A 141560-nucleotide genomic window follows, 5' to 3' on the forward strand; every position below is an offset into this window, starting at 1 on the left:
GATTTACAGCATTTTTGACGTTGTGCCGTTTTTGATCGTTCTCCATCTTTCAATACATTGTAAGAAATATGAGACCCAGGTCGGTGCGCAGGGCTCCCAACTGTCCAGAGGCCAAAAACAACGCATCGCCATTGCCCGGGCCATCGTCAGGAACCCCAAGATCCTGCTACTTGATGAAGCGACCTCTGCCCTGGACACAGAGAGCGAACAGGTAACGCATTCCCAAACACCACCAAAGAACAGTAACATAAAGCGAGGTTTGCTACAACCATCTGCTCTCTCTCTCTCTCTCTCTACAGATTGTCCAGTCTGCTCTGGATGAGGCGAGAAAAGGACGAACCTGCATCACCATCGCTCACCGGCTGTCTACGATCCAGAATGCCGACATTATAGCAGTGATGTCCAATGGATCCGTAATAGAGCAGGACACTCATGGTAATCTCATGGCCAAGAGGGGGGCCTACTATGAACTGGTTAAAACGGGGGCTCCTATCAGCTAGACGCCTGCCGACAGATGGGCTGTGATGAGCTTATGACGAAATGCCCAATAACATCATATTTTACATTTTTACCTCACCTTGTAAATAGCATTCAAATAAAACTTTCCGTCTCGACAACCAATGCATACACTTCCTTTGCAGTCTATGTAAATATTCTTAATTCATTACATTGTGTTTTGCATCGTCCATCGAAATTGCCTGTTGCAAAGATTTGAAAAAACTATTTTAACATGCAAAACTTACGTCAAAGCCAACAGACTCCGGTGATTAACAGCAAACACATTTCATTCAATTTCAAATTTTGACCTTCCACTGTTCCAACAACAATCAGCAATTTGTTCAAACTTGCCAGTTTGGTCTTGGTTTTGTGTTTCTTGCCCAGCGGGGATTACATCATCTTCATTACATCATTAACGTCATCATTTCTTCAAGCAACTTCTGACATTATTCAGCCATAAATAATGTTGTAGAGCAGAGTCTCTGGTACATCAGGCAGAGTAGTTAAACATTGATGCAAATACGTAAATGTGAAGGATACTAGAAGTACTTTATTTTGCCTTGGTACTGAGGACAAAATGTCACATGAACAATTAGCAGTCCACCCAGTGGACCAGTAGCAGTATGTTAAAGATGTGTGAGTGTACGTTTTATTAACTGCCCTGTTTTGGGATTTGATACTCCTTTGATGTGCAACCCTTTTTTAGGCATCTAATCTTTTTTTAGTATTTCTTGGACTGTTTCACTATTCTACCTTTCTGCCCAGTGAATTCATTAAAAAATAATGTACCAAAAGCAGGTAGGTGCTACGTCTCTTTATTTTAGAGAATTTAACACATTGACTATTTAAATACAGTCAAATATTATAGTTCAATCTCTACTAATAATAAAACACATGACTACTAATGATATTTATGATGAATGTTTCTACAAACCAAGAGATAAGAAACATTTCTAATTTGCGATAAATATGCTAAATGAAAAAGCCTTTGCTCTGTTGATGTGTTGGTATCCCTTCAGTCCGTTTAACACAGTGGTTCTCAACTTGTCTGGCTCCGGGACCCACCTTTACCCCTTAACAACAAGCCGTGACCCAATTCGATCGGTCAACGGGGGGGGGGGGGGGGGGGGGGGCGCTATTGCGTTCACTAGCGGTGTCGACGGGGGGGGGGGGGGGGGGGGGGGGCTTCCGCGTTCTAATTGCCGCGCTGACGGAAAACATGGACGGACGAGCCGGAAAAAAAACTGCATTACAAAAAGTCCCTTCAAAATTTTTTTTTTTATTTTCCCATGCAAAGGCCCGCGACCCACCAGTTGAGAAACACTGCCCTAGGCGATACTAAGATTTGCGCCCTCCCACCTACGGCCACTTTGAACCACTTCCATTCCATGTTATCATTCTGCTATACATTATAGGTACACTATGTTGTTTGTATTATATTGTACATTTATATTTGATAAATGTACTACAAGCAAATATAATGGTCTCAGATTATTTTAATTTTTAGTAACTTTGGCCAGACAGGGTTGGCCAGTCAGCAGGATCAATCGGTTCTTCCCTGATGGACTCATGGACATCAGAACTTGTTGTGGGGGAGAAAGGGTCTGCAGGCTGTAGTGCAGAATCAGGGCGAGTTGTGTCTGTTGCTCCTTCACCTGAAGGCAAATACATACAATTGATGTTCATCTATTAATACAGATTATGGCAATAGGCAATACAATGACTGATTTTTTCTCTTGGTCATATGTTGAGATTTATTACTGATCTTGTGAGTCATACGACAGGCAGTAAATGCATCTAGAAAAAAAATTCTTCTGTTAACAGGATCAGTAGTGTTTTAGATTAAACAATTATTCAAAAATTTGAATTAGGTGTAAATAAATTATTGTTTTGTAAGTGTAAAGTCAAATAAAGATTATTAAATAGATTACCTGCTGCATGCTCTGTTTCACTGCTGTGCTAGGTGTGGTCCTACATGTCTCTTCACCTGCAGCTGTATTTAAGCACAGAGAATAACCACATCAGTGAAGTTCTTTAAAATGATGAAACGATCAAGAATGGGGTTGAAAGTCGTTTACAATGAATGGAAGGGTGAGGTCATATTTTGAGTGAATTCAACTATTACAGATGATTATAGCTTTATTAATACTACCACCAATAACTATAATAAATAAAAACTTAAAAGGTTCAGAGAGAGGTGAACCTGGGGATTAGCCGAGCTTTGTTCAGGAGGTGAGTGTCTCTGCATTACCATAAATACAATCCAGACAACATATTGTGTGGAATGGATATATATACCAGATTGTACATTAAGAGAATACCATTTGTTAGTAATGATATTAATACATTTTATTGAAATAGCGCTTTACACGGTACTCAAAGACATTTTAAAGTAAAACCAGTACATATATAGCACAGATAAACAATAAAACCAACAAACAAACCAGGCATAATAAATGCAATTAAAAACAATAAAAAACAGTTACTATCGGGTAAAAAAATCTAATCTGAAGAGAATGCCTCGACATTAATGATTTGAGGCCTTTGTCATTTGGACAAGTAACGTTATGTTACATCAGCGTTTCACTTGTCTATGAACAAAAGTCCGGGTACAGCTTAATCATTTTCATTTATTTAGGCACGTTTCCCTTTGACAACGCAAATGAGTTGTAATATTGTGCAAATAATATAGGTAACAATTAAGGTGTTAGTAAAAATGTTTAACATTTAGACAATTTCTGATATTTAAGTACCTAACGTTAAATTAAACCGTTTTACATTATGCGAATAATGGCTTGCTAGGAACGAAGCTGCTGACGCTAGCTAACGTCACTTATGAAAAACGCTAGCTAACGTTAGCTAACGTCACACACAAATGTATTCCGTTTCAAATCGATAAAATAAAATCGGCATAATGGAGGTAAAGAGTGTCCCGGACAAGTCTCAATGTGGAACCGTGAAGAGGTGTATTTTGATTAGTGATTATAATGTGTCATCACTATGCTAGCTGGAAGGCTCCTTAAGTCTTAAAGCACGTTGCCTAACAAGGGCAACACTAGCTGTGTAAACGACCACAGTGTTAATCTAAAGCATCCAATGTGTGCCATGAAATGACTTGTCTGAGGTGGAAATACGTAACGTTACCTCTTTACAGGGCTTTCTTCTCCTCCTGCTGCTTTTCTTCGTTCCTTTGCACCAGAGTTTGCACTGATGTTACGTTAGCTTGATCCGAGTGTGACCATTGCCTTGCAACGCACGCAACCATAAGCTCGTGGCGCCCCCACCAAACACATATAACATACTGCACATATGGCGGGGGCGCCATGTTTATTTGTTTTAATCATGGTTTTATTTCACCTGGGTTTTATTTCGTTAATCAAAGTTGTTGGAAGAAAGATGCGTCATGCTAGAGGGCGCTACCCACGAACTTGGCGCCCTAGGCGGTCGCCTTGGTCGCCTATAGGAAGAGCCGTCCCTGCATGTACATATATTGAACATTTTCCCACTTCTTCCTTAATGCAATTTATTTAATGATATTTATGGTCTGCTGCAGTGTTAATAACTATTTAAGCTGTGTTCACAACATAGCATGATAAACAACTAAAATGTTGGCCAGAACGAAAAGAACGTGGATAATACCGGAATAAATAAAAATCGATATATATTTAATAAAAACGAGAGCACGTACAAATACGCACGCACGCGCGCCCTAAATTGCCATGGCAACCGAACGATGACCCGACCGAGGGTATTTAAGGTCAGCGGACTTTCTGAACGTTCCTTTTGCACTTTGACTTGAACACGAACTTTAAACCTCTTGTGAAAGCAAACTGCTGAGAACGAAATCTTTGAGTTTTTGACTGCTGGACGGAATCTACTGGATACGAATATTGTTGGAGAAGTGAACGACTACATAACATCTTTTGTGGAGCACAGACGAGGCTGAAACAGGCCCTCAGGAGCGGCGGAGCATCGAGGACGACCACCTGCCGAAGGAAGTTGGCTGTGATTGGAACCTTCGGTGTTCAAGTAAGACAACGTTTTGATCCTCTTACATCCTTAGAAGGCTCCCCAGGTTATACATGACTAAGACACATTGAGTTTAAAGGTGAAAGAAATAAGATTTGATGGACAAAGACACTCAGTCGAGGATTTCTCCGTGTAAAACGATTATTGGAGGGGCGGGATGTGTTACATCTCGCGGGACATCTCCGGGGTGTTTCAACAATTAGTGTAGATGTTTTAAAACACTGTTATTTTGGTTTGAGGGTAACAAATCGTCGAAGATTAACATTGGAATTTGTGAAAAAAGATGGCGCTGAGAACGCCATGGAACGCTGAAATAAATGTTTTTATTTGGAAACCACCGGGTCCATAGCGACGGTTGAGGTGTGACGTCACAACGTGAAGGTGTAGTCACGGTGGTTGAAACTTACTTATGAATGTATTATTACATGCTCGATACACTATTTCTCTTGATATTTAACATCGAAATGCACTCTGCTCGTGGTTGATGCATTTCATAAGAGTGACAAGAGCGATTTGTTAAGTAACCGTATAGGACTGCATGTGCGCGTGCTGCACCTCCCCCTCGCGCTGCGATGTACAACTCATAGAATAAAGAGGTGATAAATTAAAAAAGGACTGGTATCAGGAAAACGCCCGATACCAGTTCTATATTTTACACTATATTTCACACTAGTCTGAATGTTAGATGTACTCTGTGTAGACTGTAATAAAGCTTCCTGACTGATTCTTAATGTACACACATGTAAATACATGCACATATTCATATTTAGAATAAACAACTGATAGACTCTATCTTCTTTCATATTTACACCGCCAAATCTTTCATTTTCTCATGAATTATGAAAAGAAAATGGTGTTGCAATATCAGACCAGGTCAGGGGTCAATTTAATAATATGACTGTCTGTTTGATTCGGTTTGATACCAGCAGCATGTGTAAGCCCTCCTTCAGTTTTCAACACTGAACCAAATGCAAACAGTTTTATTATCCTGCGTTTTCTTTTGTTAGTGTATTATTTATTGCATGACATCTACTTTGAATCCACTTTTAATGCAATATGTGATGTGAGAAATGACCACGATGTGCATCGGTGATCTCAGGGTTGTGTTGTTGTTTATTTACCCTCAGATGGCCCGACGGTGCAGCTACACCAGCGTCCAGATCCCGGACCCTAACCGGCCCGGGATCCTGCGGACCATCCTCAGGATCAGAGGACCGGCCTCCCTGATCGGCACCTCACCTGGGCCGTCTCCTCCCTCCTCTGGTACCTTCTCCTTTCCCTCTTCTTCAAGCTCCTCCTCTAATTCTTCTGGCTCCTCTTCTAGTTCTTCTAGCTCCTCCTCTAATTCTTCTGGCTCCTCTTCTAGTTCTTCTAGCTCCTCCTCTAATTCTTCTGGCTCCTCTTCTAGTTCTTCTAGCTCCTCCTCTAATTCTTCTGGCTCCTCTTCTAGTTCTTCTAGCTCCTCCTCTAATTCTTCTGGCTCCTCTTCTAGTTCTTCTAGCTCCTCCTCTAATTCTTCTGGCTCCTCTTCTAGTTCTTCTAGCTCCTCCTCTAATTCTTCTGGCTCCTCTTCTAGTTCTTCTAGCTCCTCCTCTAGTTCTTCTTCTCGCTCCTCCTCTAGTTCTTCTTCTCGCTCCTCCTCTAAATCTTTCCGTAGCATCCCCTCAATTTCCACCCATGGACAAGGTAAGTCTTTAAAGGTAAGTCCCCATGAACCATTATCTAAAAGGAGCTGTGCTAGAGTGGAGTGTGTATACCAGTTAAACAGCCGGTGGTTTAAAAGAGCCACTGGTACTCCAGACATTAAACTTTTGCCTAAGCCTCCTCAGAGACCCGGGGAACCATCGCAGGTAAGTCCCCCTAAGCCTCCTCAGGGACCCGGGGAAGCATCACAGGTAAGTCCCCCTAAGCCTCCTCAGGGACCCGGGGAAGCATCGCAGGTAAGTCCTGGTGAGTATCGGCCGTTATGGGACCAGCCTGAGCCAGATTGGGTGGTAGATATGAGGGTTTATCTAGAGTGGAGAGACCAGTTTGACAGCTGGTGGTGCAATAGACACACTGATGCTCCAGGTAATCTTAGGAACCATAATCCAAATAAGAATGTTTATTCGTTTGAAAAGAATTTATCTGAGTTTGAAATTACTTACATGGAGTAAAATGATTTACATGTTTACATTCATTTTTAAGTTTCATAATCCTGTATTTTTTGTATTAAGTTGTATTTATTCGTATTTTTTTATTTGATAGTATTTCAGTAATAATACACTTTCAATCCTGGAAGACAGCTCCAGAAACCTGCTCAACCTCCAGCTTGGTCCAGATCCAGGCCTGACACCTCCATCCTTCAGTCTTAAAGAAGTCTGCAGTCTTCCTGAACCGCCATCTCTGGTCCGTGCCGTTGACCTGAAACTCACCTCCACTTGGCTTAACATCTACAATCTTCCGGTAAGCTGCAGGTGCCTCCTCCATCTGTATTTTGCTTGCAGACGGCTTCAGTCCTAAAGTCCACTTCTAGGTTCTGGCAGTGAACTGCAGGAGCCTTCTCTGCCTGCATTTCACTGGCAGACACCTATAGGCCAAACCTCTACACATAGTCTCTGGCAGTAGACTGCAGGTGCCCCCTCCACCTCGAGTGTGTGGTGGGCAGCTGCAGTTTAGACCTCTACATACAGCCTCTTTTAGCAACTAAAATCCTCCATCCGTCAGCCCTCCAAAGCCACCTCCATCCCTGGCCTGCACCTATCATCCTGGAAGTCAGCTTCTGAAACCTTCTCAACTCTTCTTCTTGTTCCAGCTCCTGGCCAGAGCCTTCACCCGACACTTCCATCCTTCAGTCTTCAAGCAGTCTGCAGTCTTCCTGAACAGCCATCCCTGGTCCGTGCCGTTGACCTGAAAGCCACCGCCAAGAGATCGTCCCTTCTACGACCGTCGGTCAACCTGCTGGACCTCGCCTCACCACACTTCGGGCCCCCTGACACGCCCGTATCTCTCGTGGGTCAAGGATTCTGTGAAGGGCCCACTCCTGGAACCAGAAAGTCGTGGACTACTGGTGTTTTTCCGTTTTGTGGTTTTTGTTATCTGACTCAACAAAATAAACCTTTTTGTTTTACCCCAACTGATCTGGTATGCGTCTGGGTCCTGTCTGAGGTAACCGTGACAGTTATGTTCCAGGAAGCTGTGGTGAAGGAGCTCAAATGAGGTTTTTATTAAGTAGAGCCTTAATGTCTGCACTGGTGCCTTTGGACCAGATAATGTGTCCACCCAGTCACACAGGTTGTTGATGGTCAAGAAGCTACAGCTGTGTATTACTGTTCTACCTCTTCCTCGAAAGGCCTATACAGATTAACTCTGGATTTGTTGTTATACAGTCATTGAATGTTTAGTTTGTTATATCTATAAGATGCTAAATACATGTTAATGATTATACATATAAGTATATTCAAAATTGGAATTTATTCTTTCTACTGACGGATGTATAGCTAGAATTATCTTGGATTGGGAATCATTTCTTATTTTCTTAGATTCTTTCAATAAAACTGTTGGTAAACAAAACCACATCTCCCTTCTATGGATAAAATCTGTGTGCCTTAAAAATACTCAAAACAGTAACTCGAGTCTCTATTTCCAAGATGGAATTGGGTCAATGTTTATTAAGTTCTTGTACACCTTTATATGGTATATGTGGATGACAAATATTTCATTCATCAAAGATACAAAGAGTAGTAGCTGCTTACTGTTTCTTTTTAGTCCAGTGAAAGCAACACCCTGCATGATCACTCAAAAGAGGACCAGCAGTGGAACAAACTGAGATCATTTAAGTAGTAATATTACAGTGAAGAAATACTACATGTAGAAAAAGTGCCTACAAAATTGAGTAAAAGTCATTTGAATTATGACTTGAATAACTATTAAATACAGTGGAGTAAGAAGTACAACATATTCCTTTGGATTGTAGTAGAGGTATAAAGTAGCAGGAACTATAAGTAACACTGTCTTGAAAGGACATATTGTGAAAAGAGCGGAGTCTACTTTCACACAAAAAAAGAGAGTAGCCCGGGTGTGATTCATGGGGTTGTCAATAGACAATAGATAGTCTTTGGAGGGACTATGGCCAAGGGACACAGAAATTGTGAAGCAACAAAATGCAGAAAACTCCTCATTTTCGTTTCAAATGCTGTTTCACTTTATTCAGAACGTCTTGCTTCCTGTCTCTATAAATGGAGGAAAACTGTAAAACACCAAGACGGGAATCAGTGGACACTGGATGACCAGACAGGGAGGACAGTGTCCAACATGACTCAAAGCTTCAGGAAAACCTGCATTTCTATTATGTGACACAGCGTTTTGTAACTGGGTGAAGAATGATATGTGGTTAACGCCTGGGTAGGACAGGAGACAGTGAGTCTCAGGTCGATATGAAGCTGCATTAGGGGAGGACTTGGACCTGATGGAACGCAGACATGACATGGTATGGATATGCTTCAATGTGGGCCCAGGTGGTAGGTGGGGGGGTGCAAATTTTAGTATCGCCTAGGGCAGCCAATGGGCTAGAGCCGACCCTGGGTGCAGTTAGCGGGGCCCGTCAGACCCCTGCAGCACCGGGCGGTCAGCCTCATCGCACGCTGCAGTGAGCAGCCTGTTCAGTAGAGTGCGCAAGAGTGTCTCAATAGTTAAGTCCTAAACGGCCCCTCATAATATCGTGAACATTTTTTAAAATACTTTTGAAACTATCAAAATGCCAGAAGAAGACATGACCCCAGGAAATAAAATCTGCATGGAAATATTCTTACTTGACCAGTATTGAAGAAATTATTTATATAATGTAATGGTGTAAAATCCACCTTCTTTGGTGTAAACCAACCACCTTTTAAAACCTGCAGAGAAGCATCGGTGAAGGAAGTTGAAAGCGGAGGTGATCATCACTAAAAAAAAAATGCATATATGCTAATTTGGCCCTGTTTACAAAGTGATGGGAAATTGCTATTATTGCTAAAATGGGAATGTGGTGGGCATAACTTCCTGGAACACACCCATATGTTTGCTGGTCAAACACAATCGTGAAAAAATAAATATCTGATTAAAATATATAATTACACAAAATTCTCTCAAATTGACCATGCCATTTGGTGCCTAGCATCAGAGAACTGCTGCTTCATGAAGTTAGGACATACTGATTTGCCTTGAGTTTAAAATTAGGATCTCGGACAAAGAGGAGAGTGTAGTTTTTAAAACAGGATCACTAGATGGCGCAAATGTACTATTGTTTATGCCAACGGCTATTAAAAATACCAAAGAAGAAGAAACAGTGTATTTCCGGTGTTCGTGCCCCGCCTCCTATGTGTCGACCGCGGATATTTGAAAAATAGCTAACGTAGCATTACAGTGGTGAGACTTAACTTTTAAAAGGTCAAGGGCCATTAAATCACGTAAGTAGCGCTACTTTATCCATATCTACATTTACAAAAACTGTTATTGCATCCTACAAAATGTTTGAATGAAATGGCTTAATTTCCTTCATGGCTAACCAAAAGTAACAGGGCGAGCTAAAGCTAACGTTAGCTAACGTTAACCGCTATGGTTTCCCGGCGCTTTGACTTAACCTGCTAACATGATTAGTTGGGTTGAACGGATTTGGGTAAGCTATCGTCACTTAACGTTACGTAATGTTAAACGATTATTATTTCTGAGTAATGGCCTCTGGTGAGCTGGCAGTAGCCCCGCTTGAATGCGATCTAGCCCTCCAGTAAGTTAACGGGGCTCCTCGTTAGCGGTACGCGTTTTATAGTTCGTTATTTGTAAGGCCGACAGCAGCAGAATGAAGGAGGCTTTGGGGAAGTTTAACAAACCAAACCCAACCTCAGGCTTTAATTTAATTTCCCAAGCTGTCAACGTGTGACTGTCAGTCAAGTAGACAGGTTACTTCTTTAACGTTGTTTTTTATTGCTGCAGTGTTATTCTTTTACCTTCTTTTTTTAAACTTTCTGGTCGGTCAAATCAATCATAAAGCTATGCAAATATGTAACGTTAAGTTATGCATGACAGAGAGTGGGAGTACTTTGCCTTTTTGTTCCAATGTTTAACTTAAATGATTTCCTGCTACCTTACCCGTAACATAGTATTATTGTGTGCTGCACATCATGTAAATGTCTTGGCTTCAACCTCAACGTAATATCAAATATAATTTCAGAAAGTGCGTTGCACTTGCGGCATTCAATTTGATTCATTTTACATACCCATAATTAACATTATGCTATCTGTTGTTTTTATTGCAGATTTAAAAAATGGCGTCCATTACCGATCCAAGTTTCAGTGACAGGTTCACCAGTGCTATGGAGGAGATCCACAAAGAACAGCTTAAAACATATGGGGAGATAATTGACATGACCGTGGAGTTGTGCCAAGCCCACACACAGTCTGTGAAGTCTGCGCTTGGTATGTTTGAGACATTGCTTATTGGGATTAATTTGGTTGTTGCCATGTTCTCTCGGGTCTATATTTTATATTATTATAATTTAAATATAGGCAGTAATGTTTGTACTTCATACGTTATACAATATGTCTTCAAGAAGTTTTTTTCCTTTTACACAGATACATGTTTAAAGAAATGTAAGGATGATGTGATGCTGTTTGATACAATACAAACATTCAAAACGGGTGAGTTGATGAATTGCATCTGTGCATGTTTGCCATGAGCATTAAATCTGAGAAATAATTCCTCATTACCCGATGCATCCCATACTGACAAGATGTAATGCATTTTCCGAGGCTTCATTGTTTGTTAAAGTGTATTTTTACTCATGCAATGTTTGTCCACCAGACTTGTTACAGAAAAATGTGTCATTGAAAGAGAAAAAGCATGCTATTTCTGAAATGACGACTGAGATTCAGCAGAAGGAGATGCAGAAAGACGCCATCATTCAGAAGATGGAGAAACTTGGAGAAGACCAAGTTAGAAGAAAAGAGTGTAAGTTGATGTTTCAAAATGAAGTTAATGGTATAAATAGGAGAAACTAGTTTGTGACTAACAAGTTTGAGTAAACAAGCTTTTTTTATTTTTTCTTGGCAGTAATAGAGTCTCAAAACAAAGCAAACAAAAACAGACTGAAGAATCTCCAGAAAGCCAGAGTGGTCTTTCAAGAGCATTTAGGGATGGAGATACGAACAATCCAAGGCAAAACACAGTTGTCTAAAGGTATGCCAAACATGCATAACGTATTCAGTATCTTTACGGAGCGTGCTGTTTCTTTCCTAAATATGTAAATAAATGAATGATGTGTCTTTTGTACTTGTCAAGGTGAAAAGCTGCAGTTTGTTTTCCGGAATATCAACCCCTCGGATCAGGACAGTGCCTATGTTGTCACAATGGGGATTAAAGACGATGGATCTTACCAGAGTAAGTCACAGACACGCACGCACTATATTTAAGAGAACCTTGCGTTCATTGATTCCCGTGAACACAACCACTGTATTTTATTTAGATGCATTCCCATAAACGCTGCCTTAAATGAAGCGTGTTTGTGGCCCATAAGAGATGCTGTATGTTCTTCTGTTTGAATAATTGCTTCAAACTACGTTACCCAGATGTCTTGGGAAATTATTTAGAAAATATAGAAAAATACTAAATATTTATGCTTTTATTATTAAGTAATAATGGCAGTGCCACTGAAAAAAGTATGGAAAAATATTCCTCCACCCTTTTTGTATGGACAATAATGACAACATGGAATATTATCAGCCATATCCTGAAAGAACGATTGTTGATGTCTTTTACAAAGAAGTTTTGAATTTCCACAGTTGTATCCAGTGACCCCGCTCTCGAGTGTTTGCCTGTCTTGGAAAGCCGGCTTCAGGAGACCAATAACTTGGCAGCGTTCCTTGCAAACGTCCGGAAGGAGTTTATCTCGCAGATTCGCTCCTAAAATTGAAATACCGGGAGGATAAAATGCCGGGCAAGGACTTTCTTGCAGGGATAGGGGGAGGATAACGGAAAATGTTTGAAAGAATGAATAAATTAATACATAATCAATTCATTCAGTCAACATTTTTCTCATGTCCTTACTCTGTTTAAAGTCGGTCTGGATAAGTGTACAGTTTTATTTTCTTGGCTTTGTATTTGAATTTGTAAATATATTAATCTGTTTAAATACATATTAACCCCTCACTATTGTTTGGTGTATATCTACACAATTTGGCATAACTATATATAATGCATTATTTCTGTATTAAATAATGCACACTGTATGAATCCTAAGTGCATTCCAAAATGTTTTTTTGAATTATGTTTTTATTAAAATTGTTCAGATCAGTCAGAAGTCGTATTTGTCTGTTTCCATGACATGTCTGGCACTTAAACATAATCGTTTTGCCTTGGGGTGGCTTCCGTAACTCTGGTAGGTCAGTGACGTCAGTCAGGCGTCCGATGATTCGACGGCGCTCAGCGCGGGCAGCTCCTCGACATAAGTGGAAGGAAAATGGCCTTTGTTCTTGTGAAGTTCTCCAAACCACCAACCGTTCTCCTCCTTTCTGTAAATGTCTACGAGATCTCCTGTGAAAGACATCCAGTGGTTTTCATGCGCTCAACCACAAGCCTCTACTGCTTCGGGTCATCTGCGCCGCGAGTGGCCACTTACCTTCTTTCAAAGCGAGCTCGTCACCCCGCTGCGGCGTGAAGTCGTACAGCGCTCTGCACGTCCCCATGCTGCACAGCTCCAGCGACACTTCAGCTGTTGATATTTTTCCATTCATGTTGAAATTTCAAACGTGCTGATTTGAAAATGAAGAGAGAGAAAAAAAAAACCGCATTACCTTGTTCTTTGCCGTCACCGGTGTGAGGCAGGTGTCCTTCGACGTCACTCCCGCGCTCTGCTCCCGCCGCCGTCTCGCGCGTCGAAGCTGCCGAGGGGCCTCGGTCGTCCGCACTTGGTGAAGCCTCCGCGGACTCGAGCCGCGTCCCGAACTCAGCGGGCCCTTTGTAGATGATGGACGCCCTCAGCGACTGCCGGGATCTAAACGCGCTCCTCCTGAGCTTGACCGGACGAGTCAGTTGAACGACGCTGTGCTCACAGTCCTGAGGCGGAGGCAGTTTGTGTTACAACGACTCCTGGCCACAGGTTCTTCTGCATACAAGAGGTTTTAAATACGGAGGTTTCTGTTCATGTCACATAATATAATTAAGTGAGCAGGTGATTGAGTTTAGTTTATTTTGTATAGTTACTTATTGTTTGCTGTGGTCTCTATATATTGTTTGCTGTGATTTTCTTAGTTGTTGCTGTGGTTTTGCGTTATTGAATATAGCTGTCAATTTGTATTTCTTTCCCTCTCACGATTAATTGACACACCTGCACCTAATTAGCTCGGATTGGCCAGCTGGAAGATCCCTCCCAATAAAAGGAGGTGAGATCTCTTTCCAGGGAAAACGGATAGGCGTGCTGCACGAGAAGCAGCGGCTCGGACGGCTGGACGTGTGTCCCCCGGAGTCACTGGCTGGATCCCCTGTGCCCTGCTGGAGCCGTTTCCTGGAATCCCCAAGGGCAAACGTCCGCAACTCCCTAATGGAAGGTGCCCGGTCCGGCAGCTGACGGCGGAACAATATTGGGGAGACGCGTAGTGAAGGAGCAGAGTGGCGCCCCGGAAACCCTGGTCCCCGGACTCCTTCATGTAGAACGGACTCATTGAAATCACGTGAGAGTGATCCATTCGGTGCCTGGGACTGAGGAAAACCCGGATCAAATCACACTCTGGACTGAACCTTAACAGGTTCTTTTACGCTGGATCGAATCATCCCTCGGGTTTTATCGTCTCCTGGCTTTTTACTTGATGTGTTTTAAAATTCTTAAACTTATCTTAAATAGAAATAAATTATTGTTTTGATACGTATATAATCTGTCTGGTCGTTTTCTCGCTGTGTTGGTGTGGCCCGGGAATCGAGTTCTATTTAAAAGTAGCCCGCTTCTTTACGGACAAAGAAGAGAAAAGGGGGGGTTACATTCATATTGCAAAGCCCAGTTAAGGTGAATTTGTGATGACGCGCAATATATTGATGTACATCAAGCTGTGGCAGCACAAAAGCAAACTTGCTAAATTCCAAAGAATTCCATGTATTATGCCATAATGCAGGTTTTTGTGATTTTAGTTATCTTGAGGGAGACGTCGGGTGAATTGGGACAGGCAGTTCCTACACATGAACACATGGTGGTGCATTACCATAAAAGTGCATTTAAGTCCCTGTTAATGAGCACAGGTGTGGATGGAAAAAGAAATGGGCATTGGCTATGCGCAGCACAGATTAAAGATGACTTAAAGACTCAGCGCAATGAATTTATTTGTGGCAGAACACCTGTTCGCCCTATAGTGGCTTAACACATCCATGGAAATGTATTAGGGCCTTTTAAAACCACTTTTAGGTGGTCCAGAGGTCATTTGACAAAAAGAATCAAGGTCTTTTACCTATAACTAAAAGTATCAAGAGTGGGGCTCTTGTTAATGTATTCACTTAGTCTTGCATAATCACATGAAGTGTGAAAGGCTGTGTCACAATTAGCAAAGATCTTTCACATGCCCTCCAGAGCCGTTATGGCCTGCTCTGTGAAGAGAACCTCAACTCATAAGTAGATACGATTCTCTAATTCTTAAGTGACAGAAACAAAATTTTTCTCATTTTCCTGTGATTATGATGATAGGAAAACGTCCATATTCTATTCCATTGCTGCCAATATATCCTCTTAAATTTGATCCGCAGTTAAACCTGAGCTGCCCTCAATGCAGGATGTACCTGTTGAAAATGATGAATGTAATCTTACCTTATCCTTCCATTTCACAATGCTTTCACTAAAACGGTGATGGGCCTTGGGTTTCCCCTCTAACTCAGCCAGCGATACAGAGAGTTTGCAGCGAGTGGCTTCAAGGAGATCCAGTTTTAGGGTGGTCTACAAGTGACAAGATATCATTAGCATATACCTCAGACAACCTGATATAGGATCAATTTAAATAAAATATGCATCAGCACACGCCTCCTTACATCGCACGCTGTACACCTCTTACCTCGTCAATCTGCAGTTCCGTCTCCTCGAGGTTCTTTTGGTTGGAAAAACATGGATTCGCAGAATATGTTCTCATCAGTTTTTCGATTCCTGTGACAATGATGTCGAATGTAACAGAATGAATGAGCACACATTTCTTACCACCTCCATCAAATCATATTGTGCTGTTTTAATACACTATTCTATGGACGCTATACTCGCCTTCTCTGTCTTTCTTTGTTTTGGTAATAGTGTCCTCCAGGCGCTGAACTTTGACTCTTATGGCCTCTTTTCTTCGGTCTTTGACCATCAGGGACTTGCTGTCTTCCTCCTGTTGCATCCGGAACACAGATCCTGCATCAGTAACTGCGATGGTCATCCGTTCGGCTATTATCACATTTTTAAATGAGACCCAAGAACAAATTCACAACTACATAATAGAATTTATAACTCAATAAAATACTAGCTCTTTCATAAAATTATTAAGGCATCTTTATCTCTGTGGCGTCACAGACTGGGACCCAAATAGTTTCTCAGAGCTAAACATTTCAGACTTACAAAATAATCTGCCATTAAAAACTCAGCCTTGTGGTCTTCATCTGTGATGCAGTTTTCCTTCACCAGGGTTTGTATGTCTGCCTCCATGTCCACCCTCTGGACTTTCTGTTCTATCTGTCGTTGGCCCTGGAGGCGGCGGATAAAAGTTACATCCATGATTTTGTGACCGATGAGCAGGATGTCGGTCAGGGTGCCTTACATGTTTGATGATCTGCCCAAAGCTGGACATGTGGAGGTTGTATCTGCTCAACATGCCGCAGAGGACCTCTATTCGCTGTTTCTCCAGCTCATGGAGGATCTGAAAAAGCAGGAGTAGCACCGTGAGGCTTTGTGCGCAGCAAACCCTTCTATCTAGACTCCTGGATGATTAGCATCTAAATCTATGCTAAAGTTTCAGTAAAAAGAAAACCCCATGAAATTAGCTGCAGAAATCCCTGGATGGAAAAAAGGCACTTTGGTGGCAAACTGACCTGCTGCTTAAAGAGCATTTCCTGCAACCACGAGCTCACCGGGTCAGCTCTCATCAAAAAAAAAAACGAGGTGTCATTGAGCGAGACACTGAACTCACAAAAAGGGCCGTCTGGGTAAGGAGAACAGCTAAATGCCTGCAGTGTGAGAATCGAGTCTTTTTTTCTTTTTCTCCCCGCACCTGGTAGCAGTTTTTCAGCGTGTTTTCCCACTTGAGTCTCATCTGATGACCCTCCATGTTGACATTGAAGTACTCTTCATCCACGCGCGCCTGCATCTCCGCTGACTTAGTCAGCCTGTTCAGCATCTGTAGTCAAGAGGAGGACAAAATATTTAACACATTTCCTAGCAGACCTTAATAGATAAGAGATAACAAGTGTGTAGCTATTTACTGAACCTTTTGCTTTTCCTTTTCTGTGCACATCTGCCTGTTGTTCTCAACGAGGTTGAACAAAGCCTCGTGTTCTTTTGTTAATCCAAACAGTTTCTTTTTCATCTGTTTCAGACGACAACACAAAGAATCGACATTAACGTATATAAAACCATACATTCTCAATTCCATTACGTTCAGGATTGGCCAGTGCAACAGAATCACACAAGTTAAAGTTGAGGTACTGTATCTACGGTATATTTTGCATTACATAATGGTTGACTGCCACACAAACCTTAAGAATGAAGCATTGACGTATCAGCATGAGGATAATACGCTTTCAGCTGATTTATACGTTTGTTCCTCACCTTGAGTTGTTCACTCCAATTGGTCGTAACCATTTTTCCAGTCCTTTCAATGGCGTTGTCGAGCTATTGAAGGAGAGGAAAGGACAGAGATACTGTACTGGACTGGAAGCTTGGATAGACAAATATACTGATAAAAAGATAAAGAAATGTCTCCTTACAGGCCTCTTCCTCTTATTGTGCTCGTCTAACACTTGTCTCATTTCCAGGATCGCTTCTTGCTGAAAGGCATTTCCCAATGATCTGAAATGAGAACAAAAAACACCACATTGACCTCCAAGTCTCTGTTCTGTTGTGTGGACAGTCACAGCTATGAGGGGAAATTCTGGAAGGACGACTACCTGTGGGCATCTGCTCTCGAGTACATCTCATCCGACACATGACACCAGGCCCTGTAAGTGGAACTGAGTGGGGAGCCAGCGTGAAAAGGTTAGAGCTGTTGGCTCAGCAGCCTGTGTTTTGGACACAGCAGGTAACCGGGCCGGGGCGCTTATTATTTCCCGTTATGCTATTATTTCTGTACACTTGGCAGGAAGAGCTCATGTTCAAACACAAAAACAATCAAGTCAATTCAAAAGCCGGCACTGCATCGCTCTTACTTATTTGACATTCCTTTGGAGGCCCTGATAAGTTTCCCAGCGAGCTTTTGCAGTCCTTTGGCATAAGTAAGTTCCATCTCAGCCCTAAAACAGGAAGTCAAACTCAGTCAAACAGTAACTCCTCCGTTCGTTAAAAGTTAGTCCGCGCTGAACCTACCTTTGCTGAAAAACCGCCATAAGCTCTTTGCAGAAGTACTCGCCGGTTTTGGAAAGTTGTTTCACATTTTGATAGAGCCGGTTGTACTGAAAGACAAGAGGATAAGGCTCGATGAAGCCGTTGCGGCCTAAATGCACCGAGCGCAAACTCCTACTCATACTCATGGCAAATCAAATGCACATTTGAGGATTATATTTTAGCCGAGGGCCTTTTAGAAGTATTGTGGAACAAGAAGTGGCTTTTTCAAAGAAATACTCACAGAGCAGGTGCTGATAGGATCCTTCATCTTAAGACTGTGGCTGTTTGTTGACTTTGCACCTGGAACTTTGACCACCCTCCCCCCAAAGTCACGCATGCGGAAATCACCTGAGCCTTTTTGTCAGTGCCAAATAAAAAAGGAAAACTCCAGTGCGAGGGGGAAAAAAAAAAAAGGTACAAATATTAACTTAAGACAGGTTAGCAGGTCAGTCTGCTGCAGATACAAATATGATATACAGCAAATTCATGCTCTCATTTGCCACATGGTAATTAATAAAAAAAATTGCTTTAATATTTAATGTTGACAGGAATAGGCCTTGCTTTTTGGTCCCAAGTGTCTGTACATGTAGGTAAAAGGCTTCCTAGTTCCCCATTAAACCAGCATTAACAATATTTGTTTGGCAACTTGAAAGCAGCAAAAACAAAGTGTAAACAATAAAGTGACATCCAACATCCTTAATGTTGAGGTGCAGAACTTGTTAGAAAACATTAACTAATTCCCACAACCAGAGGCTAATGGAGCCAAACTGCATTCATTTACAGTCAAGTTTCTGAAGACAAAATTAGAATAACGACAAACTGAACAAAAATAAATAAAGATGTGGCCAGAAAAAAAAAGAAGAACTAAAAGCTAAAATACTTTAGCTCTTAAAAAGCTTCAAAGGGGAATAGCAGAGTCTAGGTTAATTCTCATTTGCTTCATCACTATCAGCAAACTGTTAAGTCATGTAATTCACTAATGTATACAAATAATGATTAAAGTAAGTACCGAGGTGGTAAGGATCATACTATTCAAACCTCAAGTTTTTTTTTCTATGGAAAAATCCATTTCTTTTACAAAATTAGAATTCAAAACCATGAATTTTTTCTTTGCTGTTGATGCATCTTTTATTGAACACCCACCCACACACACATTTGTAATTGTCAGTTTTTTTAATATTGAATAACTCAAACAACTCATGTCTGCCTCCATAGAAGACCAATGGCCTTTAATAAAATGCTTACTGGAAATGTATCAGAATACTTAACAAAATGATGTAATATAGCATCTAGCCATATTTGGTGCACATACATAACACTGTTATTGACATCTCGTATACAGTTTAAGTGGAGAATGGGTTTTAAAATGAGAGTAAACATCACACATTTTGGCATATCTTTGGGGGTGTAGCATTAAAAATAAACTCAGGTCTTCAGTATTATGCAAATACTTGTCATGATGGGCGGTGTGAAAAAAAATAAAAGGTGTTTCAGATAAAAAGAGAATTCCCTCTTTAACACCAGCATCAATGCAACAAAAAAAAGATGTCTAACAATCTCCTAACATATTCATAAAAGAATAAATAACATACAAGGACGTAAACATAGGAACATAACTCACCCCCAGTATGCCAGACTACTGTATGTTAAAGTAGCATGCGTACACCATCAAGTGGAATGCTTTCGGTTGTGGGCTGAACAGAGTGGGTTGTACCAATAGGAGTGCTGATATTTAACTAAGTGCAGTTTGATGTAAGTATATAGAGGAAGTGAATCAATTGTGCACGGAAATTAGGAAAGAATCAAATTATAACAAAACTGCGTTCACATTAATCTGTCAACAATTCCAGTACCAGACAGGCAATGTGCATGTCTCTACCACACACACACACTCGCGCACGCACACGCACACACAGTCAGTGTTCGTCGGGATACGGGGCCCCCGTCAGGTAGCCGTTGGTCCCGTGACTTTTGTTGGTCCCGTTGGTGGTGCTGCTGCTGCTGCTGTGGTGCTTGTGATTGGTCGGGGGACTGTCGTCCTCGTCAGAGCCGGATTCAATGTCGCTGCGGTCATCCTTTGACACCTGCATTGAGAGGGATGGTTGGAGATGACATTTTTCTCATTAGAACTCTCCTCTGGGTCATTATCCTTGGCAGCCATGCGTGGCGGTGACACAAGTGGGCTTTTGTGTGACCAACCGGGAGCTGCTCTGCCAATCAATATCAGAAAGCAGGTTGAAAAAGCCCTACAGTTGTTTTGCAGAGAACTCTGAACATGACACTATTTGGGCTGCAGCTAATAACTATTTCCATTATAGATTAAACTTTTTGTTGTTGTTTTACGATTGATTTGTTAAAAATATGTCTGAAAATAATGGAAAATGCATTTCGCTGTTTCACTGAAGCTGACCTGGTTTTGTCCGATTACAAGTCCAAAACCTATAGATATTCAATTTACAATCATATAAAACAGTACAGCCTAAAAACCTCCTATTTGACAACCTTGTGAATTTTTGGTGGATTGCTGATGAATTAATTACCAAAATAGCTCATTTTTACCATTTATATTTGCATTGACATGGTATAATAAAAGAATAATTAATTAAAATAATTAGTATTTACTTAAAGCTGAAATGTATTATGCCAGAGGAAACATTGTAGCATTGCTTTTCTCTGAATCATTGTGGGGCAAAACATGCAGTGGTTGAGATGGATCAGTCTGTGCTGAAGTAGAAGATTGATCAAAATACTAATGTTGCCATCAAAGGAGTTTCCCTGCATAGGTTAGGGTTAAATATGGATTGATTAGATAAAGGTTGATTGATAACCAGGATCACCATGATGAACACAACTAATGAAATGGCTAAAACAATTAGGCTGAAATAGTCCTCTTTAAGGCTACTTACATGCAACGGATTCCATTTTCCCACCTTGAAGGAGGGAGGTGACATAGAGAACAGAAAAGGAAAGGTCAAAAGTGGGTATTGACGACACTCCACAGTGTGTGTGTATGTATATATATATATATATATATATATATATATATATATATATATATATATATATATATATATATATATATATATATATATATATTTATTATGCTTAGAGTGGTGACTCACCTTCCCTTTGGAGATGGCTCGGCACGCCGTCTTCACTATGAGGTAGGACCAGAAGGAGTGAAGAAGCTGCAGCAGGATCAGAAGAAGGTTGAAGACCCACCAGGACGGGTAGGGCCCCACGATTTCCCAACTCTCGAAGAAGGTGGTATTTAATATCCTTCCATGAAAGAGGGAGCAGTAGATGAGTAACGTCTCATGTTTTATTAGAAAAAACAAAAAACAACACAATGGGTAAAAGGACTCTCTCATTTGTGGCGGGGTTCTTTTATGTCCCGAGTAACCGACCAAGCCAGTAAAAAGACAAAAGAGGCGGACTGTGCTCCACCTCTTCTTCTTTCACAGGACGTTTTCCCTTTAATGATGTACTGTATTTCTGGCACAAACAAATGTGTGTTAAGATAAACCTTAATGCAATTAAAATGCCATACAATTAAAATAAATGACAGGAGGAAAAGCAAACTGCTTCACATATAGCAGAGAACATTCCTGCAAATGGCTGTCTGTGAATCATCTTCCAGATCCTGAAGCCATGGCAACAGCTTTACTGTAATGACAACTTTACTACTGATGTGGTGGGATTTGACTGAAATGTGACGCAACATCATTATATTACAGTGAAAGCAAGACCGAGAGTTGTGAAAGCGGTCAAACAAAAGCTGCACAGACCGGCATTCACAAATGCTTTCTTCATGATAGAAGACAACAAATCTACATTTAGATCTCGGGAATAGATTTTCTTTGCTGACCAAATATCGACGAGCACCCAACTGCAGCGGCTCGACTCAGACTACATCCCGCCTCCCTTCGGCTTGCGAGAGGTGTGATAATCGTGCTGCTGCTCGGTGAGAGACGGCCGCACGCGCTGGCAACGACTAAAATGTATTTGCAGTAACTTCAGGAAAATTCTTCAGGAAGGGTCCGTCTTCTTGTTTAAAACTGTGTTGATCAGGAGCAATAAAGAAACTCCTCAAAATGAAGATTGTTATGGGTAAAAAAATTTTTTTAAAGCCTTTTGAATTTTTTTACAGATCAAACGCTGTGTTTGCAATGACAAAGCAAGAACCACGACATACTCCTTTTCATTTGTTGATTTGTTTAGCTTTGAAAGGTTAAAGCTGCTGTATCCAGGGTAACTATTACTTAGCAACGGTATTCCCAGAAATGTGTCTGAACTACAAATCGTTGTGATGAAAGTGACGAAAATAGATTTGAAATGTTCATGGCATTTGCTCGCTTTTTCCGTCGTGATCTGTTGAAATGTGCAGAGCATCTGAGGCCTCTGCTGCTTTGAGGTTTTTAAGTCCTTGGCTGTCTACTTTTTTATAAATGCAAACACTGCTCCAGGTCAGTCAGCCTTTAGAGGGATGCCAATTATGGTTTACAAGAGAGAGAATAGCACTTACCAGACAGGATAAACTCCCAGCCTGGAACTTACGAAGAGAATTGCAAACATCGCAAACAGGAGGTTGCACAATTTTTGACATTTGGCATAGTTGGCCATCTTGGCAGCCTTGATGGGAAAAGAGATGCAATCATTAGTCTGCAGCTACTTGAAATATCTGTTGATGAATTTATAAATACACATCTCTCTCTCTCTCTATATATATATATATATATGATTGGTATCGTAGGAACACTGCATGTTGAACATACTATCTGAAACTTTTTGTACTACAAGCAAAAGACTGCCTTCCCTTTTCATTATTTCCTTCTGCAGCCTCCGATATTCTCACCCATCCTCACCTCTATGAGCACGTCGGCTGCGTCGTGGAGACACATGACCAGAGTTCCCACTCGTGCCATGTTGTTCACATAGGAAAAGGTGATGAGAGAGATCGTTGCAACATGGTGCAGGAACATGATCAGGAAGTCCTGGGGACACAGTTGCCGAGGAAAAGTCACACATTTTAGGCAAAATACTGCCTCACGGCTGTATACTTTGCAGCAATGCATAACATTGTGTAATAAGTCTTGTATTAAATAAAATACTAAATATTTGGAACCCAATGGTGGCTAATTTCAAAACTGCCATTATTAATTAAATTGAAATAATCAGTGCTCAAGTTGGCTGCAGATGAGATGAATGCGTTTGTCATTCTGCAAAGCGATTGCAAAGATTTAAAAACGTAAAGTCATGACAAGTCAATCATCACATACTCAAGCAAACGTAGCAAGTACACCTTCAGAGTGGGAGCATTAATGCAACTGTGTAGTTGAAATACATCTACTGAATTATAGTAGTTTGGGTTTAAATTGTGTCACGATGCATTACATCTCGTTTTCAAAATATGCTTAAAAGCAGTAGTTAGGGAGATTTAAACTTCTTTGCTTAATATACTCTATTTGATGCATTGAAAAACTTACATAGGTCAAAGAAAACTAAGAATTACTTCATCAATCCTCAAATGCAATTATTCACCGGTCCCAGGCTCATGCAGTTGGAGGGATGAAGCTGGGAAAGGGAGCTAAATATTTTAATGGAACTGTTGAGTAGTTTAATCTATGAGAATACCTTGTATTAAAAGGGTTAGGCTCATCATATGTTTCGTATCTGAAGTAAATAATAAAAGTTATTATTAATTTATTGTATTTGATTGAAAAGTCAATTTTCCCCTCTGAACTGTAGGGGGGAATAGAAGTGTCAAGTGGCATGAAACACTCAAGGGAAGTACTGCCCTTGGCAGCAAATGTAACATTCCACCATGTCTAAAAAAGAGGATGTCTCAGTGAAATTCAAAACCAGGAAGGAGGAAAGATCATCTCCGGTCAACATGGTCTAAAACAATTACTTTACTGTAACAAATTATTGTTTAAAATACTTGAGAGTCTGGATTGGTCTTTGAGGGCTCATTGGGTTTGGGACAGAAATGCATGAACATCGGGGGTGACGGAAAGTGCAGTCAAGTGGCACAGGGACACATTTCTCAGGCCAATCCGAGGCAATGACTCAGCTCAAAGCGACCGGTACCAAGGGAGACGGCGTGACAATGAAGATGAGGAGGAAGAGCAACAATGTAAGATACAGAATGAAAGCAAGGCAAGAGTGTGCAGGGAGAACATACTGGAATTGGCAGGGGATGCAGAGGACCTCCTCAGTGCAGTACTGTGCATGAAAAAACTGAAAGGAGAAACAAAAACAGACAACATGCCCACAGTCAACAACGAGATGACAGAGTGAAGGCGTACACAGCATGGAATCATGGGAGCTGCTGGGAGTGCAGTGTTTTTGAGGGGAAGCCTGAGCTGGAAGTGAGATTATGGCTGGAAAGCATGCAAACGACACCTAATGAACCAAATGAGCGCCCATGTTCATGACCAAAAGACGAAGATGAAAGTGGGTTGAAGAATGCATGTACACAACATAAACATTTGTTGGACCTTCTAAACTGTATTTATACTACAAAGTGTACTTAGTATTTATCTCTGGTTTGAAAGTATGAACTCAAAGTGAATGTCCCCTGCAGCAGCTTGGTGGAAGTACATTTGAATGGTCACTACATGGAAGACAGCAGTGCTATCGATGTCTCCAGTAAAAGATGGGGGAAGCTTGACAGACTATAGTTTGTATTTAAGTTTGACTGAATATAATTGCAATTCTTAATCCTTTCTATCCTTGTTTGTATTTCACACACCAGTGAGAAAAGACCGAGGCAGAAAGCAATTGATCACAAGCAAATAGACTAAACATCGCAGAGTAATGCCAGTAAAAGAATAACTGCATTGTGACCCAGATACAATGTATTTTCTGTGACAGAACTTACAATTCATAGAACAGAAAGTTCAGTTTTCTACACAAAAAAGTGATAATTGTTTCCATAGAGAGAATTTATTAAAAAAAGATTCAATGGCCAATGTTATACGATACGTTGTGTGTGTCTTTTAGTCACGCTTACCTTCCTCCTGATGTCTGTGAATTGAGAAAAGAGTAATGACAGGTAGAAAGACAGCTCCAGTATATAGTAATAATGGATGTCCACAGTCAGCGGCTGCACAAACACAAAAAGCAAAATGGTTCAAGTAAGGATTTCAGAAGTGAGGTTGTTCTGGTTATTAAGGTCAGCTTGTTGCATTGCGATTCCTTTACCTGGTATGGGTAGTTGTACCAGCAGTCTTTAGTTTTCCAAAGCCATGTAGTCTGCAGACATGGACATTATTAAGTACAAAATGTATACTTTTTTTTTTTCAAACAGAGAAAGGATATATAAAAGAAACGACTACCATACTTTACTTTCAACACGCAGCGTCTCTAAAAGGCACTGAAGATGCATCCTTAATGTTTGTAAAACATTGTCAGCTGTACAGACTATAGTCAACATAACGGTCATTATCTGGCTAGCAGGCAATTCAAGTAACGTTAAACATTGAAATTGAAAAAAGACCTTCATTTCTGTGTGAAATGAATTAAATATTTTATGGCAACATTGCTAATATGTCCTTTTTCAACTACTCCCCCCTTTTCTTTATAATCTCCATAATTAATGAGCAGTGTTTGTGCTTAGCTTTATTACAAATAGTCATCTTCTCTACATGCTGTCCTTAGAGGGTGGAGGGGGAGCTGGAGGCGACGCCAGCGAGCATCAGTCACCATTCATACACCTACGGGAGGCACCAATTAACCCTCCTGCATGTCTTTGGCGTGTGGGAGGAAGCCGGAGTACCCGAAAAGAACCCACACAGCTTCTTTGTAAAGGCTGTCGGCCATCGTGCTGCCCTTTTAATACAAAAAGCCTTTTTTTAAATTAGTCCCTTGCCTCAGAACATCAATTTTAACTTGGCGGCCTTGTGACCAGGAACTAACTATGTCAAGCACCACAACATTTTCATGCTTGCCGCGTAGGAAATGAGTCCCAACCTCAGTGACTCGCACTCACTTTTAACAGTGGCTGGAGCAAGCTGCTGCTCATTTTGTGGCCAAGGGAAGAAAAAAAAAAAAACGTACCTTTTTAAGGAAACGCACTCCATAGGTAAATATGTATAGATAGAACGTAAATCTCCACCTGAAAGACACAAAGAAAGAAATGATTATAAAGCTCAAAATGCTCAATATTACACAACTAACCAGTAGTGGTTTTTTTTTTTTTTTTTAATGGCAATAGGCTCAATGGGAAAGAATCCTGCCATGAAGTGGTCTCACTAGACCTCAGCTGAGCAGTAGCTTTACGATTATCTTTATTACGCGGTCTTCTTTCTACGGTGTAAATATGAACAACACCAGGGGAGGTGTTCACGAAAACGACTTGTTCCATGTGCCACATGGCGTTTTTTTCAAGCGCTGTGAGCCTCTCTTACTCCCCTGCATTCGCAGTCAGGGGGTGAGTCACTTGAAATGGGACATCACGGACTTCAGTCGTGACACCCAGAGGCCCAGCCCATCTTGACGCGGTCTTTGTTTTTATAAAAGAAACCTGCACATGATTTACAGTTGCTATAACAACACATCGGTAGGGAAAGTGAGGTGTGAACTGAAAAGGCGAAGAACAAACGGCCTCAAACGACAGCTCGCTGATCGAAGCATTGCTGAGCAGGAAGAGGTGCACACAAACCCAAACTTAAAGCTGGGGAAAAAGGATGCTTTCTTAGTGTGGAAGTTAAATCAGAAAAAACTATACATGTGCTGTATAAATCTGTAAGTGATTAGATTAAAACAAGTCCTCCCCCACCCATTCATCTTCTGAATTCAGTGGAGTGACTTGACTTCATGAAGTAAAACACGGAGAAGAAGCACAAAAATCGGGCGCGACTTCTGTCACATGGAAGGAAACATCAGCCGATGACTCCTCTCACGGCTGCGAGGGAAGCTGTGTGACCTCGTGTCGCACAAGGTTTTGCATACTTCAGGGGTTCTGTCGTGCCGTTGTTTTATCTGACCTCATATTAAGCAAATTCTTGACGTCCACAGCCTCCAGACACAACATGGCATGAACACTCCAAGCGAAAACGGCACGATCCGGCTTCTGAGCGCAGGCACATCCGTCAGAGGGTTTGTTTGATGTTCAGTGCAGCGGAATCAAAATCAAGCATTTCCACGCGAGGCCCATCAAAGCCTGATTTTTGTACTTGATCATCAGAATGGTAAGAAACACATGAATTGGAAAAGTCTACCTGGCGCTCACACACACAAACACACACACACACTCACTCAAGACTGTTGCATGGCAACTGGTTCAACAAGCCTGGGATCTTGCTCAAGTCCGGTTAAATCGCTGCTATATTTGTACAATCAAAATGCTCTCTACTGCCTCCAGAAAAAAGATTTAATTTTCTCCAAGGCCAGGCTTCAATGTCTTTTTCTGGCATTGTTAATTAAGTTTCTTTTTCAAATACAGTGCGGATATATATTGGTTGTAGGCACATCTAAATATTCTGCATTTAGTCTGATCAGAAAATATATAAAATGAGCCCGGGTTTATTTTGTGAGAACTAAAATAATAAAAAGTAGGTCACGCTGACTCCTTTGATTCCATATCACCTTCAGGAGGGTGGGTCCAAGCACCAGCCGGATGCAACGGTTTGTATTTGGATGGTTCAACAAAGCAATTAGTCATGACGCACAAGCTTTGATCAAAATTCTAGTAAAAGCGGTTCCCTCTTTGCTGTTAAATGAGCAGTAACACCTCCTTTACTCCTCGTGCAGTAATAGATGTCCCTTCCACCTTGTGTGTATTTGCCTAATTTTGTTTGATTACAAGGAGTGATAATAAATTGCGCAAATTAAAAAGTGTGTAGGCGGTTATTTTAATGCGGTACGAGCAGTCTGCATCTAATTTGAGGGAAAAACATGGGTGTGGCTTTTCCTCTCACAAGAGCACACGTTAATGGCCAAAACTAATTACTTGTCGTCTTGGTGTCCACTGAGCAGCTTCTGGGAAAGGTGTGTTGGCTCAAAGTAATGAAAATCCTAAACCAACTTACTGATGATGGGAAGAGCAGCGATGGGGTTATTAATATCTCAGCTGACACCAACGGCATGTTTCGGTTTTTGCGAATGAATGGCTTTCATTTTGTGGTGTGGGTGACGATGATAACAAGAGGAACGGCAACTCAGGAGATTGCAGTCATTTTGTGTTCTACATTTGAACAACAAAAAAAGGAATATAGCTTAACATTTTGGGAAAGTTCGAGGTGAAGATCGACCCTTCTCTCGTCCGTGCATCAGATACAAAGCTACAGCCAGCATTCAGAATTCAAAACGAGAGAGTGGCTCTGTGCTGGCTTATTTCTTGGGCAGGTGTAGTGACTTTTTGAAATCTTAGCCTATTGTGTGTGCCTGAGCTTTTAGCGACGACAGCACTGCAGGAAGAGAGACGGTCCAGGTAACAGCGAGATATGCTTTGTAAATGATGGCGATGTCGTTGAATGTGATCTCTTAGCTCGGCCGGAGTCAGGCTCACAGTTTACCCCCGTTTTTGGTCACGGTGCTAATGATGGTGTATTTGGTGTAGACGTGAAGTTTGCTATTAATAGTCTCAACCCACTCTTAGCAAACAGGGAATATCCGTAAAAGTATTTCTTACACACACTCACTCTCACTCACTCGGGAATTATTATCATCATTTCATTCGATCAAACATCTAATATTAACTAAAAAGAAATGCTTTCTTTTTCTTCTGATCATTTCTTGGTTCTCAGTGAAAGGATGAAGAGGAGATAAGACATCAAAGCATGCGCTTTCCTCAGCTTACATTAACCGAGGAGAACTGACCCAACAAGGGATTTTCTGGTAAAACTACACAAAAAAAACTGATGGATATTCTATCCATTATTTCTTAAATTGTGCAAAACACCTGTTTTTTTTTTAAATAAAGATTTCAGTTACTTAAAAAAAAAAAAGAAACCAGTCACTGTAGGTTATATCAAAAGAATAAATAAAAATGAATTCATGACCTTATTGGAGTGTTTATTTGCTGCATATCCCAGAAAAGCGAGGCAGTAACAATAGCTGGTCTTTGGTCATTATTTCCAGACCAAATGTGTCTGCTACGTACTCTTACACTTACATAATGAAAAGAAGAGACAACAGATCTGCCGTCGTCACGACTGAGGGTCAAAGGATGCTTTCAGTCGGCTACGGCCGAGCACGAGGCCCTAATTACAGCGCAATCGCTGCTGGGAGGACTGAAGCCGGCCCGCTCGGAGCGTGAGCCACTGAGACAGAAGAACTTTCTCAAAGACCCAATGCGGCCTCCTCGGGCCAATCATGCCGCGTGTGGATTACAACTTTCACACACACGCCCACACACACACATCGCACAGGAAGACAAACGGAGCGTTGCTTTCACAGAGGCCTCTGTGAGGTTGTGATCGCGGCCCAGTGGTTGTATCCGCTAGCGGTGTTCTCCTGTGTGAAGTGCAGCCCTCAGGCGGAGGAGAGGATGTCCCGGACTGACAGATTGGCTGTTCTGGTGCCGGACGTGGCTCTGCTCGGACAGCCCTACGTTGCTTTATGGCCTTTAACGTCACGCTGCCAAGTAATTACAATCTGCCTCATGGGAAATGCTCTTCTGCCGGTGAGCCAGTCCTCCGTTACAGCCGGTTGGCACCTTTCACTATTGTTCCACAGCAGCACCGGCACTAAAGCTACGATAACACATGGACGATATCTAACTGAAGTACCATCATAAGGGTTGTTACCGGACCACATAGGAATTCATGCTTACGTTTGTCCGTAGAGCTGAAGTGATTAGTAGATTGATTAGGTACTCAATCCAAAGACGAGAAATCACTTTAATTACCAAATTTTGTTTCAGTCCTTTTTCAAGCAAAAATGGCAAACCAATTTCATGGCTTCCTGCTTTTCTCTTATTTTGTTACCTTGGAAAAAATATTATGGATACGAACCAACAAATATGGAGACGTCACTCGCGAATTACAATGATCATTTTTTTAAACACCACCTTTTTGTAGATGGATCAATTGATACTGATGATGAAAGGGTCACCTTCACATTAGTATCATCATCAAGTAAAACATGCCGTTTTTGTAAATATGTGCTCGCAGGCAGCTGTGGCGTGTGCAGCTGTGAATTCCTGTACCATATGGAAATTAACTTGCAGAAACATGAAGCTGAACGTCATGCCTGCTCCCGTCTCCAGTCACATTATGGATAAGTGAAAAATGATTGCATCCTGTTTATATACACTACCTTCCCCGTAGCCAAGTTAGGGTACACGTGCATGCGGTTGAAACGGCTTCGCCTTACATGCTTTCACAGAATCGGGCGAGAGTGCTGGGCTTCTCCTGGTTCCGACGTTGTCTGAACCAGCGCTGGATGGTCCGCACGTCCCAGTCGAGCTGCTTGGACAGGCCCTCCAGTCTCTTCTCATCTGGGTGCTGGACAAGACAAGGTTGAAAGCCCCGTTTCCTCCGATGTAGTTTTCAACTGGGCACGTATGTCATGTGACGAAAATGGTCAAAAGTAAAATGACAATGATGAGGTAGAACACATGCGGCACCTTGGTTATAGCAGTGAAAACCTTCTCCAGGATGGCGTGGGGTTGTGCTTTTTGCGGCCCGTTGGTTTGGATCTTCAGCCCCATGGCACATGGTCTTGCTATAAATCTGCAACACATAGATATCATCTTTGAGGTTAATTTAAGGACAGTTGTTCATATTTAATGGCAGGGACACTAGACGTGCCATTAGGAAGCTCATGCATGTTCAGGTGTTTGCAGGTGCTTTGTAAGAAGCGTCTGTAACTGCTTGTGCCCCATTCTCCTTTTACTCTACTGGGAAATGACAAAGCGGTGTTTCACAGATCGTCTTCGGGACAACGATGGTTGAAACAGGGACATTTCCGTGTAGAATTAAGGAAGACTAGGAAACAACACAGCGGCGTGTCTGCATATTCCAGATTTGAGCCGGCAAAACACATGACATTTTTTTTTACCTGAACTTAATAACCACGTTAATTAACACGACACAATCAATGTAATTAACCCATTTAAAATAATATATTAGGGCTGTGTGTGTATTCATCGCTGGTTTCAGATTATATTCAATGTATTTCAACACACCAGTTTTGCAGGGGTCAACATGTGCACTCCTTGTAGTGACTGACATGGCTCTGTGGCTCACTGCATGCTGATGATTGTACAGAGATAAGCACCACATCACAACCCGGGGCAGTTAAAACAAAGAGCCCCGTGTCCAGCACGACTCTCGGTTTGAGTTGAGAGGCCACTAGCAGGATTTGGGCAATGCCTATCAACTTGGTTGCACACTGTGTGCGCGCGCGCGCGCGTGTGTGTGCGTGCGTGCGTGCTCGGACAGACGCATCAAACGCAGACAGCGCGTGATGCTGCGGGCCTGCAGAAAGTACGAGGATCAGCCGTGGTGATTTGTTGGGCTAACCGAGGGGGAGATGCCATTGTTTGGATAACAGGCTGACGGAGGTGGATCTAGAGCGAGGTGTGCTGCATCGAGCATTTCATCGACACAACAAACCCGATCAAAGCAGCCTCTCCCCCCCCCCCCCCCCCCCCGCGCGCTATACCCCGCTTCCCCGTGGTTATTATCGCACGGGCTTCGAAACTCACCTTTCGAAAACCAGCCGGATCATGAAGATGCAGAAGGCTAGAGGACACGCCAGATACAGATCCTCCGCTTGCGGGAAGGTCGCTTCGTCGGTGTTCTTTAAGTCAGCCCAGGTTACGTTATGCGGGAGCCAGAACCTCTCGTTCCAAAACCACGCCAAAATACCGGCCATGGCTCGCGGCGAAAGCAGAATAACCGCGACCCGGAGGCGCGGAGCGTCGGGGAAAAGAGAGAGAGATAGAGAGAGAGATAGACGGGCCGCGGTGTGCCGAAGGTCCCCCTCGCAGAGTCGGGAGGATGTGGAGAGATATCCGTTCGAGATCGACCGTCCGTCCGCTTTCACCTCACTCCCCCTTCAGCTGCTCCAATGTAGGGAAGTAGACTCAATCAGCTCCCGAGCGACTGATTGGTGCGTTCAAATGTCATGCAGCACGGTCGGTGGACGTAACGCCGGTACATTTATTATTACGTCGCACCTTTTTGTGTCACTCGCGTCGCTTTTTATGACTGTGGACGAGTGCAGTATTTGTTTTAGCTTTGTTTTTTTAATTTTGTGTATTCCGGTAGTTTTTTAGACATCTTGCTTATTAAACGTAAGAAAAAAAACACAATGAGCCCACACGAGATGACTCTATAGTTATTATTAGCAAACTCAGACCAAACGTTGGTGTTTTTTTAGTAAAAGTAAAATTCAAACCCAATTTATACGGCAACACCAGTTTGTAAATTACGCCTCCTACTGACAGTTTGATAGCCTGAAGTTGACCTTCGGGAAGAAGCATTCTGACCTGGTATTCGGATGTTTAATGTGAAATAAAAACAAAGCTTTTTTTCCTAACATGTACTATAGCTTCGGGCATTTACATTTAATATATATTTATATTGAGACTATAGTTTGTTGGACTCTTGGACAAGATATTAGGTGTAAGTGAATATCCAACTATTTGCATTGATTAAAGCCTTCTAATACACGCAAGTTAATCAGAATTACGTGTGAAACATAATTAACAATCAACACTATATCATACATATAAGTACATTTTTATTGAACATACATTCATATCATTTTATGTCTATTTCCCACTCCAGCAATACATTTCTACGTCTGCTCAAACGTGCATCCTTTGTCCCAGTCGTCGTCACCCACCACTGGACAATACAACGCGTTAGTGGCGCCATCTGCCGGCCGGCGTGCACGTCGTCCTCTGTTGAAGTCTCTACATGTGACACCAAATCGTCACGCATCCGTATTACTGACTCACACGAAGCCACTGACGAGTACGTGTTTTACCAGACAATACAAACCCACACCGGTTTGACACAAAAGCTGCCCGGAAACACGCAATTAGTTCAAAATTAGGATGCCGTTGACTCTTCTGACATACATGTCTACTCCAATCAATGTTCCCTCAGTGTGTGCGTAGCGCGCGCCGTGCCATCGTGAAGTCAACTGGCGTGTCACCCGCGCACTGCGCGCGCATGTGTGGACGGTCCGTTATTTTTTTTTTCCGGGTTGCGTCTCCTCGCGCGCGGCACAGTCGTTCTGCTGCAGCCGCCAGATGACATTTGTAGCGAGAAGGTGAGGTCAAATTTGACTCCCTCCCTCTCTCTCTCTCTCTCCCCCCCTCTCTCTCTCACCCCCTCTCTCCCCCCCCTCTCTCTCCCTCTCTCTCCGGGTCTGTCCGTCTGTGTGTGTGTGGGAGAGAGAGAGTGAGAGAGAGAGAGAGAGAGAGAGAGAGAGCGAGGCTTCCTCTAACTAGCGCAGAATCATCATCATCATGGCGGATCAAGGCGAAGCTCCAGCTCCCGTCCTCCCCCCGCAACCGGCACTGACAACCGGCTGGCCCATCACCAGGGAGTCGTACGAGCTGCAGGAAGTCATAGGTTAGTACCCGGAGATGCGACGCACGCCGCGGAGGATCACGGAGAAGGCTTATCAGCCCCGGGATGAAGATGAGGGGCCTACCGGCTTTTTTGCTTCTTCTTCTTCTTCTTCTTCTTCTTCTTCTTCTTCTTCTTCTTCTTCTTCTTTTTCTCATATTTACATGCTTTGCAATGCGGATGTTAACAGACACGAGCGGTCTCTGTGTGTGCGGGTGCGCGCGCGCGCGCGTGGGTGCGTTCCCCACGATGAAGTCAAACGTGTTGAAATGCAGCTCGCTGCGAGTGGGTCGTGAATGTCACTTTCCCGAAGTGCGATCGTTTCTAGTAACGTGACAGATGCCGTGTAATTCTCCACGATGGGTCATTTCAACGTGGCGGCACTTAACTAAGCAGCCTATCCCATCCACGCGAGACAAGTGGGCGATGTTTCAAGTCTAACATGTCTGATAATGCTATGTTTATTGACATAACAGTGAGTGTTATATTAGTGGAAAAAGTATTTCAACGACAATTACGCATTTCATTTAAACCTAAGTAAAAAGTGAAAGACTGACCCGTAGCAGGGCTGTAACTAACTCTTTTTAATTAGTACTATTTTTGTAATTCTTCCATGTAATTTAATATTCAAAAAGAGGGAAAAAATGACCATCATATTTGCTCTGAGCCAAAGAGCCAAAATGTTCCTTTGATGTCTGATCAACGGCTTAAAAGTTATTATATTTAATGTACGAAGGAAAGGCTGCATTAAACAAATGTAATGATATTTTTCTCACTGATTGACCTGATTGTTGGTTTTTCATCTTTCTGGCACAATTATTTGGTTCTGTGGATGCGCCTGTAAATCCTGAAATAGTTACACATAGTATTTTCTTTTGTATTTCCTTCCCGTACCTAAACTTTTTCAAAAGGTCACCAAAAGTGTGAACTTTGCGGTCTTATTCCGGTCTTATCACGCATCGTTTATTTTTAGAAATATTCATTTCCAAAAGGACCATTGAGAAAAGGAAGTCGCCTGAATATTTCTGGCACATGCCTGCAGGTTGCAGATGAGCTGAAAAGTCACGTCATTACTGATAAGAAGTAACGCCACAGCTGTGTGCTGCGAACTGTGATGAGTTGGTGGGACCCCCCCCCCCCCACCCCTCCCTCTCTGTTCTCTCAATCAACTAGTTAGCGGTCCGATCTCACGTGTTCTCTCCTTATCTACCACTACCAGTTTGAAAGCAATACGCTGCGTGTCTGGTGTGAAGACCTTCCCCACTCCGGCGTGGCCTGATTTGCAGTGAAACAAGTGAACAACCCACTGCATTGCAGAAGCACTGAGCTCAAAGTCAGCTTATGTCATCGTCAAGCCAGCACACTTGAAAGATGAATACTGTAACGTAAACACGAAGCCGGTGGAACAGAGGGGCCGGACGAACACCAGAATCTGATGCTTTAGTTTGAGAGATAACACCCTTCCAGCTGTGTGCTGTGAGTGCCTCTCTGCTCCTAACCGTGTACTCTGTACTCTCTCCTTTTCCTCTGTACTTTTGTGCCTGTGATTCCAGGCAGCGGGGCCACAGCTGTGGTGCAGGCCGCCCTCTGTACCCCCAGACAGGAGCGCGTCGCCATAAAGAGAATAAACCTGGAAAAATGCCAGACCAGCATGGATGAGCTGTTGGTGAGTACAATAAATACAGGCTGCTTTTCAAAGTGGGTGTTTTTTTTTTATTTCCACCTAATGTTGTACTGCTACTTTTCCTCTGTAAGTTTGCAAAATTGATCTTCATTAACACCACTCAGGCATTGTGAGACTGAATAATTTGCTGCAAGGTTGTATGCTATGTTGTGATGTGTCCTATTGCTATGGCCTCTTTTTGTTGTGATTAAAAGTTCACTCAAATCTGTCCATTCTCACATCGTTTGACGTGTCATGCTGTTGTTTTTCTCTCCCAACAGAAAGAAATCCAGGCAATGAGCCAGTGCTACCATCCCAATGTTGTCACCTACTACACCTCCTTTGTAGTGAAGGATGAACTTTGGTTAGTCATGAAGCTTCTGAGTGGAGGTAAGCTTCTGCTACTTAGTCTTTAGCCCAGGCTTGATACAGCTTGAAAGCTTAGTGAATGAGATGATAATGCATGGTACAATACTTTATACTAGTCTCAAATGGTACAGTCATACACTGTATGGTAATTGTTTTTTGAACTACGTTGATTACTATCAAATACTTATAATTCAGTAATAAATAAAAAGAGCTTTCTAAAATTTTAACGAATAGTTCCTGTGATACATTCTCAAAAGTCATCAGATCTTAATTAGTATTCATTTTGCACATTATTTAGACTGGCTTTATTAAAGTCATAAGGAAGTACATTCTTGGTTTCCATGTTATTATAAATAGCTTACGGCGCTCGCTTGTGAAGGAAGTACAACACTGATGTTACCAACTTGAATCCACTGCACTTTTACTTTTCACTGTCAAACGATGACAAACAATTAATAGAAGCTGAATATTTTGTCTAACATTGCACCCGATTTGTGTTTGTCATTCATATGTGAAAAATAAACTGAAGTTTTCTGTTGTTCTGTGGTGTCTTTTCAGGCTCCATGCTGGATATAATTAAGCACACAAACAAAGTAGAGGACAGAAATCGACATCTGGATGAACCTATTATTGCTACTATATTAAAAGAAGTCCTTGAGGGCCTGGACTACCTGCACAGAAATGGACAGATTCACCGGTAACCGTTCTAATATTTTAACTTCTGGATTATTCATTTTTGCGTGATTTCTTTTGCAAGAATTAAGAAACTTATTTAAAGAGAACTTCCCGGTCACAATCCCAGTGAAAGTGAATGTTCTCACTCTCTATTTATTGGCAAGCAGTGCAGTGGTTGGGTCCTCTGAACTTCCTGTGATTCAAGGTCACTGACGGGCAGGCTTGTACTGCCCTGAAGCCCCATGGGCAGAGATCCAGATGGTAGTGGGCTGCGGTGGGCTGTGCTGGGACTCGCTTATACCAGCGGAAGAATCAATGCTGCTGCCCCACACGGCTTTGTTGTTGGACTGAGTTTGTGTTTTGTCGAACCTCAGGGATGTGAAGGCTGGGAACATACTACTGGGAGAAGACGGATCCGTTCAGATTGCAGGTGCGCTGAACATGATACGGCTGTTGTCCTCTGTTATTGTTTTCTATGGGTTAACAAAACTAAAAGCACCATTTTTTTCTTCAAATTACACACATTGTCTCTTTTGTGTTTGATACAAAAACCTCGTCTGTGGCCCGTGTTCATTTCGACACGCCGTCCGATCCGGGTAGGATGGTCACGCTGGTTCATCTGTGTTCTCAGATTTTGGAGTAAGCGCATTCCTTGCCACAGGGGGAGACATGACAAGAAACAAAGTGCGAAAGACGTTTGTCGGCACGCCATGTTGGATGGCGCCGGAGGTGATGGAGCAGGTGAGTCTATCTCTCTGCGTGCTAAAAGGCAGCTCCTGCCGACATCATATCTCGTTTGAAATGTGTTTGCCTGAGCTTGCTTCTCTCACGCACTGAGCAAACAAACCATGGAAACGATAACAAACATAAAGCACCAGAGGCTCAAGTGTATTATTGTGATTCTCTGCCCACAGGTCCGAGGCTATGATTTCAAAGCAGATATATGGAGCTTTGGAATTACCGCCATCGAGTTAGCAACAGGCTCGGCACCGTACCACCGCTACCCTCCCATGAAGGTGAGAGTTCTGGATGTTACTATGAGATCACAGCTACTTTTGCACCAGCACTTTCACAGGAAAGATGAAAGCAGTTGCCGTGAATGAATGGCTTAGCAAACATTCACGTAACCCAACTATTTTCATCAACATTGGCATGGAAAAAAAACATGGAGAGGAATGACGCATTCAGACTTTTCGCCTCAAGTTGAGAAACTAAACAACTTATCAAGAGGAAACCTTTGAGCTAAAGACATTTGTCTTCCCACTAAATATCTTCTACGGTTTCCTAGTTTATTTTCCTCATCTACATTCTTTGTGTTACTGCTGAAATGTTTTAAACATTATTTTTTTGTCTTTTAGGTTTTAATGCTCACCCTGCAGAATGATCCGCCCACTCTAGAGACCGGCATAGAGGACAAGGAAATGCTAAAAAGATACGGAAAATCGTTTAGAAAGCTAATAACTATGTGCCTTCAGAAGGATCCGGCCAAAAGGTTAGCACAATTTACATATACATATATATATATATAAAACAAAATATTTCAGCAAAGAGAGCGGATGCAGTTTGTGATCAATAAAAACAGCCGATTAACATTCAGAGAGAGCTGTGTGATGTATCTTCAGCAGTGTACTTTTTTTCTGTCTTTAGGCCGACAGCCGCAGAGCTTTTGAAGTGTAAATTCTTCCAAAAGGCTAAGGTATTTGTTTTATCCATTTTAAAAGGTTTTATTATTTTGTTAATTCCCTTAGGGCCTCATACCAACTCTGACAATGACTCAACCCTTTATTTTGATGATTTCTTGATGAGTTTCTTATGGTAATAACGTACATTGATCCATCAACATGCAGTATAATAAGTCAACAAGCCCACAGTATTTGTCATGATATACCAATGCAGAAATAGTAATGGGAAAAGAAAAGCTAAAATCTTTCCTCAATCATCTTTTTGCTGTTTAACTACAAATTACATAACAACTTTTTAATGTGTCATGACTCATCATCAGGTTTTGATTCATCTAATCTGCCAATTTACACATTTTAATCACCGTATTTGGATTCATTTTTGTATTTTTCTCTTACAGAACAAAGAATTTTTGGTTGAAAAGCTTTTGAGTTGCGCACCAAAGATTTCCCAGAGAGCGAAGAAGGTATGTTTACAAAAACGGCCCTTTAAAAGACTTCAGCTATTGACTAAACATGAACAAATTATGTCACAGTGTTGCGATTGACTGTAGTCCACCAGAGTGTCGCACTTACAGTCAACATTGGCTACGCAGGCTGACTCTCTTTAGTACCTTAAACTCTTCATGTGGCATACTAAAAGACAAATAGGATTACACGAATTGATCACATTGGGAAACACAAAGGAGCACTTTATTGTCCGGCCTGCTTGCTCAGTGTCGCACCGGTCACAGTGTAATGGGAGGATGTGCAGTTTTCAGGCACAGCTGATATTGGCTTCGCATAACACTGCGCCTGGATGCCCAGGACAGGAATGGGATCAGAGGGCCAATGCCTGAAGGCAGAGTGGCCACGTGGAAGGGCTGGAAATTCACTGACTCCTGGGGAGTAAATGGAGGGCATAGTGGATAGCAGGGCTCCTACTGCGTGTGACGTGAATGCTACGCACAGAGGAGACACGGTGTCAATAAAGAGGGAGGCAACTGTTGTGGGAGTGGCACAACGTTGATGAACCACACTTATTGCTAACTTAGTTTTGTCAACACATTGTATTACACAGCCACCACAATTGTGTTTGTATTTCTGAAACAAATGATGCGGGAATTGGATTTAAAACGGTGCAAATGTACTTTTTTCGAGTATAACTTAAATGCTGTTGTTCCATTTTATCTTTATATTTATGTGGGAAAAATCGACGGCGCGCTCAGTAAATATAGCCGGTTGATTTCTGATTCACACGACAGCCTCGGTGGATGAAATGCAGGAGCCACAGAGCCAGTGTCCTTGTTGCTTTCTGCTGATTTGACCTTCAAAGTCATCTCCATTATTCATTCAGCAAACATTACACGAAGCTCGCACAACACGCCGCAGAAACATGGTTGTCTTCAGATGCAGCGACCCCTTTATATGAAGAACACTGCCGCCTCACAAACGTGCTTCATCCATCTGAATTGGCCCTTTTACTTGATGGCATGGTTCTGTTCTTATAGGTTTTGTCTTGTGTTGTTTTGTGGGATTGGAATGAGGTTTATTACTTTATTATTATTAAGTACTATATCCCGACTTATAAGACTTGTGCAGCGCTTTCGTCCTTCTGTCCTTGGCCCCGTCCTCTGTCTGGCTTGTTGTGTTACTATAATGCAGATCGGGTCTGATTCCAGTGATTTATTGAGGTTGGGCAGAAGGGTTTGACTCTCATAACGGTTTGGGTGGGTGCAGGCATAAACCCATCACTGGTGCACTTACCAGTTACTATCTGCAACGTTTGCTCCGGAAAACACGAAAATCAACATTTGAATGGACCGAACTGCTTAGTGGAAAAGCTGCTTTAGAGCCAGACTGCCCCGTACAAAGCTGTACTTTTTGAATTGACCCTTTTTGTCCTTGAGCATACTTGAGTAAATGAAAAGGAGACGACAGATCCTCCCGTCAGCTGTCACCAACTAAGTCATTGGAAATGAATACTTGTTTGAAAAGGAGGGAGAAACTTATGGTTTCTTGAATATAAGAAGGACGTGAGGAATGAAGGAAATATTATGCTCAAGTTGCCTCCTATTTGAAATTGAAGGTAAAAAAACATCATGTTCAGTCGTTTATTATGAATCTAAGAACCGCAGGTGCATGTGGATTTAGTAACCAGCAGAGGGCACACGACACCCACCCTATAGTTTTATGGTTTATTGATTAGGCATTTGGGATTACAACCAATGTTAGCTTAATTAAATTATGTTTTACTCAATAAAAGTTTGGAGCTTATAGATGGATTGATATTGAGTCCAAAGATCAAGGGTAAAAACCATTATGGAAGACTGAAAAGTTGCCTTTTTGAAAGGGCCTTTTACCTAAAGGTTCATCAGTTATCATCGGTTATTGATATCAGCATTTATGAACACTTTCACGTCATGGGCAATGTTTCAATTCATACTCAAATATAATCTCATACATCTACAGGGGGTTTATTTTGTCATGTAATTTATTATGTTACAACATTAGTCTTTTTTTTCAATACTATTTAAGATTTTGTGAAATTCTGATATATTACATTACATCTCATTTAGCTGACACTTTTATCCAAAGCGACTTACAATAAGTGCATTTCAACCATAAGGATATAAACTCAAAAGAACAAGAAACAAGAATGTGTACTTGTATTAAATAAGCCAATTTACAACTTGCTATAGTTTAAAAGATGAAGTTATGTTTCTATGACAAGATGTAATGTAGTAATAGTAATAATGAGAAATAGACTATATTTATTGGTGCTAATATGTTGCAGTCAGATTTATTAAATGGGCCCATTGAGTTAAATGTGGCTTTGTAAACCTACTTCTAATATTACAAACATTTTTATGGGTGATACTTTAGGTACATCAGCTGATCACAGGGATTCCATTGTTGTATTTCTATGTATGTAGGTGTTCAATCTAAAACTATGTATGCCATCATTGATCGTGCTGTGTGTGTGTGTGTGTGTGCCACGGTCCAGGTGAGGAGAGTCCCGGGCTCCAGTGGCCACCTGCACAAGACAGAGGATGGAGACTGGGAGTGGAGCGACGACGAGCTGGACGAGAGCAGCGAGGAGGGCAAGGCGGCGGTGAACCAGGGCAGGGTACGTGGGACCCCCCCGACTGTAGCCGTGTATATTATTTCATATTCACTCACAGTTCTCACGCTCCTCTTCAAATGCAAAAGTTGTATCAAGTATCAAGCGCATCATTCCTCATCCAAATACGTTTCATTTGTTTCAGCTTCTTTTGTCATTATAACAAAACCACAATATGCACATTGATATTATGAAGGTGTTTAACCTGCGGATCAAGGCCCCCCCCCCCTTCCCCTCTGTCTTTGACCCCGTACATTCCTTCCCTCCCCGATGCGTAAGTTCTTTTTTGGAGAGCAGATGGCTTATCTCTGAGAGCCTGTCATAAGGTCGCTGTAATGAGCTGGAAGATGGCTGCAAGGATCGGAGACAGGAGACAGTAGGCAGCCAGGTTCAAAGGGCCCTTTGATAAAGATACCCGGCTTCAATGTATGATGCAACAAATCATAGGAGGCCAGGAGTTGTGACTTAAGAATATTTAAGTTGGCGACGATAGTCATTTACAGGGACAGGTTTCTAGTTTCCTTTCATCAATCACAGACTTTTTTTTAACGTTGTGCTTTTCTTTTTTAAAATAGTTTTGGACTGAAAGATGCAGTGAAGCGTAGATTTACAACATTTTTGTCCTTTGAGGAATTGAAAAAGCAAATGAATCATTATGAATTCTCTGTGATAGAATGCAGTAAATGTGTGTTTGATTTTCCCCTCCAGTCACGAAGAGTCACAGATGAGGCCAAAGATGTAAGTTAGCTCTCTAATACAATTTTAAAACACAATTAGAAATATAATAATACCTTTTTTGTATTTAAGGGAAACATTCAATTAGTCAAATAATGCTTATCTTTGTGTTATGTTGGCAGAAGGCAGTTTAATTGAAACATCAGTTTTAGAGTCTACTAAAGTCAGCAAATGTCTTCTCTTTGATGTTTTGAGACTACTCACATGTGTAAAAAACAATGTGAATGTTCACAATAATGCCTCTTGTTATGTCCCTTCTTAGAATGAGGAGAACACCAACAATGTCCCTATTGAAGGGTTGTCTATTCAGCATCCCCAGGTGAGGGATTCAGCAGCAGCACGATTTCTGTCATGATTTAATGATCTCGATGCCACAGCGATTGTGTGTGTGTGTGTGTGTGTGTGTGTGCGTGTGTGTGACTGTGTGCTTGTGTGACTGTGCACACGGCGTGCAGGGAGCCGGATATGTGTGCGCGTGTGCTTGTGTGAACGCCGGTCTCCTGGAGGGATGCTCTCAGCAGTAGCCTCTCTGAGTAAATCACTATCTGCCTGACTGTTCCAACTGAGTGCGCGGCTGTATCTCAGCCGAAGACTCACTGCCGTTGGATCCCATTTTCTGAGGCCATTGTCTTTTTTTGAAAAAAGAAGCCAAAGCAGTTTGACGTTGCTCCCGGCAGGACTGAACTCTGAGCGTGACTCGGCAGTCATTTCTTACCCCTCAAGTCCATTATTTGCTGCACAAAGAGACAATTCATTAAATGGTAATGAAAACGGTGATAGATTATCACACAATGCAACTTGATTTATTGTAAAGATGCTGTAATACTGATACTGGCTCACTGGATTGAGTTTGGGTGACAGCAGGCTCATCTGGTGTTGGACAGCATTATCTCACAGTAGTAAAGATTGTAACAATTTGGGACATTTATATCAGTGTAATTATTTCTAACATTTTGTTTAAAGTCAAGCCTGGAGTATGTCTCATCATGAAAGAATGGTACTTGGCCAATATGTAAAATCCAAAAGGTCCCTTATGTGTTGCTCCTTTTCTTTTCCCCTACAACTTCTCCTGCAGTTGTAACATTTCTTCTGTAAATATCCACCACATGCGCTGCGTGTGCCGTAACTTCACATTCTTTTTTCATCTTTCAGAACCTATGGCTATACATTCTGTGTGCAAAGCTTCTCTATCTTTTCCATTTACGATGTTTTGGTTTTTCTGATCTCTTACGCTCATTTAGCGTGCCACGTAAACTTCCTGATCTGTTCTCATGCAGGTCGAACCCTTTGGAAATACGCCCTACATTGACGGCGCTGTGAACATGGTGCTACGACTAAGGTGAGATCATCGCTTTGTCCTAGACGTGTAGGCCATTGATAGAGCCAATGATCTCTGCTTGCTAGGGGGGGGGGGGGGGGGGGGGGCTCTGGCATAGTCACGGATCCTTTCGTCTCCCTTTGCCTCATCGGTTGTGTCGTAGTGAGAAACGGGATACACTCCATTGGTTCACAATCTGCTCTCCTCCTTCTAGAGCACCATTCGCTTCTTGCTTTTGTATCCCAGACGATGCCGTTCACCAACACATGGTGTAGTGGAGGCTCGGGATGATCAATTTACAGACACTGTGTTGATAAACACAAGAAAAAATTTAGCTCACTTTGAGTTGAACATATGTAATCGGGAATGCAGGGCGAGTGTAGACATTACAAATACAATGACTGTGCATTACATCATTACATACAATATATATATATATATATATTTATGCATATATACATATATAAATTGTCTCTCTTCCAGTGCGTTATTCCGTATACAAAACAGAGAAACTGAAAGGAGAGTTTAAGGAACACAGCACACAGGCAACAGAGCTTTGTCTGCAGTTCCCCGATGAGCTGGTCGCGGATCACTCTCACGGTCCAACAGACGTCTGAAGCACGCTCTGCTGGCGTACCACAGGGGGCAACGCACTGTTTGGTGGCATTGGAAGAGTCATTATTCTAACCCAGTTATTCAATGTGTTGGTTTTAAATGGTTTGGTCTTCTTAAGCTCCTCGGTTTCACAGTTTATCCATCGAATTTTATTATTTCTGCTCAATGCAGGGACTTTAAGAGCTCAAAGACAAGATGCAAATTAGATGTGGCTATATCAATTATATATAATAATTAATATAAAACAAAAACTCTAATTCCAGCTTACTAATGAAAAAACATAAATGCTTGTTATCCTGTTAACTTCTGAGTGAGCTTAAAAAGGTGTCAAAGCAGAGTTGGGTGTAAAATGAATTAAATTCCCCAGAGAAATGCATTCACTATATTTAACATAATCCCAGCGTGAGGCTGTCAGATCCTCTTTCTGGTCTGTCAGGAACATTCAGTATTAGAATTGCAAACATGTGACAAAATGTAAAGCCTTTGAGCTTGAACATTTTCTTTTCTTCAACAGATGAGGTTTTCAAATGTTAATATATATGCAGGTGGATTACAGGCCTTTCATTACGCATTGATAGTATGCCATAGGGGATGAGTTAACAATGGGATCCTTAATATTCCTCTTGACGAGAATGAAAAGACACTTGAAAGAACGTTGCATTATATTTGACGTAGGAAGCCTCTCATTGTGCTTTATTTACATAGAAAGAGTCATTTTTAAGAGCATTCTGCTTCAAGTTTAATGTCGATTTGACCTTCCCCAGAGATTCGGCAATCTCTCCACACTGTCAAAATCAAAAAGTTGCAGCAGCTGGTACAGACTGCTATGAAGGTGATGGGGAGGATTGAAAAGTCAGTCCATCTATGAGCAGTCTGTACTTAGGCAGGCGCAGAGAGTTCTGTTGGACCCGTCGAACAGATTACGAACTCTTGCCTTCTGGTAGAAGGTACAGAATACCTAAAACTAGATTTAACCGGTTTTAAACACTCCTTTGTACCAGTTTCCATCAAAATTTTAAATCTAAATCTAAATTAGAAGTTGTATGATGATTTGTATGAGATAGGCCTGAGGTATGTGCAATAACCCTGTGTGCTGTATTTTATTATTTTTATCTTTAGCTATTTATATTTGTGTATATGTAGTTTTGTGTATTTTTCCATAACAAATTTCCCCCAGGGGACAATACAAGTATATTCTATTCTATGTGAACAGGTTCTGAGCTATTTGTTTCTGATTGAGGATACACGTTCTTAAAGAGAAGATCCTCCTTTCTTTATTGTTCTGAGTTTTTGGGGGCTTTGAAGTAGTGAATCAGCACAGACTGTAATTAGATGAGAGAACCATTTTTTGTTGATGTTTTTGTTCGAATTATCATTAAATACTGACAGCAAAAAAAATGAATCTAACAACTGTGGCTTTCACAGAAATGTAGTAAGCCGGTCTAATAATTTAATTTAGCCCGATCAAATGATTGGATCAGCTGCGGCTTTCTTTTGTCTACAATGGCACAGAGGTCTCATGAGATGATTGTTGTCAGCTACATTTTTTCAGGACACGTTCTGAAAAGCTTGAATAACATTCTTGCTCTTGGTGCATTGTTGTTGGAACTTAAATCTCCAAAAGCAGGCAGTTTTCACTGAGCAGGTCAGCCTGGAGGTGACATCTAAAGGTTCTTCTGTGTAATAGGGTAACAAGAAGTTGACGTATGTCGTGTTCGCTCCTGAAAAAGCTTTGTGATCGGAATGTCTTTTCTTAGCCTGACGTTTACAACTTGCTGCCATCTAACTGTTGTAGAACAATAACAAGTTCATGATCCCTCACTGGTTAGAAACCCTGGGGATGCACCAGCAATTGATTAGAATGAATTAACTGGATGTGACTCGTGACAGTCAGCTTCCGCTGCAGTGCCCGGGGGCGACTAAAGAAAGGAAATCACTGCATCTCGCACCAAAAGCAACGATATTATCAAAGTTGAGAAGGAAGGAACATTACAAAAATATAAACAGAAAAAAACATAGCTTTAAAAATAGCTTTTACCAGTGAGGGTTAGTTATTGGCATCCGTTCTCCCTAATTGTGTTTCAACACACTTTATAGTTCTTTTCAAATGTTTTTTGTTAATGCAAGATCATAATTTAATCTCAAAATATTGCATATTATCTGTTGCCTATTTACATTGATTACACATATTAATACCAGTTAGTTCCACTTTTAACTGTAAAAAGTAATTGACGTTTAAGATCAATTGAAAGCTGTTTACACAAGCTAAAAGTATATGTATCTCCCAGTCGCCATTATGTTTGCCAATGAATTGTTTATTAGCCTTTTTTTATTTATTAATGATCACACTAAACCTTTTTTGTTTAAAATGATTTGCCATAAACCTCTCACTGTCCTGTGGGATTACCCACATAGGCAAGCCAGTTCAAAATATATCAAAATATTGAGAGAGGCGTTGGTGAATGAGGTTCCAATTCCTTTACATCTTCAGTGGTATTTAAAAGGATTTATTTTAGAACAAGTTTGATCCTCTTTACAGTACATGTGGCCTTGACAACCATGGCAACGTCATCCCTCTGCTCCCTCTGCGCCCTCTGTTTCATCTGTTTCATCTGCTTCCTCTGCTTCCTCTGCTGGGAAAAGAGAAGTTGTTTACGTCCATCTGCTCCACTGCTGCTCTGCTTTTTCCTTGTTTTTTCTTTTTTTCGAAATGTAACCCTAAAATGAACAAAAGGCAAGTTAACGCACAACTCAGCTGATGGTAAATTTCCACTCTCACTGTGTTGTATATACTTCATTATATAGTAGAAAAGTCATTGCAGATATGAATGTGTTATGCCTCAAATCTCGACTGAGCGCAGTGGTGAGCCGGCCCTGTGATTCATTGAACCAGTCTACAAACCAAATGAATCTTCTCATACCACACATCTTCTGGGCATCACTGCAGGTCCCTTACTTATCAGGACCCGGCTAATCCACAGCCACACACAGAAAGACTGATTTGTAATGCAAGTGATGCAAATGAATACTCGTGCTGCAAAGAGGCTGGACGGCACATTTCTTTACATTTAAGTGCAGCTTAGGGTTAATACGTACCAACTCAAAGTTGCAGCTATATTATCATGTAAAAAAATCACAAAATATCACACCTAATCTTCACCGAATCACTGCATATTCTGCAAAGGTAAAAGACGCTCAGATAAGCAGTTCTTCATGCAGTGTAGATTTATGTAAAGCAACTGTCTTCTATCCTCTTTCATCTCGGTGGCTGCAGCTGGTGTGAGGTTAGGCAGCTGCCACCCTTATACTGCTCAGTATGAGGAAAAGCACTGAAACGTTTCCTCTGCACATTTTACATTTTCACCCCCCCCCCCCCACAGGTGCTCTCCTTTTATGGATTTTGTCCATAAAGAGTGAGGAAAAATTCTAAAAATCTATTACCTTTTTATGGCAACTCATTTACCTAATCATTGAAGTAATGATGAAAGTGATCTGGTGTGATGTGAAAGAACTCGTAGGTAGTGACATCATCTCTATGCAGCATTTTAGTCCCTTTCAGATTATTGATTTGGGTTTCTTGCCAGTGAATTTACTCATTAAGTTCCCTTTCACAGCAGCGATTGGTGCGTTTTTTTTAGCAGAACAAATGCCAGTCAATTAGAAAGTATTTAGCTGGTATTATTAGAATTATTATTATTATAATTTCCCAAAACAGCGTCCAAAGTAGAGCAGATATGGGACCACCATTAGTCATGTGAACACAAACACATCTCAGAATGAATGTAAATGTTGTTGCTGGAGGAGTAGATACACCACTGTCTGCAGCATGTTCACCACATTGACTGATGTGAATGTTGTGTTCACGGCTAGTTTCCTCTCCCCCCAAAGTGGCCAAAATAATCATTAAAGCAGGTTTTTAAGCTCGTTCACGTCTACGCTCAGTCTCTGTCTAAACGGTCTCTGGTTGCTTTGAATGTTGCTCCTTGTTTTTGCTGCCCCAGGAGACCGTGGCAACGTGACTGTTAATAGGCAGAGCTGCAACAAATGTATCCGTGACATTTTAGATACCACTGGAGCAATCACACCCTTCTGACTCCTCTTTCAGGAACTCTAAAAAGGAGCTTAATGACATCCGGTTTGAATTCACCCCTGGGCGAGGTAAGAGCTCTGCCTGCATGGATTTGTGCTATTCCTCCTGTGGTAACATCTTCAGGGGGCTGTGAATTGTTGGTAAAGGCTGTGTTTGTGGAATCGACTACATCTGATTCAATATTAAACATGATTACCCGCTATGGGGGGTGCTGCAGGCCTAATATTTCTCCTTTTACTCCCTAATCAGACACAGCTGAGGGGGTTTCCCAGGAACTGTTCTCGGCCGGCCTGGTCAACGGGCACGATGTTGTTGTTGGTAATGTTACACGTTTTTATTCTGGCAAATTGTGCTGCCTGAATACGTATACGTATGAGATGACAAGTGAACCTAATCTGATATAGCTTCATTTGTATACACTCCATCTAAAATATAACCTGGGAAATTGCTGCTTACCTAAACTGAACGACACAGAAAAGATGTTAAATTACAACCCCACAAGACAAACACTGTTGTACGCTGTGGTTTGTTTAGACTTGGGGTGGATTAATAGGCTTGAGTTGAAGTCAGCTGAAGCTCCACCTCCTTGTCTCCTCCGTCGAAGAATAGGAGTATTAAATTGACTGGAGGGATCGGATTCATTTATTATAAGAAGAATAACTTAAGCCTTTTCACACACCCAGGAGGGACTGTGTCTCTAGATGGTTATCTTGCTATTTCAGCTTTAGATAACGGATATACACTCACCGGCCACTTTATTAGGTACACCTGTCCAACTGCTCTTTAACACTTAATTTCTAAGCAGCCAATCACATGGCGGCAACTCAGTGCATTTAGGCATGTAGACATTGTCAAGACAATCTCCTGCAGTTCAAACCGAGCATCAGTATGGGGAAGAAAGGTGATTTGAGTGACTTTGAACGTGGCATGATTGTTGGTGCCAGAAGGGCTGGTCTGAGTATTTCAGAAACTGCTAATCTACTGGGATTTTCACGCACAACCATCTCTAGGGTTTACAGAGAATGGTCCGAAAAAGAAAAAACATCCAGTGAGCGGCAGTTCTGTGGGCGGAAATGCCTTGTTGATGCCAGAGGTCAGAGGAGTATGGCCAGACTGGTTCGAGCTGATAGAAGGGCAACAGTGACTCAAATAACCACCCGTTACAACCAAGGTGGGCATAAGAGCATCTCTGAACGCACAGTACGTCGAACTTTGAGGCAGATGGGCTACAGCAGCAGAAGACCACACCGGGTGCCACTCCTTTCAGCTAAGAACAGGAAACTGAGGCTACAATTTGCACAAGCTCATCGAAATTGGACAATAGAAGATTGGAAAAACGTTGCCTGGTCTGATGAGTCTCGATTTCTGCTGCGACATTCGGATGGTAGGGTCAGAATTTGGCGTCTACAACATGAAAGCATGGATCCATCCTGCCTTGTATCAACAGTTCAGGCTGGTGGTGGTGGTGTCATGGTGTGGGGAATATTTTCTTGGCACTCTTTGAGCCCCTTGGTACCAATTGAGCATCGTTGCAACGCCACAGCCTACCTGAGTATTGTTGCTGACCATGTCCATCCCTTTATGACCACAATGTACCCAACTTCTGATGGCTACTTTCAGCAGGATAATGCGCCATGTCATAAAGCTGGAATCATCTCAGACTGGTTTCTTGAACATGACAATGAGTTCGCTGTACTCAAATGGCCTCCACAATCACCAGATCTCAATCCAATAGAGCATCTTTGGGATGTGGTGGAACGGGAGATTCGCATCATGGATGTGCAGCCGACAAATCTGCGGCAACTGTGTGATGCCATCATGTCAATATGGACCAAACTCCCTGAGGAATGCTTCCAGCACCTTGTTGAATCTATGCCACGAAGAATTGAGGCAGTTCTGAAGGCAAAAGGGGGTCCAACCCGTTACTAGCATGGGGTACCTAATAAAGTGGCCGGTGAGTGTAAGTATGTACTCACGTATGGGTTGATTTTCACTGATATTCTGTCTGAAAGGCAGACGACAAACTGGTGACTAACCTTCTGATACATTTTAATGATGTACTCATCATTTCCCATCATAAATAATCCACCTTTATTTCAGACACATCTCGCATATATTAACGATGTGAGTCACCTTTGTGACCGATTATATCTTGATTAAAGTACTTGATGAAAGTTTACTTTTTAATAACCTTTCAGTTCCAAGCATCTATGAAATTATCATTTGGGATATTCACAATGTTAAGATTTAATTTAATGAATCCCTTCTTAGTGTTGGGGTTATGTACTATTGACAGTATACATACTTTTGCCTTAAAATATCTTATTTTTCTAGTGTTGATATTGACACTAAACTTCTGTTATTCTGTTGTACTGAAATTGAACCTTTATACAGTGGTTTGATGTTATTTGTAATGTTATTGAATCTGACCCTCTGCACCACAGTTGCTGCTAACCTTCAGAAGATTGTAGATGACCCAAATACCTACAAAGTGTTGACCTTTAAGCTGGTGAGTTTCCAAACCATTGATGGCGGATGGCAGCCCCGCTGGGTTCGTCCCGGCTGACAAAGCCGCAAACAGCTTTTTGATGAAAGGTTCACCGAGGAATGTGCGAGTTTTAAGTTATTAGAAAGGCTCCCGATCCAGTAAACTGTTGCTGGACCTTTTTCACTTGATGACAAAAAGAACTTAGAAGAACTTGTAAGAATGTTTAACTCAACCAAGGAAAGTGCAGCATGATTGCGACACAAGGGTTGTATTTTGGATAAAACAATGTAAAAGAAAAACAACCCTATTCACACTCTGACAATGACTTTCTGTAGTGCTGCCATTGCTGAACAGAAGAATGACTGATAAAGTGCATGTCGCTTATCAACCATTATAAGAAGTTACCTTCTTATAACTATTAGATAATCAGTGACGTTAGTGAAAAAGGTCAATTCTTTTTGGACTTCACAAATGCTGTTTTGTTCACCTTAATGTAATTGCAGGTAAAAACATCCATGCTTGGTTCACTGTGCTCCACAAAGGACCGTTTGCCTCCTCAGCAGCGAGTGTTGCCAGTGTGCTGTAGATATAAGGGCATGCTTCCATTTCCATATGTTAACCCTGCTCCACTGCAGACATAATAAACTCACTGCGGCACAACTGTGCCTTTCTTAACCAAGAGTTATTAGTGCGGTGTCGCAAAGCCGGCGCAGCCAGGAATAATTAGCTTCGCTACGGCAATGACGCGATGACACTTTATGTGGGCAGTTTACTCGAGCAGCTTAATCACCCGAGGGAGCAAGAGGTCACCGTCGGCTTCCTGTTTTCACAGTCCCTCTGTGTTGATCAGACAACTGCAGAGTCCCCCAGAGAGATGAAGTGTCTCTGCCCAATCAGGTGCGGAGAGACAGAGGCCAGGCAGGTGTTTGCACCGGCTCTCCTGCAGGGGGAGAGCTGAGTGAAACCCCCCAAAAAACGACTAGAAAGATCTCAATGCACAATGCACACTGCTTTCAATGTCGCCTCCGCGAATAACATCTGAGCCGCCCAAAATGGGAGTGAGATGCGGGTGCTGGATGGTTGAACTGTCAACATGGAAAATCATGCTTTTTAAGTTTGGACACCTCAACATAGTTCCAGCACATTGGAATATCACCATGAAAGAATGCTGAATATTTTATCAGAAAGAAGTGGACAACAATATGCTCCAATATCAGCATTAATATAAACAGACTGTTGCAAATACAATTAAAAACACAACATTTCATTAAATACATACTAAATGTATACTAATTCACAAAGGAGATAAGGAGATTAGTTCAAATCATGAAAAGCAACCCCTGACCAAAACATAATGTTCATGTGAAGCATTTAGTTTGATGATGTGACAAGTGAAATAAATGTACAGAGATCCAAGCTCCTCAACTTCCAGTGAAATTCAATTTAATTTAAAGAAAATGCTTCAATAAATAACTGTTATCAATTATCAATATAGCTAATACAATAATTATTTGTGAACAGAGGAATAAATTGTGCATTCGCTGGGGATTCATTTAAAAAGCGGATTAAACCCATTCAAGAGGAATAAGATCTATCAAGCTTTGCTTATACAGACACACTATTAGATAGTGGATCTCTGTGGACTTTTTGAAAAGAAGAATTTAATTGAGAAAACTCCACATTTAGAGAAACAATAAGCCTTTGTTTGTGCTGATGAGTGTCAGAATGCAAAGTAGACACTTTGACCTTCGACCTGTCGTCTTCCTCGCGCAGATTTCGGGCTGCGACGACACGGAGATCCCGGACGAGGTGAAGCTGATCGGCTTCGCACAGCTTAGTGTTTGCTGATGCTTCTTCACGCCGCTGCAGGTGAGACAGCGGGCAGACGCTTCGGGGCAGACGGAGCGACACACACACACCATCACCTCCTGCCACACCTTCCCCACCACCCGACCCGAAGACTCAAACCCCCTCCTCCCTTACTCCTTTTCACTTTCCCACCGCCCTTCCCACACGCCAACCTCCCTGCTTACTGTCCCCTGACCTTTAACCTTAAAAACATTCCACGGCCCAGCGGACGAAGAGGCAGCGCTGGAACTCAAGTGGTGACAAAGGGTGATTAAGATGTAGCTTTGGATGTTTTTTTTCCCTTCTTTCTTTTACTTGTTTTACACATCACATTACCTTTGTGTTCAGCACGACTCTCATTATTTATTGAAATGAGAAGGAATTTCCTTATGTGGTTTTGTTGCCATGGTGAAAAACAAATTGACTGGCAGCCCACAAACAAACTAATTTGTGATTATTTCCCAGAGGTCTTTGACAGAATGTAAAATTCAGTTAATTTATGGAGAAAAGCACATTTTCCTAATAACACAATGAATGTCTAAAAAGAGAATGAGTTGTATTATGTGTTGTCAAGACCTGTTTCACACTGACAGGAAGGGAACCGTGTGCTTGAGAGTGCAGGGAAAAAAACAAAGAGACCTGAATGCTACTGTGTTTAATTTGCTACTCTCGACAGTTCGAAATGTTAGAGGTGCCTTGTTCATTTTTCTGTGCCTAAGAAAGTAGACAATGAGTGAGCAGACACAAAGAGCAGAACCTGCTGATTACCATTTCAGTTCAAGTCAAGTATTTTAACTTAACGAGACAAGCTACAATGCACTTTTGGGCTGAGTGTGTGCCCCCCCCCCCAACAAGCTGATGCGTAGCCCCTAGAGACAAGTTAACTTGTGTGCTTTTGTCATCAGATTAATGAAGCATAACACAACCTGCAGTCATGTAATCAGCTCTGGTTGACGTGTATTTGGATCACAGGTTAATTGACAAAACCACAACAGTTTAATTTGCTTGCACTGTCCTGCTGCTGCACTACTAAACCCTTTCTTCCCCAAAGCGTAGTGGTTACTAAAATGTACTGTATGACAATGCATCTGGGGTTGAGACCAAAAGGTAACTATTAAAAGGGTGACAAGCCATTTGTTTGTCCAAATACGTCCAGTTCTAAATTATTTTTTAAGTATTGAAAGGGTAAATATTACTTTCTACTTAATTCTTTATTATAAAGTAATTTATTGCGTTTTCTATGTACAGTATATGTCCCATTTCAGCATATAACCCTTGTTCCTTCTCTGTAATCAGCTGATGTCAAATTTCTGACAAAGAGCCACAATAAAGAATTGCTATTATTTAAAAAAGTGTGTGGAGTTTTTTTACTATTTGCAGAGTGTGATAGAATACTCTTAACCTGATACCACCTACACAAAATCTGAAGTAAAACATCTTTTAACTCACAACTTGAGCAGAATTTGGCAACTTATAAGTCGAGTCAATTTGTTTAGTCCGATTATCACAAATTTGCCTGAAGAAGCTTTACAATCCGGAAAACATTAGAGCTTTCATACGATGAAGAAAAGCTCACACACCTCTTTAACGGCAAATAAAACACGGAGTGGACCTCAATAAAACCTACACAGGAGGAAACCATCTTCCAGGATGGAAATATATAAAAACAACATTTTCTCTAGAAAAATATCACGAGCTAAACCAATATTTCATTTTGTATTACTGTCTGACCATTAATAGAGTTTGCTGACTTTACGCCTTATTCCTATAGTTATGGGTTCCTTCCAATTATGTCATTTAATATATTCCTTCTGTGAGAACGGTAAAAACGTCTTTAATAAACTTAAAAGTAACATTTTGTAAACGAATAACAAGGACCTCAGGCAATAAGGGAAAGCAGTAATGTACCTTTAATTATTCAAGTATTTGTTTTTTAATATAAAAAACACAATATACAACAACAACCCCTTGCGGGGTGGATGCTTTCACAGTAAATGTCACATTAGCTCATAATACTACAAAACTCTTGAAAACAAATGGAGATTTGGCCATGAAGGCCACATTTTCTGAGACGCACAAAACTTTTCCAATGATGTCAGTAGCAGCGCTCCAGTAATTACCGATATGCCAGATACCTACAATAATACATCCAGTCTGTAATGGCCTTAGCCACAGTTAAACTCAAACTTGCACGACATGATGCTGTATTTATTCTTGATATACGGAGGAGGCAATGCGCTGGAATAGCTGCTGACAAACAACAATCATTAACCAAGAGCAGCAGCTGGAGTAACGAGACACACAATTACCTCGAGTACAAAAATGCCAAAGAGGAGAAAGAACCGAATACATCTAAAAAAAAAAAAAAACATACATACATCTTGCTTTCTCGGGGCGAAAAGGCAGTGGAGTTATAAAAATATGTAAACAAAAACATCAGGCAAAATTCATAAAAAAAAGAAGCAAGAGAAAAATTATCCATTGAAAAATATCAAATCAACTTTCGACTTCGTTCCTTTGGGAGACTGACAATACAATGCAGTGTATGTTCAACTGTGTTTGTTATAAAGATGAAAAGAGCAGCTTGACTCCGGGCGTAGCTTTTCCTGACAAACAGACAAACTTGGCTTGTTGTTAGATATGATTACTTCTAGTAAATTCACTCCCTCTCTCTCGATGTTCAGAAACCCTTCTCTCACTTCTAAATAGCACTTTTAAAAATGTAAAATACCATAGATTGGACTTAGTTATTTAATACCCAATTCATTCATTTCTGGCTCCCGCGGCCCCTACAGGAGGATCCGAGTGCTGAGTCAGCAGCGGTGCAGCTGGTGGAGATCCAGTGTCCTCCTCCAGGACACTCCAGCAGGGTCGGATCCAAGGTCGCCGGCTTCAAACGCACAACCCAACGCGCAGCACTGATTGACTTAATGCTTATAAGCACTATTCCGCTGAAAGTTGTACCTGGAATACGAAACAATTTTCGGGGGAAACGGCCATCGCGTTTGACTACGCGTGAGAGTAAGCTCTTTTGCAAGCCTCATGCATTCGTTAACAATCTCGAGGCATGATCAGCAGAAGCCGACGGAGATGGACGTTAATGAAAACCTGTGTCATCAAACAGAGACCTGCAGCGGCCTTGAGTGTTTTTTTTTTACATTACTCAGCGCGATGAGATTTGAAAAGGAGGGAAAAAAAAGAAAAAGAAGGAAGCTGTTCATTGGCCACCTCGTGTCCCTCAACATCTCAGGTGCTTCTTGCTGGACATGTCGTTCCAAATGCGGTGCATCTCCTCCGGGGAGATCTGGTGCACCGTGATGACCCGTCGGTACCGGCAAAGGCTGTAGGCCATTTTCCAGTGATTGAAACCACTGTTCTGATACGGGTGGATCCCCAGCTTACGCAAACACAGCCCCACGTACACGTCCTCCAGGTGCAGCAGCCTCGTGTGCAACGACGTCTGGAAGATGAGCTCGGCGACGTCCGTGGAGAACACGTAGCCGGTGCCCGAGCAGAAGAGCGGGTACTTGCTGTCGGGATACAGGTCCCTGGACATGTACCACTTGCTGCGCATATCCCTGATGGGGCCGCCGTTTATGACGTAGCCCGTGAAATACCTCCTCCGGGGCTTGGTGGTGGGCTTCAGGAGCTTGTAGATCAGATTGTCCATGTTGACGAAGATGTCGCTGTCGGTCTTCATGACGTACTGCGCCTTGGGGCAGAAGGTGGACACCCAGCGCATGCCCATCATGGTCTTGAGGGTGAGGTTGTGGTAGGAGTCGATGAAGTTCTCCACCACGATGTCGTGGAAGATCTGGCTCTCCTGCTCCACCATCTGGTTCAGCACGGGGTCCGTGTTCCGGCCCAGCAGAAAGATGGTGAGGATGTGGATGTCGCCGAAGGTGCTCTCGTCTCCCCAGGTCTCCCGGATGGCCTGCCGCGCGTCAAACTCCTTGTGCGTGGTGCTGATGAGGATCACCAGGAAGGGAGCGGCGCTCTCGCACTTCTTGGGCTCGTTGATGACGAATTCAAAGGCGTGTGGGTTCAGGGAGCGGGTGTGGATGTTGGTGAAGGTGATGTTTTTGGGGGGTTTCGGGGTCTTGCGTATAGGCACCGACATGTGGCCGACGTAGGTGGTGTTCGGGCGAGATATACTCAAGTACCACAGGGCGCTCGCCCAGCAGACCACTGTCAAAAGGTATAAACATGAGACTTTTGAAGGCATTATGCTGCATTTAGATGGGTTTTGTTCAGCTGGATGTCATAAAGCTTTCTCTCCTTTAGCAACCTTTCACCCAGCGAGGCAGCATGAAGCTGCTCCAGCGTGCAGTTTGACATTAATTGTCAGTGCTGAATTACTTCAGAGAGAAGTGATGCTGTCTGTGTTTTGCTGCAAAGCCCTTTAACATCGTGTGGATATCCAATGTCTATGGGTGACATTCTTCTTCTCCATTTACATCTGTAAGAGAGAGAGAGAGAGAGAGACACATGTTATGTGTTTATATGTATTGCATCAAGTTAATACTTTAACCAATTGAGGAATGCTGAGTATCATAACATATTTATTCTATAAATAACCTCAAGTGCTGTAGAAACAACGTAGCAGGAGATATTGAGATGACTAACTCGAGTAAAGTAACAGCATATCATAATATCAGCTAAATGTGAGTGTTACATTGTCAAATCATGTGGTCATTATAGCTGGTTAAAAAAGGTGTAGTATGAGGTGGAGTTAATTTAAACTTTTACATCCAATTCACACCATATATAAGAGTGATTTGTACATGAAACATTTGGTAAAGATGCTCATAAACGTTTATTCTATAAGGGAGATGGTCAGAAGAAAGAATTGTGATCAAATATTTGTTAACAGACTAACAAATGTAAAACATCTTGGTGGAAGATATCGGAAAGCATCTTGATGATAAGATGTGGGGAAACATTTTATTAAATGAAAATGAAATGTTCTAAAGAATGAATGAGACTCAATAAAAGACTGTGGTCAGAAGATATTTGATGTAAATATGACCCTTTATGGCTGATGTAAAAACATAGCTGTGTACATTTGGTTAGTCTAAACGAGACATACTGTATACCAATCAATCAATCCCTACACGTTTTACATAGGCAAACATGTGCAGACTCTAATAAGCCATAGAATAGTGACATTAGAATGTGCCAGAGGCCAAATGTGGGCTCTTACAGCCAAACCTTGGGTTAAGATGTTGGCTACTTCCTCCTTGTGGATGGCCAATCTTTACTTATTTAAAGAAGTCTAGAATCGGGCCTGTGACTCAAATGCAGCATTCTGCACGACGTGATGTGTTGTCAAAAAGGGAAAATGATGCAATGACTTTCTCTCTTCTCCCTGTTAGTTGCCTGGGAAAGAAATTGGCACCTGTATTTATTTTTTCAGCAGCAGCTCTGCAATATGGACACCAAAAAAGGTTATTTGTGCATTTTGCTCATTAACCCAGCAGTATATGTTGGCATGTATACAATGTACCCCGGCTTTTGAAGCTGTTCCTTTCATTCACGGACGGCCGTATTGTTATACTTTCATTTTCAAAGCTGGAAAGTAGAAAACCAGAAGGGAGCAGGCAAATGTACCCATAATGACATGATTTGAAATCCATTTAAACATATAGTAAAACAAGGCACTTTGTGGACTGAAAGACATACCATTAACATCAGAGAATACGGCACATGCTTTGAAAACAATAACAACAATGTCTTGTTTGTAGGAAGGGAATCTCTTACATGAGATGGTGGACTTTATGCCCAACGAAAACCTTCTCATCTTGCACCGTTGCTACATCTATTTTATCTATTCAGTGTCAGTTTGAGAATTGAGTCTTCTTACAGATGTTGTTACAACTAGTTTCTTCTTCCACACTCTTTCAACAAAACTATAATTTTGTAGGGTATTTGCTCACAATGTCTGACTTCTCCTCCCATTCTGAAATGACAGTTAGCTCTTATAGGCTCCGTGGAAAACAAACACATCTTTCCCTTTACTCGCAGTTTACCCAGATGCCAGAAACACAGAGAGACGGCAACGTGTTCTATGAGCGGTGGAGTGAAGACGGAATAAAAAGGGCAACGGCCGTCTGCTTCAACAGGAATGAAAAAGTGAAAAAACAGAGGCCGACCCCCCAAAAAGCACGTGTGACACAATAACCGCGGCAAGCTGATAGCGAGCAGTCCCTGCGTCCCAAACTCTCACTTTGAAATGTCCCATTTCAGAATGAAGCAAAAAATATTCATGAGGCAGAACATCTCAGAAGACGTCTAAGTTGGTCTGACAGGACACGTCACCACATTCAAAAGACTGATGGAGAACACAGACATACGTCTACGTGTCACTAATTGGCTCAGGCGTGGGCTTGAGATGCGCCGTGTCGACGCAAACCCGAAGCGAGAGACATTACACCGCGTCTCGCCTCTTGGATGGCTCGTGTACTGACAAACCTTGGCTCGGGAGAAGCGGCTCGAGGGACACCTCGGTGCAGTCGGGAACTTGGTGAATCACTAATCTGCGCGATCGTAGTGGTCGTGACGACTGTGCATCACTTCATCGTCAAAGTCAGATATTTCTGTGTGTGTCTCCGTCATTTAAACTGGCTTATTTGTTGTCGAGTCGAGTGGCAGCATTGTATCCGTTGCTGAAATACTAAGTATACTTGGGAGAGGAAAGGAAAATGTGCACTTTATTGAACAGCTCATTGAGTGCATGCAAATAAAGTTGTGTTTAATATGGGATTGTGTCGTTACATCATCTGCAGTAAACACATACTTATTCCCCCTCATTGGACATTCACACAGAACAACCAATCACTGCGGACACGGAAAAGTCCCTTTTCTTTTTGTTAAATCACCGCTCTACTCTGTAGTAAGTTGCAGAGCCCTTTGGGTCCGTATGTCCGGTGTGGCGCTCATGCTCCGGGGACTGAGTCATGGAGCGGAGGCTGCAGGCCGCTCTGTTGTCCCGAGAGTCGGTCATAAAATGCCCAACTCTGTGCCACCAGGAAACATAAAACATGGGCACAACCGTGGAGCACTGGACATTCGGGACATGAAAGGAACTATAGAAACACTTCAGGGAGGGCAATGAAATGAGGAAATAATTAGCTATACCTCCAATGGAGACGCAATTTATGATGATTTATTATGTAGCTAGCGATAAACTTGAAGACAGCCATCCATCGAGACATTGTCCAAGCCTTTGGTTGGAAGGTTTGGAGGGCTGCTTTTTAAAACAAGGGGTTATTACTCCGTCCTCTGCACACAACAAACATGTTTTGATAAAATGGAATACATTTGAATCCATCAGAGCCAATAGATTAACACATTTGAACTGGTTCATCCAAAGCAGTGAGAGTATAGGAGGGCCTCCTTTGAATAATGCTGCTTATGCTTTTAATGAAACAGCACGCTAATGACAAACCTTAATAGATGACACATGATTTGCATTTTAATATAAATCACAGTTCATCTCTACACCATGCAGTTTTAAGACAAACACCTCCGCTGCTGTTCACTGATGTTTAAGACGACAGTTCGAAGGCGGGATTTCTCCTCTCCTCACACCCAAATAACTGAATGATATATGAACACTGTGCCTAATGTGGGAAATATTATATCAAAAATTGTGTCACATGTCTCAAATCTTCCTGGCAAGCATTATAATGAAAGCTGCATTCGTAACCTCATTGATGAAATTCATCGACATTGAAGAAAGAACAGTGACCATACACACATTTTAAAATCCATTACGACATTTATTTGATCCTCTCTAAAGTTAATGAGCCATTTTTTTTGGTGCTCTTATAGAAAAAGAAACACAACTGAAATACGAGCCGAGTTGAAAGGACACATTTTCAACCCAGCTAGACTAAGCCTATATAGCTTTTATCTGGTCCTGTCTATAAATGCTGCATTCACTGAAGACCCCTGTGTGCTGTAGATCTGTTGTTCTGCAAACAGAGACCATCTGAGAAAACACACACTTCTTCTAAACAACGAGGCATCGCTTTGAGCAAGAGACCTAGAAGACAAATCATTATTTACTTTTCCATTTAAATTCTGTGTCTCATCCTTCTTTGCTGTGAGTCCCCCCCATGTTGCTACGGTAACCCTGCAGCATTAAGTACCGTGAACTTGTGAAATGAGAATGATCATTTTTTTCCAATGTCCATTTCCATTTTACAATGCTATTCATTGTTGGTCCACATTCATCTGATACACACCTTGTTAGTCCTGAATAGTGACTGGAAGTCATCGGGAAGAACTCTGCTGTTATTAATAAAAATAGGAAAGTAGGAAATATCACCATTATTTTATGGCTTTTATGGTGTCTTATTTGTTTATAAAAGATTTTCAGCATCAGCCAGTTCCACAAAATAGACTCCTTTGTTGAAAAATCCTACATCTATAAATATGAAAACATGTTGCTATTAAAAGTTTAACTGCTGGACTGAAGTAGGCATATAAGCCAACTTTCAAAATGTTTGTTCTCAATGTTTGTGCACTGGGTGTTTCAGATTTCCACATCACATTTTTTCTTTTAAACAAAAAAGATGCATTTTTATTTCCTTTCTATTATCCAACGAGACAAACAAAAGACTGATTCTGTTTGCCAAAGACTCCCATCTTTTCTATTGCATCCGGACTGAAATTGTAATTTACATATTTTATGCTTAGGGCGGAATTGTGCAGAGAGATCATATCGCATATTGCTGAACTGGGGGAAAATCTGTACTGGCAAATAAATGAGAGAAGCTAAATTAGGCTGATTACATTTTCGTTACAGTAAAGGAAAACTGGCAACACCATTCCTTTCCTCCATTGCGAGATCTGAAAGTATTCTCATATCTTGAAGTGAATCAATATCGTTAAATGTTGAGGCTGAATATGAACATGTCTCTAAAACTGGTTTTCTTGAGTTTATCAAACTAACTAACTACAGTAAAAAGAAAAAAGTGTTGGTAATGGGCGTTTGCATCAAGAACAACTGTTTCCCATCCACCCCATTCATTCGGTAAGTGAAATCATCACATACACTAAATCATGCTTTAAATGAAAAGGGATGGGAGGTTAATATCATCCAGGGTAAATATAGCTAGTGCACTGAATGGATTTGATGTTTTTCACACAGAGTTTAAACACATTTTATCAATCAATTGAATGAAAACCTGTGTCGAAACTTTTGACTGGGAGAAAAAAATCAGATTCACCTCTATGTTTAACCGGAAGATTACAAACTCTGAGTAATAACGTTGACAGGGGGGACCAGGGGACGCAGAGCCGAGTCAAACAGCCCCAGTGGCAGTGGCCTGCACCTTATTAACAATGAGGCAGAGCGAGCTGGAGGTTTTTTCAAAGCGTAGCTGCAGACCAACAGGAAGCTGGCGTCCTGCCGGGATGATGCCAACATCCGTTCCCCCTGAACAGATGCTGCCCAGTGATCACTGTTCTTTCTTCCCCCCACCAAAGGCATGCTGTCTTACATGATGCGCACAGAATAAAAATCACTTCTTTTTTTTCTCCGTGATTTGAGACGAGCAACTTAAAATACTTTGGTGTGAACAAACAGGAATGACTTTCTAGAGTGCTACTTTGATCATTTTCTGTATACGGCGATGGCTCAGATTGCAGGTACCCCAGCGATGTGTCATTGTTACACACAGCGGGCTTGATGGATGCTTTATGCCACACAACTGGATGGTTGCGCAGACAAAATGTCAAGAAATGGGAGAGCTGAAATGAAACCTCTCTCTTTATGACCAGCAGTATGTACACTGTATTTATCAAGCATCTCAACAAAGAATGAGATTGCACTCATCTCCGACAGACTAAAGAAAGCTGATTCAAATGAAATACTATCTGCAACAATGGGACACTTGACCATCGATGGGATCCACTTCCTACCATCAATCAAATGAGTTTACACATTTACATGACATTTACACATTGGGGTAATACATTAAATGACTGTGATATAGTAAATAATCCGTGTGTTGATGTAATTTTATTAATAATTACTGATTTCTTTTACATGAGACGATTAAGAATAGATTGTGTTGGAATCTTGTTAAGGGCGTAAATAAGGAAATAATGACTGAGAGGTTTGTAGTGAGCAAGTGCCTCTCCCTCGAGAGGAAATACTGCCTCCTTGGATTGTGGCTTCCCTGTGTCGGGTTATTCTCTCGAGGTTCGAGTCCGGCCTCGTCCGTTTGTGTATCTTGTCTCATGTGATATGACGTGAAGGAACTTAATCACTGAGGCCAAGAAACTAAATCAAACCGGACGGAGAAAACGGCAAAGCGCTGATTCTTGATCCAGCAGAAAAAGACTGAAATACAAATGAGATTTGCAATTTAGGTCTTTGGCAGAAGTTTACAGGTCCGACCTGCAAAATAAATTATGACCATTGACTGACTATGTATCTCAACCCAACACAAATAAATACAGGTGTTTGAATGATATTTAAAAAAAATGAAGTAATACGCATTTATTTATTTATAGAGCACTAATGTCTTTGTTCAAGAAACAATGTTTCCAAAATACTGGTATTATATTAAGATAGGATATCAAAATAGAAGAATTACAACTAAATAACTTGGCAACTTAATAAGAAAGCATTAAAGTTTTAAGAAGGAAACACATCTAACTTTCAAATCTGACAATGAGTTTGAAACAAACTAACCGCCCTTTGCGTTCCGCGTCGCCAGCAACGTGGTGGACCAATGGCCCAGACTATTAATAGAGGATCACGCCATATATTTTTGTGCACTACTGCTGCAAGCAGTTAAGTGTGCAGAGTTGGGTGGAAACGAAGAGCCTTAATGAGCGGATGTTGGCTATGTAGCCTCCCCCAGCCAACCGTGTCACATCACACAGCAGCCAGGTAGTCATTAGAGGGACAGATGGTACCGTGGCTGATTGGTCTCTCTGCTGACCTATTTGAGCATTTTTTTCCCTCATCATGCCTCTCCTTAGAATTAATGAGCAATGTAGGAAATAGAGAGGCTTAAATAAACACAGAAATGCAGACAGAAACACTTAAGCAATCCAAAGGATACGTTGCAGGGGTGATGTGTAGGCGTCTCTCAGAGGCTCAATGGGTTTATGAATAAAAGTGAAAAAAACAGGTTTTCTCATCACATTAAGCCATGGATGAGGGTATAACCAACCCTAACCCTAACCTAAACAAAGATGCACCACACGTGTCATCATTGTGAGTATTGTCTGCACTTCAGCAAGCTCGAAATGTCGTGAGCACCTGACCTGTGGTGTTCATACATCCCGGTTCCTTTTTGGTCTGTACACACGCCATAACACTTCAGTTACTCACATCCGTGGCTTTAACACAGCTTCTCACAACAGGCTTCCTTCGACAGGAATGCTACAGTATCTGCCGGCCTGTCTTCCACACCGCAGACATGGGTGCACACCGGCCTCCTGGCCATCCGCGCTAAGTGCAAATGGCAAGACTGACCGGCCAATCACCATGTTCATGGTTCCCAGCTTTGCTACACGAGTCAGCCGGCTATGCTACTCGTATGTGAGCTAGTTCTAACCAGGTGTGCAGATTTGTTAACAAGGCTGATCAAGTTTCCATTAGCTCAGCTAAGAGGCGGGACATGTGCTCAGCGAGCAAGCTGAACAAGCTCAACACAGGAACAAGTCTTGACACTTTAGGCGCAGATTGAAGCCTGTAAGAAAACCAAATCCTCAGCCAGGGTTTTACAAGAATAAGGATCAGCAAGGTGAAGTGCAATTAGATGGAGCAGCAGGGACTGAGTCTCTCAGTGTGTTTTTAAGAGAGGTTCTTCCGGTTGGTTTAGCAATGGCGTAACTCACATATTGATCTGTTGTGCCGACTTTCATTTTGCCGTCCTGGAGTGTTTCCTCTGCACAAAAGTACATTTTTCCACTAGAAATAACATATCAACTGACAAGATTTTCATGTTGCCGAATGCCTGCCGAAATTTGTTTCTTAGCAGCATTTCAGTCCCGGCTGAAACAGGAACTGCAACAGCTACTGCAGGAATAAGGCTAGATGGAAGAGAGATGAATTATGGGTCACTTCTTTGGTGGCTGTCACTGCATTACTGACATCAAGCAACGGAGCAAAGGGTGAGGAGGAGTCTTTCTCTCTAAGCCAGATGGTGAATGCAGCGAATGAAGGCCTATAATTTCACTCACCCCTACAAAAAAACATAAAATAAACAACATCTCGTGAAAGGGGAAAACAAGCTCAGGGCTCGGCAAACTGAACAAGTCACAGATTGTAGGATGTATATGGATTTCACTAGATATGTTTTCAATTTAGGTGATTTTATGTCAAATTCAACAAGACGAATGACCCGATAGATGATTTTCAACCTCTCCTTCAATATCTGAGTCTCCCAAGTAACATGCAGTACAACGCTAACAACCAGGTGCCATCGCAATAAGCGTAATGAAATGTAAGCGCTTAAAGCCCTTCTCTGGTGAAACGGGGGTGGATGTATTTGAGATCTTGGTTTAAGAATGTGCTGATGATTTATGGGCTTATTATTAGATAAACAACTGCATGAATAGAAGAAGAAAAAGTGCAACATAGATCATAATGTTGAGTGGGAATACGCTGCACACTTTTGTGTGATGGAGATTAAGAAGTAGAGCGGCGTTGGGAAAAGGTTACACGCTGCTTACCGCTCTGTCGAGAACCGCTCAGCACGGGTTGAAGTGAAGAATGTTCGGCTGCAACGTCGATGTTACCAGCATCCAGCAGCGGGAGTTTATAAATATTAAATGTGTGATTTGTCCAATCACACAATCCAAACCGATCTCAACACACGACCTCCTCGTCTCCCCAGCAACAGACGCACAGGTCTGAAGTAGGTCGGATGAATGGTTCTCGAAATATGTGAAGGACTCACACCCGTGAAGAGAATACTTTATAGTGAGATGAACCTTTTCTGTGCAAACTGAGTGAAACTACTTGATTCAACTAAAGTTCGCTGCTCGACTGGCTGCATGAAGCATCCTGTATTTAAGCCGTTAATTCTCTGCCTACAACGCGCTGCCTGATTTGGGGAGTAAAAAAGCAGCGAGCCCGTTTTCCCACTAAGCTGTAGCATAAATGAATGTGCACATTTGTTTATTGCTTTAGAGCAACATGGCTTCACTGAATTGAGCTTCTGCCTCTGGGTAACTTCTAACTAATGTGGCTTCACTAGCTAATGTCAAAAACTACATTATCATATCTTTATGATATGTGATCACATATCATAAATGATCTGGTTCAGAGTATATTGTAAGATTCAGTAACTTTAATGGAACTATTGAGTAAAATACTGATGACAGCTAATAGCACATAAGATGCAGTATTAGCAAGGTTTTTGGCTCTAAAGCAGCTGTGTAACATTTCTGCTCTAGCGTAATTAATGATGAACTCAACGCAAAAGTTAATTGATCGAGTTGACTGGAATAATTGGTACATCGGGGGTCTGTAAATGTGTGGTTTATAATAATAAAAGCAGCGGCGGGATCTGAACGTGACAGCAAGTAATGAAGCTTCCATCTCGGCACACCGGTAATGCAGCTAAAGTAAATACCAAGCATCACACTTAATGATGAATCATTATGCACTGGAATCAGGCATTTCTGTCTTGTTATCTGACAAGCTGCAACCACAATGGACATTTCCGTCTGAGTCCTATTATCCCCCACCCCCTCACCCTGTGAACGTGAGGAGGAGCAGCCATGCTTCTGGTAAAGCACGTCACCATGACACATGCTGTTGACCGCATTTGCTCGTGCGAACTTCAACTGAATACAAAAAAATGATGTCACACTTGACCCCCCCCCCCCCCCCCCACCCGTGCTCACGCAGGACACAAAAACATGTTTATCTTATAATCTGCACCCAAACGAACACAATCACACAGCATGCAAAATGCGAGATACCAAAGTTTATTTGGAGATAACACCCCTCTTTCTGTGTTCTCTTTGATTCACCAACCTTTCCTCTCCCTCACTTGCAAAGCTTATTCATGAAATATGTATTCACAAACGTCGGGAAGCAAAGTCAACTCGCAGAACCAAAATAACCGCATGGGTCCTTTCCAATTCACAGAAGCAAAACCTCCCACGTTTAGCTCGCAGACTCTTTTCGTCAGGGTTGCGTGGATAATTTACTACGAGGGTGTGAGGCAAACACAACTACGCTTGCCAACCGTGAGTCGCTCCGTCGCACACTGAAACCTTTTATCTCCATTGATTAACAAACGGAAATGGGAACCTTTAAGGTTAAGTAGCCAGCAGCTGAATCTTTTTGAATTTTGTTTGCACCGACCGCGTACTTCTGACACTATAACGCAGTGGCTGTGTGTATCTCCTATTGCACCGGGGCTGCGTGTTTGGGGCAGAGATGCTTTTCAGATCTCAGCAGCACTGAAAGTAGAGCATGGGAAACACTCTGCTGCAGGGCTCCCATCGCAGGTCCAGATTATAGAGCGCTAGCAGCAGCCGGGTGGCTCTGAAACAGCGTGTCAGTACGAGTAGATGAGAGGAAAGAGACCGTCATGAAGCCCAACAACTTAGTAAGGAAATGGATCCATTAGGATTCCTGATTTGCATTGTAATGCAGAATACTAAATTCCATCTTTTATGCAGTGATCATTTTCCACATGAACCTGTTGGTACTAAGGTACTTAAAATTGAAATCAATAATGTTGTCCAGCAAGGTGTTCTAAAATGAATGCGCCTCTTCATTGTAAACAAATGGAAGCAGCCAATAAGCAGAAGATGCTCATTTCAGTGCTGCCGCCTTATGTGCTTCAAGCAGTCAGCCATGCAGAGACTAGATAAATAATTGACATGGAACATTCAAAATGCACTGGGCCGAACAAATGACATATTTCACTGCCATAAACAGACACAAACAGACATAAACAGGGATGAATGAAATGTGATTAAGTCTCCTCCATCATGAAAAGAAAGACCAGTACAATGAATACTATGTTTATTCTCTCTTTTGATCCGGAACACAGATCCACGTCGTCAGAGATAACTGACGTGAATGGGCACAGTCGGCTAAAATAATGAATAAAAAGAAAAGCAGAGCAATTTTGTCAATTGTTTTTTTTGTGCTAAATATTCGGACGATTGTGCATAAAGGTTCATCTCATCCCTTCGAAAGTGACAGAACCCATGAATTCATTTTGATGACTTTATTTGTACTTTCATCCTAATCAATATTCATATAAACGTGAAAAGGGAACACTATGTAATAATTGTGTGTGTGTGTGTTTGTGTGGGGGGGGTTTGGCAGATATTATTTATAACTAAAAACTGTCTTCACCAAGATCTTTTTCTCCCTGAGGATTAAATGAGTGGATCAATACCACTTCAATATCTGAAGGGGAGCTTTTGCTAGCGTAATCACTGGAAACAAGACAGCATTGTTCAGATAAAAAGCTGATCTGTGATTTCTGATCTATTTTTAAAGAGCTAGGCAAGCCTTTTAACCTGCTTCTAGTCATGCTGAGCTTAATCAACATCATCATCTCCTTGCTGAAGTTTAGTATTTAATGTCAACATGTGAGCTCCTCTAACTCTATATGAGAATGTGAGCACACCTCCCAAAATATCAGCTTTGAGAAGTCTGAAAAAGGTTCAGAAACCCGGATCTGATCTGACTCTAATGAGACGGTCTATATCCATCACAGCAAAGAAAGCCTCATAGGCCTCAGAACTCATGCCAACAGGAAGTATATGCGATGCAACAGCCTCCACTCATCAAATGCCAAAGCTTCAGGTATGGAAGAAAATGTGGTTTCATGTCAGGCATGAGAGACAGTGCTGCTGGTTTGTGTTGCCTAAAGAAAAAAAGCAAACAACGGGCACGACGCTGTGTCCTCCTTTGCTGCAGAAAGTCATGAGTGAATCTTGACCACGTGAGCGGCATGTTTCCTAATTCAATTATTCACCGTGACACACTTCCTACTCGTTTTCGACAGCCTTCTGCTTCTCTGCACAGCTTTGTGCTGTTTGTCCAGTGCAATTGAAACCTTCTCAGTACTTGAAAATGCACATGGCCATTTGTTTTCTTTTGACAGTTTGGCTGCACCCACAAGACCGGCTGCAATGTTCTTCCACTCCCCGAGCTCAGAGAATTCAGGATCCTCGGGAGACGCGGAGCCTCTGAGCCCGGGGACATGGTGCATTATTAACGGTATATTCACCTTATAATAATGAAAAAGCTTCCCTTTTAAATGTCAAGTAGATCTTAAATAGAGGCTTCAACTATGAAGAAACGTATGTATTTACTAAAAAAAGTGCATGAAGCGGTGTTTCCTATGAAAGCTTAACGGAAGAACATATCCCTGTGCAATCAGGCGTAGAAGCAATTTTAATGTTACAAGGCCAACGAAATAGAACACAAGCACACAATCACAGACAAAACAACAGAGGCTGGCACATGGATACAAAAAAAATCTGCAAAATGCACTGAATCAGCAAACAAACCAAACAATATCATCTCTATTTGAAATTCACGACAGCTCGGCTGTCAAAAATATGACAACCCACGGAAAATACAAGTAGAACAAAGCATGCCCATCGATATGAACTAATAGAACTGTTGATTAAAATAACACGAAAAAAGAAACTACAAATCAAAAACACATCTCTGTCAAGTCCCCGAAAAAATCCCCAAATGAAAGAGGTTCCAGGTACACAATCACCGAGCTAACCTTCAACGTCTCTCAGGAGGCACAGTGGCGAGCTGTCCAATAACAATGTCCAAGATGTCTTTTCAAATTTCCTTTACCTTCCTTTAACCACAGTGGAAACGATCCCACAGCAATTTGGATAATAACCAGCTGTGCTGTGGAACTGTCTCAGTCTACTTTTTTACATCGGCCAAAACAGTTTTCACCAGCCGTTGGAACGACTTATCTTCTAGATCGGAGTAGACAGAGAGAAAATAATTTGTATATTGAGGCCACAATGTTATTTGCATGCACCAGATTTAACTTGTCCCTCAGTTCAATTAAATAGTTCCCACGTTTTAATCGTTTTGTAGCTTCAATTTATTGAAAACACTTCCGTGTTGTTGTTCCCATGTTCCAGCAGGCCGCTGCAGTCTCTGACTGGATGATGTCATACATCAAAAATGTTGTTTTCATTGCAAATTAAAAGCACGTCGAACGGACGCAAAAAAAACAATCACAACATTTTTATAAATCAACATAATGCACGCTAAAAAGTAAAACATAGTTTTCAACATCTTAAAAAGCAGCTTCCACACTAAATTAATTGCATCATTAACTCAGCACAATAAATATGTTTCTAATCAAAACCAGTTATCTGCTAGACAATTATCCAAACTCAACATATGCACAAAAGGTCATTTGTATTTTATTGTCGACTTCATGTGCAATTGAAAGCACTCTCCTTCGTGGGCTTGCAAGCACTCAGAGTTCAAAGGTTGCAGCTGTAACCTTTAGAGCTGCAAACGAAGGATGGCCGGTGATGTGTGATGCCAAGTTAAGCAAATCAAGAAAAAAAACCAACGTTTCTCTTATACCAATACTTGAAGATCCCGCTGGGACCTGTTCTGATTAATATGCCTGGCACAGAAAGAATACTGAAGAATTACTATTACTATTTGAATCTTTTTCTCCTTAAACGAGCTAACTGAAACATTGCCTCTTGGATTGTGTCCACCCGGAGACAACAGTGTCCCAGCATAGATTCCAATACACAGAACTGGTAAAGTACATAAAAAGCATCCCTATATAGCGAGTACAACTAAACACACAACACTACTGACTAGCTCTGTGGACAGATTAAAATAAGACTGGATGGAAAAATGATCAATTATGCAAATAACGATTTGAATATTGGTTTACTAAAATCCTCTGACCTGTTTGAAACACATTAATCATTGTTGCATATTATATACTTTTATAAAATCCTGTGAAATATTTAAAAATACTGTATGCTTTTATCCATAGATATAGCTACAGTCCTTTCCACATTAGTGAAGGAATTCTGTAGTAAATCCTCCAGAGCTTCTTTGTGCAGAAAACCTGCTGTGCAAGCTTTCAAATAGCTTTTAACATCATTTTCTCTAATTGGTTTTAGTTGTCCTCGTGCCTTTCACATTTTAATGTGATGGATATCTACGGTACCAGTCAAAAGTTTGAACACATATTTTTATGCAATTAATTTAGAAAGTTTCTCCAAAATTTTGATCCTAAATGAATAATTCTTTAATCCGCCAAAGTTATTTCCCAGCCAGTAGAAATAGCTTCTCACCCAATTCCGGTGATCCAATCAAGCCCCGCAGTTGCAAAGCTGAATCGTAAAAAACCCCTGTTTACAAAAATTGTTTCTTCACTTTCCCTCTGCCTCGCATTCTTCCGCCCATCTGCTCCTGGAAAATACTCGATACCCAAATTCTGCTTTTAATAGTCTCCAAGACAAGGTATTTAATCTTTATTTTTATTATTTTCTTTCAACAAACAAAAGGGAGATCATATAATCATTCTCAGACATATATAACCATTCCTATTTTTTTTCTGCCACTGGGTTTTAGTGGAGTAAAGAACAATAAATTCTTAATTATTGTTGCGTCCCTTTTCCGTGTTGTCTGTTACTTTTTCTATTTCCCTCGGGTTGTTTTTGTTGCGTTGCCTGACCCTAGCAGGGAACGTAACAGTTTTCTCCAACTCAACAGCTATTGCCTAGTGAGTTGCAGAGGAGTCAACATGATCTCCTCTAAAGGAAGACAATACCTCCCAAATAGAAGAAAATCTGGAGGCGTTGGAACATATTAAAAAACCCCAAAAGAATACAGAGAAGATAGAAATATTAAGGTGACAAGGTGGAAAAGTAGTTCATGAAGCAAAAGCGAAAGAAACTCCGTAGTAACTTCAGCTCTTCACAGGCGTGCCAGCAAGCAGGAGCACCGCTGGAGGAACTCATTGGGGAATGAGTGAATAGTCGGGTCTCCTTCATTCCTTTGGAGAAAATGTTTCTTTTTAACTTTTTAAGTTTCAACTAAAGGCTCTTTTTCAAGCAGCAACTGCACTGACACTTCCAGTGCTTTAGGATATATATTCAGGACACCCATGCACGACAACAAAACACAATTTAAAATTCATGCTATGCATTAAGCACATTATACTGTATTTTTACGGACTGAGCTATGCCTCACAAGCTTTTTTTGCAGTTACCGACAAGGCTTCACTCCAGTTATAAGCTGGGGATTTTTAAGAATATCAATTCCAAGCAGGCTGTGCACTGCTTCGTGCAAGGTGCTGGTATATACTGTCACCTTGACGGGCCGTCCTGATGCTCTGTGCCCCAGAGTGGGGGGGGGGGGGGGGGGGGGAGAATACAATAGCCCCGCTATCATGCTATCACAGGCATCAATGCTCATATTTTCTGAGATAACTGGATCAAATGTGACGGGTCCATCAGACATCTTTGACCCCAGTGCCGGGTGCAGCATCGAGGCTTGGTTTAATAATTGAAACTAACGTCATTACCAAGACTGAATCGCACACGAAACGCACCAAGAAAATACATGCTTTTAACCAGCATCAGAAAACTCTTGTTCCCTCACTGACAGACTCTACACTGCGTTCTAATGGGCAGATTTGTTTTGTTTTGCCATTTTGGCCTTAGATGACACAGCACTATAAAGATGGGCAAAGAAAGGCACAAGCTTGCTCTCTTTTGAAATGCAAATGCATGTTTTTAAGACACTTGCTCTCTTTTTTTTGTCAACCGAAATAAACTATAATATGCAAACCAGAATGAGTCTGCTGTTGTTGATATGAGTATGTCTCCTTTATGCATGACATCCTGCAACACTTTGTCTTTTGTCTTGCATTCACTGTGCACAGTGACTGTAGAAAGGCTGCATCTGCTTAAAGAGGGGTACATATAAAGCACCTGCTTTCGTTTTTAGTCTTCTCAGATGGTATCACATTTGTCTTTACAATGCAGGAATAAAGGAAGGCAAAACATTATATCATCGTCATGCATAGCATCATCAGGGAGGAGTGAATAAAATAAATGTATGGGATAAGGTTTATGAGGTGCATGTATATTATAAGTTTAAGATGGATATTAAACATTCAGTGTTTTAACAAACCAAGACCACAAGACAGCTGCTTTACACATTAACTTTGTTAAACTCCAATGATCAACAACTATTTTGATATGCTGATCAAATAGTGCAGAAAACAATCTCTTAACCATACTGTACACGTTTGCAGTGCAGCAATGTACAACATAAGGATCTGTTTATACCTTTAAAGGTCAACTTTGAGTGTGTATTTGTTGCTCGAGAAACATGTTGCTTTTTTTCTTCAGAGATTTTTGCATTGGCCCATTTTTCCATAAGAGAGACATTTGGTTTTTCGACAAATTGAGAATCCTAGAAGCGTGAGGCGAATAAATCAGTCTTGGGCTGAGCTCAAAGACTGCGGCTGATTGACAATGCAGTTGTTCAGCTGCGTGAGGCGGACTGTCAGTCAGAGAGCATTACGTTAGAAGATTACAACGCAGCTCTGTTATGGTAAACAACAGTGTCTTACTGTAGCAGCTCTTCTGGAAACAGCTATAAGCATATATGAGTATAAGAAAAATGATAAATATTGCCAAAAGGTTTTCCCTTAACAACTGAAACTCACGACATGAGACCTAAATGCTGCTCTGAAATGTTCTACATTGAGCTTAAAATCAGCAGAATACACACAAAACCACATTTAAAGTTGTGATTTTTTAAGTAGTTCTCACTGAATTCTCATAAGTGAGTATAGTTTAATTACTCTGAAGAAAGAAATTACTGACTTGTCCTAGAGAATGCTGCAGTGCAGTTTTGGAGGATTGAATACAAAAAGTAATCATCATGTGGGTCGGAGGATCAGACTGGGCTGAGGCCTGTTCTTTACAGCAGGTAATTCCTTTCTATAAATTTAATACAAAAATAAAATGATGGAAAGGACCTTGTAGAGATTCTGTGTTTTGTGGTTACAGCAGTGGTTTATTTCAATGCATTCTCAGTTTTTATTACAACATGCTGTATAATGTTTTATAACTAGATCGAATTCTTCATACAGTATGACAGGGGTTGTAAGAAGGGTTGCCTTCTAACTCCTAACCCTATCTTAAGAATCTAATTCAACACAATTTAGACCGCACGACGGCGACGACCGAATATTAATTGGTACAGCGGAACTTTATTGGAGTAAATACAAAACACGTCGTACTAAAACACACATCAATACATAAAACTATACACAATTGACACTAACACACATTTCACACCCTATACTGCTGTTTACAGACTTCATGCGCAAAGTCTGCAACTTTTGTCAGAGCAAAAGATTTTGCGGGGCTTTGCTAAAAACTCTCATTCTAATGCCCTTTTATAAGAGAAGTCTCAGGAGATGGTCCATTGATGGAGTCTCACGCGAGCAAAAAGTCTGTCACGCGCGAGATATTCGCTGCTCTCCCTCGCGAGGCTGATCTCTGCTCGCGCTCGAAGGCGCTTCCCACGCGCTCGCTGTTGTTTACTTTTGACAGTAAAAGGGGGCGGAGCCAGTCACCGGTTGACCGCGAGACGGACATTTGCTCGCGGACATGTTTGATTCACGCGCGCGCGCATCAACCTGCGTGTGTGTGTGTGTGCGCGTGTGCGTGTGTGTGTGTGTGTGTGTGCGTGTGTGTGTGTGAGTGACAGATGGAGGGAGAGCAGGGAAAGGAAATGCAGCTGAACGAATACAGTGCGTGATTTAAATAGCGGTAAAACTAAAAAAAAAAAAACACCAAACGCAATGTGTGGCGGCGCGCCACAGATTAGTCAATGTTTGGGAAACACCTTGAGCTTAATTCATTCTACTGGACAGATCAGCAGTTTGATAAACAGTTTTATTCCTGGAAAGTGGTTGTTATAGGAAGTGGGAGGAGGCTGTAATCGACTGGGATGATTCTTCAAGACACACAAAGGACAATCGTTTTAATGCCAACTTACAATTAGGCAAGTACTAATCGTTACTTGTGAACCATTTGGGGAATTAGGGCATCTGGATAGTTTCAAAAACTGGATACAAACTGTATATTTGTTTGACTTTTATTTTGATTTGGGGTTATTTATATATTTTCTCTCTTGCCTGAGCCTTTACCCTTGCACTTCACACTTCATCTGTCCCTCATTCATATCCACTCATCATCCTTCCTCTCATCCCTTCATTTCTCCAGGCCCCTTCTCCCCAAAACCCAGTGCATGCATACCTGTCCTGTCGCTTACTCCACCCACATGTTGGGGCAGAGTCCTTCAAAGTGAAATTTGCTTTTGAATTAGTGCGTATGCCACATCTTATGATGAGCTATCTCAACACATTGCCTGAAAATCAATGTGAACAAGTCTCTACATGCCTTTGATCAGTGATCTGACACCGTGTGAATTTTAATCCTATTTAATATATGCATGGTCTCATATGCATGGTCTCATCAGTTCAGTAATTAGAGGTTTTTCCATTGCCTTATACGTCTTGTAATAATCATTCTGGTCTGAAGAAGAAATTAAATCCAAAAATCACTTATGGCTTTACAAATAATTTTGCAATTGTTAAATGAATCAATAATGAAAAGGATTGTTTATCGTAAGATATCAAGCTACGACGACAAAAAGCATGTTATAAAAAGAGGCAGCGGCTGTGTATAACTAAAAAATAAAAAAATAAAAAATAAAAAATAATAATAAAATAAATAAAGAAGAGAATATTCCCATTGCATATAAGCCTATAAACTATATCAATCATGACATTGTGATGGGAAGAGCCCCATGTCATATAATTATGTGTTATTGCACATTAGGATGGAGAACTAAAATATATTAATTCATTACAATCTAGATTGTAATGAATTAATATCTAGTAGAGATGATTTTGTTAGGCTTTTTGTAGCATTTCTGTCTCATTTCAAACTTCAAAGCCAAAAAAGGTATAATTCATATAGTGTTAGGTGTTAACCAAGTATGAAGCTAGGCATGATATCTTTAAAAAAACAAAAGAATCATTTTAAAATATAAACCAAGTGTATTCACCTCCAAAAACCGACAAAGAACTAAACATTCAACCGAGCCGACTTGAGATGGAACCCACCAAGCCGACCTATCTGGAAGGGCCCTTGGTAGACCCCTCGCCTTTAAGGCACGCCGTGCAGAAACAACCTGCTTTGTAAGCTCTCTGGGTCCAAATTGGAGGCCCCAGCCACACACACACACACACACACAAGACCCAACGGATGCTCCAATAAATCAATCTACGGATCGATTCCCATCTAGACGACCAACTGGAGGGAAAAAAAACTCCACCAGCCGACTTTACCAATCTGCGAATGAATTGGCATCCAAGCGTGTGCCACACTACCATCTGGTGTCAGACCCCACTGCAGCTTCCTGGTGCCAACCTCACAATGGTCCATCCTCGACAGGTTCAGGACGGGCCTCGGACTCTGCTTGGACATTTTCTTATAGAGCGGCAGCTCAATGGCACTGGAACAGCTTGCCCTCTCTAGACTCACCCGGGGATCGGCCTCCGTTCATACGGCAGGAAAAGAGGTAACTGTTAGCTCTTTTATTTTTACTAAATAATTAAGCATTCGGAAATATCAAATATGGACTGAATCAGTATACCTATATAAAAAAAATAATCTTTCTAACTTCTAAACTTGTTCTATGTTTAGTTCTGTGCACTAGTTTTTTGTCTTTGCTATCGGAAAGAAAGAGCAGGGATGATTTTGGTGTGAGAGAGCTGATGTAGAGCAAACACATGCAGTGCTCTCACCACCAAGCTAGAATTATTTGTGAGCTTTGTGAAGAAATTATTTGTTTACTGTTTTTACAATTAATGCTTGCACTTTTGTGATGCAATGACAGCAAATTAACAAGAGCATTTTGTGGTGGTAAGCTCAATTCATATATATATATATATATATATATATATATATACATTTCAAATGTTTTTCAGATAAGTCAAAATATTTTGAAGATGGTCATTATTTTTGGATTCTAAACTGAGCTATTATCTTTCATTGCTAACTCATCATTTATAATGAGCTTGTCATTATGATGACGAGGAGGCTTTTTTTGTCTTCATAATGGCAAAAACTGTCTTCATAGTGTGCATCATGTGTGTGCCTGTGAGGGTGGAGACGCAGTTCTATCAAAGTTGTTGCCGTACATGCTGGCATTTTTCAAATAGGTCTTTTACATGAACGAGAGAAAGATATGCCAGAAGAAGAAAAGAAAAGCTGTACACACATTATTAGCCAGTACCGGCCAGTGGTTTTAGAAAAGTGAGTGTTGTAATGCAATTTTGTATTGACTTGATACCATGTCCATTTTAGACCTAAATGGACAGGATGCATTATTTAACATTAAGACAAGAGTAGAGTGTTTCACTAGCTGCACACATACAACATCTACCCAAATGCTGACTATAAACCTGATGTAATAAGGTAAGCAACACTGACTAAGCAAAGCAACTGTACACCCTTAAACCCGGGATTAAGGCCATCGACTCCCTTGACTAATTACACCTTGCAGAGATGTGATTAGTGGGAGCAGTCAGCGCGAGCCGGACACATTCAGGGAAGTATTAGCTCAAGCTCTGCAGCAAACAAAATAAGCATAAAGGTTGCTTCAGGCAGTACGACACAGAATGCCACTTACTGTGCCAGCAGATGGACACGTAATGGAAACCATTGTGTGGTTAAACGACAGGGGGATTAGCGCTTGATCCAGATATTGATCTAAAATCTCCAAGTAATGGCAGCAAGGAAAAACCCCAGAGAGCTTGCTAATAACATTGAAATATATTCTGATTGTTTTCATCAGTAAATATGCTAAATGTCAGTTTTTCAAATTATATATATATATTTTTTAGATACGTCTTAAAGGGAAGTTTTGCTGACCTTGTCATGCACATTTTAACCCAGACTTCCATATCCTGATATATGTAAAAGTACAGTAAAAAGTAAAGTCACATTTTTATGAACAACAAACAATATTAAGATTACAATGTAAGAAGTGCGTATTAGTATCACTGCTTTTTAGTTTTAGATTGGCTAATATTGGAACTGAGCATAACTAGTTTGACTCAATGAGAATCCTCTATAATCGATCACAATTCTTAATCAAAAAGAGAAACATTTCACAAACTGCCAAATAAAGGAAGGACCAATGAGGAATATTTTAGAAGCCCAGTCAAATAAAACAAAACTTTTCAAATTACTTCATCAATCTTGTCTTTGTCACTCCTGTGTTAATGATCAAACACACACACACACACACACACACACACACACACACAGCCGAAATACACACATGCACCAACAGTCAGGACCCATAGACCTGCATTTGCAGAGAGGTTGGAGCGAAACACGAGCGGGTCAATCATTGAATACACGACTCGAGGACTCTGCATGAGAAGCAATTTGAAGCAAAAAAAGAAAAATACATTGGAATAAACACAAATGCGTGTGTTTAAACTTTGATGTGCTACTGTGTAACTTGACCACCCGCACCTCCCATCGTCCTGGACAACCTACGCATTTCTAACCGCTAAGTGCAGAGGGAACGGCCCGCGTGGATCGGATGGAGATGTGCAGCATGTGCTCAACGCATAAAGTAGCTGCATCACTAAAACACCCCGACGGGTTGAGACCGCGAGAGGCGCGGATCGAAGCCCCACAAAAAAAAGAGCACACAGGGGAATGAGGGAAGGACAGATGGGCGAGTCTACAAACATTGCAGAAATGACGAAAGGCAGCCGCCAGAAGCACCGCGCCGCGCCGCGCCGCATTCCGCGGGACGAGTAGAAGCGCAGCCCCGCACCGCGCACGCCATTTGCAGAGAGAAAGCCTCGCTGTTGTGCCTACCTCACTCAGCGGCTCCATCCCACTCGCACTTCTGGTCCTGATGATACGCTGCTGCTTCGCTCCAGCATCCTACAGCACAGGGGGAGGGGGTGGGGGGGGGGAGAAAGGGTGGTGGTGGGGTGCATGACGGCTAGGGCAACCGGGCTGACGCGTCGCCTGACGAGACGGTGGCGACCAATAGGAGTGTGATCCGATAGATCCCTTAACCAATCCGCTAACCCGGGAGAGCGCGAGGGGCGCGCGCGGGCGGAGAGCAGCAAGGTAGATTGACGCTGTGAGAGAATCCAACCGTCAACTCGTGCAAAGTGTTTCTGTCGTCCAGCCCTCGTGCTGTCCGGCTGTGACGTCATGCGCGCACACCCGGAATGAAGGAGCCGAAGCAGTGTGTATATCACTGTGTATGTGAAGGGGTTTACAGAGCTAAGTAAGTTTCCTTTTTAGACGGCCGACATAGCAATTAAAACATGTATGCAAAGTATGCAACTTCAAAGATTAAAAATGATATTATATATAATATATTAACTTGTTACAATTGGAGAGCATACAGTATCTTGGCACCATGTGTACCGTCGGTATTGTGCAATAGTCAGTATGCACAATTCTATTTGCATGCAAATTATAAACAGTACAATAACCTTTTTATCTGAACCGGCCTAAGAAATATACCTTTTCACATTTTATGGCGTAATCCTAGCATAAATTAAAAAGGATGTATCAATACTCTTGCAGCTGTAGGTGGTTTCAAGTGAGCCAACGGTATGCTGAACACATTGATAAGCTGTAAGAGGATTAGCAACCACATTTGGCCATGAGCTTTCTTTTAGAACTGGCTGCAAAATGCAATAAGAACACATCCTCCGCCGCCCTATCACAAGTGTTTGAGCTCCGCCTCATCTGTGTCGTTTTAAAATGTTAAGTTTCAAAGATTCCGAGGAAATGGTTCCCTAGTCTGGTGTATGAGCATTGAGCACACCTGCAGTTCGAGCTTGAAAATGCCCTCCAGGGTGGCGACAGCTTCTTAACAAGATTATACTAACTGCGTGAAAGGAATCTGATGACCTGCTCCTGTCTTCTTGCTGATACACACACCTGTTCACTGTGACGGTATCTTTGATGGCAGGGTAACAAACTTTGAAAGAGCCAAATGGAACCGTGAAATTCATTGTTTTATTGCCCTCAGATCAGCAATTAAGTAAGTGAACCAGCCTGACAGCACGACGGAATCAGGAATTTTCTTGTACAAAGAAAGATACGACTAATCTAAAAAATACAATTCTTCATTGCAAAATATTGGTTGTTCAAAATAGGATACAAATTTCCAAAACAAACATGATTATCACCAATTCACTTGTCAACATTATATACTTTCGATACTTTAAATAACATAATTCCAAGATGCTTTTAGTAGTCCGCACACCAGGTGCAGAAAACAGGCAAATGCAAAATGTTGCTATGTTGAAAGATAAGACACCTGACACAATACAATAAGACAAGAGTCAACCGACTGAAATCATTTCCATTAACCGGCATACAGTAGCAAAAGAATTGCATGCATTTTACAATCAAACAATACTTTTGAAGTAAAACAAAGGGGATGAAAAAACAGGCCCAAATTGGAAAATATATGAATTCTTTACTGCGCTCCTTTCAAAAGCAGTGGAAATACAGTTTAGACATTCAGTTTATTCAACAGTGAATAAACCTCTGAATTAATTTCACCTAGAAATGTAGATTGAACCAAACAGATAAATATCAATTTTATTGGACCAAGATCTTAAATTTGTTGCGATGCTGTTAATAGCTATAATGTGTTTAACGTTTTTAACCACAAGTTACATTACATCTTGTATTTTCAAATGCTAAATGTTACATTAGTGTGAATGCTGTAGTAATGAAAAATTAAAAAAATGACATAATCGTTTCAAGGTACACTGCTTCATGTCTACATCAAACTTCAACACTTTCTCCACTTCCATCTCTTCGCTACTTACTATTACAATCTTCTTTTTTATTTTCATGCCACATCTACACGTACGCTTTCCTTTCATAATCTCACTTTTCTTTCTTCCTTTTAAATCCGTTGACTGCATGACCTTCAACCAAACACGTCCCTAATGGAACCCACGGTACAATGTTTTCGTAGCATCTTACCGAGCCGTTTCATTCTTTTGAGAATCCTCTTTGGGTTTATTTAACTAAACTGTCGAGTTGATGGATAGTGATTCTATTTCAAAGCACACTTTTTGGAACAGCCTTTCTGTGTTGTTGTTTGGGTGATTTGGGAGTGTTGTCAAGAGGGGGCCATTGTGGTTTGGTTAGCTGAATGTCATCTTCTATTTTAAAGGCTTTCTTCAGAGGGTCGGCCTGTGGGGGCCAAACTACAGACATTTTGTTCCTGTGTGATTTGCTTTCATCGCACATTGTTGTCAGATTATTTTCAACGCTGTGTGTTTTGTCTACTGAATTTAGGCTGCTCATGGAATATCTGCATTCAAGTTTCTCGTCTAAAGGGATGGGTCCACCACATCCAGCTGGAGGATTCTGCCCAAGTCCATTGTCGAAGCTCCCTTTGGATTTGAGTAGTTGTTTGTAATGGTGCAGGCAGTAGAAGTGTCCGTGGAGAGAGACGCAATTCCCTAAGCTGCAAGAGGAAAGATTTTTTTTGCATTTTGAATAGATAATTATTGATAATAATGACAATACTGTCAATAAAACACAGAGGCAGTACAAATTAATAACTTTCAATTGTGTCAATTTGAATTAATGCAATATTCACCTTAATTTATTTCCACAGTGCTCACAGCAGAAACAGGATTTATGGTACTTTTTTTTGTCCACTATCACAGCATCCATCGGATATGCTCTCCTCCGACATACTGTGCAGAGCTCCGACTTTGGAACTCGAACCTGTTTGAAAAAGAGGCCTTATTGTATTATTGTAGTTAATCGTATTTGTGAAGAGCAATACAATTCATGACATATGCATTCAAAAGCGTACCTCACACTGTACGTTTATTTGTTTTAATGAAACATTCAAAATGGCCATGAGACTCTTATGGTTCAATATATCAGCCCATTTGATTGTGTTCCCTCTTCGACCTACTTGCATGCATGCAAAGGTGGTCGGCTAATTGACAGCCTCTCGAAAGTGCTGCAGTGCTTATTAGGAACCATTGGACCAATTATTTTATATTGATCATCCTAATTATATGCTCTGCACACAAAATATGTTGTTTTTTCCAGAGCTTTCGAGCTGGTTGAGTTGCTATCACATGATAGGTTGTCATAAAGGGATGAAGATCCCCCAAATAAATACATAGTAAATACCATCCTTTAACAACTGATGAGGACCAAGATATTCAGTTAAAAGTTACAGAAAACTGCTGTAGCTTCTGTCAAGGATGAACTGCCAAACAAGTGTTATTGAAACTGTGTTTAAAGGACTGCTGTTGGAAGGACTACCGAGACGTTTGGTTCAAACATTCACGCTCCCCAGAGGATGAATTATGTCAGTGAAACTACAATTTGCCTCTTGCACGGTTGTCATGACGTCCCCATCCGCCACTGTTGTACTCCGCGGTTAGTTCCAATTAGTGCGTGTAAGCATGCGAAAAACCCTGAACTGAGAATGACATCAGCAGGTAATCATGGCCACCCGGGGCATGTTAGCATGCTAATTTGGCCCAAAGCACTGCTGTGGTAAGTTAAGCCTGACCGAGCTGCTCGCATGGCTGGAGCTTCTTAGCCTTGATCTCTGTTTGTTCTACGGAAAGCCTTCACAAGTCATAAAATGCAGTGATTAGAAACACAGCCTTTCTTGCACAACACAAACTGAATTTATTCAAATAAATCCCGTGCATCCATTGTCCATGCTATTCGTTTATGTCGCTTCATGCTTCAGGCCTTTACCAGATGAGACAATCTTCGTCTGACGCGACACAACCTGTGACGTCGTCTCCTCCGAGATCGTGTAGCCGAGACTCTTGAAAACGGACTCGCTCTCTGTCCAGGTTTTCTGGAAATTACTCAGCAACTTCTCAGTGGCGTCCTCGTCGAGCGTGTCCGCTTGCTTCGATGACGCAGCTTTTTTTCGAACCGCGTCGGCGTAGGAAAAAGGGGCCCGTTGGGTCGGCGCGCTCTCCGCGTGCTCGGACGCAGCTGTCAGCATTCCGGTGACCTTGTTACCGAACTCGTCGATGTCACAGAATCGCTCCGTGGCCGATTTGGTTCCGGAAAAGGCCGCCCGTTCTGCTGGCACAAGATCTGCCTCGGTTTCCCGAGGAGGGAGGGGGCTGCTCTGCCGCGATGCTTTCTTTGTTTCTTGGGGACTCTCCCGCTTCGAAGCGTCGGCTGCAGTCTCCTCCGGATCCCTTTGCTCCTCTCCGTGCGAGGAGCTTAGCTCGCCCAGTTCAAAAACATTTTTAATAGCCTGGATGTCAAAAGATGGCATTTCTTGTTCAAAGATGTTTGCTTTCTCTCCGTCAAATTCACTGCTTTCAGCGTCATTGTGAAACCAATCTGTGAGAGGCATAAGCTCTTTTCTCATAAATAATTCCTCTTCTGATGATTCAAATGTGTTTGCAGGATCATACAGGTCCGCCTTGGGAAGCTCATCACCTTCTTGGCTCTTATTTTCTGCCACTGAGTCGTCCACGTCTGGCCCTAATCTTTCAGGAATAGCAATGGGCTCTTTTCGCACATAGGTCTTATGAATTTCCGCCTTTTGAGCTTCTTCAAAAAACTCTCTCTTTTCTCTGACAGATACAGATGATGGCTCTGGAAGATCTGAATCTTCAATGAGATCTGGGTCACTCTGACAAAATGGCGGGTGGGAAGTGCTTGGTGTTCCGCTTGCATTCGTACGGTCTGAAACACCAGCTCGATCTTCCTCCACATTGACATCGGCCCACTGAGCCTCCCGTTCTGTTGCGAGAGCCTCTGGAGCCTCCACAGGTTGGGGCTCAATTTTGATCTGCCGATGGAAAGACGCGGGCGACTCCACAATCTCCGATCTCCTCTCTGAGATCTGTTGGGGCGGCGGCGTCCGCGGCGGCGGGGTCACTCCGCGCGAGAGTTTGGCGGTCGCGTCTTTGAGCCGAGCCAAATTTTCCGCCCGGTCAAAAGTCGGAGAGGGCGTGATTCTAGTGAGCCGCGAGGTCGGGGTGTCGCACCTGCGCGGCGGCGGCGTGGGAGGCGTGAGCGGCTTCTGCGGCGGGGCGGGGGACGGCGTCGCTCTGTCGGTCGGGTCGGCTCTCCGCGTGGATTCAATGGTGATGGACGTCGGCGACGGCGAGCGCATCCTCAGCAGCGGCGACGGAGCCCGGACGTCGACACACTTGCTCTGACTCGCCTCCTCGCTCCGTCTTTCGTGGGTGGTCGTCGTCTTCGTTTGGTTCTCAATTTTCGCAGAGCCGATACTGATTTGGGATAAGCTGCAAACAAATTTCTCCGGTATTGCCTCGAATTCATGCTTCTCTATTGTTTTTAGATGCATTCGTTCTGCCTCTGATAGTTCACTGACACAAGAGTTGTTTTTTTGAGCGCCACTTTCCACCACAGGTTCCTCCAGTTCGCACTTTCTTTCGGGATTCATCAGCCAATGTGGAAGCGCATTGAGCAGAGCCTCAGTCTCTGTGGTGTGAGAGATTAACACGTGAGCCTCCTGCTTCTGGGAGGCTTCTGTTCTCCCCGCTGTGGACTTCGCCCGTTCATTTTGCCCCGACCGGCCTGTCACTGTAATTGGGACATCCCGACTTTCTTCCGGCGGATCCTCCTCGCTCTGCCGAACAGCTGTCACTTCTTTCCTCTTAGTTTGAGATCCCTTCCCTGGCGTTGGAACAGCTTTTCGTTGCTGGACACTCTGCCCGTCTTTGCTCTCCGCGATAACGACTTCTGTGTCGAGTTCAATCTGCTCTTCATTTGTACTTTTTTTGATTTTGGAAATTGTAATTGTTTCTTGAGCTTGTTGCGACTTTTCAGATGTCGCTTTGCTGGGATCTACGATGTCTCTCTTTGATTCTGTGGAAATCTCCTTACCTTTAGACTTTTTGGACTTCTTCTTCTTTTTTGCGGGAGCAGGAGCGTGCGGCTGGCTGTCCGTCACGCCGTCGGTGCCGGCGGCAGCAGCAGCAGAGGAAGTCACTTTCTTAATCACCTGTTTAAACTCTGTCTTTACTTCCTTATGTTCACTGGTCACATTCACCTCAGCGGCTTCCTTCACGGTCACCTTGACGTCTTGTGAAACACTTTGTTTCTCGCACTCACTGGGCGTTTTTATCTCTATCTGCTTTTCTTGCTTGTGGCTCTTTTTCCCCTTTTGATTTGGTTTGCCTGCTTTTACATTGGAATTGGCAGCTGTCTTTTCTGCTTGTATTTGCTGATCGAAGACCTTCTCTTGGCTTTTGGTAGGAGAAAGATCAGAGTTCTTTTTGTTGTCACGCTGTGGGGATCTGGACTCTTTTGCATTTTTCTCTTTTTTCTCAGATTCTGATTTTCCCTCGTTCTTCTCCACATGGCTTTTATCACACTGCACAGCTTCGTTTTTGTCATTGAGCTTGTTTGAGCGCTTTGTTTTCTGATTTTTTAAATCCTTCTTTCTGTCAGCCAACACGCTTTCAGTTGTTGTGACATCAGTCATCGAAGTGTGGACCACGACGGATTGAGCCGACTGTGTGGTCGCATGCATCTGTTGTTTAACGGATGACACCGATGAGGTCTTCAGAACGGAGATAACCTCTGACGTCTCACTGGAGACGATCTGCTGTTTGGCAGAAGACACAACCGATGTTTCAGTGCAGGTTTTCTCAGGGCTGGCGCTGACGTCGCTGTGGGTGGTGTCCGGGACTACCACGCGCTTCGTTAGGCCACATGACAGGGAGTCCGAATGAACTCTCGATGCCTTCTCGTCAGCGCTCTCCTTTGTGTGTTCTGATGCATTGCTGCTTGACTGCTCCGTTTCAATGGTGGAGAGCATCTCCAGAGCAGCGGTGACTGAGTCGTGTACGTAGGTGGGCGTTGGAGTGCTCGGGGGGGTGTTGTCCTCCACCAGCTTCCGATACTTTCCTTCTGCTTTTATCAATGCGGTGTTAAATTTAGTGGTTTTCCCTCTCGCGGAGGGCGGAGGAGAGGGCGGAGGGGTGAACTTCACGGGGGGGGTGTAAACTCTCTTCGGCGGTTTTGGTGACTCGGGCAGCGGAGGGATTTCACATGAAACCGTTTTTGTTGTGTGTGTTGTTGTTTTTAATTGTTTTTGGCTGATTTCTATTACTTTCTTGGACGTGAGCTCCACCTGCTCCGTTTTGCTAAATTCCACTTTAGGCTCCAACTTTGGGACCGGGCATAAAACTGGAGCTTTCACTTTTTTGACCGTCATCTTTTTTGCTTTCGCTGGTGAGCGATGAATCGCCTGCGTTGGCATGCTCTCCAGTTCTTGTTGAGAGGGTGGAGGTGGGAGGAAGTCCTGCTCACTGTTTAGCGGCGGTGGTGGAGGGGGAAGGCACTCGATGTCAGAATCAACACTGGGGGGCGGAGGAAGGTCAGCGTCCGTCACAGGTGGTGGTGGCGGAGGCAGGTCGGGCTCTGGCGTTTGTGGTTTCAGGACGTAATCGTCGGTTTTAACTTTGGTTTTATCAACTTTTTTCGCTCCCTTCCCCTTCGACTTTAGATTACGAAACTCTGTCTTTAGTGTTTTGATGCCATGATTTTGGACAATTGTTTTATGCTCCAACACAGTCGTTGATTGCTGCGCCGACTGCTTCTCGGAGCTTGAGATTGTTCTAACAATTTCAGAGTCATTAGAGATGACGTGCTTTTCTTTCGATAACTCTGAATCGGCAGTTTTTATCTTTTGCACGTTCCTCTTTGCATCAGCATTTAGACTTTTAACTGGAGGGCTCTGCCTGACTCGAACTCTTCTGTATGATCCATGTCTGACTTTTGGAGATTCACGCTGTGCCGTTTCCAACAGCGATTTAATGGTGCCTTTAACATTACCCTTTATCACCTCTTCTTTCTCTAGCTGCGACTGGTCCTGCGTCTCATACAACGACTTAATTGACATCTTCACGTCACCCTTAACGTCCCGCTCGAGGCTTGGGCTCCTTTCCATCTTTGGTGAAGACGGAGGCTCCAGCAAGAGCTGAATTGTTCCTCTGACGTTCCCTTGAACGTCTATTTCCTGTTGACATGTCTTCCTCTCACTGGAGGCCTCCTGCAGACTTTGCATTGTTGTGCGAATGTCGCCCTTCACAATTTCCTCCTTTTCGACTTCCTTCACCATTTGCTTTGCCAGCTCCAGGGATTTCAGTGTGGCCCTCACATCTCCAGGAACTAAATCCTCGGGAACGGCTTCAACTCGAGATGTCGACGACTTTTCAAGAGACCTCAGCGCCACTTTGATATTTCCCCGTACGATATCCGGCTTCTCCACCTCTTTGTGTCGCTTTTGAGCCTTCTCCAGGCAGCGCAGGGCTTTCGGTATGTTGCCTTTCACCACCTCCTCTTTCTCCACTACGACCGTTTGATTTGCCGATTCGGACAACAGGCTTAAAGCAGCTTTCAAATCGCCTTTGACTACCTCCTCTTTTTGGAGTCTTTCCGAGGAGAGCGTTGGTTCTGACATGAAAACTTTGACCTGGTTCTGAACATCACCCGGTACAACGTCCTCCACCGTGCGATCGACTTGCGTTGGATTGCGCCCGAGGATGAGTTTGGTGCCCTTGATGTCGCCTCCGAGGATCTTCTCTTTTTCTGCTCTGTCAGGCAGAGTTTCATCAGGTCCTACGTGGAGCTGTTTGAGATAGTCCAGAGCTCCAGATTCGATGCACATGGAGTAAAAGTTGACATTTCCCCTTTCCGTCTCGTCTATCCTTATTTTCATCACTTGATCACTGTTGTCTGAGCTGGACAGACTTTGAAGAGCACTTTTTATATCCCCTCTCACAATGTCCTCTCTGTCTACGTTAACGTTCTCTTGTTTATTGAGAAGGGAATACAATGTCATCTGCACGTCTCCCTTTTCGTCCTCCTGGATGAGTATTCCATGTTTGGCTGAACCGCTCTCGTCAAAAAGTTTGTTGATCGCTTCCTGAATGTCGCCTCGTAGTATTTGCTCCTTTTCAACACTGCACTCACTCTCTTGGTTGAATAGCTGATGTACTGTCGAACTGATATTGCCCATCTCGTCTGAATCTATGACTATCTGCCGCTCCTGTCTTTCTCCTCTGTTCAGCAGGTTCATCATAATTGTCTGCAGATCTCCCCTGATGACATCCTCTCGTTGGATTTCCGGAGCCTCCTTATTCATCAGCTGGTATTTAGCCATTCTAACGTCGCCTATTTCATCAGCTTCAATGAGTATTCCCTTTGACTTCACCATTTGCTGACTATAAAGTTCCGCCAGAGTTCCTTTGACACTCTTTCCCACGATTTCCGTCTTCTCCACTTTTGTCTCATTAAAGTCATCAAACGGTGTGGTTTCAAATAACCACGCGGTGGTCTTTACGTCGGATTTGAAAGTCGCTTCCGGTGGTGTGATGATTGTGCCTTGGTCCTCATCTACCTCTTTAATGTGATCAAGGGGATTTTTCTCAAAGAGCCAGACTGAATGTTTAACATCTCCCCTTTCAACCTCTTCTTTTTTAACCGTTTCAATCAGACTTTCAGAGCTCATGCTTCTTATCTTGTCAATGGACTGGGTTTCAAATCTCCACTTCGCAGACCTGACATCCCCTTTTTGTATTTCACTCACATTAACCGTTCGAACGGATTCCTGCAACCCTGTGTCAGATTCAAAGCGATCTTTGTTTATCCTGACATTGCCTCCCTGAATATCATTCACGGTTTTAACGAGCGTTTCCTTTCCCTCTGTGATCTTGTCGAGCGGTTGCGTCTCAAACTTCCACTTAGCAGAGGTGACGTCTCCTTTTTGCACGTCCTGTTGTGCGACAGATTTGATGATGTAAACCTCATCAGTGTCCTTGATGGCGTCCAGGGGCTTGGTTTCGAACTTCCAGCGGGTTCCCACCACGTCTCCTCTGGTCACTTCTTCACTCGTGACAGTGGTGACCTCGTGGTAAAGTCCCTCTTTGTCCTGAATGGCGTAAAGCGGCTGATTTTCAAACATCATTGTGTAATTTCTCACATCGCCTCTTTCACCGTCCTCTCGGAAAATCTTTCGCATTTTCATCAGCTCTTTGTCCGTCTCCTGAATTTCATCCAAGGAGTATGTCTCAAAAATGAAACGTGCCTTATCTACATCTCCTCCCTGTACGTCATTCACTGTGCGGCTGCTTGTGTATTCCTCTTGGCTATTGTGCATTGCATCCATTGACTGGTTTTCAAAGAGCCATTTGCAGTTCACTACGTTCCCTCTTTGTATGTCCTCAGTCTGAGCCCTCTTGAGATTTTGCATCAGCTCCTCAGTTGTAGAAGTCATGATATCTGATGTTTGATTTTCAAAAATATACTTCATCCCAGATACGTCTCCAGATGCAACGTCGATCTCAGTGACACGCTTGAAAGAGCCTTCCTCCTCCCGGGAAAGGTCCTCCAGCGTCTCCGTCTCAAAGAGAAAACAAGCCGTCCTCACATCCTTTCCTTTAATGTCCTCTTGATTGACAGTGCATGTTTTCAGAATAGTCTCATCGTGGATAGTATCAAGTGCTTGTGTCTCAAAAAGCCACGTGCTGGTTTTGACATCTCCCTTTTGCATCTCTTCAGATTCATTTTCACCCTTTAGCTCAACTCTTTCGTAGAGGACGTCCATCGGTTTTGTCTCAAATAGCCACTTGCAGGTTTTCACGTCACCCTTCACGTTGTCAAGATTTATCTTTTCCCCCGTGACCTCCTCATCTTCAATATTGCTGAAGTACTTAATGGCATCGAGGGGCTGTGTTTCAAACAACCACTTTGCAGTTTTAACATCACCGGACTCTATTTCCTGTTTGGATATGCCCTGGATGATTTGGTATCGATCAATGCTTCCATCAAACTGGTCAATCGGTCGCGTTTCAAACATCCACTTGCACGTTGTCACATCTCCTTTCACGACCTCTTCACGCCGCACCGTCTTCACCTCGTGGAAGTGCCCCGAGCTGTCTTGCATGGCGTACAGCGAAGTGGACTCAAACAGGTTTTTATTTGCTTTCACAGAACCGGAGGTCGCACCCTCTATTAGAATCTTTTGTGATTCATCCCTGCAGTTTAAATCTGTGCTCTCAAAGATCTGCTTGAAGTTCGAGACGTCAACTCTGTCAATTTCTTCCAGGTCGATCGTTCGGAGGACTTCTTTCTTCTCCTGTCTGATCTGCTCCAGGGGTTGGCTTTCAAATCGCCATTTCTGATGTCTGACGTCACCCTTCTCCTCATTAAGTGCGACTGCTCTTTTCAGTTTGCCCACCTCCGAAAGCTCCTTCAACTCCTCAGCTGGAGCTGTTTCAAAATAATGTCTGGCTGATCTCACGTTACCTGCGATAATGTCCTCTTTTGTCAGTAGCTGAGTGTTTGAATCGTCTTTGAAAGTGTCCATTGGCCTGGTCTCGAATGCCCAGCAGTTCTTGCGAACATCTGCCCTACAGCTGGTGCCATCCTCCTGTGTGAAGTCGTCCGCAACATTGACGGTGCGAGTAACTTCTTTCTTCTCCTCTCGGATGTGCTCTAGAGGTTGACTCTCAAAGCGCCATTTTTGGTGTCTCACATCTCCCTTAATTTCTTCATTCACTGTTGCCTTTTGAAGTTTTCCGACCTCAGGATCGGCTTTCCTCTCTGCCCGAGGGCTGCTTTCAAAAAAGTTCCTGGCAGATCTAACGTTGCCCCCGATAATTTCTTCAACAGACTGGGGTCTCGCGTTGGAGTCGTCCTTCAGAGAATCCATTGGCTGGGTTTCAAACACCATGCAGTGCTTTCGCACATCCGCTCCGCTCGCTTCTTTCGTCTCAATTCTTGAGCTTTCCCACCCGTAGAGAGAATCTAATGTCTTTATCTCGAACAGCCACCTGCCCCAGTCCCCCTTGTTGCTGTCCTCCATGGAAAGACTGCAAACAACTTTCAAAGATGTAGATTCCGTTTTTGTCGTGTCCAGGGGTTGGGTGTCGAAGAGCCAACGTGAAGCGATGGAGTTCTCCAATTCACTCTCAATTTTACGCACAGACTTAATCTCCAGCATCTGACTCGACTGTCCCATGATGATGCATTTAAACTGAGTGTCAAAAGTACTCGTGACAGTTTTCACTTCTCCATGAATTTCCTCTAACACTGACCTCAGTGTCAACAGGTGGCTCTCGTCAATGGTCTCAGTATGGCCAAGGCTTTCCATGTACTTATTGTCAATCATATAAATCGTGGAGTTTCCATCCTCCTCTGTGAACACAATCTCTTTTGTCAAATCCTCCTCCTTATGCATTTTGTTGAGAGTATGCATCGTCTGGGTTTCAAACAACCATGCCGCAGCACGGACGTCACCTTTATCGCATTTGTTGAACTTTTTGTATTCCGTTGAGTTGACATTGTGCGAGGTCAGCTCGTCCATCGGCTTGGTCTCAAACATCCAAGCTGTTCGTCTCACATCTTTTCCAAGAATCATTTCCTGTTCAGTTATTTTGTTGTTGTCGTCGTCGTCGTCGGCAGCTTCATCCTTGATGGTGTCCAGTGGCTTATTTTCAAACCTCCATCGCATTGCCTGCACCTCCCCGGGGAGAATCTCCTCCCACTCCACGTATTCCTCGTCGTTGACGTCGTCGGGACTGCCGCCATCGTCCTCGTACATGAACTCCTTGTTCTCGGACTGGTTGTTCTCAGCCTCGGTGTGTTCACTGTAGTACTCCTTTTCTATATTCCTACGGACCTCGGGGTGAATGTGCCTGTAAAGGCGTTTCAGCTCGTACATGCTCCTCTGCTTGCAGTAAGCTTCTTTGTTGAGCGGGTATTTGGAGAGGTTTGTCGGCTCCGGTGGCTGAGGTGAGTATTGGCACGCTGGAGTATTTTCGCTGTCTGACGGCATTTCTAGTAAGTCTGGAGGAGGGGGTGGAAGATACTCAGAATCTTCAGGCGGTGGGGGCGGAAAGTCGTCATAATCCACCTCCACAGCCAATGTGTCTTCAGCTGTCTCATTTGCGGATGCTTCACACACATTGCTAGTCACGGTGTTGTTCTGTGTCACATTTGAGCACCACTTTCCTCGATTGATATCACGTCCAATCTTTTTAAGGATCAAAAATAATATTTGCGGGTGAATAATTGTAAATCCATCACATTAACTCATAACAGGTCAATGTATATTACATTTGCTAATTGCTACATTTACTGATACATTGTAGAATTCACATCATAAAACCTGAATTATGTCATGAAGCAGAATACCTGGATTAATCTGGCAAAATAAATTGCTTTTTGTATTGTAAGTATTTTTTAGCCACAAATGAATAAATATGAAGTTATCATCCTTAAGATTGTCTTGAAGTCAGACCTCATTTATGAATTGAATATTTTAAGCATTAGCAATTTGGTAAATTAATAGTCTGTTATTACCTCTCTAAATCAAAATGTCATTGTTAAAGTCCACTATTCCTGTGTCTCCTGCTCACTGTCGCAAAGCTGCATCCGAACTGTATATGAGATTGTGATTCCTATTACTATTTTTGACTGATTTCTTTATGAAGACAAAGTTTGATTTGACGTCACCGTAACAGACGCAATGAATGGTCTCAAGAAGTGTTCTGTTTCGCCAAATCAACAAGGACTCAATCTTAAGGATTGCAACTTAAATTGATCTCTTATTAATACTTACCTAAAATTAAATATTCTGTCTTTTCATATTTTAGTACTGCTTAGCACAAGTGAAATTGAATTACTTACTTTGATTGGTTTGTGTGCAGCAGCCTCTTCTATTGTTTTTTCAAAGTGAGCCCTCAGTTCTTTTGTAGTGAACCTGGGTAGCTCCTCTTCTAGAAGTCAGCAAAGAAACAAGTATATAAGCAGGCCTCAGGTTAGTCAGGCTGTGACAGCGTAGATTAAGGAAAATAAAAGTATCCAAACATCATCCCACCTGTTTCCGTTTGATGATCAAAACTGGATGTGAAGTTACTGTCACTGTAAGACACCTAAATAATTCAATCATTTTTGAATTATTTCTTATAAATACTACACATTTTCATGAAATGTAAAGGGTTTTTTTTATCACAAAATTCTCGTTGTGCAGAAACAGTGAAAGTTGAAATACCGCTGCTTCTTGCTTTAAACTTTGCTGCTGACTTCCTTGAACGACCTGCCTGCTGCTGCTTGACGTTGTCACCTCAGAGTTGGACATTTCCTTTGAAGATGTAGACAGCGGTTGTCACACTTAGTGTTAAACATGTGCATAAACACGCGGCTAAATCTCTGCAACAACAAATTGTTCATACACTCACAAATTCACTTCACTCGAATTTACTTCACGCAACTGAGCACCATGTAGAGATGATGCTAGACAGCAGTTTGAAATGACTAATCCAGAAGGAAGACGATGACAAAGAATGTGTCAAGCTGTTCACTTACAACATAAAAATAACAACATTATTTTCAGCTTCTTTGTTAAGTTTCTCTCCACTGAATGGAGCTTTCACATCTGGGTTATTAAAGCACCCTGAAGGTTTCCTGGAAGCTGTTCCAAATGTCAAGCAACGTCTGTGACTTAATTCCACACACTTGAGCATCGGAGTAAGATTTGATACGAGCCTCAGTGTTAATTTTCAGGGTAATATTGTATTTTACTTGCAAAGCTCTTCATGCAGTCACACGGTTGCAAAGCTAAATGACGGAAACAAGCTTAGGTCAGAAGAATTGTTACCATCTTTTAACGACTCTCATCTCATGCTCTCAGCCTCGTGAATGAACACACGATGTTCTGCATGTGTACCTGCACGGTTCTGTGATGGAAATGGATCTGGGTTACATTGTGCGACGTTGCAGTTTCCCGGGTCTCAAATTGTTTCCTCACACTGGCAAGTCCCCCAGGCAGGGAACAAACCTCTGTCTCCTCCATGACCTAATGAAGCAGAAAACATCATTAGCTGCCTCCATTTCCACATGCCCAGAAATCAAACTGGTGCTTAATACGACTATTCGGCAGTGCAGACCACCGCCGGACCTGGTGCAGCTAATGCTACGTGCACATTTCCCTCTCACATACAAAAACACTGATAATATGCCGTAATGCATTCAGATTTAGGTTAGAAACTGGGGGAGCTCTCTCAACACACGGCTGACAATACTTCATGTTGTCTGCAGGCCTTCTCTGTATTCTGTTTCAGAAACCACACATGTCCATGCACAAAGCAAAGTAGCCTACAGCGATGGAGGCGGCGTCTGCTTGCTTGGAGACAGCTGCCTGGTCCACGGCCTCGCAGTTGGTCAGTGGGATGACCTCTGAGCCCACGGAGTGAATCCGGTTCCTCTGGTTTACACCTCTTTCAGGAAGTCCTGCCCTGGTTCAACCTGTGCTGCCAGCAGCTACGGCAAAAATTACCAATAAACTTTCAATGAAACGCTTCTCGCTTATATTTAAAGGAACACTGTCTCAGTTTTAGTGTCATCTAGTGGTTTGTGTTAAATATCCCTCAGCTCAATCAGAATCAGAATCAGAATTTATTGCCATATATGTTACAAATAGAGGAATTTGACTTGATGAATTGGTGCAATATAAGAATAACATAGAATTTAATAAGATAAAGTAAAATACCCTGGCCTCCTGACATTTAGTCAATCAAATGATGTACACAAAGTATAATTCTATTTATATATGCAGTTACTCTATCTTGAGAAAAGGCGAGTCATACGTTAATTGGAAGCATTCATAGACAAATGAAGGTTTAGTACAGAATGATTCTTCTCCAACAGTGTACCTGAGGGATTGTCCCCCTGAAATAGTCATTTAAGATGACTTGCCTAAAGTCCCTGGTACCACTCATATTTTGTCAATGAAGGGCTTAATTGTAATCATCCTTTTCATCTAAGGCATAATTAGAAGATATGTCAGGAATTGTGTCATCCAGAAGCAAAGGACTATTACTATTAACATACAGCGTATTACAATCTGATGAAAAGATACTCAGAGCAATGTTTAAGTATTCCAACTCTTGACGTCACATCAGACCAGTTGGTGACAAAATCATTTTGTCTACTTTTGTCAATTTCAAGTATTCACACCTTATGCTAATGAAAGATGAAATGTGAATAGAGCCTGTTTTGATGATCTGTTAAATTAAAGGATAATGTCATAACAAATTGTCTGCTATGTGGAGTATTAGCAATTGAAGCCATGTGTAAAGTCAATTCAATATCAGCAACAATGACAGTGGACAGGAAGTAATATTTCACATCTTTGTCATCATTTCTGGCAGTACAGGATGGATTTAATCACCAAATACCATTTTTCAAAGTGTTGAAAACTCAATAAAGTACAGCATAAAAACAGCAAATACATTCCTACTCAGTTTTTTGAGTTACAGAGAGCTGGAATATGAACTATTTCATTTGATATTGTTATCCCTTAATGCTGCACTCAAAATTTTATGGAAATATTATATCTGCAAATTATTGTACTGCACTGTTGCTGCTTTCTCTAGGCATATTTGGATGTGTAGCCCAGCAGTCCCCTACCATCTATTTTAGCCAGGAATGGAAAGTATGTTTGTCATACAGAGCTCTTAAAAAGTAATTTACATATTCTACTTCAAAGCTTGACTTGCAGTGAAACTTAAGCATAAAATTCTGCAGTGCAGCATATTAAAATGAAGGTCTTGAGGAGATGGATTTATAGAGAGTAAATTATTGTGGTAGAAACTAAAAGTGTGTTGGCAAAGAAATCTGCCGGAGGCTATTTAATGACATGTCAGGTTGGGCTGAGAGCTCAAATAACAAGAAAGTGAAGTAAACTAGGCGCCACGAACTCACAAAAATAAATCTAGCCTATTTTAAACTTGAAGGGTCGTGTTTCTTAGTGAAATATAGAGGAAAGCTGGTAAGTCAAAGTTTTCCTTTAAGGCTTTCAGATTGACTTAATCATTTTGTGTTTGTGACTTTTGTTCTAATTACTCTGCATGATTCCTCATGTAATGGTTTCACAGGTAACAATGAAGTACAACGACTTAACAGCTAGAGTTACTGGATCAGAACTCCATCTATTCGCAAATTAAATCTAATCCTTTCCTAAGCTTAAACTCAAGAGTTCATTTAATATTGATATATATATATATATATGTATATATATATATACATATATATATATATATATATTAGCCTCTGTATCCTGTATTTTGAATGAAAGTGCACTTAATAGAAGGACACCATTAATTGATATTATAGAACAGCCAAGAATTCAGTGCCAGCCTTTCATGTTTTTCACATGCAAAACCATTATCATTAAATCATAATTTGAAAAGCCCAAATCCCTCGTGTACTCGGATAATTATTCCAATAAGCTCTAACACTTGCTCTCAGATATCTCATCACCTACCAGGTAAGGAGGATATTGAAATGTAAAGATGCGAGCTCAGCCTGTGAAAATCCCACTTGAAGGCCACCGCACCTCCAAACCCGCAGGGTCGTTCCAAGCCAAAAGCAAATCCCAGTCGGTGTAGGAGACCAGCCCCAGTACTATGCCCAACTAGCAGACAGTGGCAGCTGATTTTATTTTAGACCCTCCGCCCACTCCCAAAAGATGGGCCTGCCGTGTGTTCTTTTTAGAGAGCGAGAGACCCCCCAATGCCCCCCATGCATAACCCCAAGAAAATCCATACGGAAATACTTCCTGTGACTCAACTACAACAAATGCGCTCACCCAGGTTTCATCATCAAAGCTTTCATCAGCGAGCACTGTGACTCGCCGTTAAATGCCAGATTACACACATAGAAATCCACAACGAATGCTATGGGGACTTTTTAACTTTGACTGCACTTGTTGATCCCTAAACGGTGCGTTGTGGACATGGGACAGACACTAGTGAAATGTGTTGGCCCTGCACTGCTGTTGCTCTGGAATGGGGTCGGTGATGTAATGCTATTCCACCGAGGGTGGGGCGGGTTAAAGGGGCCGTAAATACAGCAAGAGACAACTCTGAGTGTGGAAGGGCTAGCCAGCTCATCTTGTTTGGCCCAGCTGGAGACGGTGGCGCCAGCCCGGCTCTGGTAGTGTCGGTGTTTGGAGACCAGACGTGTCTGCCAGACATCAGAGCAACCCCCTATCCTTTCTGAGCATGTGTAACTCACACCTGCATTTCAATCGACCACCTGTTTTTAAAGAGACACTCCGCTGCAAAGGATCCTGGTAACCTGTTATCTGACTATTCAAACTATTGGGAGGCTTTAGTGTACCAGGACCAGAATAATGAGCCATCTTTTTAATATTAATGAAAGTCATGAAGAAAAAAAAAAGCATTCAAATTTGCGTTAGTGTTTTTAGGACATGTTCTTTTCATGACGACCCTTCTTTATTCAGCTTGAAGCTGCTCCTCTGTGATCCGTAGCAGAGTTAAGTTATGCAGTGAGGGTGAAAAGACAGGAGACATCTGGATTTTCCTTTTCTTTGTGTCTCTCTCTCTCTGTGAGACTGATAATAGCGGCGTAATCATACAATGACATTTTTTTCCATAATATAATGTCAACAAAAGTCATCGAAATAGCAGCAAAATTACAAATTTGCAGAAAACTGACATGAACAATTTATAAAGGTAAATCATGTTGATTGCTGAACGTCACTTGGTGTTTTTATTACTTCTCCACAACAATCAATTCCAGATACACCTCATCTGTAAGTTTGAATCCTGAACTTGGGTAGTAACCCATCTTTTTCTTCTGTTGAAATATTGCCAACAGTGCTTTCATTTTGATGCTCTCCCCAGCAGAGACTTGGTGTAGCTCACTTCAGTGAGCACTGCATGTGGACCACAGGCAGATAGCACCATGGGTTGCATGACAATGAGCAACATCTCAGCCCGATGCTGTTATAACTCAAGCAATGAATCACGGGGATTCTTGATTTTTTTCTTTTGCACATTCTTCAGCAGATTCTAGTTTATTTCTTAGCTGCGTTCACATTTAGACTGATGGATAAGAAAGATACGAACAATTACTTGTGATTTCTTTCCCTCGGGGGGTCTCTAAATTAATTTGACTATTTGCTTATATATTGCTGGAGCTTATCTTAAGTGAAGTGTAGTGTAGTGTGTTATCTGTGTGGTGCCATGAGGGTTGTAAACTACAAAGCCTCACAGATGATGTCATGTGTGGGAGCCCGTGATATGCTGGCCAAGTGTCTGTACACTGTGGCGTCATGTGGAGTAGCAGCAGCTCCTTTGAGCTGCACACAGTCACTGCTCTGTGTGGAGCCGCCTCTGCTACACACAGAAAGACGAAAGACTTTGTGCTTTTGACCACAGGCCACCTGGTAGGAGCTACTGAAGGGAGCTACACACATCACTTTTTGAAAAACAGGAATGAAATGGTCATTTTTATAAAGATGTTCGTTAGGTAAAATAAAGTTGGGAATGTGTTCTTTCAAATAGATTATTCCGGTATTCAAACAAATTGAATTAGAAGAGTTCAATCTCGAAACACAGCGAGGGTAAAACAACGCAACGGTGTGTGAGGCTGATTGGTACTAACTCTGTTAGTGGGAGAGAAATCTGAACATGAGAGGAAGCTATCTGTTCATTATCAGGAGGGCCATTATCTTTGACGAGCTCGGTCTCCTGTGGTCCACAGAAAAAATTACAATACCGAATTTATTGAGGCCACACAGTACGCCCACAAACGTCCCACTCTGATAATGGCATTCCCATTAGAGGTGCAATGAGAAACGCAAATGCACAAATGAAAACAAGTGGAATGGAACTACGCATACAGTAAGAGTATAAAACCTGTTTTTTTTAGTCAATATTCAGTAACTCAGAGGAGGAGTCAACTGCCAACCGCTGGCTGCTGTGTGAGACTGGACGGATACGGATGAATGTTAACCTTCTGCAGGCCGACACACTCTCAACGACGCGGCTAACGTAACTTTTATCATGAGCACCATTTTAGTTATGGGTATATTACAGCGGATAATGGCGCTGGAATAATGAAAGTCAAAGGATAACCAAAGATATTATAATTCATGCTTGCGCAACATGAACATCCGAAACAAAGATCGTGTAATTTCATCCAATAGTTGTTGAGGTATTTCACTCACAACCACGAATTTCAACTTGGTGCACGCGTAAAAATCAGAGAATCATTAGGATTCATCCTCCGGATCTATTATGTGCCGATCCATCCTGAAGATGTGGAGACGTCTCAAAGGGTAAGTGAGAACTCCAGAGAAAGAGTCCTCCCGTGGGAACCGTGGATATGTGTGGCTTCATTGCAACTCTTAATACTTGCCAGGACATTTAAACATTAAGTGGTATTTGTTTCATAACTGCAGGTTTGTCTTAAACAATCGCAGAGAGACTCGATGAAAGCACATTAAAAAAAAATGGGACGGGTTTTATCTGCTTTTTCATAATAAAGTTCTTCTAAAACTGAAAAAAAGATCTCTGGTAAATCGACCCCACTAACTGTCATGGTCCCAGTAAAGATTACGGTACCAACCTTCTTTTTGTTTATAAATGCTTTCAAGGGGCAGCAAAGAGGATGTACCGCTTAACCGCTAAACAGCACTGCAGGGGCTCCGAATTACCTCTCCTTTGGTTTGCAAATTGTTTGCAAATCAAATAAGCCCCTGAAAGTGCTTCTCCTGCTGTCTCTTTGGGAAATTAGGGCGAACAAGCCTGATATCAAGGCTGTCTTTCCCTTCTGTTTGGCCCATGCAGCGAGGAGCTTTCGTATACTTAGTAGTCTGACGCCCCTGCATAAAAACACCTTTTGGGCTGAAATCAAATTCTTATGAGATTGGGAAATGCTAAACAGGAGTCTGAAAGATAAGAAACTAAACTGAGAGTCATTGGGAGGCTTCTTGCAGCAGTCTTTCCTAACTGTTTTTAAAACAGACACTTTGATCTCAGGTCTACCGCTCACACAGAATGATGCAGGTGTTGCTGCTCAAGGCGTAGATACAGAATACTGTTGTACGTTGTCATGCCAACATGCCTAATTCAGACGTTTTGCTGCTGTTGAGCAAGGATTAGATGTTAATTCCATACCTGAAGTAGTTTACAGTATTTCGAGGCCAGTTGAAGCTTCCCAGAATCTATGTTTGTCCATGATATATATAGTGTGGTGTTGGGTCACTGGCTGCAGGAGAAAGGTGGTTTCCAACATGATGACAGAATCACATCATGATATCAGGTAACTATTGATGGACACCAGTTTGCATCAGTCCAGCACTTACATTAAAACTGTTTGTTGGTTACCATGCAATGATAGAACAGGTTATTTGCAAATGTCACTACAGAAGAACTCCCATATTTTTTGTTCATGTCAACATTGTAAAGGTCTATTGAAGTGGTCTCGTAGCTTCCAGTCTCTATGGTTACTTCAGGTCAGCTCCAGGTTGCAGCACTTATATTACAAACATGAGTAGTATTAACTATTGACTAACTAAGAAACTGCTATTCCAAGAAAATAGGATCAAACAAAAAGATTGCACTAGCTGTTATTACGTTGCAGACTCGCACACAAACAACACATCGCTCCAAGAGTTTACAGATCTTTCCCCGCAGATTTGCAGTTGTCATTGTTTGATCTACATCACAGAGTCACACCGAGGTGTGTGTTTGTGCCTCATCAAAGTCTGAAGACCAAGGGATTTCCTCTGAAGGCTCCGAATCTACCGACCCCAGCTGTCCAGAGCCAGCCGGTAGGAAACGCGTCATCGGGGAACACTGACGGACAGAGTGGAAGCAGCTCGTGTGGAAAGGCCTTTCTGATCAATACTGCCACAATCCTTCCTCCTTCATCACTGTGTGTGTAATTGTCTGTTTGTGTTGCTTTGTCCGCTTCCTAGTGTTCTTTCACCGCCTAAAATGTACAAAATTGCTGTACTGGTTTCCACAACATCTGATTTTCGCAAGAAGATCATCGTTGACTGTCAATCGTATGATTGCATCAATGGAAATAAATAAATATGTTTCACTGTGCATAGTGTCACTTTTTGGTAAGTATGTAGGATTATTGACACATGTTTTCATGATTATCATATTCTGACTATTTATGTAATATACATTTAGGATTTTTTTGTTTTCACTTACAAAATGTCCAATTCAGGAAAGCTGTAGCTGTATTGCAAAGAAAAACAACAGATGTACAAGTTAACTCACACATGAAATTGCATAAGGCGGATTTCACACTCTCCAAATGTTGCTGTGTTAGTCGGTCTGTCCAAAACATTCTGTTTCTCACATGATGACACCAGCCAGATTTAAAAATTAAACGTGAGTGAAAAGTGAACACAGTGGATTGTCTGACACTTTATAATAGACTGAGGTATTTGAAGCCCTGAGGCAAGTGTCCTGTGGAGCATTAAATCCATGCTCTCTATCACTGCCTGCCCACACGTACACACAAACAAGTACTTTGTGCTTTCACGCCTCCAGTCAACTTTCAGAGCTCCGACCACTGAGAGCAAAAAGCAGGCAGCACTCCGCTTCAGGTGCTCATTGGGGGGGAGCTGCTTCTGCTTCTGCTTGTGTGTGTGTGTGTGTGTGTGTGTGTGTGTGTGTTTATGTGTGTGTATTATTTCTTTATTTACCAGCGACAGTGTACACCAATCATTATTTAAGTCTTCAATCTCAAAGTTGGTGACAGAGTGAATTTGTGTCTGTTGTCCTTTGACAGGTTGCCACGTACAAGTGGTCTAACGTTATTTATTATGCTGTCTACGTACAACTATTTATTTACTTTGTATAGCACGGTATATCTCTATACTAACTAACATGGATTTAATTCTCAGTTCAGATGAAGGAAAAAGTAATAATCTACATAAATGCATATGATTCACTGAATTTACAACAAACAATTAACATATATTATGAATTTTATAACTATATTCCTGTTATTTGCTTTACTGTCAAGTTGCCTCACATTATTTCATCTCACATAAAAATGTATTATACTAGTGCTTTGCGTAATTCTGTAGTTAGTTCAACTTTGATCTTGCGTCAACTTAAAAAAAACATACAATTAAAAAAATATAAAAATTACGAATAAAAATTCATCAGCCTTGAAGTGAAGGGCTGGTGTATTTTGGGAAAAACCCTAACACACTAGTGAAACATGTCACTTGAATGCATCAAATCATTTTAAATATTCAACCCTTTGCTGAATAGGGGCACGGGCATTTCAATGCAAAGACACTGTCCATAAATCAAAGAGAACCTTCAACACTATTGAACACTCGTGGTAAACGTAATATCTGATTCAGATAAATTGTCCTGTAAACATCAGAATGCCTTTTACAAACCGTATGTGTGGAATAAGTTCCTCTGGGAATGAAACAAACATTCTGCAAAAAAACACATCAACAACATTCATAGCAACAGGGCGTGTATATTAAGCCCGGCTCTTCCTATGACACACTCATGCCCGACACCCAATCTTGGCACCGAAAGCCATGACGGAAACTCAAAAATAGCCTAAAAATAGCTGTCTCAAGTGACAAAAAGACTAAGTGCCATGACTCAAAGACGGTGTCCTGTTACTGTCAATTAAATCTGCCATCATCAAATGCATCCAGATGTCAAATCTGATCATATTTGTAGAGGACTGACTAAGGATTAAATAGTAAGTAATGCTGACTTGAAGGAAATCAATTTATTATAATAATTACTTTTACCTTTCACGTTCAAAATGAGTCATTTTTTGTTATTGCATTATTGCCCCATGAAAATAATTCAAATAATTCAAATTGAATTATTTTATAACAAAACACTTATTATTAAGCATTATTGTCAACTCATTGAGATCTGAGATGTTTCAGTTGATTTTGCTGTCAGAGTTGAGCTGCATCTCAGATGTTTTGCACTCGCCATCCATACGTCAACAATCTATTTACATACTGTATACATGTAACATCTTGTTCATTTCCCCGCTAGCTGCACAACCCCCTTGTTTACTTGTTCTTTACTTGCGTGTGGGGGGGGGGGGGGGGGGGGGGGACATTACGACAAGTGGCTGGAGGGCGCTGATGTATTACACACTGAGAGGAGTTCATTTTCTTTCTATTCCATTTCATGCCAACCAATCAACTCTCACCAATACTTAGCCGGTGTTGATGGGATTCAAAAAAATTAAAAATAGAAGACGGAAGACAGAAGACAGAACAACGTTCTTTAAATTTAGAAGATTAATAGAACCTCTGCTCTGTAGTGGTTAAGGCAAACTCAAAGATACTTAGAATAGATTTGTTCCTCTACATCAATTACCCGACTGCACATAATGATATATGTTAGTTGAGATAATTTACTAAACACAAGTATTCATTATGCAAAATGCATTATCTTTAATTTATCTTTGTGATGGTGAGAGTCTTAAATTAAAGAATAATAAATAATAAGATTAAATCCGCTCAAACTGAAGTAGAAATGAATCACTATTGAACACAATGGTTTTCATTCATGAGGGATGAGCGATAAACTCTGATGATTTGCAAGAGAGACATAATGTTTTATTAATGTTGTTTCTTAAGCATATGTATACTTGTGTTATTAAGTAGTAACTCTATAAGTAGAATACAATACAGTGGAAATAGTTGTATAATATATATATTTTTCTTTGACTGGAGAAAGAATCCACCCTGAGGAAGAACTTGAGGAAGCCAGTAAACTACGTCTCTTCATGCTGTCTGTTTGTGCCTACCAGCCACCTTGTGGTGACATACAGGTACTACAGCATTAGTTCACGTACTTGATGCCAGAAATACGAGGGATTCCTTTATTTGTAACAGCTTAATTGTGTGTTTTATCATTTTCAAGTATTCTTTGTTTTTCCTAACAGCAAAGCGACAACTTCTTTGTAAGTGTACAACACAAGACATGAAAACTTACATGCCTAATGGTTAATGTTGACCACACATCAATAATTTTTTTCAACATTTTAAGCAAACTGTAAAATGCCTTTTGTTGGCTGGGAATTCTGCACATTAATATTAACAGTAATACTCTAGCCTCTTGCTCCTACAATACAATGCAAATGAGCCACATGCATGAAGCAAACCACACTCCTTAAACAAAAATACATTGTTCTAGAAGCCCCAAAGAGTGTAACACTTCTACTTGAATTATTCATGAAAAATAACTGACAGCATAATCTGGACTAAGACATTTGACAATCCATGGCCTATTTGACATACAGGCTGGTTTCTCTCATTCTAACCAAGGGTGTACAGAAATGCACCAATTCATTTGTTGTAGTTGTCATGGCAACCCTGCCCTTCAAATTCATCATGCGATCCACAGCGCTGGAAGTAACATGACCGGGTTGCACACATTGCTAATCATAGCTTGGATTTTGAGACAAAGTAAAATAATCAATGGTGGAGTGATTATGTAAATTGTTCCTGTCACAGTCTAGAATGACTAAGAACGAAAGACTCCAATGACATGTAACTAACTAACTAAAGTTTAAGTTACCTCTTTGCCTTCCACATCAGCCATCCCTCACTATTATGACACCGAATCCTTTAAACACAGTAGAGGAACGCATACTGCAACAAAGCAGTATTTGACAGTAACCGTTTCTGTGGCCGAACCTCTCATGGTTGATGTCAGTGATGCACACAAACACACAAATAATAAACATATATCTTTCTTCCCTTGACCCAACCATACCTGATGAAGTGCATGGTGGTTATGTGTTACAACGTAGAACTTTAACTGCAGGCAACTTTTCTACACTTCACATAAAAAATGGGCTGACGCTATTATCACCTTTAATGCATTTACACACACACACACACACACACACACAGACACACACACTGCAATAATTGTACTTACGGTTTGTGAAAATTAGGTTGATGAGAATCTCCCCCAAACCAAAATGCAATTCTGAAGTTTCTCTGAGCCACATGGATTGCTGCTCACTGCGGTCCATCTCTTGATTGCATTTCCATTGTAGTGCAAATGTATCACCCGGTACTCCGGCTACAGAGGGGAGAGGACACAGGTCACTACACACCACGGGGTTTCACTTTCTTTGCAGGCTGAAGGGTTCTCTTTCAGCGGCAGAGAATTGACAGGCCGTGCATAAAAGCTCTCTGAGCTCCCTAAAGAGGGACACGCTTCCTGATTCTGTCATTGTGCACGGTGTCCCAACGAAACCATGTGCCCACAAAACATGGCAAAAACACTATGTAAATAAGTCAGTGTTGCTGTTCTGATCAGACACAGAAACAGAGTTTTTTGCTTTTGTTTTAAATGTTCCAGAGTGATTGTTGTGGCCGCTCACGACAGATCTGTCCAAGGAGATGTGCTGCATGAAGGTCACCGGATAGCCACTGATAACCTGAGAGGAATGCATAATTCACAACGGCCAGAGAGGGGTGTCCTGTGTAGCCTGTTAGCATTCACATCGGGTTACACTGATAGGAGATGACTGACAGCGGACCACCCGGCTTCCTGGACACACCTTTCCTTAAATTTACCCGTGAAATATCCCAAAAAGTTTGAATTGGTTGGTTTCATGTGCTAGGTGACAATGAAAGAGGCTACACGGTAACGCCAAATTGTGATTAGTGCGAGTCAGGAAAACAATTAACACTTGGGAGTCTAACAGTATAACCTTGATGAAGACCCTTAATGGGACAGTTCGCACACTGTCAGATCTACAAATCAAATAGACCCACAGTGTTTACTTAGTTTGCTAATAAAGGTAGTTTCAGAAAATATATATATTTTGCAGAAATGGTTTTGCCTTTTGGGGGAAACTAGCAGTCTTTTTAGTGTGTGGTCTTTAGCTTGGTTTATTTTCTAGGCCCTCTTCCGTTATTTATGGTAATTAAAACAATTATTTAGTTAAATAATTAACAGACATTGAGTAAAAGAAAAAACAGGCAATCACATGTGTGGATTCAACGATGCAGCCATGTCTCCAAACTGATTAAAACGTCTTTGTATCCACTACACTTTTAGATGAAGTCATTCCACAATATTTAATTGGTTCAAATTGCAAGTTTGTGCTAATCCAATGTGTGTAAATAGCTCACCGATCTCTTTGTTGTAGACGTTATAGTTGTTGTACTGTAAATACTGTAAGCTTTGTGTTAGTGTTTTTGAATAATTACTGCTTGCAGTTGAAAAATGATAATACATTTAGTTTTTTACTACAACACATGCTGCCATTCTCCCTTTATAAATACCTCTGCTAATTCATTATTCTTCCATGTTGGCAAGAATGTGCTAGAAATCCACCTTGTTTATTAATGTACTTCTTGAAATAAGCAATGTAAACATTACGTCTCGGTTTAAGAATACCATAATTAGCACGCTTCGACTGCAACTTTAAGGGGAATTAAAGGTTTTTTAAATGTTCACAGAAAGTTACACATCACACCGTTTTGTAATAACGAAGGTGTTACGATACTTCTCTATTTGAGGAGTAATATAATATGCTATTTGAAAAAGCTATGGCAAACACATTTGTTTAAAATGACTCAAAACTTTTTACTTTTGCAACTTCTGCCCTGGATGTTCAGCCCTAATGTCTGTTTACTCTGCGATGTCTATTCTATTCCTCTTGTGAGAAGCACAGGACGCTTTACTGATGCCCCTTGGAGCACATCAGTATCACGTTATGCAAACATCAGAGGAAATGTGATACTTAACTGAGAAGTAACTGTGTGTGGAAGGCCAATACAAGAAACAAGGTCACAGTTCATCCCTGGCTCACTGAAACAAGTGTTTCAACAGGCCACATATGTAATATGTGAAAAACATAAAATATATATATTTGTTCTATATGGTTGTAGAAACTATTCTGAAAGTATACAAGTGAAATATTAATGTATTCCTCCATGTCTAATAAGAACTACACTTCTATGTATCATCATATCTGCTTCTGTAGACAGAATCATATATATATATACCAGCTACACTGTAAACGGACATGACCAGACATTTTTCTGAATGGTTTGTTCGGGTCTTCACGAAATCAGTAGTTTAATGTTGTAGCCACAAGATGGCAGTGTGCTTCAGAGATGTATTTCATCCCGACTCTCTGAGAAGTCATATGTTAATGTTAGAAATCATATGTTCACTAAAACACAAAGCTGTCCCGTTGCATTGGGCTCTAATCCAGCAAAGGCCCTTCACATTTGGTCAATTTAACCTGCAACTAACCCAGACCCAGAGTGGCCTAATACAATTTTATATAGTGGGTCTATGCCAAGACATTTGTTTCATTCTATACGCATCTCAATCAGACATATTACCATTTGTTCAACTATTAGAGTCAGTAGTAATAGTATTAGGCCACTGATGTAAAGTAATGGAACAGGGTGCTCAGCTCAGCTTCAAACATAACATATAACCCAGTGTAGGAGGGGAAAGTAAAGTATGCCTAGAATTTAAAGTCTGTTTGTTTAATGTGAATTATTGTAAACCGGAGAATCGCGACTTACCTGCCGTCGCCCTTTCATAAAAGCGACTAAAAATCATCATTGACCCCTCCTCCCCCCCCCCCCCCCACCCCACACACACCCACACACACACAAACGAAAACATTGTTAACGTCTAATGACAGAGTTTCAGACACCACAAATTCCCACTTGATATGTTTTAACGTCCAAATCAAGCCTCGCCGTCTTTGGGCGGCAGTCGGCGCGCGTGACGCCACGGAGCGCCGCGCGCCGGAGCCTTCAGCGGAGCACGCGGCCGCGCTCTGCGGCTCCTTCCCGGTTTGTAAACCCGTGATTGGACGGAGCGAGTCACGTTGTCCGTGGAGCTGTCAGTCCGATTCTGCACCATTGTTCCCCGAGCAGCCGGAAAGAGTGCTCGTTACAGCCCCGTTACACATATGCGACGGTGGTGCCGGGCGGTGCAGAACGACTCGGGAGACCCGGTACCGATTTTATTCATGATCTCACCGGCAGTGGAAGGGAAACCGGCTCTGCGAAATATTGAGAAGTCCATTGGGAGAGGGGCGTCATCGACTGGCTGGTCGCAGATGATGGGAACGAAATGAATGGTGAGTGTATGAGCGATATCGTAGGTGATGGGCCTGCATTTGAACACGTTAGTAGATGAGGGAGGGGAGGAGGGGGATGTTTTTTCTTTGTGTTTGTCATCTTTTTTTCTCAGTTGTAAAGAGGACATTTTCTGACCTAAACCTTCTGTTTTGTGATGTCAATGTGTTGGGTCCATTTGTCAAACTCTTCTGTGCATCCCAGTGGGCCCTTTAGGACAATTGGAACAGCCTTCAGATTAATGAATGACACTTATAAGTAAAGAGCTTTTTTTTTGCCTTTGTTTCCTGCAAAACCACTGGCATGCACTTCATTGCTCTCTGCACAAAAGATTCCCTGCAAAATTGACACACAGCCGATTCGGGATACCACATAGTCCAGCTCCCGTGCTATTTGTATGCAATCGTGAGGTTGCACACGTTTGTCACATAGGCCACAAAACCAGGAGTCAGCTCACCGAAAGTCTGGGCCTCCCGCCGAGCCTCCTGCAGAACAAGCAGATAGGGCAGAGCTTCCACCCCCCCCCCGCCCCCACCCCCCTTCCAGCCATAACAGTGTCTCACAAAGAGATTTCGATAAAGCTCCGTCTATCATCTATATGTCAATGCTGACATTTCAATGACAAAAATCTGTTCACTACAACACACACGTTACAAAACGCTGGCTCTGAGCGGGCACAACAAACACAATTTAAAGTCCCGTTTTGTGTCTTAGAACTATAGAAAGGACACAGTCACCATTGAAGACTGAACATTTCTATTTCTCCTCTCTTTTCTCCACAGAACAAAGGCGTTTAACTGCAGTGTAATATTATTTGCTGAAGGTAAGACCACATCTCCTTATTGCTGTCTGAAATATCATACTGCAGCTTTCACTACATATTAACATATTAAATTCATGGCTGCTAGAGAGACGGCGTTCAAAGCTCGCACAACTGTTGCTACGCTGCCACAAAAGACCCTCTTGATAACAAGATAGGACGTGATGTTGATGCAGACAACAGTGTTTAGTCAATACAGACAGCTGTGCTATTCTCACTGGATTATACCAGAGAGATGCCTGAGATATCAAAATGATGAAGAGACAGCATATCTTTTCTAGAGTGGAGCATGTAATGTATGCTTAATATTTATTTTTTTGATGATAGACTTTCACTCATTTCCAAGGCAGGCTAAGTGAGGTTTTTCTTTTAACTGTTGCCTACAAAGCCCTGTAGTTCCAGTATGTCTACAGTAATGTAATCAAAAGACGCAGACATGTAAACTGTCTGTTTTCTTACATTTAAGGCTTGAATATGGTTATTCTTACATCCCTTCTGTGTTGCTCTCCCGCCAACCTCGACAGACCCATCTTGTAAAACATGCCAACAAACACGAGGGTTCCATCTTTGTGATCGAGAGTCGAGAGATGGAGGCGCCTCTCTCCTGACTTGGTATTTCCCTGCTCAACCCATCTGTCTCCTCAATCTATCCTCAGAGGCGCGGAATATAATTAGTACACGTGGCGCTGGGTTTAAGGACATCGAAAACATTAAGTAGATGTATTTACTTGTGAAAAGCTGGCATATTTGAATATGTGATCCGGTCATGCTGGTTTTTACATACCACAGCACAGATGGCTAAAGCTTGATACAGTGAATTAAAGATGCATTAAAGACTCAGTGGAAAGGTGTTAACAGCAGCAAGGAAAGAGCTGGTGTGGGTGAGTAGTCTGCACAGAAAGATCCACGTGCACAGCTACATCTTTTTGTGTACTTCTTTGTGGTAAAACAGTCATTCGTGAGTGCACGATGCACTCGGAGGTTCAGGCAGATTTGAGTACGTTTGAAGATCACATCGTAAATGAATGTGGGGGAGGCTGGATTGAGTTTTAGATTTAAGAACATTATAAACTTTTACAAATATATTTGTCTTATGTCGACATTAAGCATGTGCGGAAAATTAACCTCTGTCCCAAAAGGTCTGCAACAGAATATTTGAAAAGTATAAACTTGGGAATTAATTTATAAAAAAGACTCGTCCAAGTTGGCAATTTTGAAATACTGCTCATTCATTCGTGTTATATTCCTTCACATAAAGGGCACGATCTCTACTAGTGATATAAGAAATAAAATGAGTAGATTTTATTTTCTGTAGTTTGGAAGCAAACATGGCATTTTTCCAGTGTTTTTTCATTCCAATCAATCAGGATAAGACCAGGTGACAGGCAGGTACATTAGTAGACTCGGCAGCGTTCTTTGATTCTGAATGTTTGTCTCTGTGCTCGGATGAGATGTTCTGTTTGTATACATAAAATCAGTAATTCCATTAAGAAAACCTGTTTTATTTGCCTTCATAATAACGCCACATACACATATCAGCATCAATGAAGTAAAGGCTTGTAATCTGAACTAATACTAGCCTTTCGGGTGCTTTGTACGTCTCAGCAGGGTTCATGGTTCCAATTTAGGTGCTTTTGATGTGACTCTTTTTTTTGTCTCTGGCTCCTTCCTGGATGAGCTCGGAGCTTTCACGGTTCAGCACCGTGCTCTCTTGAGATGTTGCCATGACACCTATTAGGAATCTTTTGTCTGCTGCCAACTAATTAAGTGTTAAGAAGAAGAAAAAAAAAAAACATATTTCCCTGCATAATGTGTTTTATTTGTCAGTGTACAGCACACCTCTTAATGTCTTATGAAGAAAAACACGTTTTATTTGTAAATATATTACAGGCCGTAGACTATACAGTTTTCTTTTCACTGTAACACATTAATAAAACAATTACTATCCTCAATTCAACTCTTTTGGTAAAGGTTAAAATCTAAGGAAACCTTTAGTTAAGTAAAAGACATTTTGAATGAAATCATGTAAACTAAGTCATATTGCACAACAAATCAAAATAGTAAAAACCTTAACCTTGTTAACTACTTATTTGATTCTGTTCATGTTGGGATTCATAATGCGATGTGTAAATGTTAAAGAATTCTATGTGGTCAACTAGTGATCTTGAGCAGGGCTTATTCGTAAACGAGATAACGGTTCTCAAGAAACAAATACATTTAGGTTTGAAATGTTAAAATGTAAAGGTGCCATTAAAAACATTTATATTTCCTCTAATTGGCTCCGGAGCCACGGGCTGAGAAGCCAACACTATTTAAAGCTGTAGAATAAACTACCACGAAAGTGCTGACAGAGCCGACGGTGTTTACCTGAGGAGGAGGAGGAGGAGGAGGAGGAGGAGGAGGAGAAGGAGGAGGGGGAGGCGTTATCAGGCCGATAAGCCAACCAGTGAGCACGCTCACCTGCGCTGACGCACACTAAAGGTCAGCGCGGCCGGCGTGCCCTTTGCAAACAAACACAGAGAAACTGTGGATAACGACGCACACTGAAGGAGAGACTTCATCGTCTTCCCAGGTGGAAATGGAGCACGGTACATCTCAACGTCGCAAATAGTCGTGTGCTGTGACTCGTGTGTGTAGTACATTACATTACATGTCATTTAGCTGACGCTTTTATCCAAAGCGACTTACAATAAGGGACATTTAAAGGCGTTGTACACATTTTCTCAATCAGTAATTCTCTGTGAGAAGGAATGTTTAGTGATCGGACTTGGAAGATTTCTGTATTTATTGTTCCCTCTCCATTCTTTTCATTGGTGTGTGGTTTGCATTTGACGGGATAAATCATGGTGCAATGTGTGTTCATGCTCTCCTCAAGTTTTGAATTAGAATCTGATAACAGTTAGTGTGTTGGTTTGATCAGTGTCAAATCTCATCAAATCACTCACACAGTCCCGACGAGGCAGTCAACTACTTTATAAATAATATCTAACAGCGGCTGTTTTCTGACTTTGAGTGATGCTCAGCGGATGAGTCATGACTATTTATAGTGACGTGGTAGCACACTTTTTTTCTTCTCTAATTTAATTTGGTAACAATAAAACCAGACTTCTGATTATTACATCTGTCATACGGTACTCAACAAAAAAACTAGCAAAGTATTGATACTTATCAAAGTATAATTAAGTAAATTAGTATAACAGAATTATTGCTGTAATTGTAGGGTCTTAACATTTTTTTCAATCTTAATTACATCTAAAAACTAAACTTACTTAGTATCACAATTAATAATAAATAATCGATTAAATGTGTATCCAGGATAACAATTTGTATTGATATTTTTGTCAATTAGCTTTTCATAACACTCTAATTCAACACACTGTAATCACGCCGATACTACTACTACCTGCTCTCAGATAACAAATTATTCAAGATCTCAACATGATACTGGCTATATATAAACGAGAAGGCCTTGTCTGCGGAACATGAACTCTACATCCCACAGCGTTCCCAGTCTGAGTGAAAGATGAAAGCAGCGTCGTCTCTATGAAATGCTTCGGCTGCTCTGTTTCTGCCAGCAAAACCGGCTTTTGCAAACTTTCAGGCGGCATGGGAAAATATAGTCATAAATAAAATATAGAGCCACGAATAATTTAGGCGAGCATTGTGATTGACATGAGGGTGAGAGTGCGTGATCCCGCCTCCGCTCTGAGTGACTTGAATTGCAGCAAATCCAAATATTATTCTAAATGTGGGGTTTGTCCGTCTGAGTTGGTTTTGCTTTTCATGTGTTTTAAACACTGCTTGCAACGAGAAAGGTGTTGGATCAAATGTATCCTCAAAGAAAACACTTGGCTTTCATAAAAATACTGCTCATGATGTTTGGTGAGAAATAAGAAAGAAGAAAATAAACATTGTGTCAGACGTTCACAAGCCCTCATCGAGATACATTTTTGAAATTTGAATAATTTACAGTTGCACACTGGCCTTTACGTCATTATTTTTATTCCAGCCGCGCTTCCTCCATCGCGCTACAAAGAGGAAGAACAGATCAATGATTCCCAGCACTCGGCTGCACTGTAGCTGTGGGAGGGAGGGGGAGGGGGGTGGGGGGGGGAGGGAGGCTGGAGCAGGCCTCGCCAGGCTGCAGCTCCTCCGTGTGCGGAGTGCTGAGCAGTGGGCTGCAGTCTCCTCCCTTCCTGTCTCTCTCTCTCTCTCTCTCTCTCTTTCTCTCTTTCTGGCTACTGCTATCCCCCCCCTCCCCCCCCCCATCTCCCCCTCTTCCCTCCTTTCATGTGTGTGGAGCAGATCTGTCTGCAGCCTGAGGCTAGTGCAAGTTAACAAATGTGAAGTCTCATTTGCATAAATCTGTAGATGTCGCTACATTTCTTTAAACGGATGCCTCTGTGTTTAATTGCTGAATATTTTCTTTCCCCTCGTGCACGTTGAATCCTTTGATGGCTGACTGAGAATGAAGATGGCCGTACCTGACAATTAAAATGTATTTAATTGCGACCTGACCTTTATTGCAGTGCACGTACAATGGAGAGACAGTGCAAGCAAATATTTATTATCGCTGTCATTGAACGTTTGGCAGATGTTTTTCAGTGTCCTGGGAAAATAATGAGAGCAATTATTTGAGCAAGTGGAAGATGTGTGGTGGCTACAGCTTAATTGCAAAATTTGCACAAGGATTCTTTCGACATAAATGGCTTTCTGCTGCTGCACTGTTGCACACGTCTTTATAACCCTTTGATTTGATCCATCCTTGATTTTTGATTTATTGTGTGTTCGCCTTACTGTATGTTCTCAAGGGAAAGGCTGCAAACAACCGTGTTTATCGTGTTATTCCTGCACATGAGGCTAGCGTGTACGTATTAGGGCAGATGCCCCCCTGACCTCTCAAAAAACGCTTTCTACTGATGATTTAGGATTCGCACGCCTCCTACAAAACACTTTCAATGAATACGTGAGCAGCGTGTTTGTGTTCTCTCCGAGCCGGGGATCCTCCACTGACATCATCTGTAGCTGTATAATCATCCAGGCCACAGCTTCTCCTCAGGGGAGTCCAGCTGCGACCTAGCTCCTCTTTCTTTTTATCTATGTAGTTATCGCTCACGCTGCCTCTGCATCCCTGTGCAGCTCTCTCTCTCTCTCTCTCTTTCGAGGATGCTGAATATGGCTGTGTGCGACACCAGTGATGGATGAGGTCGAACACAAACTGGCCGCATGGCCCAGGATCTTTTGTGGTTTAATGCTTTGTCTTGATCCCTTCATATGGTTATAGTAGAGTGCACCCTCAGTCACTTAGACAGGGTCTACTGCTATGGAGACCAAACAATTTTCACATTATATAAAAACGAGAAAGAAATAATAAAACGATCTGCCGAGCCATCTGGGCTGAAGAAATGTGCGCGTCATCACTGTGGAAACACTAGTAGTCTGCGATGTGATCAGCCATATTGAATCAAATTGGAATTTGGCAAATGCAGAAACACAGATTTACAATCTTTATCAGTCTCCAGACAATCCCTTACTCCTGTGTCCCCCCCACACGTACACAGAAGGCAGTCGTACAAAGGGTCTGATGGTCATCCTGGACGAACTGCATCCCCCCAAAAATAATATATGTATATGCAAACAGTTAGAGTTTACGTATGTAACTGAACAATCTGCAGATATCACCAACGAAGGGATGGGATGTTTGTGTAGCACAGGCAATGTGAGAGAGGTTGGTGCTGTTCACTTTCCCTGGATGCAGATTTGAGTTGAGTGCTTCAACGCAAGTCAAACATTGTTACTGCATCAACAGCCTGTCAGAGCTGCTATCTGATGACTGTGATAGGTCCCGGCAAATAGTTGCGTCCTTTCACATTCTAGCATCCGTGGATCTATTTCCCGCTGGGTGTCCATGATTTTTCAGGAGGCAGCTGTGGTATGAATTTTTGGGCAGTAGTTTACGTGGGCCAAAGCCTGCTTGCGTAGCTGATGTCATTGTGTTTGACTGTGTCAGTATTCACTTTGAAGAGAGGAAAACTGTCAAAGTAGGCAAAGTGATGTGTGGTACATGTGGGGATGTGGAATGCTCCAGAAGAACTTTTTTTATTTATCCACTAACTATTTATGGCCCATGCAGGTATCATTTTTTGCTTTGGAAACGCACTACAGAACTGTATATGAATGATGGCAGAGGGCATTCATCTGTATGGTGCAGGTTCATCGTACAGCTGCAATATGCACTTGATTGCGACCCGATTGAGACCCTGGACATTGGACTTGAATTCACAAAGTGTGACAAACCTTCCGTCTGTTCTGCGCGGTATTTTAATGCAGTGAAAAAGCTGCGCTAACGGTGATAAGGATAATGGCTGCGACGATGACGATGGGAAGCAGAGTGGGTGCGATGATTCACCCTGAGTTCATTCGGGTTTCTTCCATTAACGGTTCTGATTCACGGCCACCGCTTCACAACAGTCGCTGATATGTTGCCTTGAAGCCAGACGAGTCTGGATTGCCAAAGGGTTTGTGTAAGGTTTGCTTTTAACGCATTCACACCACCCAAAGGCCCCCGTCTCACTAATTTTGGGCAAAGGTGGAAGTACTTTGTTTGTGCCGTGTAAAACACAAACAAACTAAAGTGAATGAAGCTATACATATATGTGTTGGTCTCCAAAAATGTTGCAGGGACAAACAACAAGCACTCCTCTATTTGCGTATCTTTAAACATTATTACTATTCGGCGATGTCTTTAAAAAACGTATTTTAGGATTTACCTTTCATCATCAGAGTGGGAGTGAGACTTTTGCATATGACCTCAATAACAGTAGGCACACACAAATGATTTATTCTGAACCTTTTCTTTGTTTGGTTTCGCCGGCTGTCTTCAATCTCCTTCGTTGAAAAAAAACAGAAAGCCTGTTGAGAGTCAGAGCAGATCTAGGTCACCATCACGGGCGCAACGCTACTGAAATGCCATCGCTTCAGCCTCCGTTTTTGCTTTTTCAGGTAACAGGGCAATGTACGTGTGCGATGCTTGAATTAGTTAGATAGACGGGGTCGTCTACTAACACCGTGCATCCTCTGGAAGTGAATAAACCCATATGATATGAATTATCACAGTGCACTATACACATTGTTATTTTTACGTTGACCTGCCATAATTGTGGTATGATTGTTTTTACTCCTAAAATGTAAGAGAAAACATAAAATTCAAAAACGACTTCAATCACACATCCATGTTTTCATATAATTATTCAATGGTTCTTGTAAAGCGTATATTAAATAGTCTATTCAAGCTTCCAACTTGCCTGGTTTGAAGTGCTAATGTTGTTTAGTATGGTAGTCAGAGTTAAGTACACATCAATTAGAAGCTAAAAACCTAAAGAAAGCCAGGCTATATTAATATTCTATTCTATTTATTTTAATTCATATATTCAGAAATATATAAAATGTACGTTATATAAAACAGTTTTAAGACAGAAAACCATTTTAGGCTTATGGATTCCCTCTATTATTATATGTAATATTGATGTCTTTCAAGTATAGCAGCTTTTGCTTTAACCCTTTACCAGTCGGGACTGAGAGCCGTTCATCAGGCACAGATCACCATCTTCCCTCATGTTAGTATAACAGAGTCATCAGCAATCATTATGTTCTTTTAGTGGAGAGAGAGAGAGACGCCTGCATACATGTGTTCTGTGACGTCCCCAAACAGCTTTTTTAAGGTGCATCCTGTGTTTGTCAAGTAGTTGTAGTTATTTCTTTGTGTCATCATACAGAGGGGGAAGAAAATAAAGTAGCAGAGCTAACGTACTGCAATAGAATGAACAGGTGCTTCTTTACCATGGGGAGGTATGAAGGTGTACAGTATGCATACCTTCATACCTATTCCTATAGCTCCTTTGAACACACAGCAGAGTCTGTTAGAGTACTTTCCACTTCCACTGGCTGCCTGTGTGCTCTCTGCACGTTTAAAAGGAAACATTTCAAATGCTTTCAGAAGGAACATAAAGCCTTTAATAATGTACGTTTCCCACCACTACTACTACTACTACTACTACTCTTTCTACCGCTACTATTTACAGTGCAGATTGCTTGAGTTTAGAAAACATATAAACTCTGCAATGTTCTTTCATTCAATTCTATTTATTCCGTTTTGTATTCTCTCCTAAAATATATTTAATTTGTAGTTGTATGCTCTGTTAATAATTCCCTTGTGTTGTTCTTTTCTTTTCCTCCTTTTCTATCCATTCTCACTCCATCTTTTTCTCATTCTCTCCCTCCCATTTGCTACTCCTTGAATCCCCTCCTCTCTGCATCTCAATCTCCCCCCGCACACACACACACACACACACACGCGCGCACACACACTCTCACTGCCCTGCATCTCTCATACAACCCCGTACCTCTCTTGTTATGCATTTCTCCAACATTCTGTCTTTTCCCCCTCTTTCTGACCCCCCTGTACCCATGCCTCCTCCCACCCCCTCCCCTCCCCTCCCTGTGGCTCATGTTGGTAAAAATATCTGCAGGCAGCAGTAGCAGAGGCATGCCTGACTCTCTCTCTCTCTCTCGCTCTCTGTATCTCAGACATCCCACCCATGTGATCTCACAGGCTGCCTTTGCTTTGCTCCAGTCTGGCTTCTGCCTTTCAGCCGGCTGCAGCTAATGAGCCTTTGTGTGGCCAGAGAGAGAGAAGGAGAGGGGGATAGAGGGAGTGGGGTGAGGGAGAGGGTAGGGGGGTGGGGGGGGGGGGTAAAGACAGTGACAGGAAGTTAAAGTAAGAAAGACTGTTGTCTTGCAACAATAAAGCATATGGTACCGACATTGCAGTCAGTGCTGGAAAATTACAAGTCTCTCCCACCCTCCTGCAACCTTTTTCCTTTTGCCAATGAAGCTCGGGGGGGGGGGCGCCGCAAATCAGTAGAGTGAAAAAGATGGGAACTCAACGTGTTTCACCTTTTTTTGTGGCCGAGCTGCTGTGAGAAGAGGTGAGAGGAGTCTCGGTCCGCCAGAGGATGCAGGTCAGTTGTTCCTGTTGGGGTCGGCGCACGCGGAACAAGTGCAACGTGGTCATCGACAGGCCGATGTGACTCATGACTCGCACCAGATGCCGGCGGCTTGTTAGCATCACTTGGGATGAGCGTTTTGAGCCTTGACTTGTCACATCGGTTTTGTTGTGACTGTGGGAAAATTGTGAATGACGAAGAGGGGGGGGGGGGGTAATTGTATTCAGATTGCGAGTGCGCTACAGTGCCGAGAGCGCTGTTGATTAAGGACAGGAGTTGGTTTCCACAGTTGATGTGTGTGCACAGACAGGCAAACACAGGGAGGGGCTTTCCAAGCCGGCTTTTGCTGCATTATTTTCTCTGGGATTTTCTCCCTTGTACCATAGTGTCTGCGGCCCAGCCATGAGTGCTGGTACGGCGACAGAGAAGACAAAGAAAGAGCTGCTAGAGAAACATTCGGTGGTGTTTTATTTTGCCTCCATGAAAAAAGGGGTTCACACGCATTACCCACAGCTCTGCCGTTTATGATGTCATGCCCATACAGTGTCAGGATTTTTAACACAGAATGCAAATTAATTAGTAATGTTGAAATCTAAGCACCTTTTATAATTCATTTACAGACATTGTGAACTAACGCTGATTTTTTTATATAAAAGGACCCATATACACACGTAATGCTGAAAACACTGTCATCAGGAAGGCTATAGTTGTGAGGCTACATAACAATCTCCATGGAAACCTGCTTTTGGTATCAACGCACAGGAAAGCATCCGCTGAGGAGAAGGCATAGAAAAGGGTTTGCAACAATTGTATTTAATCAGGGGAAAATGGACTAAAATTACATTTCTGGTGGAAATTTCCACTACAGTAACTACAATACTTTAACTACACTGTTCCGATGGTAAATTAGCAGCTTCAGTATTAGTTTATGAATCAAAGTCATTATTTATTGCTATCGTTTTGACGATTAGATTTCCCACTCTGGGGTTGTTTCTTCTCTCGTTGTCAGTTTTTTTTGGTTTGGATAATGGAAAAGATGGTTAATACCAGTATAGGATGCAGCCCTCATAGATCTTTCTTCTAATTCAATATCAGCTCTCTCTTTAGGGAAAACCTAAACCTAACCCTGTGGGGTTACTCTAACTGTCTCCATCTCTCCTCCACGTCCTCCCAGATGGAAGATGCCTCACATTCTTTAGCTGAAGGTAGAATTGTTTACTCTGGAGTTCCTCCAAATGCCGGCGGTGGCACGTCACTGCGCTGTGCAAGCACAGCCTCCCGGGAACAATGACCCTCCTCTCTGGGTTGCACCTCTTTCTCTTCGCGCGGCATTTGCATCTGTGAGTGACTCGATATCAGAGTCCAGACGAAACACAGTGGCCGTCTGTGAACTCCCCCCCCCCCCCACAAGCTGCTCGAGAAAATCGACGGAGTGGGACTGGGAGAAGATGCATGCTGCCTGTAGATAATTCACTTTCAAGGAGAGGAAGCAGTTAGTGATCCTCGCTGTGACACAGCAGCATAGTTGTCTCATTGGCTTTATTTTAAAATGTAGGATGAAGTTCTAGCTGCTGCTCTGCAAAAAATAAAAATAAATTAAATACATTAAAGGCAATTTCAGAAGGGTTTCATATTATAAATTGGGATTAAATGCATCCTGCAATATTACAGCAAATAGAAATATTTGCTGGGGAAAAGTAGTTATCAAAAAAACAATATATTTATGACAGTTACAACGCAGTAGCTCCAGAGCAATTGGGATTTGTTTTAGGGTAGTTGACTGATGAGCTTGCTCTAATTGCATCATCAGTCACAGGGAGTTAATGGCTCCTCTCAATTGACACTGAAGTAGTTTTTAACACTTCTGTTTCAGCGGCCTCTGTATGAAGTGCTCCCACAAACATTTAGCTGCACCAGCACATCCATACAAATATAGCTTTTTTTAATTTAGTTTTTTAGAAACATTTCTGTCCCTGATTTAACAGTAGATATGTTATGGATACTGTTATTCTTACTCTATTTAATGATGTCACTGTCAGATCCGCAGAAGGGATAATACTGTCTGTTCCATTTTTGCTTTCATTATTTTGTCATTTTTTACTTTGTTTTTTCGTATTACTGATTACTTCGCAAATAAGAGGCAGTCATAGTAGTTATTTTTCGGATCTAATGCGACTGTAACTGCATTATCTGCTGTAATCGGAGGCCTTTTTTTCAGTAGAAAGCATCTGACCTAACACAAGCGCATCACAGATATACACTAATGTCACTCATTATCCTCCTCTAGCACCGCGTGATGATACAAGTACACATGACTCGGTGTGGTGCAGATTGTTCCAACGGTTCAATAGTTTGTGCATCAACAAGTGCAGGTCAGCGTGTGTATGCACGTGTGGTAATGCAGATAACCATCACAATCATACTATTAATGCACTGTGGAACATGTTTGCAAGTAAGATGCAATGTAATACATTTTGCTTTATTTTATAGAATTGTTAATTAAATGAACATTATCACATATTATTGTCCATAATACTTTATCAACTTAATTTATGTTGTATATCATTTTAATGCGATTGGTACCAGTGCAAGACAAGTTTGACCAGTAGTTTTTTTTTCATCTTTTTATCCAGCTTCTAAATCAAAGACAGGGGAAGGAACTTAGTCAGAGGTAGTATGTAATTAGAAGCTTTCTCCATCCATCTCAGCTCCTTTATGCCAAGGTGATCATTCGCCTAGGGAGCTGGGATAGTGGCAGGAGATATTTTGTACGTGTGTGTGTGTGTGTGTTTGTGTGTAGGGCGGAAGGGGGGAGTCAGGGTCTTATTGCTAATTGAGTGTGTTGAGGATTACGAAAGCCCTAAACTGGATATTAAATAATGTGTGGCCCGTCTGCGGTCTTTTGGTTTCAGGTGCACACACGGCGGGCCATGAGTGGAATACTGAAGAGGAAATTTGAGGAGGTGGAAGCCTCCTCCTCCCCGTGCTCCTCCTTGCGGGAGTCCGATGATGAGGTCTCCTGCAGTGAGAGTGGGGATAGCGGTGACAGTGTCAACCCATCTGCCTCAGGGACTTTCACCCGTGAGTGCCTGTATTTTCCTTTTTTTTGTACTCATACTTTGAGCTCGATGCTGCCATTGACAGGAAGATTAATGTTGTCATTTCATCTCACGGTGAAAAATGCTAGCGGACTGAAAAGGGGGTTTTCTAATCAAAAAGGAATTACACTCCGCTAGAATCTGATTTTGTAGCTCACAATCGATATAGGATGCAGTTCAGACAAATCAAATCTGCATGTCTGTAGATCAGGGAGTGTGGTAATAATTCACCGTCATTGCAGACGAGCATAAAGGAGGCTGAGTGGTCCAGTGCTGTAATAAAAGGGAAGGAGACACAGGCAGCCTCCCTCATTAGGGAGCAGATCCAGTGCACAGGCTCAGATGAGTGAGCTGATGCAGTCTCAAGCTGTGTGTGTGCAGCACTGATGGTAATGTAGATCTAAATGCCTTCGCTTTCTAAGAACGCCATTAGTTTCATTAGAGATTGGTGTGCCAATTATTTACTTTCAACTAATTGTTTTGTTTGTACAATGTTGTTTTAAAAAATACATTTTTTTTCAATCTTGAGGCGATGACTGAAAATCTACGGCTTTCTTTTGACCATTCAAATAATAAACCCTGACAATGATAAGTTTACAACCAACTAAAAACCGAGAAAAGCAGCAAACATTAGTTCACACTATAGATGTATACAGTCTGGCAATTTATTCACAACCAACATTTTCTATTGATCGACCAATTGTTTTGGATGCAAGTGAATGCTTGTTTTTCGTACCCTAAGATAATGTCACAGTTAGGGCTATGGGAGGTTCACACGTTCTCTTTCTTCTTTGAAATGTGTGAATGACATGCAGTTGAGTGACAGTCCTTAGACTGTCCTTAAAAAAGGGACTGCCAAGCGGAAGCTTGTGGATTGGATGAAATCCTTCCCTGCAAAAGCTGCACTAAGATATGTGGAAGCTCGCTGTAATGACAAAACAGAACGGTCACATCTGAGAGAAGCTCTCAGCACGTCGGTTCTGCTGCACCGTGAAATACAGATGAAACGCTGCATCGATGTGCGGTGCACAGCTTTAGTTCTTTCCACATTGGATGAAGGAATTGTCAGGAACAGTTTACAACCCAGATGAAAAGTGTTTTTTGTTTTTTTAACATGAACCATCTTCCTCTGTAGCTGACTCAATATTGAAGAGAGAGAAGCGCATGCGGACGAGGAGGGTGCATTTTGAGAAAGTGACCGTGTACTACTTCAGCCGGCGGCAGGGCTTCACCAGCGTGCCCAGCCAGGGAGGCAGCACGCTGGGAATGTCCAACAGGCACAGCTGGATCCGGCAGTACACCCTCGGGGAATTCGCCGTGGAGCAGGAGAGGATTCACAGAGACATGCTCAGGGATCACCTGAAGGAGGAGAAACTCAATTCCATCAAACTCAAGGTACATCTTTATCAGAGTAATTAATACCGACAAAGAAAGTACTTCATAAGCAGAACAGATGTCAGCGTCACTTTGTCATTTTCTCTCACCCCTCATAACGAGGTGCGGATGTGATTCCTCTCGCTTTCAGCTGACTAAGAACGGCACGGTGGAGTCCGAAGAGGCCAACGCGCTCACGGCAGACGACATCTCCGACGACGACATCGATCTGGACAACACGGAGGTGGACGAGTACTTCTTCCTGCAGCCGCTGACCACTAAGAAGCGGCGCGCGCTGTTGCGCTCCTCCGGCGTGAAGAAGATCGACGTGGAAGAGAAGCACGAACTGCGGGCTATCCGGATGTCCAGGGAGGACTGCGGCTGTGACTGCAGGGTCTTCTGCGACCCGGAGACGTGCGCCTGCAGCATCGCGGGGATCAAATGCCAGGTAAATCCTATCACACGCCCTACTTTAAAAGAGAAGGTGGCACATTATTTGATACCATCATGTCCTTATCAAAGTGAAATGAAAGGCGCAGTAAATGTTGCTTTTTTTTACCTTAGGTGGACCGTATGTCATTTCCATGCGGCTGCACAAAAGAGGGCTGCACCAATTCCACTGGGAGAGTGGAGTTTAATCCCATCCGAGTTCGGACCCATTTCTTGCACACCATAATGAAGCTGGAACTGGAGAAGAGCCGTGAGCAGCAGCAGCAGCAGCAGCAGCAGCAGCAGCAGGCGCCCCTTGCCAACGGTTACCATGGCGAAACTAACGACCTGGGAGGCGGTAACCCCCTCGTCCAGTCCCAGCACAGGTTGGAGTACTCTCTGTCCGACGCCGTTCCACAGACTGCCAGCATGCACCTGCAGGCTGCGGACGAGATGGAGGGGCCGCTGGACGACGAAGAAGAGGAGGAGGATGAAGAAGACGAAGAGGAGGAGGAGGAGGAGGAGGAGAACGAAGACGACGAGGACAGTAGCAGCGTTTGCAGTGTCCTTTCTGATTCCAGCACCCAGAGCTTAGCCAACAGCGACTCAGAGGACGAGGATGACGAAGACGAAGAGAACTCCCAGCGGGACGCGGCGGCCCCGTCGGTCTCCCACACCGACGTTGTGCCCTTGTCCGCCGTGTTGTGTTACAGCAACGCGGCTCACGAGAACCACATGAACGGAAACGCGTACTTAATGAACTCCCCCTCAGCAGAGTACCATCAGCTGGGGGGCTGCGGCGTCGCCTGCGACCGCCAAACCGGCCGCCCCGGTGAAGCCTACGGGGAGGCCTTAGCATTCCAAGCCGGCAACGCCAGCCGAGAACCACCCGACGTGTCCGCCGGGCAGCGCACGGACCACTGTGATCGCGGCGGGGGGGGGCGGCGCGCGGCCGACGGAGCTCCCGCCCCCCCGTTGACCCGCTGCGCGTCCGATCGGGAAAAGAAGGCGTTTTCCTCCCAGAACGGGACGCAGTTCGAAAGCTACTTGAACAGCAGCACACAGCCGTGTATGACGGCGGAGTCCGTCGTCAATGGCGACTCTGACCCGAGCTTACTGGGAAAGAACCTGCCGTTACCCGACCCTTGCCCCGAGGTCACAGCCATTTGAAGGCTTCCTCCTCCCTCCAGCCTGACCTAGTAGTATTTTTAAGGGAGCATAATCATGGCCTTTTTTTTATTTTATTTTTTTTATCCGACCATAGCAATTTACAGCACTAGCGAGCATTTTCATCTTTCTATAAAGCCATAGATATCATGATGAAAATATTGTATTATTTCTTTGAGGGTTCCTCTGCTACAGCGTGTGCTGAACTGCAAGATCCAACTGATTTTTTTTCCCCCAAACATCAGTCATGTCATGCTGTGCAATGTATCTTGTAATTTCAGATGTAAAGTTCTAGACTTGAGGAGATATTGTTCTGTAGATGGAACTTTTATATGTCTACTGTATTCGTCTAAAAAAGGTTTATTGTCAATTTATTTATTGTTTCTGAATAATGTGTATCCTTAATGTAAATGTTTTGATAACAATATGCATGCTGTTTTGGGAATCTCAGTGACATTTAGGAAAAAAGAAAAGGCATTGTTTTATAGAAAATGTGTTGTGTACATAATGTACATTTCACCTATTGTTTTGTCACTATATTATTTTCTGTTTTTTTTTTTAAAGCATGAAAAGCCTGAATTCTTATTTTGATGTTTGGAATACAATATCTAGAGCACAAAATATCAAGAAATCAATCCACAGCCTGTTGGACTTGTGTGTGGGGGTCCAGTGGCAATTGGTTCTAACTAAAATGGAGAAAAGAATAAGTCCCCTCACTTGTTTTTTTGTCTCCACTGTTTACTCTTTAAAAAACATGATTTGCAGGTCCCTCTACAAATACAGATGAATTCTTTGATTTCCATTGAAACAGGGATATTAATAAAAAGTAGCACTTTGACATATTTCCATAAGTATAAAAAGCAAATATCTTCATTAAAGTGGAAAGACCCTTCCTTAATTGTCACAGCACTTGGTATTGTAACTAAAGCACCATTAGTTTGAAAATCTGCATGCAGGGGAAGCAAATGTTCAAGGTTGACAATCAAAACTCAAACATTATTCATATCAGTAACCAACAGCTACACAATGACTCCGGATTCTCAGGAGCCATTGACTTAACAGTCCGATGTGAGAAAAATGTTTACCAAAAATCTATGAACAACCTTCTATGAGATCTTTAAGCAGTCAACAACTGGGGTTTTTTGCAATAATGTAGCGAATAGAACTAGTGAAGTATGCTGCTGAAGTTCTTTCCCTCGAGCTCTCTGTTCCTGCATGAATACAGATATTCGTTCCAAGCTTGCAAATATCGGTCCATACTTTATAATTAGAAAGACTGATACCAGAGTTTTGAGGGTTATGGTTTGACTGTCGAGTAGCTGGGACCTCTCATGCTACCGCGTGGCACAAACGAAATATTCAGACTGCTTTCAGGCAATCAGTGGCATCAACGTAGCCGGTAGTACAGATCAATTGTGCCAAAGCGTACATTGTGAGATGTATGGATACATGGACCCTGCATCCAGTTAAGACTCCTGTGTTGGCTTTTTGTTTTTCCAGTATTTAATATGAATGATATATTGAAATGTGTATTTATTGTGGTTTACTATAAAGTCTGTATTGAGTAAATTGCTTCACTATCTTGAAATTGTCTTTTGTTACATGCTGGTTGTGAGTTGTAAAAGCTTCATGTGCCTAATTTATTCCTTTCTATTTCTAATTCTGTAAAATGCAAACGTTTGCACAAAATGGTAAAAATGTTTTCAATGTGTTTGGTTTTCCAACTGTAGATAGAGCAAGTTTAATTTTCTGTTTCATTTTTAACATGGTTTTGAAATAAATTTGATTAAAATGACTACCAGGCATTGTTCAGGAGAGCTATTTCTTGGTGCAAAGCGCCCTCTGCAGATCACAGGGAGAAATGAGACAAAATCAGCTTCCAGTACTACCCAACTCAATTTATTGACCTAAAAATGACTAAATACCAAGACAAAAATAGACACCAAGCATGTGAACACCAGTGCCTGCACTAGAGATTCATTAGTGGACTCTGGGTTAGATGTAGAGGAAGAGTTTCAGACCTTTGCTCAACAGATAGAATTCCTTGGTTGAACTCATGTCACATTAAAAGTTCCCATGTGATGAACACCAAAGAATACAATTTAAAAGAAAATGTCGCTAATTAAAAGAATAATTCATATTGAAAGTAATTCGTGAAGTTTGACATGTAAGTTGTTAGTAACGCACTCTAGGTCAAATAAAAATGAATTTCAATCATCAACATGTTTTGTTATGAGCCCTTGAAATAAACACCTGAAGTACAAATCCTTTGTATATTTGTGTTAAAGGAGCAGCTCTCTCTCTCTCTCTCTCTCTCTCTCTCATAATGAAAGTCCAAACTCCAAAAATAGGTCTACAATCATTTTGCACAGCTTATGAGGAACACCTTGATCTAACTACTACATTCTAATTGAGTCTCAACTTAAATTCTACAGGTAGGTGTATTCTTTACTCTTACCGCAATAATATAAATGTGTTGGGCATATTAGAAACACATCAAAATGTTTTAACAGAATCGCATCACCTTGGTGAAGGGATGACTAACTGTGATTATTTTAGACTGCATTGATTATAGCTAATTGTAAAGACGTTATGAAATCTTTTTCCTGCAAAGGTTTCTTAATCAAAAGCCAGTTTAAATCAGTCTATTCACTTCGATCCTGATTTGAAAATGCCTTGATAAAAAAAGAAAAAAAGTAGAAGCTTCTATTCTACATCAACAGGAAACTGCATGAACCCTCTCGCGCCCCCCCTTGCCAGCACTCCCTCCTCACAGTATAAAATCACATTTAAGGCACCCGATGATTGCAAATGAGGTTTTTGCATTATCTTAAAAGGTATTATAAAAAGGGGACAATTCACCCCGCATGTCAGTCTCTTTGGTGCATAACATTTGGGATTTTTGTCTTGAACCCCATTTATATTTCATACAAAAAATAAAAAAAATAAAAGGTTTTTTTAGATATTGTGTGTCTTACTGGAAAATCTGCAGTGTCAACTTTATAAACCCAATACTGCACATGTGGGCTGAAAACACTTGCAGTAGTGAAAAAACAAAACAAAAGGGCACTTGTGCATCTTCATCCTTTCCAGAAATCTCAGTTCCCAGTCCGATTTGGAGCATCGGTTCAATGCTTTCCTCCAGCAGTGGCACACTGTGCTTTCTCCCAAAGTCCAAATTTCCCAGCAGCAGTACAGTTCTTCTACATATAAAAATAAATACTAACCGTCATCTCACTGCAGGTTAGCTCCACACAGCAGGGTGTACCTGCGTCGAGCGGCTGTGTAGCTTTCACACTCAGACGAAGGTCCAGAGCTGGTGTCGGTCTGTGGAGTTGCAGAGGGCCAGAGAAGGGTGCTTCTGGCTGGCACTCAGACACATGTTCCATTCTGGCAAGTAGAATAACTGGTTCTGTGAGAGGAGAAAACAAAACTGTTATTTCCTTAAAAAATAAATAATAATAATAATTAAAAAGACAACCAAGGTGTGTGAAATTACAAATCCGTGCGCAGGAAACTCACCTCCTTCAGTTCCCATTTCTGCGCCGCTCCCACAGATGTGCTGCCGCCTTTATACTGGCATTCCTCCAGCTTCACGGTCCCCTCTGCCCCGTGTAAACACAGCTCCTTCTGTATGTTGTGCCTTATGTCGTGGTGGGTGGAGAACTCAAAATACTGCAGCAGAGGAAACATAAAAATGCCTCGGCCGTCAAATTGAATTCCACGTCACAGATATCGGTCGGCGATGGAGGCGAAATCCATCCCCCCCCCTCCCCGACTGACCTGGTTCCCTCCGAGTCCGTGACACGGATAAACGATGAGCTGTTTCCCACCCTCATTGTTCTCTCCAACATCCAAGCATGCGTCTTTGCCGACATTTTTTATCTACAGAGGCGGGGAGGCGAAGGGGAGAGCAGTGGGAGGAAACAAAATGTAAAACTAACATCCAACGCAAGCTGTTCAAACAACCCGAGTCTCTGGAGTGCTTTCAGTTGTGTCAAATTGGAACTGCTCAGTACCCTCTGGAGATCCCAAGTGGAAACCCACAGCGGCGAGACAGAGCTCTGAGGTTTGGTAAGAAGAGAGTTGGTGGTGGGGTGTGTGTGTGTGTGTGTGTGTGTGATCTTACTGAGCCAAAGCGGAGTGGGTTGAGATCAGGCATGAAGACTTCTGGATAAACGTTCTTCAAATACCACGAGAAGCTCTTGCACTGCAGCCGCGCACGGAGGTCCAGGCGTTTGGAGATCTCTCCGAAGGCCCTCTGTTAAAAAAAACAACAACAACAATGGAACAAAACAGCTCCTCTGCATTGATCTTGAACGCAACGACACCCTGCAGCCGTGCTGCACACTTACGCGGCTCACTACAAAGCAACAACGCACATCTAGACTTCGGTTGTACCCTTCTTATTGTGATCTATTTGGAGTTCTGATGAAATGTATTTCACAGTAATTAGGCCTTGTGGAGTGCTCAAAGTATTGAGGACAACAAAAGTATCAGAAAAAAAAGAAAAAAAAAAGACTTTCAGCAATAGCGTGCTTCGTAAATTACTACTAGGCAAACAGCAATTACAGCTTACAGCCGCAATAGTGTTTCGCCATGGCAACTTGCCAAGCACGCATTTGCCACTGAAGTTGAATTACAGCAAAGTCATGTCACCGTGGCCGTTGTGGAAGTTACACTGAGCAGTCATACAATTTGAGAAATGTAACACATGATGCCAGTGCTTTAATGACTGCCTTCTCAAAACAAAGTAACAACAGACAGGTTTTTTTAATCAGTGCACCTTTTACATGGAAGTGATCATTTCGAAAAGGGTTTGTGATGCTCGTGATAAATGAGAGCACTTACTAGAATGACGAGAGCAGCTACTTGCGCACACTAGTGCACAGCGATGACTACTACACGGGGTACTTTAAAGCTGTTGGAGACGCCTTGTCCGTTTGAATCAGCAGGAGAGGGCTTGTCTGGCCTCTGAGTTACTACCCCGAGGGAACCATTTATGGCTCCTTCGGTACCACATGTTGGGAATCATTGAGAGCTTCAGTCATTTAACCAAAGCAGCTGTCTTTCAGGCCCATTTTTCTGTCTGTTAACAGCTTTCAGCCCTTAATTGTTTATCAAATTCCCTACATCTCAGTAAGAGGAGTTTAATTTACAGAAATGATGCGTTGCGAATTACAAAAGTAAAAAAAACAATACTGTGTATTTCTGTGCTTTCCCCTGCAAAAATGATTCACTTCTCAACGAAGCCTGTTGATGATTTGCGTTACATTGCTAAATCTGGTAATCTAACTCTTTTTATCTATACTTCTATGTGTGTGTGTGGTGTAAGGGGAAGGTTGCACTACGTACATCTTTGGCCATCTGCGCAGCCTGGTGGTTACGACGGTAGAAAATCTCCTTGAAGCCGTCCATCCATACCTCAGCCAGTCGAACCTGGTTACGAGCAATTACTTGGGTGCCCTTGGGGAAGGTGTGGGGGCTCTTGGTGCGGAAAACATGACCCACAATAGAGCAGGGAATGATCTCCAGCTGTCCCCCGCACTGCCAGACCTGCGGGTTAATGGGACGCCGCACAAACGGACGCTCAATGACCAGAGGCTGGACTCACACCAAATTCAGCTGTCTGGATGGTGGTGGATAAACAGGTAGAAGGAGAAACACCTACCCTAAAGGACATTTCAATATTCTCTCCACCCCAGATTTCCATTTCTTCATCATAGCTTCCAATATGGTAGAAATAATCTTTTGAGATGGAGAAGAGGCCACCAGCGAACGTGGGGGTCCTACGGCGAGGAATCGGTAGATGTTTTTGATGATTTCAAAACAACCAATCAGATTTTATACACAGTTTTGATTCCATATCCGTATAAATGTTTTTACTTACTTAATGGGGAATGTTTCATCTTTCCTCCTTCGTTTCTCGTGATCTGGTAGACTCTCCCAGCCAAAAGACAAGGCCCAGTCGAAGTTGCCCCGGTTGTGGTTCTGGCCGTACGGCGACGGTTTCGTAAACTCAAAAGTATTGAGATCAATAGTGGTTATATCGGGGCTCACTACTGCGGTGTAGTTCTCCGCTATCCTTGCCAGAAGGGGCTCCAGCCATCCATTAAAGCATTCACCTGTCAACGCGCGCAGATCAGAGAAGCACAACGTCACAAATCCGCTCTGGACAACGATCTGTGTGCATGCATAATGACTGGAATGTAGCGGCGGCGCAGCGACGCCGATGCGGTTAAGCTGTAGGCGTGTACGTCAGGGTGTGGAACTGGTTTCTCTCTGTGGGTTTACGCGAGGCGTGTTGACTAACAGTGGGCGTCCAGGAAGGTGAGGGTTTCCCCGGTGGCCACGGAGGCGCCCAGCAACCGGGCGGTGATGAGTCCCCTTCGCTCTCGCTGGCGGACCACTCGAACGATGTTCAGCTGCTTCAGGTACTCATCCAGCCCGTCCTTCAACGCATCTGAAAGTACGGCATTTCCGTAAGAGGTGGAGAAGAACATTGTGAAAAGCCTAAGCAAATAACACACGAGCGATTCTTGTACACGGTCTTCTGGATGAAAAGGTTTGACAGTGTTGAATAAACTGTCTTGATTCCTTTTTCTACATACAAATAATTGAGCTCAGCGAGTCAGATGGATGGCTCGCCCATCGCTAAGCACAACCTCTGCTAATTAATAAGGAAAGTATTCCTTCAGCAGCCCCCTGGCTTCCTGTTGTCGCCCAGTTCACGGGCCACAAAAAGGAGCAGGAAGCTTCTCTCCGAATGTTTTGTGGCTCAGCAAAGAGCTGCCCACCCAACGTGCTGCATGAAATCAAAACCCCGCAAGAGTGCAGGAGACGCTCCCGAGAGGGCCCCATTGAATCGTTACCATCCACACTGGCGTCGTCCACCAGGATGATCTCCTTGAGGAGAATGGCCGGGGAGGTGTGGAGGACACTGTACACGGTCCTCAGCAGGGTGCTCCAACCCTCATTGTGGAACACAATAATAACGCTGGTGGTCGGCAGGGCGGGGCATCGCTTGAAGGTCTGCTCGATACATCTGCAGCGAGGAGGAGAAAGAGCACAAAGATCTAACTGTCCTGTGCAGTTGTCCGAGCGGCACAATGGCGTAGTTATTACGTCTGCAGACGGTCCCCTGTGGGGTGTCCCTTGCAGAGGGCGACACTGCATGTGTGGCAGCCTTTGAACTACCTGTTCAAAGGGGGGGGGGGGGGGAGAGACTTTGTAATTTGCCATGAAAGATAGCCAAAACATGGACGGGGCTTCGTGTCGGTGTCACGTGCCAACTGTCTCCTGACATGTTCCTGGACTCACAGGCACTTTGGTGTACTGTAGTATGCCAAACACAACTGTGCTTCTTTCCAAAAACAGTAACCGGACATGGATGCTGAAACCAAGGCCCAGTCAGAACAATCACTTCTGTGGTTTCTGCCAGAGATTTCTCCCCCCCCTGGGTTGCAAGAAGCAAATCAGATGGACATATTTGGGCTGGGTCCAACAATAATCTGTTAGGGAGCTTTTTTTCCCCAGTTTAAATGATATTTAAGTCCACAGAGAAGTGAATGGGGAAAGATGAGGCTGCATTAACACCCATTAGGTGGTGCAACTACATGATGTTCAAAAAGAATAATGCTAATCAAATGTATTTCGGTCTACACCATATTCACCCTCCGCTTGTGTGCACATTTGGAAAGTAAAATTAAGGGGCTTTGCACAGTTTGATCAAAAGTGTGAGGGTGGTAAAAACCGCCATACTCTGGGGGTCTCGTGTCTGGTCCGAGGTCTCTGCTCAGGGAGATGCGGTCGCTGGCGTACAGGTTGAAGCAGTGCTTCTCTTCGCCGCGGTCCTTCTCCTTCTGCTCCTCCGGGGTCAGCGTATCCGTGTGGAAAGCTCTGCCGGCGGCTCCGGGGGCGCTGGGGCTCTGGGGCGGCCGCTCCAGAGCTGGCCTGAGCTCGGCGGCGGTGTAGTGACCCGGCAGACAGGACACGCCGTCCGCGCTGTCCGGCTGGCGCACGGGGGCTCTGATCTGCATCTTTGGAATCACGTCCCTGAAGTTATTGACGGCTCCCATCACCATGCCCAGCACGGCATCCCGCTTCACCGCCATCTCCTTCAGCCACGGGTCCTCCTGTTGGCTCTGGCTCCCAACCTCCCACTGTATGAGGAACACGAACGTGACGAAGACCAGAGCCACTGCGGCCAGTTTGACCGGGTGCAGTCGCCTCCGGAGCACCCTGCGCAGACTGATCATTCTTCTCGGATGGAGAGCAGGCTGCTGACTGACGTTGGGCTGTAATCCATACATGTTTTCAGATGTTGAGTGATGATCAACTAGCATCAATGTAACAGTTAAATCTAAGACACTGAGGTTGGAAAAATTCAACCTGCATGGAAATACGTAACAGCTGAGTGGATGCATCACGTATGTGTGTTACTTGGAGCTTTGTAACAAAACAAAGTCAATGGCAGTTCATGTTAAAGCTAGTTAGTTATAAAAAAATATAAACCAATCACAAGATTCGATCGTCTTTTGTGATCCTTTCAAGAAAAATCACCACTCACCCCGAGACGCTGAAAATAGACTTCAGTTGGGAAAGACTTTTGAATTGTTCTCGAAAACGTCAACCAATGGCATCCTGCTTCGACTGGAGACCTTCTGTTAGTTGCTTGTACTCCGAAGAAACCTTTCCCTGAGGAAAAAAACCCCAAACAGAGTCGCTCTGAGATCGGCTTTCACAGAACTTCCGTCTCGTTGGATCCAGGTGCGCTCTTCTCAGGTAGAGGGAGGAGACGTGCTGGCGCGCCTGCGCAAAGAGAACCTCTGCGTGTCACAATCCATGCCTGGGATGCGTTTGAGGAACCACGACACGGCATCCGTTAAATACATTTAGCGATTGTTATTCTCGAATCTAGAGAAGCATTTGATTACCCTTGTTTTGTTTTTGTTTTCTCCTCGGAGAAACCTCGTTTTAAATACTATCGCGATGAAGCTAAAGAAAAACTAAAGTGCTCTGCACTCGGTTTGACTTCAGGGATGTTGCAGACGGAGGTCTCTACCGAGTTCCTCAGATTCAATAATGGTGCCATTAATAGGATTTGTTCAACTGGTCACTCACTGGGACAGTTGCTGGGTTACAAATAACGTAGGAACGCGCTGTAACCCCCCCCCCCCCAAACACACACACACACACACACACACACACACACACCGCATCCATTCGGGCTGTGAGAGACACCTCGTCTCTGCACACGGATTCGATATGAAAAACGAACACAAACTTTACGCACACGGTGCAGCGCGCATTGGGGGGGGGGGGGGGGGAACTTAAGCGTTCTGTCTCATGCATTTTTCTAATCACATCTGAGCCTGCGTGATGAAAAGTCGGTCGTTAAAGATGACACTCACCAGCGGTCTGTGGTTTTTATCTAATCCGTTGACCCCCCCGGTTTGCCCGCAGCGGATGGGCTTCATAAAGAGTCGGATGCCTGAGTGAGTAAAGACGCGGATACCAGCAGCAGGGAGCCTGATCAGAGCCCAGTTTGAGTCCTTTCTGCCTTTGACTTGCACAGTGACTCCATCTGCAGTCACTGTGTTCCTCGGCAGGCTTCCAGTTTATTATGTCCACTCAAATGTCCACTGTGTGTTCTACTTTTTTCAGTCACGCTCGTAAATGTTTGACTCTGTGCCATTTGGTCATGTAAAATGTTCTGCCCCAAAGTTTTAATCGGGAGGTTGTGGCATCAGCTGAATAAAAAAAAAGCAAATACAATCATAGCAGCAATTTATTTTATTTGATATCAAATTCAACCTTTACACTATACTAATTTATGATTTATCTACACGCTAATAAGGATTTCAGATAATGTCAATATTATTTTTATCGAAAGGAAATGTAGGTCATATTTTCACAGATAATGTACATGGGGATTTGAGCAAATAAAAAAATGGTTGTCAATTTAGTAGAAAAAATAAAATACAACCCATTGTTTTTATGCTCTAAAACAAAGTAAAAGAAACACTTCAAATGACAGCCCATTCAATGTGTTGCGAAAGAGCTAAAACATAAGAGGACTATATAAAAGTATATATATATATATATATATATATATATATATATATATATATATATATTATATATATATATAAGTAACATTTTATTACAGAAGCATTAACTTTCTCTTTCTCACACAAACACACACACTACGATCTCAGGGCACAACGAGCTTTGTCGAGGATTTCCTTTTTCATTTTGGGATAATTTGGATGAGCAGCCAAAACCTGTAGATGAAAGCAAAAGTTATTGTCAGAATGAAACCAGATCAAATCCTAAAAAATGTGAATAGGTGTCTCACCTTATGACACACATCTATGGCATCAACATGCCTCTTTGCTTTTAGGTAGTTGAAAGCCAGCTTGTATCCTAAAACAAAAAACAGCCATTTCCTGTTAGAAATATCATTTGTATAATACATTTTGTCTGTTGAAATAGAAATGTGATTTTGGCTGTGATACCAATAGTTGGGTTAGTTCGATTTCCATATTTCCAAGCCAGTTCATAGTTAAGAGCTGCATCACGGAATGCCTGCTCCTTTTCCATTATGTAGCCCAGATACTCGTAAGCCTTACAGCATGACTGTGGAGAAAAGGACAATTATTATCACATTTAAATTTACAAAACACAAATTAAAATAGAAAAAAAGGGAAGATTTTTTTTGTGGGAATCGTACTGCCTTGAGAACCACATAACATCCAAACGTGGACAATCATTACAGGCCGACCTTGTTATGATTGAGGCATCTCTTCAACAGGTCCCCGGCCATGTCGTACTTCCCCAAATGGATGTAGATGTCCGCCAAGAGCAGCCAGCTCTTCTCAAACTCATCGGCATCGATGAGGCTCCAGTTCATCTTGGCGATGCGTTTGAGCTGGTTCCTGGCTCGGGGAGTCTGTTTCAGCATCATATAAGCTGTCGCCATGGCCAAGAGTGCCGGTACGTGGTCACTCTGAAGGCAAACAAAGACTCCCGGTTAGACAGGATCAGTGTGACGGCACCTCCCCCACGATCCCACGTCCACACCTAAACCCTACTGACTTCACCGCTTTTGAATAGTATTTTCACACAATAATATATCTACTATATTAACATTCAGCCTGCTACGGTGAAATATAAAGTGTACAGTTCAAATAGAATTAGTGACATTAAGAAGGAGCTTGAACAATGCACAGCTCCCGGGGGGGGGGGGGGGGGGGGGGATCTAACTTCGCACCAAATGGAGTTTACTTACTTCACTGTTTGCAATCTCTGTGAAAACACTAAGAGCTTTCTCCACATTGGCCTTTTGTTTAGTGGCCAGAAAGCAGTAGTTCTCCAGGATGCGGAGTTGTGTGTGTCCTCCTGGTGTCTGGGGCTTTAACTCCTTCAGCAGCTTATCCGCTGTTCTCACGGCGAGCTGCTCGGACTCCTGCTTCTCCGTGGAATTCCTGGTGAAAGAAAAACGTGAGAATGAGACAGAAGTATTTGCATATTATTTATTTTGATTTGGAATCGTATGCTTCTACTGCCACTCACCCTATTTCACCATCTAAATTCTCAAACACTTCTCCTCCCATGGTGTCATTGTCAGGGTTTAGGTAGATTTCAATCATGTTGTACACAGCGTTTTGACCCCAATCGTTGTCTTTCCTTGCTTTGTTGAAGTGCCGCAGAGCTTCATTGGGTTGTCCTGTGAACCTGAGCAGCAAGTCTAAGTTTAGCCCCAAATCTTAAAATGGATTTCACCATTTTTTGAGGAAAAGGTCCTCCAAACTCACCACAGATAAAGCCCTTTGCAGTAGTTGAACCCAGGGTCAAATTTAGTCCTGGATGAATGTTTTTCTGCCATGTCAATAAATCGGGGAACTTCTTCTAACTTGCCGGCCCTCCTCAACAAGTCAATGAGACGCGACAGCGTTGGGTAGTTGTCTGAAAGCAACAGGTGTGAGTTAGTATGCTGAACATTTAGAAAAGGTCAACTCATCAGTTCACATTTACATCCGCCGCAAATGTTTTGAAACGTGGCTCCGATGCACCTGGTTTGCGCTCCAGGAGTTGTTGGAAGTGGAAGACGGCCTTCTCGTAGTCCTGCTTCCTAAACATTATGTCAGCCATCATCTAAGGACAAACACATGTAAGAAATGACTTATACGTTCCCTAAAAAAGGTCACGGTGAAAACTGTGGTGAAAGAAAGAGAAAACAAACCAGAGTTGCGTCTTCGTTAAACTGGTCTTTCTTCAAAATGACGCTGCACTGCTCCTGGCACGCGTCAACCTCACCTAGAGTGAGGTACAACCGGGCCAACTCCAGCATCACCTAAGAACAGCACGTCAAACCATTTTCATTTATGTGACGGCACCCTTGTTGGAATAACGTAGGGCACATAAATCAGACCTTTAAGCCCAACTATCAATAACTGAGATCACAACCACAAGCACCAGACTCCAAAAGATACCAGTGCTTGTTAACCACAGCTGCAGTGAACACACAGGATGTTTTTGATTCGGCTGCACTGACCTTGCGATCGGTCTCACAATACACAAGAGCTTCTTTGTAGAATTTGACCGCCCTCTCATAGCCCCTCTGACTTGTGTAGTGTTTCGCGATCTCAGCGCAGATCTCGGCGGCGAGCTGTTTGTGCGCGGGGACGGCGTCGGGCTGCTCCAACTGCACCCGCTTCAGCACCTTGGCCTGCACATCCCGGGCCTGTGGGGGGGGGATGTCTTTGGTAATGTCTTTGTTCAAGTCATCATCAAACCATTTAGAAAGAAAATGCCGCTATGCAATATGTGGAAAGATGACAAAGACAGCCGCACGGCAGCAGCCACGTACTCTTTGCAGGGAGAGTAAAGCTTCCTCGATTTTGTCCACCTTGTTTTGGACCTTTGCCAACAGCACCAGAGAGCGGCAATCATCTGAGAGCGCCAGCACTTCGCTCACTTGGTACGTTCGAAGAAAAGAAAGAAAGGAGTAAAAAAAAAAAGCAATAAAACAGTTTGGGATTTAGCTCTACAGTTCATTGTATTTGCTTACTTTCTTATCCGTTTTTTTTTTCATCAAGTTGTTTGTACTTTTTTGTTTACCAGTGCACAAACAATCGTAGTGACTAAATTCTCTGACGGTGTGTTTGACGTCAGGGGGTCACTGTGTGTGTATTACTGTGACGTCTAGAGTACCTGATTCATGGGCCAAAGCTTCATTTAGAACTCCCTCACAGCGCGGGTATTGCTTCATCTTCATCAGCAGCTCAGCCAGGTCGTAGCGCAGGAAGTTCTGCTGCTCCGTCTTCAGGGCTGCTTCATAGTAATTTATTGCCTGTGTAACAGCAGCCTTGTGTGAACACTGTCATTTCTTCGCATGAGTCAATCATGTTCATCGATTTTTTAAATAGGTATAAAACACAAACCTTCACGTAGTTATGAGTCTTGACCAGGGCTCTCCCAATTTTGCTGGCTAGGGCACCATCTTTGGGGTTTTTCTTCAGAGCTTGCTCATAAACCTCAATGGCCTTCTCAGGCTGGGGATGAAAACAAATTGCGTGGCAAGTGTTTGAATGACGCTGTCTTAACTGTCATCACAACCAGAGTAGTAGTAGTGGAGGGTGTGCTGGGAACTGTAAGGTTGGTGGTTTGAATCCTGGCTGCCCCATGTGCCATGTTGAGGTGTCCTTGAGCAAGAGACCCATCCCCTAATTGCTCCCTAAATGTAAAAAAAAAAACGGCTAAAAATGCAATGTAAGTTGCTTTGGATAAAAACGTCAGCTAAATGACATCTAATAATAATGTAATGAGTATGTGTCAATAGGCCTGACATTGCGAGGCCCGTCTTGCCTCCCATTAAATCACGCAAACCTCCTCCTTTTGGCTTCATACTACTTACTACTCATCCTACTAAGAGAAACATCCGAGGATCCTCTCCATGAATGTTTAGAACGGGATAGTAGAATTCTAATACAACTCACAACGGTAGTGACCTTACATTAAAGAGGCTACACATTTGAGTCCTAACATATTTTATAATAATATCATCATGAAGGGCTTTTTAGAAAATGTATAAAATACTTAGTATAAACCCTCCATTAATGTGGTCTTTTAAAGCATGCAGCACGTAGCCAATATCCACATAAACATGGTTGTAAAAAAATGACACTGATGAATCACGTTCACTTACTTCTTGAATGTTCATGTAGGCATCACCTAATAAGAGGTATGTGTATGGGCTGGGCATCTTCTCTACCATTTCCCTGGAGAAAAGACAAAGATATCACATACACTGCAATGAAATGGTGGTCCGAGGCTCTGTTATGTTCTCCTGCACCTCAGCTGTTCATACGGAACTAAAGGCAACTGTGCACATCTCATCTTCACTGGATAAATGGCTTTAGTTAATCAAACAAGCATTTACGTAGCGTTACGTTCCAGACCGAGTAAAGTCGCTGATATGTTCAGCTACTATCTTAGAGCGACATTTCAGTAAGCTTTTTTTTGTAGATTTGGATCCATATGTATTGCTCACCTGAAACAGCTGGCATACAGACGTTTGTCTTTCCTGTGGTTCAGATATATGTATGCCATTTTCTCCTTGGCTTGGATGTAGTATGGCTGCTCGGGGGTAGTGTTTCGGAGCATACTCAGTGCCTGCTCCGTATCTCCTCGCAGCAGGGCCAAGTCCGCATTGGCAATGGTGACACGCAGCTCCTCAGGCGTTCCCGAGAACTCATTGATGGCATCTTGCATCACCTTTGCTGCTTCATGCTGAAGTGTGAAACCCATTCAAAAGTGTCTACTATTTTTCGTACAAGGCCAGGCAAATGTGAAAAGCTCAATAGTGAGAAGAATATTGTATATTCTCAAAGCAGAGTACATTGCTTCTCATCAAAAAATGAGACCAGAAGAGCACACATAACACTCATAATGTTACCTGTTCTCCGTTGAGCCACAGGGCCTCAGCTAACTCCAAGAAGACAGAGACGCAGTCAGCAGGACTCAGCACAATCTTCTTGTTCTTGGATTTGGAGGATCCAGCTCTGCGGATACCTGGAAGACTCATGGCCATCTGCAGTGTCTGAATAGCCTCCGTCAGCTCACCCATTTTCTTCTTCGCCTGAGCATTGATCAGGTGGTACAAGGGATGTTCTCGTATCTGAAATGGAAAAGACGTCACGGACATGCAATCCATACAGAAACATATTACAAATAAATGGGATTTTTACATGTGCCCTCTTCAAATAACAATATTAAGAAGCCAAAACACTGGTTACCTTACCTCAAAGTTATGGCTGAGGCAGAGCTCAAGAGACTGGGAAGACAATGGGAAGTTACCCTGCAACAGATGAATCTGTGCCATTAGCAGATGAGCATCTGCATAGGAAGGACACTGGTCCAGACAACGTTGTAGACTGCTCTGAGCAGCTAAAACGTCACCTGAATGAACACGGAAGCAATGTAGATTTTACAAAAAAGCATATGCAGTAAAGATACCAAAAAATATTTGAAATGCAGCACTTACCAGACTGATATCTGACTTTTGCTAGCAGGAAAACACCTTCGGGGAGACCTGGTACAATCTTGACTACAGTATCCAACAAGGTGGCACAGTGCTGAAGCTGGGGAGCCGGAGGCTGGCCCTGTGCTGGAGGCTAAAACAAGAACAGTCAAAGTTGTATTTACTGCAGAAACAACGTTGTATTTGGAGTTTCAGCACAACATATGAATATTGTAATTATTCTATCCCTAAATGGGTGATAAAAAATAATTTCAAGCTAAATAAATACTAAACTCACTGAGGTTCTCTTGCATTATCCAAATTGAAGGCTCAGAAGATATGTTGACATTTAAGAACCAACAAACAGCCCAGAATAGATGATTCTTCCACTCGTACCTTAGCAGGACACAATGCAAGATACTCTTTGACAATCTCCAATAGGAAGTCCGGGTTCAGCTTCTCAAGGTATTCCACTCCCAGAGGTAGGCCCTGCAGAGTGGAAAAGTGGGTGTCCACGGCATCATTCAGCAGATTTGTCACCTCTTCCTGGGAGCGGCGCTTTTTAACCGCCAGCAGAGCACGTAGGTAAAGTAGCTCCTGAGGGAAAAATCATTTTGAATATAATTATAGAAGGGAAGTAAAATGGTTGGTTACAAGAAAAGAGGTAGTGTAAAGTAGTAGAGTTTAGGCATAAATTACTCTACATCATAAAGGAGCTTACCCCTGATTTTCCAATAGATTGTTGAATCTCTGTGAGAAATTCTAACTGTTGTTCTGCATCTTCAAGTTGGCCCTCTATCAACTGGCAACGAATTATCCCTGACAAACGTAAATTACATTTTTTATATCTTCAGAAATATATTTTTTAAAGTATGTATGGACCTACAGTGTCATGGAGACAACAGGTTAATAACTTGTACACGTTACCAGTCAAAGCAGAGACACTTGTCTCGTCCAAAGCCATGGCTGTCTTGTACCACTTCATGGCCTCCTTGATTCTGCCCTGAAGCACCATCTGGTAGCCCAACTCCGTGGCTAGATCGGAGTCCCCTGATGCCACAGAGAAGGCTCTTTCCACCATCCTAAACGTCTGTCCAATAACTTTCTCATTCCGTCCACACTACGAGAGAAATGACAACTGTAGACGCTGGGATTCCAAACGAATGAAAAACTTATTCAGAGGTAATGAGGGCCAAAAATGTGGCAATAAAGAATTTAGAAAACAACTCTTGAAAAATGGTCTTACAACCCGGGTGAAGGCAAGAGACATCCTGTAGAAGAGCTCTGGGTTGTGTGGTTCCAGGAGCTCAATGCTGCCGATGAGGTTTGAAAGCTGCTTTACCGACTGCCAAGGGGGATATAAAAACAGCTTTTGTAAATGGACCAGCAGTTCCATCGTGAATTTCGGTATTTACAATGCTTTTTGAATTCCTGCTGTACGGCATCAATGTTAAAATATTTATTTTACCTCAGTAATATCTCCATCTCTACATAAAGAATGTAGAGCCAGCATCCGTAGCGCCTCCAAATTATTTGTATCCTTCTGTAAAATCCTGAAATATGAAACAATGTGTTGCGGATCAGGTCCATCTGCTGCATTTTATAAGCTTGGAATTCTGCAATAGTAATGGACCACATGGCACGGCTGCCATTAAGCTCCAAATCAAGTAATGTTGGAACTTGAAGTCTGCCAGATGATGTAAAGTTGACTTTACGCTACCTGAAAACTCCAACTTCTTCATTCTGATTTAGCAAAACCTGCAGCAGCAATCCTTGAAATTGTGTTAGACTTCTGCCCTTTGGCTCAAAAGGCCTTTTTATGCGGCCTGACCGTGGCCAACATCCAGAAGGGCGAGCACAAACAATGGCGTAATCAGTATGCGCTGGTTTGACGCATCGCGCCAGTGTTTCATTTGCACTTGAATGCTTTGCCATTTGTCGAAAAAGGCCGTGTTTTTTTTTCGTGACAGTGATAATGAATGCTTTTGCGCTCGGAAGAGACATTGTTACTCTGAAACAGGCTTGCACCAAGACGAGTTCTGTCCATGACTTGGGAGACACATCCGAACCACCTCACCTGTGTGATGCATTCATGGTTTGCTCCCAGTCTTGAAGGCTGAGCAACAGTTTCATCTTCTTGGTGAGTGCAGGCAAGAAACCAGGAAAACTAACGATGACCTTGTTGACTATCTCCAACGCTCCGGAGTAGTTCTGACGATATTCATAGTATTGGGCCTAGGACAGATGAAACCAAATTGAAGGTGTATCGTACCCCGATGCTAGCACGTGAATAGAACTCTTCCTTTAGTATTCCATATGAACAAATCGCCTAAATGTCTAAAAGAGATAAACTCAGAACCAAGAGTGTTGATTGCAACGTCAGGTTACAAAGGAATTATTCAAATGTTTGACTGTCCAAATTGACTGAAAGATACTTCATGTAGTAAACAAGAGTAGTAAAAACAGCCAACGAAGGTGGTAGCAAGGGACACATGCAAAAAAAACCATTCAATGTGGATTTGTGATTCCTATCTCACCTTTCCCATCAGAGCAAAAACATCTGCCTTCTCTTTCAGTCCCTCATCAAAGTACTTTCCAGCCTTTCTGGCGTAGGCGTCTTTACCAGATGTCACATCTATCCAGGCTTTTAGGATCATCCCCTGGACAACAATTATTATCATAGCTTTACCAGAGTGCAAATAGGAGACAAGCCATAACGTCCATCTCATCATTACATATACTCTAAGATGCAAATGGCAAAGCAAAGCCCAAACTTATGACAAAAATGAACTTCTCACCTCTCTAGAGCCACTGGAGAGTTTAATCATTCTCTCTGTGTACTCTCTTGCCTTATC

The 141560-nt window shown here is 42.3% G+C and overlaps 10 protein-coding genes across 16 annotated transcripts in view; 4 read left to right on the forward strand and 6 right to left on the reverse strand.

The window, feature by feature from the left end:
• Positions 1–1406, forward strand: part of abcb11a (ATP-binding cassette, sub-family B (MDR/TAP), member 11a) — an 8915-nt gene extending 7509 nt beyond the window's left edge. Inside the window, exons 27-28 of the mRNA XM_037488081.2 lie at positions 65–211; positions 300–1406. Coding sequence (XP_037343978.2) covers positions 65–211; positions 300–500 — 348 coding nt within the window. The 3' untranslated portion in view covers positions 501–1406. The remainder of the gene's footprint in view (positions 1–64; positions 212–299) is intronic.
• An 8394-nt stretch (positions 1407–9800) lies between these two features.
• Positions 9801–12665, forward strand: spc25 (SPC25 component of NDC80 kinetochore complex). Its single transcript, XM_037489575.2, has 7 exons — positions 9801–9953; positions 10800–10959; positions 11116–11181; positions 11345–11491; positions 11594–11719; positions 11822–11920; positions 12322–12665. Exons 2-7 carry the CDS (start codon positions 10809–10811, stop codon positions 12444–12446), a joined length of 714 nt encoding a protein of 237 aa, XP_037345472.2. The 5' UTR covers positions 9801–9953; positions 10800–10808; the 3' UTR covers positions 12447–12665.
• Positions 12666–12670: 5 nt separating this feature from the next.
• nostrin (nitric oxide synthase trafficking) lies at positions 12671–18392 on the reverse strand. Its single transcript, XM_037489574.2, has 16 exons — positions 18322–18392; positions 18063–18148; positions 17906–17989; positions 17648–17710; positions 17468–17549; positions 17310–17372; positions 16969–17067; positions 16753–16878; positions 16303–16401; positions 16104–16229; positions 15768–15876; positions 15568–15656; positions 15327–15452; positions 13333–13594; positions 13158–13250; positions 12671–13072 (listed from the first exon to the last, which is right to left on the reverse strand). The coding sequence occupies exons 1-16, from the start codon at positions 18346–18348 to the stop codon at positions 12936–12938; spliced, it is 1671 nt and encodes a 556-aa protein (XP_037345471.2). The 5' UTR covers positions 18349–18392; the 3' UTR covers positions 12671–12935.
• An 892-nt stretch (positions 18393–19284) lies between these two features.
• cers6 (ceramide synthase 6) lies at positions 19285–33306 on the reverse strand. The gene is made up of 11 exons (XM_037488221.2): positions 31738–33306; positions 30655–30760; positions 30402–30532; positions 26142–26199; positions 25287–25337; positions 25096–25188; positions 22946–23074; positions 22606–22712; positions 21203–21359; positions 20987–21010; positions 19285–20164 (listed from the first exon to the last, which is right to left on the reverse strand). Exons 1-11 carry the CDS (start codon positions 31905–31907, stop codon positions 19997–19999), a joined length of 1194 nt encoding a protein of 397 aa, XP_037344118.2. The 5' UTR covers positions 31908–33306; the 3' UTR covers positions 19285–19996.
• Positions 33307–33481: 175 nt separating this feature from the next.
• Positions 33482–53545, forward strand: stk39 (serine threonine kinase 39). Its single transcript, XM_037488220.2, has 18 exons — positions 33482–33619; positions 35170–35282; positions 35561–35669; positions 36207–36345; positions 36698–36753; positions 36955–37064; positions 37238–37339; positions 37682–37815; positions 37971–38019; positions 38404–38469; positions 40989–41111; positions 41814–41843; positions 42103–42159; positions 43118–43179; positions 47879–47931; positions 48113–48181; positions 50308–50372; positions 52125–53545. Exons 1-18 carry the CDS (start codon positions 33514–33516, stop codon positions 52197–52199), a joined length of 1518 nt encoding a protein of 505 aa, XP_037344117.2. The 5' UTR covers positions 33482–33513; the 3' UTR covers positions 52200–53545.
• Positions 53546–54182: 637 nt separating this feature from the next.
• b3galt1b (UDP-Gal:betaGlcNAc beta 1,3-galactosyltransferase, polypeptide 1b) lies at positions 54183–78229 on the reverse strand. The gene is made up of 2 exons (XM_037489641.2): positions 78159–78229; positions 54183–56658 (listed from the first exon to the last, which is right to left on the reverse strand). Exon 2 carries the CDS (start codon positions 56422–56424, stop codon positions 55438–55440), a length of 987 nt encoding a protein of 328 aa, XP_037345538.1. The 5' UTR covers positions 56425–56658; positions 78159–78229; the 3' UTR covers positions 54183–55437.
• A 1077-nt stretch (positions 78230–79306) lies between these two features.
• Positions 79307–95786, reverse strand: xirp2b (xin actin binding repeat containing 2b). The gene is made up of 9 exons (XM_037489081.2): positions 95647–95786; positions 93481–93641; positions 93049–93177; positions 92374–92463; positions 92200–92254; positions 92010–92098; positions 82068–91353; positions 80935–81065; positions 79307–80799 (listed from the first exon to the last, which is right to left on the reverse strand). Exons 3-8 carry the CDS (start codon positions 93172–93174, stop codon positions 80974–80976), a joined length of 9738 nt encoding a protein of 3245 aa, XP_037344978.2. The 5' UTR covers positions 93175–93177; positions 93481–93641; positions 95647–95786; the 3' UTR covers positions 79307–80799; positions 80935–80973.
• Positions 95787–106931: 11145 nt separating this feature from the next.
• On the forward strand, positions 106932–124975 carry csrnp3 (cysteine-serine-rich nuclear protein 3). Of its 3 annotated transcripts, XM_037488631.2 has the most exons (6): positions 106932–107288; positions 108069–108109; positions 120024–120192; positions 121345–121604; positions 121735–122031; positions 122148–124975. In XM_037488631.2, the coding sequence occupies exons 3-6, from the start codon at positions 120042–120044 to the stop codon at positions 123180–123182; spliced, it is 1743 nt and encodes a 580-aa protein (XP_037344528.2). In that variant the 5' UTR covers positions 106932–107288; positions 108069–108109; positions 120024–120041; the 3' UTR covers positions 123183–124975. The 3 variants fall into 3 exon arrangements, with proteins under 3 accessions (XP_037344528.2, XP_037344527.2, XP_037344530.2); XM_037488630.2 differs by lacking the exons at positions 106932–107288; positions 108069–108109 and adding an exon at positions 116869–117126; XM_037488633.2 differs by lacking the exons at positions 106932–107288; positions 108069–108109 and adding an exon at positions 116869–117093.
• Positions 123576–132790, reverse strand: galnt3 (UDP-N-acetyl-alpha-D-galactosamine:polypeptide N-acetylgalactosaminyltransferase 3 (GalNAc-T3)). Of its 4 annotated transcripts, none has more exons than XM_037488628.2 (12): positions 132593–132790; positions 131749–131876; positions 130941–131476; positions 130052–130224; positions 129493–129642; positions 129070–129304; positions 128851–128968; positions 128535–128735; positions 127309–127440; positions 126963–127064; positions 126702–126854; positions 123576–126591 (listed from the first exon to the last, which is right to left on the reverse strand). In XM_037488628.2, the coding sequence occupies exons 3-12, from the start codon at positions 131435–131437 to the stop codon at positions 126478–126480; spliced, it is 1875 nt and encodes a 624-aa protein (XP_037344525.2). In that variant the 5' UTR covers positions 131438–131476; positions 131749–131876; positions 132593–132790; the 3' UTR covers positions 123576–126477. The 4 variants fall into 4 exon arrangements, with proteins under 4 accessions (XP_037344525.2, XP_037344524.2, XP_037344523.2 ...); XM_037488627.2 differs by having other exon boundaries at positions 131749–131990; XM_037488626.2 differs by having other exon boundaries at positions 131749–132027.
• A 534-nt stretch (positions 132791–133324) lies between these two features.
• The window catches only part of ttc21b (tetratricopeptide repeat domain 21B), a 9296-nt gene continuing 1060 nt past the window's right edge, over positions 133325–141560 (reverse strand). For both annotated transcript variants that reach the window (XM_037488768.2, XM_037488767.2), the window contains exons 4-29: positions 141504–141560; positions 141243–141365; positions 140783–140940; positions 140174–140258; positions 139952–140050; positions 139633–139825; positions 139427–139524; positions 139102–139302; positions 138730–138859; positions 138487–138644; positions 138142–138363; positions 137737–137975; positions 137392–137464; positions 136628–136738; positions 136398–136536; positions 136054–136160; positions 135739–135927; positions 135427–135537; positions 135257–135338; positions 134999–135149; positions 134757–134918; positions 134473–134668; positions 133966–134190; positions 133700–133820; positions 133540–133607; positions 133325–133465 (exon numbers count right to left, since the gene is read on the reverse strand). The exon at positions 141504–141560 is cut by the window's right edge and continues 110 nt beyond it. In XM_037488768.2, coding sequence (XP_037344665.2) covers positions 133388–133465; positions 133540–133607; positions 133700–133820; positions 133966–134190; positions 134473–134668; positions 134757–134918; positions 134999–135149; positions 135257–135338; positions 135427–135537; positions 135739–135927; positions 136054–136160; positions 136398–136536; positions 136628–136738; positions 137392–137464; positions 137737–137975; positions 138142–138363; positions 138487–138644; positions 138730–138859; positions 139102–139302; positions 139427–139524; positions 139633–139825; positions 139952–140050; positions 140174–140258; positions 140783–140940; positions 141243–141365; positions 141504–141560 — 3576 coding nt within the window. In that variant the 3' untranslated portion in view covers positions 133325–133387. The remainder of the gene's footprint in view (positions 133466–133539; positions 133608–133699; positions 133821–133965; positions 134191–134472; positions 134669–134756; positions 134919–134998; positions 135150–135256; positions 135339–135426; positions 135538–135738; positions 135928–136053; positions 136161–136397; positions 136537–136627; positions 136739–137391; positions 137465–137736; positions 137976–138141; positions 138364–138486; positions 138645–138729; positions 138860–139101; positions 139303–139426; positions 139525–139632; positions 139826–139951; positions 140051–140173; positions 140259–140782; positions 140941–141242; positions 141366–141503) is intronic.

The sequence above is a fragment of the Pungitius pungitius genome, chromosome 10, assembly GCF_949316345.1.
Source record: "Pungitius pungitius chromosome 10, fPunPun2.1, whole genome shotgun sequence".
Classification (NCBI taxonomy): domain Eukaryota; kingdom Metazoa; phylum Chordata; class Actinopteri; order Perciformes; family Gasterosteidae; genus Pungitius; species Pungitius pungitius.

What these genes read in the sequence shown, in the direction of transcription:
- spc25 (XM_037489575.2), top strand. Translation starts at nt 10,809, where the DNA reads ATGGCGTCCATTACCGATCCAAGTTTCAGTGACAGGTTCACCAGTGCT. An exon ending in AATACAAACATTCAAAACGG is followed by an intron (nt 11,182 to 11,344) that starts GTGAGTTGATGA and finishes TTTGTCCACCAG; the next exon opens with ACTTGTTACAGAAAAATGTG. An exon ending in CAAAACACAGTTGTCTAAAG is followed by an intron (nt 11,720 to 11,821) that starts GTATGCCAAACA and finishes GTACTTGTCAAG; the next exon opens with GTGAAAAGCTGCAGTTTGTT.
- nostrin (XM_037489574.2), bottom strand. Translation starts at nt 18,348, where the DNA reads ATGAAGGATCCTATCAGCACCTGCTCT. An exon ending in ACAATAAGAGGAAGAGGCCT is followed by an intron (nt 17,373 to 17,467) that starts GTAAGGAGACAT and finishes CTCCTTCAATAG; the next exon opens with CTCGACAACGCCATTGAAAG. An exon ending in ATTGGAGTGAACAACTCAAG is followed by an intron (nt 17,068 to 17,309) that starts GTGAGGAACAAA and finishes CGTCTGAAACAG; the next exon opens with ATGAAAAAGAAACTGTTTGG.
- cers6 (XM_037488221.2), bottom strand. Translation starts at nt 31,907, where the DNA reads ATGGCCGGTATTTTGGCGTGGTTTTGGAACGAGAGGTTCTGGCTCCCG. An exon ending in ATCCGGCTGGTTTTCGAAAG is followed by an intron (nt 30,761 to 31,737) that starts GTGAGTTTCGAA and finishes TATGTGTTGCAG; the next exon opens with ATTTATAGCAAGACCATGTG. An exon ending in GAAAATGGAATCCGTTGCAT is followed by an intron (nt 20,165 to 20,986) that starts GTAAGTAGCCTT and finishes CTCTCAATGCAG; the next exon opens with GTGTCAAAGGATGACCGCAG.
- stk39 (XM_037488220.2), top strand. Translation starts at nt 33,514, where the DNA reads ATGGCGGATCAAGGCGAAGCTCCAGCTCCCGTCCTCCCCCCGCAACCG. An exon ending in CATGAAGCTTCTGAGTGGAG is followed by an intron (nt 35,670 to 36,206) that starts GTAAGCTTCTGC and finishes GTGTCTTTTCAG; the next exon opens with GCTCCATGCTGGATATAATT. An exon ending in TCACAGATGAGGCCAAAGAT is followed by an intron (nt 41,844 to 42,102) that starts GTAAGTTAGCTC and finishes GTCCCTTCTTAG; the next exon opens with AATGAGGAGAACACCAACAA.
- b3galt1b (XM_037489641.2), bottom strand. Translation starts at nt 56,424, where the DNA reads ATGCCTTCAAAAGTCTCATGTTTATACCTTTTGACAGTGGTCTGCTGG.
- xirp2b (XM_037489081.2), bottom strand. Translation starts at nt 93,174, where the DNA reads ATGGAGGAGACAGAGGTTTGTTCCCTGCCTGGGGGACTTGCCAGTGTG. An exon ending in TCCATCACAGAACCGTGCAG is followed by an intron (nt 92,464 to 93,048) that starts GTACACATGCAG and finishes ACATCTTCAAAG; the next exon opens with GAAATGTCCAACTCTGAGGT. An exon ending in CTGCACACAAACCAATCAAA is followed by an intron (nt 91,354 to 92,009) that starts GTAAGTAATTCA and finishes ATCCTTAAAAAG; the next exon opens with ATTGGACGTGATATCAATCG.
- csrnp3 (XM_037488630.2), top strand. An exon ending in TCAATTCCATCAAACTCAAG is followed by an intron (nt 121,605 to 121,734) that starts GTACATCTTTAT and finishes TCTCGCTTTCAG; the next exon opens with CTGACTAAGAACGGCACGGT. An exon ending in TCGCGGGGATCAAATGCCAG is followed by an intron (nt 122,032 to 122,147) that starts GTAAATCCTATC and finishes TTTTTACCTTAG; the next exon opens with GTGGACCGTATGTCATTTCC.
- galnt3 (XM_037488628.2), bottom strand. Translation starts at nt 131,437, where the DNA reads ATGATCAGTCTGCGCAGGGTGCTCCGGAGGCGACTGCACCCGGTCAAA. An exon ending in CACCTTCCTGGACGCCCACT is followed by an intron (nt 129,305 to 129,492) that starts GTTAGTCAACAC and finishes GCGCGTTGACAG; the next exon opens with GTGAATGCTTTAATGGATGG. An exon ending in CTGCGCAGATGGCCAAAGAT is followed by an intron (nt 127,441 to 128,534) that starts GTACGTAGTGCA and finishes TTTTTTTAACAG; the next exon opens with AGGGCCTTCGGAGAGATCTC.